This window comes from Leptidea sinapis, chromosome 47, assembly GCF_905404315.1.
Source record: "Leptidea sinapis chromosome 47, ilLepSina1.1, whole genome shotgun sequence".
Lineage (NCBI taxonomy): Eukaryota > Metazoa > Arthropoda > Insecta > Lepidoptera > Pieridae > Leptidea > Leptidea sinapis.
Window position 1 is genome coordinate 1,270,178 of NC_066311.1, and position 118,631 is coordinate 1,388,808.

At 35.3% G+C, this 118,631-nt stretch overlaps 2 protein-coding genes and 1 non-coding gene across 3 annotated transcripts; 1 reads left to right on the top strand and 2 right to left on the bottom strand.

The window, feature by feature from the left end:
- Window positions 1-16,670: 16,670 nt before the first annotated feature.
- On the bottom strand, window positions 16,671-57,369 carry LOC126978080 (protein phosphatase 1 regulatory subunit 12A-like). The gene is made up of 11 exons (XM_050826792.1): window positions 57,181-57,369; window positions 49,380-49,460; window positions 48,499-48,655; window positions 46,897-47,042; window positions 43,396-43,521; window positions 40,569-40,795; window positions 40,266-40,368; window positions 36,402-39,015; window positions 21,679-21,810; window positions 19,765-20,247; window positions 16,671-18,229 (listed from the first exon to the last, which is right to left on the bottom strand). Exons 1-11 carry the CDS (start codon window positions 57,315-57,317, stop codon window positions 18,161-18,163), a joined length of 4,275 nt encoding a protein of 1,424 aa, XP_050682749.1. The 5' UTR covers window positions 57,318-57,369; the 3' UTR covers window positions 16,671-18,160.
- Window positions 52,176-52,257, bottom strand: Trnas-aga (transfer RNA serine (anticodon AGA)). Its single transcript has one exon. It is a non-coding gene; the product is annotated as a tRNA-Ser (tRNA).
- A 13,698-nt stretch (window positions 57,370-71,067) lies between the features above and the next one.
- LOC126978119 (transmembrane 7 superfamily member 3-like) lies at window positions 71,068-89,779 on the top strand. Its single transcript, XM_050826855.1, has 9 exons — window positions 71,068-71,463; window positions 71,956-72,285; window positions 79,529-79,788; window positions 82,444-82,615; window positions 84,039-84,206; window positions 85,244-85,396; window positions 87,147-87,407; window positions 88,195-88,351; window positions 89,637-89,779. Exons 1-9 carry the CDS (start codon window positions 71,394-71,396, stop codon window positions 89,701-89,703), a joined length of 1,638 nt encoding a protein of 545 aa, XP_050682812.1. The 5' UTR covers window positions 71,068-71,393; the 3' UTR covers window positions 89,704-89,779.
- Window positions 89,780-118,631: the final 28,852 nt, after the last annotated feature.

A 118,631-nucleotide genomic window follows, 5' to 3' on the forward strand; every position in this document is an offset into this window, starting at 1 on the left:
GATAGCACACAGCCTTGGGGCACTCCAGCATTCACGGGCTTCGGGTTCGAGCAATATCCGTCGACAACGACCTGTATGTTACGCCCAATTCTAGGAAACGATAATTGTGTTAATAATTTCACTTCATACACAACTAATAACATGGCATAATATTTCTAGAAAATATTATTGTTCATTGTAAATGAAACCGCAGAAGTAGAAATTTTCTCGGCAATTCTTTGTGGTTAGTTATGAGAAACAGTTTGTTGAAATCATGTGAAATTGCCATTAGGCATTACATAAATAGTGAAATGTACAGACATATAGCTTTTACCGATTTATAATCATGTGACTATGATATAAGAATGTTTTATTACTGTGGAGAACGGAATGACGTCATTTTTGTAGAAACTTGACAAATACAGATTATTGTACTGAAAACTTTAGCCGCATTAGACAAGGTTTGGTAGTGGAAAATTTTATGGGTTCGCGTCACTGAAATGCTTATAGCAGTATATCTGTAGTTATACAGTTGACGTATTGTGCACCATAAGTGCTGTGTATATTTTAAAAATGAAATTGAATGGATTTAATGAAAATTTCAATATGTGTATACTGTGCTTTGTTGAAATAGTGGTTTCGTTTGATTAATATATTATTGAAAAGAAGTTTTAAAATTAACTGAAATTAAATTAATTTTATTGTTCTTAAAAATAATACAATTTCAAATGAGTATAAGTTCTAAGTTTTCACTTCTATCGGCAGTCTTTACAACTGCCAATTTCTTTTCATGAGGCAAAAATTTAAAGTTATATCCACACCTAAATAGCAATTAACAGAATTGAACTGTCTATTCAACTCTTTATCAAAAAATACCATTTTACTAGCTGCGTTTATTATAAGGTATATTGATAAAGGAAAAGAGATTCTACGATCTAATATAATAAGGTGCCTTCGTTAGCTAATGAATGAGAATCGCTATAAAAGTGCAAGTAAGTATAGCTTAAACGAGAGGGGTGAAGGAAAACAAAATAAGTGGAACATGGCGACCGGGCGGCGCGGCGCCTGCAAGCTGCGCCTGCGCATGACGTCTTGCTCGTTTTGTATCAAGTATTGTTCCCGCGCGGCAGACGCTTTCGTATTACGTATTTATTCACAAGATTATAAACATCCCTATACATATACAACGTGGCGCGATAATGGCGACATTAAATAACACTCGGATTGAAATACATACCAGTAATCATAAAAAAATATTCAAAACTAAAATACATAATTTACCTAAATAATTAAATTTTTCATAGGTAGGAAAAGTAGGAGTGTTTAATATCAAAATTTTGAATACCTACTTCTTGTTTGATTTTTAAAAAGTTATTGATGTCATTTTACTGACTAGACAACGTACTTTCAATATCAGTTTATAGATTTTTGATATCTGTAATAATTACTGAGTACATCCTGTATAACTAATTGTACACACTAACTGATTCTTCAAGGTAGAGTCTTAACCGCTGGATATAATAACTTGAACTTTTGTGCAATGACTACAAACATATTAATAAACCCTAAGATGACATTTTAGCATATTCCACATCTAAATTGTTAAATAAGGGTTTAAGGGATTAATGGTTTAAGTACGACATGTTCAAAGTAGGAATTAATATTTGATATGCTTTTGGTAAGAAAAACCTATATCGGCCTATAATACCTATATCGTATATATAAATACCTATATCGGCGTTCGTAAAAATGACAAAGATTAAGCCATTGTATGAACCATACTATCGAGTACGACGCCGAAGCAAGTAATGAGAGGCTCGGTAGGGCCGGTCCATCAGACCAAATCCGGTAATGTGTTTAGGCCATTAGAAGTATGGTGGTAGTGGCTTACTGTTGGTTTATACCCATTTTTATATATAAAGAAGAGGAGAAACGGACGTACAGGTTACCTGATATGATGTGATCACCGCCGACCACATTCTCTTGAGAAACCAGAGGAATCACAGAAGCGTTGCCGGCCTTTGTCGTTCGCTCTCTTTGAACGCTCTGCTTAAGGAAGTCTCTTTAATTTATTTAGATTTTTTTCAAAAAGGAAGACTTACAGCCTACAATAATTTTCAAAAAGCCAATAATATTATGTCCTCATGGATTCCAAATTATTGGTTTAAAATATTTATGAACTCTTAAGTTAATACTGGGAACGATTAGTAGTAGAATAGTCAAACAATTCGTTACTCATCGACTACCTAGCAGATGCTACGCTTGTGTAGAAAACGGTGTAAGCTTATCTCTCGCTTATCAATTTTATTAATAGTTTCTGCTCAATCGCCACAAATGTATGTATAAGAGGATTGAAACGCAAAAGAATAACAGGGGTATTTAATTTTATAAAAATTAATCTGTGTTATTAATAAACGTGAAGTAAAATTATTCCAAATTTTAAACATTTTGTCTTTATCCTACCTTTGTCACTACAGAATTACATGACAGGGATAACTAATTTTAAACTTGGAGTAACTTTACACTGCACTTATAAATAAGACAGAATAACTCGGGACAATTATTAATTGTATTTTTGTATAAGCAGTCATCAATGTATAAGTATTTAGTAAAATTCTGTTTTTTGAATATGAAAAACACATTTAATTTTCATTAATATGTCTTTATTATAATTATAAGTCCGTTCCTATCACGGACAGATGTAAAACAAGTTATCAACCGCAAACTTCCTCATATCTCTAAATCAATCACCTCAAATTAAATGAACTTCTAACCACAAGTTGGCCAAGCGTAAATAACTTCAGATTAATATCATATTACTTGTTAATTATATATTACATCTAATTAAAATTAATATTGATAAAGGAGGTAGCTATCTAAATCACAGAAATTTTTTCCTAACACTATATTTGGGGAGCGTTGCCACCTATTAAAATTTACATTAATAATGACAACTTATATAGGGCACGACACTGACCTGTATAAATACCAAAGGATAGGCTGTTCCATATATTTGACAGCAAATTTTTTAGCCTATTTGAAGCGCCACTCGCGAGCGTCCAGAGAACTAATTTTGAAGTATAATACAAATGGCTGCGAATGAACGTACAATACTCTGAAGTATTTTTACATTTTGAATTAATTTCGTTCGTTTTCCTTGTTATTTATACTTTCAAGAATCAACGTAGTAAAGTACACAATTTTTTTGTAAATAGTTTCCCATCATCTATGATGTCCACTAGGTTGTCATCACTAGTATTAGTACCGCAGACTCTCGCTACATGGCCAACAGCGACAAAATGGCGGTTATCAATCAGGTACAAAAGCGCTTTGACAGCCGCCAGTCCAATGGTATATAGTAGAGGGCAGTGGGGCACCACAACCAACCTTAATAATAATTACTTCCCATTACAATCAAGTCATTACCAGAATAAATAAATAAAAAGAAAATATTAATAATCGATAAATTATGGGCTTATCTTAATGTTGGTACTGTTGTGGAATTTTTTAAACTAACATTATAATTATAATATGTATATTTATTTATTTATTTATTTATTTAGTTATATACCTAATGCAATAATTGGGATATCTATGACGTTGGCAGCGCTTGCTACCATGTTACTGACAATATAATATATATCTACCTAAGATCAATTATATGTCTAGATGGACTGTGACAGCTGTGAAAACGTCGAAAAAAATGGAGGTTGACAGTAAACCTCTATTTTGAGCAATACACGAATACTATCACAAAGTGACATATAAATCGCGAGTGTAAGACGTAGCTTTTCACGCATACTAAAGTAATAAACCTGGCCTTTTTTCATGGGTCTAGCAGCAAGAGCCTTTATACACTTAAGTATTGAAAGTTTTTGTACATCATAAAACTAATTTAATAATAACCTGAGAAACTCAGAAGAAACTCAGCGGGTTTCTTTTTTATTTATAAAAATTCGTTACCATAAAATTTATGATTTAATCTGATGGTGGTCGCTCCATTTCCAAAGTGTGGTATCATTAAGAAAAAAAATTATGTTATATATGCCTTTATCACACAAACGTTTTTTAACAATTCTTTTGAATTTTGTAACTTGTTCGTAACACTTTTTTAGAACACTTTCTGGCATCATGTTGTAAAAGCATAATATAAATCTCTACTGGTGACTCTATCTACATGTGAACGAATAAATAACAGACAATAATTAATTAATATAATAGGTATGCGAACATCTTATAAATATTTGGATAATGAAACAACAGCGTCAAAATATGGGGGAAACTCAAATATCCTTGAATAGTGATTAATATCCGGGCAAGAGGCTCACGTCATTGAGAGTGGTGAGGCAGCCGTCCATGGACATCCGCAACACCAGGGATCCAGAGATGCTTTGTTAACCTTTGAGTTGGGAGTATGCTCTTATCTTTAAGGCGACACTAAATGCTAGCGACCTTGAGCGATATGAGTTCACGGCTTCCGGCCCGTAACAAAGCCAATATTTTCAAAATTCTTGCGTGGAAAACAGTTTATATGCTTACAATCCTCTTTATCCATTAATAATTGTAAAGTTGTACAAAAAAAATGGGTTATGCCATGCCAAAAAGCTTGTTTAACTGCAAGGAAAAGTGGTAGTTCAAAAAGGCTCTGGAGTGTTAACTATAACCAACAGCAAGCATTAGCAACATACAAATAAGACTTAAGGATATGTGTAAAAGGATTAAGTAGTGTTAATAACTCGAAATGCTATATTTTCACCAAAAAACTTCTCTAAAAACACCTTGAATGCGTGTTTTCTGCTTACTCTTCGCCTTAATGTCCCTAAGTCATATCGGTTGGGTAAAACTGCAGCCGGTCATTGATTTTACAAAGTACGAGGGAAGAAATTTCTCGCAAAATACGTGGTTGTAGAATGCCAGACGTCAACATAATACGGATGGAATTTCGTATTTTGACGTAAAGTCCCGTGGTGGGATTCGGCAACGGATCAACGAAAGAATCAAGCCGGTCGGAGTTTACTTGATAGTTGATGATTCGAGCCGTTCTTCCTTGTATGCGGTCAAATCGAAGAAGCTTGTACTGGGGAGCACCCGCCCAGAGGTGAGAACAGTACTCCATGTAAGAGACCTAATGCTGTTAATAATGAAATTTATGTAGCGAAAAAAACAAACTTTGCACTATCAAGAGTGAATAGAGAGACAGATGATCTATAAACTTATTATAGCTCTCATTAAAATATAATACTCGTATCAATCGCTTGTTGTCTTGAAACATATGCTTAATATTTTTTGGTACAAATTTTGGTCATGTTTTTTTTAAATAATATAATCTAATACATATTTTATATGGCTTAGAACGCGTGAACTTTAAATGGTTTGGGTTATACTAGCGTTATTCAAAGTTCATGACTATAAATCTTGTTAGCATAGCAATTACCGATTTTAAAGTGAGTATAATCACTTATTAAATTTTATTCAAAATAGGAAATTCACCCACCCAATATTTATTCATGCATTATTAAAGTGACAAGAGCAAACTACAAAAAAACTTAATACAAAATGAACGCGAATTCCGGAATTTTCCACAGTTTCCGTGTTAGCAAAGCAAATACACCGCGTCAATGGTTGCCAGTCTGCAAACAGAACAGCGCCGCAGATAAAATTCACCAATATTTGACACATGAATCTCATATTTACTTTCATTTTTGTTGTTCAGCCGCAAAGAGAATAAAATATGCGATAGACAACCCATTGTAGAAAATATTATACATTCTGATAAAATAACCGTACTGACTACAACCAAATAAATAGTTATTTTTGTTGTTTGTCATTACATTGAAGTAAAATGACTGGGCAAATGAGACATAACATCTGATGTCTAAAAAGTGACGAGCGCAATTGTAGTGTGCCGCTCAGAATTTTTCAATAATCCTGATCGGAACTGTTTTGTACTGTAACACATAGTAAGGAATCATCCTAAAAAATCTTTAAAAGAATGAACGTTGAGTTTCTTGCATGATCTTGTCACGAGCTCTACTTTTCCGAACATATTCAGTAATATAAATGAAATATTTATAATAACGATTCAAAAGCGCAAACTTTAAATATTTCACGTTATATAAACGTTTTTTGAATCGATTAAATATTTATTCGATTCCAATTTAATCGATATTCTCCATTATTCTTATTTTAATGTTTTTTCAGTTTGTAGATTGTAAAATGAGCTAGTTTTTTGTATTTCACATCAGAAAAATATATCCTTTTTTTAAAGAATATTTCAACTTGTTAACCGTTAGGCCCAAAAGTCCCATTCTCCTTTGATAACATCCCTTTTCTTTTTTTCAAGTGCTGTTTTAATATCTAATGCGGTGATTTACTAACCAAATAACATCCGCGCAATCATGTCTTCCAAAACCATGGTAAAAATCTTTCTCGTTAATAATAATAATGATAAAGTTTATGTATGAAAGATACAGAGACTCATAAAAGTGTAGTACCTACTTAAAATTCTGTTAGCTTCATTATACTGATTATAAAGTAGATAATTAAAAAAAATACTTTATTATGTCCATTTACGGACCTTCCCACCTGCGATGGTGTAAAAATTATTAACGTATATTACGCAATATGCATTCTACTCTGCCTGCTATCATTATGAGTATACCACCAGTGCTCTGACGCATCCGGTGCACCAGGGTTGCGCACTTCGCTCTAATTGTTACGTAGATACAATTTATTCGTCCTTCTGCGTACATCCCTTAAGCACTGTGTAGTGTTTTGACATCAGTCTGAATTTAATATGTGTTAACAATCATTGTCACTGTCATGACATCGACAGTGACATTAACCCTGTGACATTAAGTGCTTTATAAAGAATGCACATCACAGCGGGAACGCTAGAACGAATAGCCAGATTTTCCCCAGCTTTTCTGGCCTCCTCCCGCTAAGACTATAATATTATATTAGCTTATAAGTTTAATAAAGTCTGATCCCCCAAGACGTAGATAGGGTTATAGGAATATAAGGACTAAAGTGTTAATTGCTTCTATAATTAGATAGTAAGCTCTTAAGTAAATATTTAATAGTAAATTAAGAAATTTGTAATTTGATTTTTTTTGACGGGAACGCAAGTTCCAATCGGTCACTGGTCGGGAGCGGACGTCCCCTAGTGCCATGCTGCTTACTGAACAACAATCAGTAATATCTCAGTTGTACCCAAACGCGAGACATAAGACACTGCAACAACGAGGCAACCCAACCAATATCCTGAATGCAACATAAAATTATATGTTGTTCTTGTAACAGCCACTTACCTGCAAATGGTACATCACAGACGTACTCTTCGACACAGTCAGTGTTTCCACTTCTGTCGGTCGCGCCACTGGCAACAGACATGGCCGACGCCGCCCGCAGCAGACTTGACTCAGTCTCCGTTTGACTGTCCCGCAGCATGGATCTTCGTTTATACTCCTGTTGAATAAAAAAATTAAAGAAGAATTTTTTAGGTACTCTTGTAGATTTTATTAGCATGTTTGAATAAGGGTACTATTTCCACCATATTGTCTTAATATACGTTTAATATATACCTATAGATATCGCGCGAGTTGAATGCAGTCGGGGCCTGAGGTAAAGAGCGGGAGCATCTCCCCCGCTGTCCGCACGCCTCACCTCGCGCGCCAGCACTGTAGTGGTGTGCCATCCTTGACAGTTATCGTACGCTTTCCGTGTTATCGCGTTAATACTGAAGTTGCCATCCCGTATTATATTTTTGATTTTAATAATGACTGATCCGAGTCCAAAAAAAACAAGATTTACTTTTTATACATCACCAAGCACAAGTAATGGAGAAAAATTCTCAAGACGTGCGTTGAAGAAAGGCAGAACAACAGTTTGATTAGGTTAAAATGATGAAAAAATTAATAAAATTATTTTTACATACTAAACCTAAGTTAAAATGGTATAATTAAAGCATTATTTAAATTTTATCGACACACTCATGATTATAGTCATCAATTATAATTAGGTCACAGCACTATCGCATTCCTGAACTCAGTATTCGTATTCCTCGCGCGATATCTATATGTATGTAACGGAATCTTAGACTTGATCTTCACCCACTTCTAGAAGTCCGATTTACTTGAAAATTAGCACACCTATTATATTTTGGGTCCGATGATAATGCAATATTTTCTTTGGCATTGCATCCTAGCAAGAATTAATAGGAAATTTATAAGAATATCAACACACTAAATTTCACAATTACAAGTACTGTTGATGTTGTCTCATATTCTTCAAATAAACTCCAAAAGCAAAATGTTGATTTTATTCATGTAGATCAAAAAATGCACTGGTTAATCTAAGTTATACACTTTACCATTAACCACCACTTACTAAGTTTTAATGAGAAGAAGTGGCATGAAACTTATTTCAGTTCTTTTAAATAAATATTTGCAAGTTTATCACTTTACAAATGATTTTAAATGAAGCTTATGTAAAGTGATGCAACAAATATACTATCTATAAACGTTAAAACTTACCTAGGCACTTAAGTTAGTGATTTTTTTAAGTAGAAATAACCACTAGCGTTATTAAATGCATGCATTTAAATAAACCTCATGTATATAAATAAATAGTGGTCACACAGTCTATGTACCTACATAAATAAAGGTATAACGGGAATATTTCGAGTATTTAAAGAAAAATAGCGCATAAATAAAAACATTTAACATCTGTATTTAAAATTTTGCTTTTAAATGTGGTTTTTTAAACATTATTTCTTCTGTATTACCGGAACTTGCTTGGGTTATCAGCCTGGATGATGAGGAATGGTTCGAGGATACAGTAGCCATTCTGATTCCATAGTGACTGTATGAGGCAAGAAAATCAACCGTTGACATCTCATGTTCAAAATACATACCAACATACATACATATAAACATACAATACAGTGTAGTCAAACTCTGGAGCTACTCTCCGGGTTTAAATGATCCTAAGACTCCAATTCAAGCCTTTAGCAAAAAGGCTGCGCATGAGACAGTAGGGTTAAGAAGCACATTTTAACCAAGATATAGTAGTATGGAAGACGCGGCTGTAGTGAAGCACAAAGCCGCGCGGAGTATCTATTAGTGAAAATAATTTACGGGCTGCAGTAAACCGTGATAATATTATTACTCCTATTAACTTTCAGTGAATAGATTTTATAGGGAGCCAAGATTGCAAAATTAATAGTGATAAACCCTAGCCCACCTACACGATAATGATAGGAATCATTACAAAAAATAATTAATTCTTAAAATTGGAATCAAATGCACTTGTTTAACAGTAAGAGACGCCGCAGAATAAAGTCTGTAAGAGAATATCTCTTCAATTCTGCGCTCCTCGTACAGGATACAGAATTTATTCTTAGTTATTATTATTCTATTTCTTTTTTATTCTTATTTCATTACTGCAAAAATTATAATGTGGTTGGAGATAAATAAAATAAAAAGAAACCACATAAAAGCCACTTATTCCCAGAAGACCAAACTATATTTTCCCAAATACAAAATCGAGTTACTAACCCGGTAAACACTATGTACTGATAAATTTCTGCAAAATTGCGATACCCCAGCATGGAGTAACGCCGTTACAAAAAACAGGAGCAATACATATAACAACAACAGTAGATGAAGAGCGGTCCGAATCATGGACGATCAAGTCATCTCCGATCGGCGTGATTATTTAGCGTGATTTGGGGTCCTTCTGCATCTACTACAGAATATATATCGGGAATTTTCATGGGAGTTGTTCAGGGTGAAACCAGCAGACTAATTTAATCACGGGACATAACGTCAAAAAGCAAAATTCCACAACAGCGTGTTTTGCAAGAAACTTTTTGCCTCATAAAGTCGCTGAGGAATCAATTACCGGCTGCAGTACTCTCGAACTTACTACTACCTACTTAGAGCTTATATATAAACTAAGAACATGGGCTCACAACGCATCTCCTGATGTCTAGTACCTATAGTAGATTCCATGGGCGGGTACTTAATAACTTTCCATGATCCATCACGAAAGCCTCTTGCCCGTTACCCTCTTAAATAAAAAAGAGGTTTGTATAGGGAGCTGTGGATAATAGGATTATCTTTAAATTGCATGGCAACACTTCAATGAGCAAGCATGAATACTAATTGTTTCAAGGAGTACATTCAACGGCATGGATGAGACTAAACTACATGGGGATAATCCCTTTCAACTCAAGCCAGGTAAAAGATTAAGCAAGTGCGCAAAAACCTAAATAAAAATTACGTCGCCATAAAACATTTTTTCAAGTTGTGTTACTATTTATGATTTAAGTGAAAATATTTTTGGAGAAGAATAAATGCTCTGTGCATCTGAGTTTAATAGAATCTGTAGTGAAAACTTCTTCTTGAAAAATGAACCCCGAGCCACTAAATGATGATGAGGTAAGTGCCATGGTAGAAGGCACTAGTCTCCAAAGGTTTGCTATGAGCACAATTTTAATCCATTTGCATCAAATCGGTAAAATAAAAAGATTGAAAAATTTATGCCCCATGATTGAACAGACCTGCAGAGCAAAAAAACCTTAGCATGTTGAATTGGCACAGAAAAGAAGAGACTCCGCGGCGAATTCCATGTTAAAACAATACCACACGCGGCTAAGAATCCGCTTAAAATCTTCTCTAACATCTTCAGTACTCACCAGATCTGCCCGAACCGACATCCATTAATTCCGCGATTTTCAATTTTTTAGTGCAAAAAAAGATTCTTGTCAAGATGCTTTACAAAACATCATCACATTTTGTTAAGTCTAGGTCCCCAGAGTTCTACCGTAAAAGCATAAACGACCGTCCCGTGAGTTGGCAGAATGTATGGACAACTGCAATTTCATGCTAGGGGTTAACCCTAATACGAGTATAATATGACCCTAATTTTTCATCATCCCTTCATATTAATATCAGTTTTGTTCACTTTTTTTAAATTTGTCTTATCTGATACTATTATAGCTTTACAAAATCTTTTCTTGAAATCATATATAAATTAAAACCTTTTATTGCAAAACTCCTTTCATCAGAATTTTTTGTAATAAAATTGAATTGATAGAAGCTTATGTTTGTATTTCATTCTAAAGTTGTGAAGCTATTCGAAATGGTTTTTACTTCGCTGTTTAGGTTATTCGTAATTTAGGTTGTTTTCCGATTTAGCGTTCCATTATATTGCCATGATTTTATTGTCAGGCGTTAAATGGTTTTCGTCTAGTAAGTTGGTTCTCATTATTCTATGATCTAGATGTAAATATATATTTTTTACAAAAGGAACTCTACCAGAAATTTCGCTGCAGAAAGACCATATAAACTAGCTTCTCAGGTGTAGTTCCTGCATGTCAGACATCAGCCGAACAATTTTTCTTCTTTCGAGAAGATACCGGAGAATTTCACAAACTATGACCGAAACTTACAGATTGCACACCAATTTTTAAATCATCGTTTGGGGTGGAGATTAGATACGAGTATAATACAGTATAGAACAGATTAGTGAATACGAATTTGTATTTCTATGTTACAAACTAAGTTTAATTCAATTAAGGGTATTCAAATTAATTAATGCCGCCGTAAGAATCTGCCTTAATTTGATCCAACGTAATTTTCAGTATTACATCCAGGAAACTGTTGTTTATTGGGGAAGATCTCTTATGGTCTGGGACGGCATCTTGGTAACCGACCAACCAGAACCATTTTCCATGGAGCCGACGCGAACGGCTTTACACCTGCGTTCACTTATTAGCACTAAATCATCGATAGATTGTGCGTGTGGTGTCGCACCAGAATAGCACCACCCCATCTCCTTCCGTGGGTGTCGAAAGAGGTGACTAAGGGTTTCAAAGAACGGAGGATGGGCAGAAGTGTCGGTCACCTGGTGTTAAGTGATCACCGCCGCCCACATTCTCTTGCAACACCAGAGGAATCACAAGACCGTTGCCGGCCTTTAAGGAAGGTGTACGCGCTTTTTTTGAAGGTACCCATGTCGTATCGTCCCGAAAACACCGCACAAGGAAGCTCATTCCACAGCTTTGTACGTGAAAGAAAGCTCCTTGAATACCACACTGTGGAGGACCGCCACACATCCAGATGGTGGGGATGATATCCTAACTTGTGGCGTGTCGTGCGAAGGTGGAATTCGGCGGCTGAAATCAGGTTAAACAGCTCTTCAGAACACTCCCCATGATAAATGCGGTAGAGGATACACAATGAAGCGACGTCTCTACGCAACGCCAAGTGATCCAGCCGTTCGCAGAGCACTGGGTCCCCGACAATTCGAGCTGCTCTGCGTTGAACGCGGTCTAATGGATCGAGCTGATACTGGGGTGCGCCAGACCAGAGATGACAGCAATACTCCATGTGTGGCCGGACCTGCGCTTTGTAGAGCGCTAGAATCTAAGCCGGCTTGAAGTATTGCCGTGCTCTATTGATGACGCCCAGCTTCTTCGAAGCCAATTTGGCTTTGCCTTCCAGATGGCCACGAAATTGGCAATCGCTCGAGATTTCGAGACCCAGTATTCCGATACTAGCCGAGGCTTTAAGGGAAGTGTTATCGAAGAGCGGTGATACGACAAATGGAGTTTTTTTAGTGGTAAACTCGCAAACTTGAGTCTTCTGAAGGTTAAATTGGACAATGTTCAATTTACCTCATTCCGCGACCTTCTCGAGAGAGGACTCGATAGAAGACACAAGTTTCTCCCGGCACTGGTCGACATTTTCCCGAGAGAGACCTGCATGGCCCGTGTATATGACATCACCAGTGCTGTCGTCTGCATAGCAATGTATGTTGAAGATGTCCAACATATCATTGATATGCAGAAGAAACAGCGTGGGAGATAGCACACAGCCTTGGGGCACTCCAGCGTTCACGGGCTTAGGATTCGAGTAAAAACCGTCAACAACGACTTGAATGCTGCGCCCAGTGAGAAAGCTGGAGGTCCACTTGCATAAGCTCTCGGGAAGCCCAAATGATGGAAGTGTTGAGAGGAGCGCCTTGTGCCATACACGATCAAAGGCCTTCGCTATATCCAGACTAACTGCCAGGTCTTCCCCCTTGCTTTCAATAGCCGCCGCCCATCTATGTGTTAGGTACACCAGAAGATCACCTGCCGACCGACCATGGCGAAAGCCGTACTGTCGGTCGTTGATCAACTGGTGACCCTCTAGGTATACTAAAAGCTGGCGGCTAATTATGCTCTCCATGATTTTGGGGAGCAGGGAGGTGATAGCAATAGGCCTGTAGTTCGCCGGATCGAGGAAGAGTGCCGGAATAAACGCGTTAGCACCGGCGTCAACTGATTGGAGAAATGCCATCCGGCCCGCTCGAATTCCTGACGTCCAACGAAAACAGAGCTCGCCTAACAGTTTTCTGTCTGAACTGTACTTTAGGCATAGAAGCTCTGACACCGCGGGATGGTCGGCGGTGTTTTTCCGTTGTCGTCAAAAGTCGAGTTGGAGGCGAAAAGAGCGCACAGGAGCTCAGCCTTCTCTTTTGCCGTATGGGCCAGGGTGTCATTCCTCATGTGCAACGGCGGCATGGACGGCTGGTTGAAGTTACCAAGAGCAGCTTTCGACAACGACCAGAACTTGCGTGTTCCGGTCGGGTAACTGGAAAGCTGCTCGCCGAATTTGACGACGTGCTTAGACTTCGCACGGGCGATTTGCCGCTTAAAAAATCTGGAGGCACGGTTATATTTCCTCTTAAGAACTTTGCAGTTCGGATCCTTTGTGCCCAGCGCCGCAACCCAAGTTCGATACGCCTGTTTTTTGCAGTCAGATGCTGCTTTAACTGACGCATCGAACCAGGGCTGTGATCTGCCACCGATTGGTACTACAGAGCTTGGTATAAAAATATCCATGCCCTGCAGTATCACATCGGCTACTGCAACGGCGCAGGCACTAGGATTATCCGAAGGAAAACAAACCTAGCCCCAAGGTTAGGATGCAAAAAAGGAACGCATCCTAGCCCAATCTGACTTGTAGTGCCAAACGCGGCGGGTCGCTGGTGGTCTGCAATATTGGCGTCGGATGAGCACTACACTCCTGACCAGGCAATGGTCGGACGTTCCGAGAGGGGCGTCGACAGAGACCTGGTAACTATAGGGATGTGTAGTCAGCAGAAGATCCAATAATGACGGCATGTGGCTATCCTCATCCGGGAGCCGCGCTGGCGACTCAACCAATTGGGACATATCATACGCCAATGCAAAATTATGCACCGATCGCCCTGCGTAGTCTGTAGTACGTGATCCAAGCCATTCGGCATTGTGCCCGTTGAAATCACCCAAGACTACGATTTCAGCGCAGGGGATCTGTGCAAGCATGTCGTCAATTGCCGATTGAACGCAGCCCATGAGATGATCGGTTTCTGCGTTACCACTATAGGACCTGTAAACACACGCATAGATGCGGACGCGGTCCTCTAAATCTACGCGGAGCCAGAGAGTAGACAGGTCCCTACCCTCAAAATTGCCGAGACGGCGACAGCAGATATCGTCCCTAACGTACACACATACCCCGGCATCAGGCAAAAAATTGTACTCAATTTTGTACCCGGGGTACGTTAAATATGACGTATCACTAGGTCGAGATATCTGCGTCCCGTAAGGAAATACAAGGCCGGCTGCGCCGTCTCACGATGGTGGTGGACGGCGTTTAAGTTGGAGTGAATTCCCCTGATGTTACAAAAGTCCACATTAAGCGTGAAGCGGGGTGCCGTGGTGTTGCTGCCCTGTTTGTCCTGAATACGAGAGGCAGCCCGAGCGCGAATGCTCGGGGAGGGATTCTCCGGTGCCCTGCTGGGGTAATTTCTCTTTAAATACCGCTCTCATATTTTGTTCGGGGGAAAGGGAATGGCCTCCGGTCCTCGACACTAACCTATCCGAAACATAGCGGCACTAGGCCGCTACTTCACGCCGGTATTCTGTGCGAGTGTGGTAAGTAACCCGGACGAGTCTGGCCAGAAGCCAGAACAGCGCAAATGGACTTGGATCAGCCCCGATGGTACCACCAAATTTATATAGACATCATCATGTCGACCAAAAGACATATTATATTCAATAATGTCTCAGTGTGTCTAATGTATAAACTCAGTGAAAACTGGGAGTGATCACCGCATAGTAATAGGCACATTGAATATCAATCCATAACTGGAGCCGTCTCGACTGGTGAACTCTACGCTACGGCCTGCACCAATCCAGATCCAAAACCCGGAAAACTTTCAACTTCGAAACAAAAACGCTTCGAATGTCTCACTGCGTTGACGTGGACGAGTTTAATAACAGGTTCGTGGCAGCTGTTCAAACGGCAGGTTCTAAGTTCTTTAAGGCCAGCCGTTCAAAAAGAACCGGAAAAATCTCAGACTCACACACTAGACCCACAAATTGATGGAAGTAACATGCCAAATGGTCCTTCAGGGACCGAACGATGCATCCCAGTATAGGCAGCTAAATAGACAATATTTTTGTTTTTTTATTCAAAATAGGATGTGACACTTATTGAATCACCAAATCAAAACAAATCTCCAAGTCATTGATTCGCGATATACGCCGCCATAACACGTTAGAAGTGTGAAGAAAGTCCAAAGTATTCGCACGAGATTTGTCTATTGGGCAGAGCCAACTGACTAGGCTATGGACAGTAACACACGGCTGCAAGTGCTCCTGTCACAAACAAGGCTGAAGGCCAAACTAACCCGACACTATACCGAAGATATCCCAGACGTCAACCCTTACGAGATTAGAATGGCCCTAAAACAGCTTAAACACAAACGAGGTGCTGGGTGATGATGGAATTACAGCCGAGCTTCTGAGAGCTGGTACTCCTTTACTGAAGATTCTCCAGAAGCTATTCAATTCCGTCATCCTCGAGGGCAAAACGCCGCACAGAGGTATGGTGGCGCTATTCTTCATAAAGGGCGATAAGCGCCTTTGAAGAACTATGGGCCCACATCACTTCTAAGCCATACATAAGCTGTTTTCTAGGGTTATTACGAATCGTCTCGTAGGTTCGACGACTTACAGCCTCCCGAACAAGCCGGATTCCGAAAAGGCTTTAGTACCATAGTCCACATACATACGCTGCGGTAGGTTATACAGAAGACGGAGGAGTATAACCAGCAACTATGCTGGTGAACTGGGTGATCTGGGCGGTGCTTCAGTCTCTTCAAAGGTGCCACTTTGATTAACGCCACCATGTCAGTTCGTCTCCAGGATCAGTTCTCAAAGCCTATCCGACTGCAGCGGGGAGTCAGACAAGGCGATGTTATATGGCCGAACTGATTAATATCAATGGGCTTTCACTCATTTTATTGATTATGTCCAGAGTATTAATAGTTCAACGGACATAATTGTTTTTACATAAGTCGAAATTAAAAAAATGTTTGACATGATTGCAAAAATATCAAAATTAGGTCATTGTCGTTTAATGACAAGATGAAATTAGATCCAATATACCAGCCGTTTCCGTAATTATTTTGATAATTATATTTTTTTTTTCTTTTTCTCTAGAACCAAAATTAAATCTATTTTACCGTGCATCATCTTCTCAAACATCAAATAATCCACTTTAATTTGATCCTCCATATTTACCCACCAGTATCTTATTAATAATAAAAAACTAAAAAAAATAAAATGAAAAACAAACAATAAAACAATAAAGAAATAATAAAAATTTATTATCATACACAAAATAAAATCGAACATAATACATAAAAAGCCTTAAACTTAAACTTCTATATATATCTAGCGAAATAATATTAACTCAATCTACCTATATCACTTTAATAATACTATGTTTTAAAGACACAAAGGAAACATGGTAATTTTAAAAATAAATGCTTCAAAATCGGTGTTTCTAAATAGCGATGTGTACATTGCAGCTATCTGGTTAATCAATTGAAGAGTCTCACCGTTCATCAAATGCCGGCAAACGTGGGGCTTAATATCGTTTAGCCATTTAATTAAAATGAAATGAATTGGTCATAATATTTGGACAGGTAAGGTTAAGTTAAGGTTGGTTAGATTATATTAGAAACAATACAAAACAACATTAAAACTTATTCTATCCTTAGATCATTTATACATCTAGATATACTAAAATTGAGTTTAGAGTTAGCCTCTATTTTGAGCATTGCACACAACTAACACAAAGTGTCATACAAATCGCGAGTGTAAGACGTAGCTTGTCACGCACACTAAAGTATTAAAACTGGCCTGTTTTTATCGGTTGTCTAGCAGCAAGAGATTCTATCTAGACGTATAAATTATCTAAGATTCTATCTTCGAAATGCTGACGCCATATTGTTTTGATGACTTAGTAGCCATATTGTTTTGATGACTTAGTAGTCATCAAAACAATATGGCGTCAGCATGAAGTGCTAGTGCACTTCAGAGATAATAATTAAAAATAATTGATAAGCCGAGAAGTTTACGTTGAATAGTGTTAATAAATGACCGGCCTAGGCTTTCAATTGAACACCAGCATTTAATGAACGGGCTAGTCTGTCCATGGACTAGCTCATTTAAAATGGCTGCGACATAATAACTCCGAAAAAGTTAGATACTTTGTTAAGAACCGTTCTTAAACCTAACTAGCACCTTAAGAATAACAATAAGCACCAAATAAGGAATACGGTATTTTACATATCAAAGAAATAAATTATATATTCAGTCAAATCAAGACATCAGTAGCATTTGAAAATTATAGGTATTCAAATAATTAATATTTCATTGAAATAGGCAACATAAACTTAATTTAGAAGTAATAATTTTAATTTGTCACTATTCATAACGAATAATACAACTGGCCAAAAAAAATAAAATTATTGAAAGACATCATGCAAAATGACATTGACATAATATCCACTAGTATAATTTTTATACAATTTGTAGGTAGATTCTAGTTTAATGGACTCTGGCCATAAGACGTTTATTATATTAATATGTATTTCATCATATTTTTGTCATACACCCATATATAATAACTATTTACTTCATGGCGCATATAGACAGAAAGAATATTATATCCTCTTCAAAATTAAAATAAGATATAAAGGTTCGTCATAAATAATAAATCCATTATGTTGAATAATAACATATCTTTCTACAACGAAAAAATTTCATAAAATACTTAAAACGTTTGTCCTATCATGAATTAGTCACATCATCCTGTGATTTTTTCCTAATTCTTATCTCTTCTACAACCTCCATAATAAGCTGAAATATCGAAAACATATTATTTATTTGCAAAATAAAACATACAGCATGCGCGTGCCTTAAAACTAATTTTGTGACGTGTTTAAATTATATATATTACGTTTTGAGAGTTGTTCCTGAAGACATAACCTAGATGACAACAGGCCATGGGCTAAGTCTTTGTACGTGAGGTATTAAACAGCTGTTGTAAGGCAGCCAAGAACACCTATTTGACGTGTAAAAAAAACAAAATACTAACGGAAATAAGTTTGTTTATATTTTATTTGTTGCTACTTAGAACCTTTTTAACTCGAAATTTTTAAGTGTTCCCAGGGAGCGCTCTGCGAATATCGTATAGAAGAATTCGCAACCAGAAGCTTGTATATTATATTAAAATTAAGGCAACACTTACGATAATAATAAAAAAAAGCATTCGTATAGTATATAGTGTCAATAATAATCTTCTAAAGTCTATTTAGTTCTTGAACACTTAAATATATGTACACGTGATATTTAGACATTGTTAGTATATTTAACTGATACTAACTAACATTCTTCTTGTTATATCAAATCATAGACTTACAATAGACTAGCGAATAGACAAACAACAAAGAGTGCGATAGAGAGAGTCTTATCTCTAACGGAGATACAACAAGATAGAAAAGGTAAGCGAATCTATTGTTACTGTAACCGACTTGCATTGACAAGTCGTAAAGATTCAAACACGCCTGTCATTAGTTCCTCAGTATTTTTAATACTAAGACGTCAGTTCGTGTATACGCTAGTATATTCTAAATCTAAGTATGGGATAGAAGTCGCGTGATAGAAGCGTCGATATGAATTCGTAGACGTATAAAGGCTTGGCCAATTTTGAAACAACTGCTAAACATGCATTTAAATTTATTATAGAAGTATGTAATAGTAAGTAAAGGAAACTAAGCAATAACATTATTTTATAAAAAAAAAATGATTGTACGAAGGTTTTAGTGACCAGAAATCATACAATTAAGAACTTAAACTAAAATACTTAGTGGTTTGACTGATTCTAACAGTAAGGTATATGCCCCGGCACATATCTTTATAGTGTCATTGAATACAGGTCTCATTGGCGGAGGCTACATGTGCATATCGTATTTGGCGTACTTTTATTGTACGCAATTGTACACTATCTGGTTTTATAATAGTATCAGTTGATTTGATTTTCATTTGTGTGATCACTAGATTAAGCTTAACACAGGTATAATTCTGTGCCCTTTACATTTAACTAATCACTCTTCAATCCCACTTACTTTATTTTGTGAAACTCGCTTTGGACGTAGCAAGTCATAATTATATGTAATAATTCTCCAAAAGCTGTCATTGACTAACCTACGGCATTGTAAATACGTAAGAATAATTGTATTTTATAGGTGCTACGAGCAAGACTATAAAAACAATGTGACATCATTATATTATAGTGCATAATCTAGTGCATCCGTAGTGACGTAATAGAGTGCTACAAATTTACAACTACCCACATAACACTACAATCCAACATCAATTCAATCAGGACTAACCTGACTTAACGGCCTTATCCTCTCATGAATACTGTTTTCTGCCTGTTTTGCCGATGGTGGTGGATGGTCGGGAGTGGGCGGTTGCTCGTAGTGCGAGGGAGACAAAGGAACTTCAATCCTCGGTCCATCATAATAACGCTCACAATCGCTTGGACTAATCATTGATTGGTCGTCTAAGAGACTCTCTAAGGAAGACTTTTCTCGATTCGAATACTTTCTAACCCTTTCTATAGTCCTGTCAGAATCTTGAGGAGCAGGGTTGTTTCTTCTGAGTTTTCTTCGAGGATTTTGCTCCTTGATGACGACGTTCTCATACATAGCAGTTATGGCCACTGGTTGTGAGCGATTCTTTAGGCTTGGCCGAGGATTTGGCACTGGTATTGCTCTGGGCGAGGTGTGGTTGTCTTCGCACTCGGAGTAGGAAAGCTTACCATCAACGTATTGATCGATTGAACGACCGTGTTTGAGGAAATGTTTCGAACTCTGTAACAATAAGAAAATATGTTTCTTTAAAAGAACTTCACGCCTTAAAGGGTTAGATTAACCTCACGAACAATTGTCTAATTTAGTCTATTTGTAGCTTCAAATGAAGCTAATCCTTATAAGTTTAGATTTAACTAACTAAATACTAAATATTTTACTGTACTTGAAACTTGAAAGGTAGCAATGCACTTCAAATCCCAAAGGGTTACATTTACCTTACTAACAACATTATACTGTACTTGACATCTCAAAGATATACTAAGCCCAATAGGTTTGTTATACTTTACTAACTAATTAACTGTATTTGACACCTCAAAGAAAACGACCCCACTTTGTTAAGTTTTTTCTTACTAATCCGAAAAGGTATAGATTTGCCTTTCTAACTAGTAACTACCTCAAGGGTAACCTAACCGCAATAGGTTTACATTTACGTTACTAACTACAAACTTATCTATTATACCAGACACTAAAATTAACAAATTTACTACACTTGACACCTCACAGGATACTAGCCAGAAATGATTTGGATTTACCTAACTACTCACTAATTAACTATATTTGAAACCTCACAGATAAACTAAACCAGGGAGGCTCCTTTGCACAGGATGTCGGCTAGATTATGAGTACCACAACGGCGGCTTTTTCGTGAAGTAGTAATGTGTAAGCACATATCCTATGTCTCAAGGTCACGAGCACAATTATAGTGCCGCGGCTGCATTGCGTTATCGACAGGGCGTATCAATTACCATCAGCTGAACGTCCTGCTCGTCCCGTCCCCTTATTGTCATAAAATACTAATCTGGAAAAGTTTGAACCTAGTAACTACCAACTAATTTCTACACTGCAGTGGAGTTTGAGTGTAAGAAAAAATCCTTATCTTTAAACTAGAAGTTTGGTGAAGGTAACGATTACTATCACATCATGCTAATAATTTTACACCAACAAATAAATATAAAATAAATGTTACTACATATTATATTACTAAAAGCACGAAGGACATATTAAGGCTGGGTTGCACCAACTAACTATAGCAATAACAAACATGTTATAGTACAGGTTAAGCAAAAAAACGTATGCACCATTTGACAATTTTTTGATGACGTCATAACTTCAACTGTTAACCGTAACCGTCCAATCTTCGCCTGTAAAAGCTATTGTTAATGTTAAATAGCTAAATAGCGAACTGTCCAAAGTTTCAATTAATTATTCGGTTTTGACTTGATATTTCACTTTTTAACTTTAACTGTTACTGTTAACGTTAAATTTTACTTAAACCTTAACTATAACAGCTTATATATGAAGCAACCCAGCCTTAGTGCTAAATAAGAAGGCCTACGTCAATTTAAAAACAAAACACATCGAGCATAAAAAGTACAACTAAGTCGGAACCAGGCGCGGAAGTAACTCCTTCATCATCAGCTACAAACTTACCTGTATATCGTCCAGGTCGTCTTGGCTTCTAGCGTGAGACCTGAGCTCATAGCTGTACCCGGATGATGGAGAGTTAGCATGGGTTGGGGACACAGACAGATTCCTCCTGGGAGGCTTCTTGGGAGGGGTGGGCTGTTGAAACAAAGCGCACTTAGCTGTTGTGACTGGTTTGGTCGGTGAGGGTTTCACATCAAATGGGAGACGTTAAAATTTATTTCTAGAATCTAGATGAAAGAACAATGGTGTAATAATTAAAATATTCAATAATTACTGTTGAGGTTTGGTTTAGGTTTCTTTAATTTAATCTGTATGAATTAAGAAGCTAAATCATGTAAAAGGAAGAATTTTAGTGTACTTCTTTTTATCCTCCACGATAGTTGGTTGGATTTTTTGCAACTGATAAGTTTTCTTTAAATAATGCATTCAGTTTTTTTTAAATACCTAAACATTTCACTAATTTGTTTTAAATTATACAAAATTAAATCCCAAATTTATTTATTACTGACTGTCATCAAATTATAATTAATTAATGATTTATGAAATTATTTTCTGTGTTTTTTTGTGAAATTTGTTCGCGAGTTAGCCCTTGTTCTTTTCGTAATGCTACTTAAATAATGAAATTAAAGAGAATTTCTACAAGACAATATGAAAATATGTATATTGTAAAAGATGCTTATATAGATAAGATGACAGATAATAAAAATGAGCTCCGTGAACAATAATATGTAATACACCATAAAGATTATGTAAGAGAGAATGAAATAATGTTTAGATTGCTTAGTATTGGCCAAGGAGCGTCTGTATTAGATGTCTTAGGGAAGCTAACAAGGATACGTTAAGTTTATTAGGAAAGCGACTTTATTAGTTTTTCTAGTATTGCCATTTTCTATTATTGTAGAAGATGGGGTATTGCTCCCAAGCTGTGACTTTATTGATAGTATCAGAAATGAAAAATGTATAACACTTTGCTCTTTTCAATACCAAAGTGAAATAAAATACCAATATTAGCAACGATGTTAAATTATTATTACGGGTAGTGGCAGTCTCACACGCTGCCCATCCCCGCAACACCACCCGCTCCCCGCTCACATCTTATTACCCCGCCCCCGCCACCGTCTGTCACTCAGTGGAACGGTCGCGCACGAAGTTGTCGGACTATAGTGACGACCCGCTTATCTCTTGCGCGTCTCCTGCCCGTGTATGCAAGCACGGTTAACTATATACAATGGTAATTAAAACCTACCACGGTATTACTTTTCAAATTTCATAGTTCTACATTAATGACAAAAAGTACCCTATAAAATATTTTGATTCCCTTAAGGGTGTCGAAGTATATATCGTTATTTGCGGCAAAAATAGCCGTATCTGTTTTTTATAAAGTTTTATAATTTTTATTATTTCAAGAGCCTGTAGACCTGAGTATATCTTGATACCTCCACGCGTTCCCGAGATAAAGGGTCTTGACAGGAAGACAGACGAATGGAATAACAACAAAGTTATCCTATAAGGGTTCCGTTATTTGCTTTAGAGATACGTATCTCTACAAAACAAAATTATTTAAATACAAAAACGGCATTTACTTCCAACTTCTTTCCTTCGTCTTTATATATAAACGTATTTATATAATAATTGCTTACGTTATCGATATTATTCTATGGAAATTCTTTTGGTGAAACTGTTAGTTTATTTCATTAGTATGAAATATGAAAACAGCATCAACTGATTGCACTTTTCTGAATACTAGATATATTTAATACGATTATTAAGACCTAAGAAAATTTTATTACTATCTACAAAACCACCAATTTCATTACTTTATTAACTTCATAAAGAAACTCATCCAGAGCTAATAGGGGTAATTTACGGTAATATCCAACTGTGCTGGCAAACGGCCGCTATATAATGTCGTCGGTAAGGATAAGTGCTTGCAATTGAGTAATTGCGAACGATCACAGAGACTGCGGTACAATGGCCATGTACCAGGCGATCATATACTGTGGATTCTATGAAAAGATAATTGGAATTATTAAAATACCTCGGTTGTTTAATATGGTATTAATGAGTTATATCAGTGCATGGCGGTTTTACACTATCTGGAAATATTTAAGTCCTATACCCATTTACCACTATTTATATAATTTGGAGCAGAACGACAAACAAGCCAGACAGTGGCATCTGATAGTAAGTCTACAGTACTCCCACATTTCACAAATGTGACCAGCTGTGACAAGGGAGAATAGTGTGACGTAATTTATGGATGGCCCCTTATAGTTTTTGAGGAGTATCTTCATAAGAATCAGACCTCTATTTCTAAAGGATTACGAAATACTCTGGAACACATTAAATTTCTAAATCTGCCGAACACATTAAATTTCCGAAAATCGAATATCTTACACTCACAAAAGCAATGGTAAATTCAAATCCAATAATCAATCTCGCAATAATAGTTTACAAACGCACCACGTTAAATCCTACAAACAATTTGTATCATGTAACGTGGCCGTGCCAATCGGAACGAGAAATTCAATCTAAGCTAGTAGATGAGATCCAAATGGGAACCGAGGGACAATGAATGGACAATGTCCTATAAAGGCCTGTAATGATTTAGTACAATGCGTTAATACAAATTTGTTGGTCGGCTTTTATAATAATTCATATTCGGTGGACTGGAAAACTTGAATGTTTGTTATGTAGAGAGACGAAATATACCACTGACATGTAGGTGAAACCGACTTGCAAGTTATCCATGAATGTAGAAATCATTAATCGAAAAGTATAGTATAACATCTATATAAGTCTTTATCTTTTTTTGTAAACATATTTACATTAAATGCTTTAAACATTAAATATTTTATGTTTAAGACACCTGTCTTAACATAAAGCAAAAAAAAAAATCAACAACCATTTGAAGTTTCCTTTCATGTGAAAAAGAATTTTGCAAATCGGTTTAGACTTTTCGTAATTTGGGAGCCTACTTAAAAAGATAAAAATTATTCCGACGAATTGTGAACGTCATAACGAAGACTCCTTTTTTGAAGTCAGTTAAAAAGCGATTCTTTTTTATTGCGCAATATTGTATTTTTAAGTGTTTTTTATTATATATATTTTGAAACTATGTACCTAGATCTTTTTTTAATTGTAGGGGAAACAAATGAGCATACAGGTTATTTGATACTAAGTGATCAGCTTTGCCGACATTCTCTTACGACACCAGTAAAGTCACTAGATCGTTGCCAGCTTTTGAAGGTGTACCGGTCTTTGTTTTAGTTATTTCCCCTCGTAACAAGCCTTGGGTATGTTAGGCCATATAATATTCAAATTGAAATTCAAAAAAAAACTTTATTCACTGTAATACTTTATAAATTATTTAGTGCAAATGATGATGAAGTACAAAAGTGACAATAGCATTAAAATGAGTGTAACAATATTCATTAACAATACATTTTGAAACATAAGTCCCCATAACGTAAATCTTTATCATTTAAATAATCTTTCATATTAGGCCTTAGATGTTAATAATATTTTTTAAGATACATTTTTTTTTAATTTATAGTATAATATCGCGTGCTGCCGCCGCTGGCCCGTGCTATTAAAACTAAAAGGGCTATTGATGCTGTTAAAGCAAAAATTCTATAGGGGAACAAAAAAATTATTGCGAGAAATGAGCACTCCCGCTAGGACTCTTTCACTTATTATCAAAAAAGACCTGAAGTTTGGTACTTAACGTCGACATAATATATAGGACAAAGGACATAATATAGGACATAGCCGAAATGAATTCCAACAGTTAAAAGAGAGTGGCTTGACCAAAAAGCTTGGTCTAACAAAACTAAGAAACTTTACGCTCATAGCTCCAAAAAAGCTCATAAGATTTTGGAATATGCAACAATGCAGTTCTGGTGAAAAAGGGCTGCAGACTAGATCGTGTGTCTCTTAGCAATACGTTTCTTTACCTATCCAGCAAGACTGCACCCGGTCAGAAGGCACTAATTACCCAAGCTTAGCTGGAAGACAACGTTCCAGTTAAGCTTGGGTATGGAAATAGCTTTTAATGACGATCCGACATCCAGCCGCTTAAAAAAACCTCTACAACAAACAGTGGCTAAATTTCCTACGGAAAAAGTGCGTCATTCCCTAGATTCGTGGCCTGACAGATTAAAGGCTTGCATTAGAGATAATGTCATTTCGAATAGAGTTCTAGTTTATTTATTGCTGAAACTTCAATAAATAAATATAAGTTTTGTTAAGGTTCATAATCATTATTATCATTATAATATCAGCCGGAAGACGTCCACTGCTGGACATAGACCTCCCTGAAGGATCTTCACGATGGTTGGCCCTGCGTTACCTTATTCCGGCGATCTTGACCAGATGAGGGGTCCATCTCGTGGGGGACCTACCAGCACTGTAACTTTACTTCCCAAATGGCCACCTGTTCGTCTAACTATGAGTGCTGCCCACTGCCACTTAAGTTTCGCAATCACTTGTGCTATGTCAGTGACTTTGGTTATCCTACGGATGTCATTTCTGAACGTCAATGAGCTTTCTCATCAGACCCCTAATTAGCGACCATTTATGCTATTATTGTAAGATAACATTACATTATAAAAAACATATTTTATAACTTTTGACTTTCTGAACTTCTCAGAAACTGTTAATACAGGTGAGTACATACATTAATATGAAGAACTATAAAGAACATTCAATATAAATACATGAAGATTGAAGCACGCTTCTTGGAATCAACACAATCGCGCTTAAAGAACATCAAAGACGTTTCAAATCACATGCGTACACACCGTCACGCATAAGATGAGCACATTAATACGGCGCCATAATCAGGTATAGATTAGGGTGCTCGACCACCATACGAAGCTATACACGAGGAAAATTTCTAGCAGCATACACTGTGACGATTTCATATATTACCACGTCTGGCTAAACTACCTTGCTATAAAAGTTTAAAAATTTAGATTTTTATTTAATGAAGTAGACATAATATAGTAAACATTACGGTTACTGTAAGTACGTCGTCTTGCAAACAGAATGTGGTAAATAAGAAAAACCAGGAAAAAAAATTGGAAAAATTCGGAAGAGGCCTATATCATTTCAGGCATAACAGAACAGAGGTTGAAATAAGTTAGACTAGCTGCAGGTAAATCTTTGAGCATAGCGTTTTAAAAACCAATGTTATGTACTTAATCGCTTTTTTTGTAGAGACACGCATATATACAGATAAACTACAAATAAAGCTTTATTTACATGCAAAATTCGATCCAAATCATTAGAGTTGTACCCGATAAATGTTATAAATTTAATAGTATACGATGAAGTAGAGCTTTGCTACTAAGCTAACTTGGATAGTTTTCAGGAAAAGGTTACAATATTGTAAGGCTACACAGTGCATAAAATTATAACTACGAAGCTATATAATATTATATCTTTCTCGCAAAAATTCATTGAATTTTCTTTTGATGTGTTTTTTGAAATTTTGCTTAGACCATTATCAACTTCTATTCAACTAGCAAACGAACGCAATTGAAATAATTTTTCATCACCTTTCTCTTCAACTTTTACAGAAACAGATTTAAATCAGATATAACGAGATTTAATATTTTACGACTTTCAAATTACACAAATTCAAATATTTTTATTCATAATAAGATATTAAAAGTCAAAAACTACCACCCATTCGAAAAAGTATGACGAAGAAACTCAACGCAAACTTAATGCAATCACCAACAATAGTGCGCTTGGAGTACCAACAGAAATACTTGCTCTGGTGACCCATATATCAACAATATAAACTGATTCTCAATGCATCACAGGCCAGACGCCTGATGAAACCGTACCAGATGGCTACATGACGTCAGCATCGCTGTTCTTGTCAGTAAATAATACCGCTGGAAACACACCGCATGCGATATGCATTATCCTAAACAGAGACTCTAGCCAAACGCTACGATTCGTATAAAACATTACTGTGTTTCGGTCTGAAGGGTGCCGTAGCTAGAGAATTTACTGGGCAAATGAGACTTATCATCTATCGTCTCAAGGTGACGAGAGCAACTGTAGTGCTGCTCAGAATTTTTGGGTTTTTCAATAATCCTGAGCGGCACTGTATTGAAATGGGCATGGTGTATCAATAACCATAAGCCTCTCGTCAGACGAGACGTCTCGTCCCTAATTATCGTAAAAAAAACAAGCTTTATTAGCAAAAATCACGGAATAGAAGGAGAAAACAAGGAAAGTAAATGATAAGCATATTTCAATCCCAATTTCTTTTTACGCGATTCTTCATAATTTTCCTCATTAAAGTAATACAACTTTTTCATATTGATAAATCTAAAATACTAATAAATGGAGAGCTGATTTTTTCCTTCGGTTATACTGCGAAAACTACTGAACCGATCGGAATAATACTTATACTACAAGATTCAACGTGTTTCGGAGAGGGTTTTGGTTCATTTTTTTGGTTTGAAACCTATATTTTTTTTTAATTCAAATATTTTTATTCAAAATCACTTATTGAACATCAAAAACTACCACACATTCGCAATAGACTGCCTCAGACCTGAGAAGAACGGGCGCAAGAAACTCAGCGGGTTTTTTTTATATAAAAATTTGGATTACAATGTTATAACGTACAATAAACATTTATAATTAAAGAGCCTGAGGGTGTTTGCTTCATTCTCAGTCTGTATTATCATTAATAATTTTGACATAGAAATACCTATATATTCGCAATACAAATAATTCCGTCGATCAATGAGTAGGCGCGGGGTACTTAATATATAAGACAAAACAACGTTTGCTGGGTCTGGACTTGTGATAAAATACAAAGAGGTTACTGAGTATAATAAATTTACCCTAACTCGAAAAAAACATCGCATATGATAAAGCAGGAAATAAAAGCGCAAAAAATGAAATTACTTTTAACATTTTATGTTTTTGGAAAATATGGAAAAAAGTGCTCAATTTGATCACGGATTGTCAAAATTTATTTACAACTTAAAATTTGTATGAAATTATATTTACAGAAGTGAGAGGAATCACTTTGAAATATAAATCTCGAACAAAATTTAGTTAAATAAAATACTTTTTACAGAGTTATAACGCGTGTAATTGTAGCTGTTTCTATACATTCGGTTTTCGCGTAAAAAAAATATTTTTATTATTTTTTAATTAGTCGCACGATTTCAGGCGCCTGAAATGGATATATAATTAATATAATGATATAATTTAATTCTTTAAACATTTCATTTAAATATAGAGTGACACTCGCTTTAATCAATGAAAATACTTTCGGACGGAATTTGTTTCATTCCGACCACATTTGAAAATTCAACATAGCAGGACAGAACAATGCAAAACAAAATTAACCATTTTGTAAACCTCAGAAAGCATTTTTTTATGAATATAAGGGACGAGACGAGCAGGACGCTCAGCTGATGGTAATTGATACGCCCTGCCCATTACAATGCAGTACCACTCAGGATTCATGAAAACCCCAAAAACTTGGAGCGGCAATACAACTGCGCTCGTCACCTTGTGACATAAGATGTTAAGTCTCATTTGCCTAGTAATTGCACTAGCTACGGCGCCCTTCAGACCGTAACACAGTAATGCTTATTCATTACTGCTTCACGGCAGCCGTTGTGGTACCCACAATCTAGTCGGCATCCTGCGCATAGGTGCCTTTCACTGGTAAATTGAGTAAATTAAAAATCCCACAGCTTACCTGCATTAAAAAAAAACATCAAAAAATACATAATGATATTAAAATCAACTCGATCATAAGTACTCAATACAATTTCAACTTACACTGATATACGTAAAGCTTCGACTGGCAAGCGGCCAAAAGTTAGTTCATGAAATCCTATTTTCGTGCTGCGAACATTTCGACAGTTCAACTAGTTATAAAACAAATTGTTTATGGAAGAACAATATTACGAAATTTGAACAGCACACTGTTGTGAAGTCAAACGAAGTCTAATATGAACTAAAAAGTTCTTTTTTTTTTCATTTCAGCAACCTTTCAAGATTAGAAAATAATATTTCCGGAAAGTTCATCAATTTCATTGTAAGCCTCCGACGAATACCAATTTAGCTAAATAGAGATGATGACTAATTTTATGAAAGATTTTGGAAATATCGGCAATATGACAAAAAATATCCAGATAAAGTTTATGTTAAAAAAAGTATGTGTGTAATTCTATGTACCTACGCACACAAAAAGTTATTTTTCTTCGGCGTAACAAAACAAAAATCAAAAAAAAAAATATTCCTTGTGGTATTTTAGGATTGTTAAAGAAATATTGTAATAAAGCACATTCAATAAAAATATTATAATACCGAATAATTCAGTTAAATAACGTGTAATTATATGTCATAAAATTATTTTTATATATGTTTATAGGAGAGTAATTTTTTATTTTTATTTTAAAACTTGTACATAAATTAAAATTTATTTAAATCTCGTCCATTGTTTGTGATTCAGATATGAGTTACAAGAGGTTTAATCTTATACTAAGAGAGCTTACGCACTACAGCCGATCCGAATCCGATTCGTATCCGTGAAAACACGGTCCGAGGTAGTCGTAGAACTATTTCTATTGTAGTTTACGCACTAGATCCGGCTTCCGTCATCCGATTTCTTTCCGTCAACCGTTACAAATAGTTCTATGACTACACCGGACCGTTTCTCACGGGTACGGATCGGAATCGGATCAGACGTAGTGCGAAAGCACTCTTAATGCATGGGAGTGTTTATATCCTGTAGAATGTAGACAGTAACAGCACGGAATAGGGTTATCGTGTCCTTGACGCGCTGTCACATGTATGGGAAATACGATGGCATGGTTTAAGAGATGCAGTGAAAATATCAGAAGTATGCTTGCTATGTATCTCATAGATACATTTTGTTATATTTACGATAGCCGTTTACTATCATGGAGCCACATGATCTTTATAATTGATAGTAAGCGATCGCCGACACACTTTTTATTTTAATTAATGCATTAAAATTTTAAAACCAAATAGACACAACGATTCAACCATCTATATCGCTACTTTTATAATTCAAGATTACAGCATTTTCCCAACTTAAAGTCGTACACGCATCTCTTGACCCCTGTTGTTGCGGATGTCCATGAATCGTTGCCACACCACATCCCATTACGACAGCCACATGCCCCTGCTAAAAACTAGCTGACCCGACAGACGTTGTTCTGTATATAATAAATGTTTTACAATGAATTTATCAATAATATATCATAACATCAAAAATTACTTCGTAAATTATGCACCTGCTGTCGTAATGAAATTGTTTCACAGCAGAACTGTCAAACCGTGCGTCAATAAATTCTCTCATAGAAATTATGTATGGACACATCAAAGGAAAAACAAATTTGTCGTTTTTATTTAATTTAGCAGCATTTTCCTATTTATTCACCTTTTAAACCTTCTCTGGATTTCCACAAATAATTCAAGACCAAAATTAGCCAAATCCGTCCAGCCGTTCTCGAGTTTTAGCGAGACTAACGAACAGCAATTCATTTTTATATATATAGATATGTCATGCATTTGCCCTACCAGTAGAATGAAAATAATTGCATACATATAATTTTGAACGGTCATTTGTTATTTAGCGTTTGTATATTATTCTACTTTGAATTAAATAGCGGTCGGTAATACAAAGTAGATACGACAACTTACATCACATCACAGCTAACATTTCCCTTTTGATAATTATAAAAAAAAAAACTACGTTTTGAAAAAACGGTAGTATTTTATTAATATTAACGGTATCAGGTTTGTATAAGCGGTGTATTAAATTAAATCATTATTAAGTTATTTTATACTTTTCAGTTTTTGAAGTCAGATTTTTTTAGTGTATGCAATAGGTTATTCTGTAAATTACAGTAGGATTTTCTAGATAACATCAGGTAAACCATATGTTTTCTTGGCTTTTTATTGTCATCATATATTAAAAAATTTTTTTTAAGTAACTATGGGCAGGCATACGAAAGGTACCCCGCGCCTTAAACAATATAGTAAGAAACGGGAACGGAAAAAATTAATCGACTCCGAAAAAATGCTGTTTGATTCTCTATTTCACGTTCTTGTGAGACACTGAAATATTGCGAAGAACGTTTGTTACTTTTGAACAACAGAGCCTAAGATCCACTTATCGGGACACGGGTCAATACTTAATAATAATTAATAATCAACCCTAATGAAAACTTCTAAAAAAGCCGTACACAAATTATAATTATATAATACACGTAAACAAAAATATTCATAAATGAAAAGTACTGGGCCAAACTATGTTATATTTTTATGGGACCAAATGGCAAACATTCCGATAGATTTATAATATACGCGTATATACAAACAAAGCGGGCGAAAGAATAGAACATTTGAAACGGAGATACAGTAAGATAAAAATGGTAAACGAATCTATTATTACTGTAACTGATTTATAATAACAAGTCGTAAACAGTGAGGCACGCTTGGAGTTAGCTCCTGAGTATTTTGAATATTATTGGACTAGCTAACCCACACATTGACAAACCAAAATAATTGGTCACACATTATCGAGCTATCAAATCGGTTATGGTATGGTATGGTATAGGGGCTCCATCGGTATATCAAATCGGTTATACTGCAGTATATTCTAGGTCTATGGCTGTTACTGATACAGATATATGAACAATCAAAAGCCGACAGCGCTCATGTTAATTCCTTTGGTGTTTGAAGAGATACTCTTGTTATTCCTCTCTTAGATAATATATACGTCTAGATGGTCTCTTGCTGTTAGACAACCGATAAAAACAAGCCATGAATATTAGTTTAGTGTGCGTGACAAGCTACGTCTTACATTCGCGATTTGTATGACACTTTGTGTTAGTGTGAGTGAGTTTCTTAAAATAGAGGTTAGTTCTAAACTTAATTTTTTTTCGACGTTTTCATAGCTGTCATAGTCTAACTAGACGTATAAATAATCTAAGTTTCCTCTTTAATCGTTTTTAAAAATAAAACTGTGACGATTAAAAATTAAATGTCGGTACAACCGGAGGAATATTTAAATCATGCTTTGAACGAACGGGTTTAGAATGCGAAGATACAGCAAGCGAGAATAATAAACAACTTACATTAACACTACTATCCAATCATAAACGGAATACACACACCAACACGATCACACATAACCACACACAATAACACACAAACTATGTCAAATGGTATCCGCGACGAAATGCGTACGTTATGGACGCATGGAGCGCTCGCAAAGTGCGGACAGACTGATTTCTTAACGCGGCCGTGTTGAGGCGTAAATATTGGCGTGTGAACATTTTAAGAAGCGACGAAGCGAGTGATTAGGGACGAATTTAAAATGACTACAAGTAATGTTAAATATAGTAGGCAGTTAATGGTTACAGCGCCTTGAGAGCAATATTCTTTGGAAGATTGGGCTAAGCGTCAACCTCCGGATGAAATTGGACAAGACAAGATTATGTTCAATGAACATGTTAATGCACAACTGGTAGCTGATCACGGAGTTGCGCATGAGGCTATCACACATGGGCAGATGCTTCAATTAGGCAAGAGCAACTTGGAATAAGGAGTCAAATATTGAATTCAAAATAGGATTTAAAATCACTTATTGGACGTCAAAAACTAACATTCATTCAAAATAGTGTGCCTCAGACCTGAGAAGAACGGTCGCAAAAAACTGAGCGAGCTTTTTTTTATAAAAATATGAATTACAATCTAATATTTTACAATAAAAATTTATAATTAAAGGTCAGCAGAAGAATACAGCTGGGCTTTTAGGAAACTGTCAATTCTTCTTGTTGCATGCCAAATAACTGAAGAATGCGTCGTCTACTCTAAAGAGGTCTACGATGAAGACTCTAAAATCTTCGATCGTACGTTGTACTCATTATAACATTTGGAGCTGAGTCGTCGACACTCACGGGACGGCTCCACATATTTTGTGTTTCTCAGCAAAAATATGACAATATGAAACATGCGGATCATTGGAAATTAAGTGATCACCGCCGCTCCCTACCCTATTTTCAACACCAGAGGAATAATTACACGAGCGTTTATTGTAGTTTGTTGTTATGCAGATATAGGTGTCGTATCAATATTAGAATCTTGTCGAATGCAATTAGTTCAAACCATTTTTAAGACGTTACCCGGTTACTGAAAGTTTTAGCCAATATGCTAAGCATTATTTTTGCTACTATTGGCGGTAATAACTTTGAGGCAGCAAGACAATAAGCCTATAACTGCCAACTTATGCCTTAACCTGTCACCATAGACAGTGAGTTGATTCGATAGTCTGGTGGCGCCCCAAATACAAATAATTTATCGTCTATTCGTCGCACATATCCAATCGAATGATTGACCGAAGTAAAAATAACACAGTTTTTATATTATTTTCACGCATCGGTCACATGTCAAAACGACTGCCGCCATTGCTAAGCTTAAATGCAAAATTTTTTGGTAGTACTAACTCCAAGTATCCTTTTTCAAGAGGGTGTGATAATACGTGAATAATAATTAGACTCTCTCCAGATAGATGCGGACTCTGGAGTACTAATTGAGATTAGTGTGGAATATAAACGCGTGAATATATTCAAACATTACGCATGTCTATACTAATTAATTCATTGAGACATGACGTCCGTTTAAGATGCACATGACACCATGTGTGGGGACATTAGACGCTCTAATACTTTCAAATGACGTAATAATGATAGTCTATTTATTTTTTGAGTAGCAGATGATCCATTTGCAGTTTAAAGTGGCCAAACAGTCACAATATTCATACAAACGCTAGTACGCCACAAGTTAGGATATCATCCCCTCCAACTCGATGTGTGGCGGTCCTCCTCAGTGCGGTTTTCAAGGAGCTTTCTACCACGTACTACAAAGCTGTGGAATGAACTTCCTTGTGCGGTGTTTCCGGGACGACACGACATGGGTACCTTCAAAAAAAGCGCGTACACCTTCCTTGAATGCCGGCAACGCTCCTGTGATTCCTCTGGTGTTGCAAGAGATTGTGGGCGGCGGTGATCACTTAACAACAGGTGACCCGTATGCTCGTTTGTCCTCCTATTCCATAAAAAAAAATTGTACGTGATTGTGGCGATTTAACAAATGTTTCTTTGGATATTTTGGTACTCTATATTACTATCACTTCAGTATAAACCTCCAAAATCTACTTTTTTTGCACTATTTTGCTTGGACTTTGGCTGATGTTAATGCCATAAATGGTAAAACTAAAGAAAGCATCATCAACCTCGCACATGTAATGGATATACAAAATGACAATAATTTATTTCACATTTTTGTAATTGGGAGTGTACCCGTTAGCACTACTTTGGTCGAACGCACTCGCCAAACTAAATGATTTTACGACTTTATTAATATAATGCATGCAAATTGATTTAAATATCGCTTTGTTTGCGTTTTTCAACAACACCTACTGACTCTTAAAATGCGTGCATGCCTTTCGCCTTTGTCTCGCGTACAAATGCCGAATCCGTGGAAGACGTTAATCGTTTGTCAAAAACTCCCAGCCACGCCCTAAATAGTGATCTACACGTTTGGCGAGCGCGTTGGGTGAATGCGTTCGACAATATGGCGATAATCTTAAATTGGGATCCAAAGTTTTCGCATCGCGTATGTATTTATACATACATAAGATTATGCAAGTTGAAAACATCTAACAATTTAACATGCAAAGATTACGTAGCTAAATCGTTATTAATTATCATTATCATAAACACGCCCTACGCCGTAAAACTTATTACCTTAATGAAAGGTGCGTTGCGTGTCTAACAAAGTATCAACAGGTTGCGGGTGGGACGAGAATTATGTATTTATAAACGCTATGTCTAATTAATTACAACGGTCTGAATGTGGCGTTACATGGAAAATGTCAAGGTTAGTCTTGGATTGGAAAACTGCCAAGTTGAATTAAGGTTTAAATGTTGGGAAAAATTACATTACAGACTTTTCTGTTTTATGTGTTTTGGAGTTTTTAAATGCCCTAAACATATGACTAAATTAACTTGCTCGGTGACATAACATCTACCTCGGATGAATGACTACTTGAAAATGATGAATTACTACTTTATAAGTATCAAAACAAAGAGGTCGGCCTATGTATGTGACACAATAATCATTAAGGACTTAGCTATTCTACCAGCAGCGGGTGTGAGTAGCGCGGAGAGAAGAACTAGCGATTTATGATTAAAATTAGGGATTGAGGGAAATATCAATGAATTGTTATTTTAATGGGATAATTTTTTGACATTGGATTTTTTCCTCATTTAACATGTTAAGTTTAATTATTGTAACTGATTAACCTGTTTTTGAAGTTGTATAATAATTATGTATAATATGTAAGATATATCCACCGATATAGTGATAGTCACGTGATCTTTGCAACTGTTGTACATTACAGTTGCAAAGATGCTGCTGGAATTATTTTAAAGATAAAAACATATAATTAAATATCACCACCCAAAGCCAGTACTATTGGAAGAGTATAGATAACAAAGCATGATATGGTAATATACCTAAATATTTTAAAATATAATACAACAAATGTTAATAAATCTTATAAATTTTGGTTAATAAAACCAATATTAACTAGGTATTCACACAATGAAAATTTGAAAATTATCGGAAAAACAACTTACAGAGACTTTATTGTAGTCGTGATGATGCGCCAGAATGATGGGAGCGCAACTGGACGCTGCACTGGAGACACTCAGCGCATCACCCTCACTGGTTCCCTCCGGTTCCTCCCACCGTCGCCTAGACCCGCTGCGAACACCCCCCAAGCCAACACCCCGCTCAAGCGAAGCAGGAAGCGAATCATCCCTCCCCGGAACACTGTCACCGCACTCGGACGAAGAACTCGACCCGACGCTAATACCACTCTCAAACTTTGACGAAGACGACTCAAATTTACTCGGACTCAAACTTTCTTCCTCCTCGATTGTTTCGTTCGCTTCTTTAGCGTTTGAATTACCGAATCTAAAGGAATCGCTATGCAACCACGGTCGTTTCGTGGTACTAACGTCGGACTTCACCGTCTCGGCTTCGGAACTATCGTCGTCCGAATGCAATGTCCCATCGGAACCGTCATCCGAAGATTCCTCTATACATGTTTTGAATGAAGCATCAGATATTATTGTTACATTCGAATTGCAGGATTGCAATGACCAATGGCCTGAGTGTTCCGAGGAGTTAGATTTTCGTAGCAGTACACGAGAGTTAGAAACACATGGCGACTTAGAATCGGTCGATGTCGATTTAATTGATTGTAAAGACGTAACATCTGAAATATCTTTAATGGAGTAAGGTCTGCCTGATGAAGACAGTGATGAATGCGGTGACATTGCCACGTATGAATTATCAGCGTCCGATTTTGCATTTGAACCGTTTCTTTCCAATATGTCTTTTATAGTTACTACCGCGTAAGGTTCCTCTAAATTAGAAGGCACAGACCTATTTTTAGTAAGTCCACTATTGCGTTTAGTCAAAGAAAGAGAATCGAGTGTAATATCTGGAGTGGATATGCTTTTCTTGATTGCAGAAAATTTAACTATAAAATTATTAAGGGATTCACGTTTCTTTGCATGTAATGAACATTGCCCTGAATCACAGAAGCATCTGAAAGATGATGAAGTCATCTCTATTCTTTCTCTTAAAGCATTTATATCAATAGTAACTTTCTCTTCTTCTTTAGCTGGAATATCTAATAAATCTTCAGCGCTGTTGTGAAATTTAGGTGGTTTTGGTCTACAAAAACAGATAGCTGTCTCATAATAGCTATCTCTTTTGCTGATATAACTTTCAGTTGATAGCGTTTCATTCGTGTCTAAGGTATCCTTATTGAAAATAGAAATAAATTCTTGAACTGTTGGTGCAGAGTAAATGCAATGCCCAGTACCTCTAATATGGTAGTGAGCTAAGGTGTCCTTTAGGAATGAACTTTCCCATTTAGAAAAGCCTTTAATATTAGTTGAATTCCTATCAGCTTCAATATTTGTAAAAGTTTTGTGTCTAAAAAGTACTTTTTTCTTTACTGATTTCTCACTTTTTTTTGATGGTAAAGTACCAGTCATTGATAGATACATAGTTTTTTCATTGACTTCTCCACTACAATCTACATTCACGATAGCACTTGCTTCAGAATATTCCGATGCGTCCGATGCAGTTCTATGTATACTAGATTTGCTAGATTCCTTTCGAGACAAAGCTTTTTGAGCGCGACGAAAAGATTTTGATTTTTCGGAAAGCAAAATATCTTCCAAATTAGTCTCGTCTATCATGGAATCAGAGGACAAAGTTGAGGATCTACTTAGACTGGGCGAAGAATTACAAGACTTTTCTTTAATAGGGAAAAACGTTCTCTTTGGAGGATCCGGAGCCTTCCTCGTAGGTACTATAGTAACATTCTCATAAAGATTAGGTACTTCTTTACAATCTTCTGATTCTTTGCTTGGGACATAAACCCGTTGCGCAGGTATTGGTTTAATGCTGTAATTTTTTTCCAGTGTTATATTTTGATAAATAACCGGGTCCTCGTTATTAGCTACATCAGGCAACGTAGCGTAGCGCGGAGGAGGCTTTGGCTTTGAAATTGAACTTGTTTTAAAATCTTTGGGTCTCTCTATTTTAATTGAAGAGAATTCATAGGATTCATAACATTCGTTCACCAAATGAGCTGATTCTGAAGAAATATTTGACATCACAGATATTCTGTTACTTTTCGGACGGGGCTCAAAAATATCTCTTTGATTATAATTTACAGCTTCGACTATATTAGTTGCGTCATTATTATCACAGTCTAATTCAGTAACTACTATAGATTCAGCTATTGATTCTCGTGAATCACTTAGCTCATTATTCTCGGTTATATTTGGTAATGAGGTTTTAAAACCAGGACAACTTCTGTTACTCCTATTCACAGCTGAATCTCTACTTAGTGTTCCTACTCTATCCAGTGATATTGTGTCAAATTCATCATTACAAACTATCTCACCTGACTCATCTTTCTTTGACAGTTTTTTGAAAAATTTACTATTTCCGATATGCAACGCTTTGGTTTCTAATTTAGGTTTCGCATCGACATTCGATTCTGTATAGTTAGTAATGTTAGGAGCAGAGTTAAATTTTGCTTTTAGCCCCAAGCACTTTGAAGCAAGTTTCTTGACAAAACTTTGAGAAGGACTTCGCGTTACAAGAGAACTAGAGGAAGTTGTAAGGCTATTTTTGTAATCTTTGTGGGTTTCTGGGGCTGCCCTGTAAAACATATAGAGCAACAAAAATTAATAAAAAGTAAACAATAAACATTTATTAAAAATCATGATGTGAATAAATGAAACTATGCCCAACACCGAGAAACTACTTAAAAATAATAAAACCAAAGAATATTGAAAGCGGATGTGTTTGCAGCATAAACTAAATTAAAAATGTAAAATATGAATGAAGATTTAGCCCTTAAGTGTTGATAAAACGTTTTGTAACAAGATTCAATTATGTTGCAGCAACATAGTAAAAATCCTTTGTGCGATCAAAAATCTTTTAACAGCGTCATTCACCGAATAAAAACTGCTCATTTAATTTATAATAAAGTTGTTTGAATGTACTATCTCAGCCAGTCCTTAGATAATATCAAAGGACGGCTGTCTTTATCTCGTGTATAAACTCGTACCTGACCGTTTTCTAGACAAAATCAAAGGGACGGAAGATTTTAATGAGGCTCGCATTGAGTTTTTGTTTTGCTTCGCTTTAAGGTGAGCCGTGTTTTTGCGATTGTACATTTGAGGCATCTTTTAACGAGTGCAGAATGCGATTATAAAGTACAACAAATTTGAGATGTAACAATAGAATTTACAATTTGCGCAACCCAAGTATTGGAAACAGCGAATTGGCATATCTCTACCATTAAATTATGAACTCGAATGGAATCCGTAAACAAATTTTATATTAAAACACATCTCTGACATAGCAATCAAGAGTTCAAAGGTACACGTAGTATGTTATAATTGAGACGCCTCTCTCCAATTAAAACTGAATATTTAGCAAAGAGCATCTTATAGAAATTATGGTGAGGGATTCCTTTGCTTTATATACGGAGGACGGTAGATTTAGGTACATCTAATTTATTTGTGTGTCAAAGGAGTATGTATATATGCGCATGCAGCGTTAGTAGGTTAACAAGCAACGGAAATATATTTTACAAGTCATCCCAAACCAGATTTTGCTATAGAAAATTTATGGAGCGAAGTTTTAGGTTAACTTTAACTTCGTTAAATTCATTAACATTAATTAAATATACAGTCAGCGCACATGTCATCAAGGTAAATGTATATAATGTTGTATTTTGATCATAAATTTTTCTAGCACTGACTGAAACTAGAAATTCAAATAAATTTACTTAAAGCTACAATTGGCACCTCCTTGCAAAATTTAGGTATTTAATATCTAACTTTTCCTTATTCTTAAAAGGTTTTCGATTAAGTTTTATTGCATCTCTAAAATATACTTACATAACTAGCTGGTGGGGATAGCCTGTAGGACTACAGTCTTGAACAGGAAAAGGCGGTAAGTCTTCTTCGCTTTCATAATTATTTCTCGCCATAGTCTCATATTCTGCAACAAGTCAATATACAATAATAATTAGAACAATGTTGCATAGTTCACTTACTTATTAATCCTTCTTTCAGAGACTCTTCAGTCAGTCATATTCACGGGCGAAATAAAACAATCGTTTTATCCCAATTTACTTCGGTAGCCAGATGTATTCTTAGTTTCGGGTATATGTGCGTGTTTGTATGTAATCTTGATCATACCTCTAATAACTCTCCGGACCCTCCTCGTAGCCTCTTCCGAGTAGTCTGCGAGTAAATCTTCCACAGTCTTCCCTCTACCGTCGACGGCCCGAAGGTCTGCGCCTTTCGCGAGCAGTATTCTGACCACGGATGCCTTGCCGAAGCACGCTGCGTCGTGAAGGGGAGTTCCCGAGTTTGTGCGGATGTTGGGATCGATTCCCGCCGCCAGCAACAATGACACTACGTCCCTGACCAAGTTAATTTTTTTATGTAAAGAATTTCATGTATTTAACAATTAATACTAAAACAGTACGATATATGTTAAAATACGGGCAAATACGAAACATTCACCAAGTGCTGCGTAATATTTAAATAAGAACATTTATAATTAACATTAAAACGATATGTACAGAAGACAGCAACCCTTGCATAGCATCGATCCCTATGGCAATCACGGAAACTGACACGGAGAATTAAGCTCAAGATATTCCGGTCCAACATAAAGACCGTATTGCTGTATCTGTGTTAGACGTGGAATGTCACCAAGTCCATCACTCATCAATTTCAGGTTTACGTTAACCGATGCCTTTGCAATATCCGCGGTATTCACTAGCCCGACAAACTTTCCAACGATCATCTTTGGCAAACGCTGTCATGTAGTTCCCATCGACCAACAGAATAAATGTCGCAAATGGAGCTGGATTTGGATACACTCCGAAGGGAGTGATACACAGATATACCCAAACAAGCCCTAGACTGAAACCCTCAAAGTAAACGCAAACGCGGGTGTCCAAAGCAAACCCGGTGTGAAAGACATCGGACGGACCTGAAGTGAAATCAAGAGAGATGCTGAGGACCAATCCCGATAGAGATGACGCCCTCTGTCCCAGCTTGAGGTTACAGGAACTTAAATGAATGTACAGAAAAATTTGTAGGCATATGTATGTATAGAAAAACGAAAAGAAGTGGAAAGAATATTAATGCCATCCTTTTACATCAATATTCAAAACTTCACCATTTTACAATATTTTTTTTTAATACAATCAATGTAAAGTGATGCAATAAAATACTCAAACGTTTCCCGATAAGTAAAAAGATCAAAATGTAAATAAATTATTGAAAGGAATTCAAGAGTTATTGAGAACAGCAGATGCATCAATTCACATACACTAAAAATAAGAGAGAGCCGACATAGTATGGCTAACAAACCTGCGATATTTTTTGTATATTAAAGAGGGCAAACGGGCAAGGGGCTCACGTAATAGGGAGTGGGAGTAAGTTGGGAGTACCTATGCTTTGAGAAGGTCTTTTTGAAGGTTCCTATCGGTTCGGGAAAACTGCAATAATTGATTCCACAAAGTGGCTATGGGAGGCAAGAAACCTCTTGCAAAACGCGCGTTTGCGGAATGCCAGACGTCAGGCGGGTGAAATTTCCCAATTTGACATAACGTCTTGACGGCAGTGGATTGGGCTGCAAGTATCAACTCGAAGAACTTTTCTGAACATTCTCTGAGAGATATGTCCTCCGTATCATCATATCCGACCAACGCGCGTTAAAGCAGAATTAAATTTCATAACCCCTATATCAAACAGATCCCTAATACCCTCTAGGATCGCAATATTGTCACAGCGAGTAACAATTTGGGTAACTATTTACTGTTGAATATTAATAAGTATGCTAATGTAGAGGCGTACACACGTCACGATCACATATTCATATTCATTCGTTCGTTAGCACGCTTCGATCGGCTTCGGTTAGGATTTACTCTAACTGGATAGAACACAAAAATAAACTGACATACGTGGACCAAAAGCCTTTCATATAGCCCAGTAAGCAATGTTTTTCTGAACGAGGCGTTCAGCGGCTTTCAACATTTTTAAAAAGCTAATTAAAAGCCCTACTGTAGTCAACTGTAAAAATGTAAAAGATGAAGCTAATTTGAAAAATTATTCTACAACGATTCTCAAACTGTTCAGAAATAAGTTGTAGATTTTTTGTCACTTTTGGATGATGCAGCTACTGTACTCAATAACTTTTGTATTAATTTACATTTACTTTTTTGACTTACTCGTGTAAGACATTGACTATTTGACGTTTGAGTGTGTTTTTTGCATCATTTTACATTTTACATATTATATTGAAATGATTTGTAAATCGATGTAAAAGTAAATCTTGATATAAAAGAGTGGCAATGAGTTTCTTGCTACTTCTTCTCATTAGCTCAACCCTTTACGAAGTAGGGGTAGATTCAATAAGAATTTTTTTTTGACATTCATAAGTGTCATTTCCGTGACCTACGTGAATAAACTGATTTTGATTTGATTTGATTTGTAAAAACTTCGTGGACGGGACTTGTCTTAGCTATTCAGACTTGTGAAGCCAGTTTGTTTCATAAGACACGGAGCCGTCAATGAGTAAACGTGATATTAACTGACCCAATTTACAGACTTCACATTCCCACTGCTCGTTCTAACAACGCGTTTCGCATTCTCATTGGTCGTTTTAATGCATACTGCGTCTTTTAATTATTTATAAGAGCTGCTGTTATGGTTTAATGAAAATTAACAGCCGCTCACGATGTATGGGGAGTAATGACTGGTGGTGATAAATTCGTGTTGCTGGAGTAAGGAGTTTACGATAGATAGATCTACGGTCTCTATCTAACAAATGGATATCTCCCTTATCTGGATTATCGGGATTATCTGCGCACCAATTAAAGGAAAGCCTCTTGAATCTTGCCTCGACTTCTTCGTCTTCATGTACTTCTCCACTACCTGTCCCGTCTTTTGACAAGCGAAACAGATTTTCCAGGGTGCCGCTATAGTGACATAAAAACTAATAACTCACTTGTGTCCATTTTTGCTGGCCCTGTGCAGAGGAGTGGAGGAGAACGACCGCACCTTCCAGTTGGGGTACTTGTAAGGTTGCACCAGCGAGGGTTGTACCCTCAGTAGATGCTGAACGGTTTCTAACCTGCACAAAAGGAACAAAAGGAGATCCCTTTAAGAAATGTATTTTTTCAGTAGTATTAATTCAAACCACTGAAGCTAAAGTTTCCGTGGAGAACAAATCAAAAACTTTGGGCCTTAAGCAGTCCTCTACACTAAAATGTGAAATATTTGCGTTAATCATTATTCATGATCATCATATTAATCGTTATATTATATCGCAGCCATCTGGCTAAAACAATTCCATCTACTAGGCTCCGTAAAATTGCTAAATCTTTTAAAGTGGATTGTGTTTTATTATATGATAAACTCCCAAATGATATTTAAAGATTACCAATTAAAAAATTTAAATGTATCGTAAAAAATAAAATAATATCTAAGTCCTATTATAATGTGAAAGATTATTTGTATGATAAAGATAGTTGAAATTAATGTTTCTAAATTTTTTTAATGAATATTGTTATATTGAATGCTATTGTAACTTTTGTACTTCATCCTGATAAGAATTAAATAACTTATAAAGTTTTACAGTGATAAAGACTTTTTGAATTTGAATCAGTCAGTTAAGTAAACACTAGCCCGTGCATTAAACGCTGGTTGGCCATTTTAATGAAATTTTTTTCGTTAAAGTCAATATTGATGGATTACTTATCTTCGGTTTGGATTGATTAGGTTACGTTAGTTAATTCACTCTATGTAAAATAACTTAATACTTTATACAAAATAACTTAATGGAATGCCGAGCTATTATGGGAATTATGGGCTAGACATATAATGGACTGGGTAATATAACCAGGTGGCATACGAGCGTGTTTCGACGTATTCCTAATCTTGTATCAAACATACGTATAAAACGTGTTTATGTTGACTTCCTATAACTCTAAGGTATTGACGAGACCTTTATTAGAATTGAAACACGTTGTATAACTTCGGAATTAATTTTAAAAGAAAAACTTATAAATTCAATTTCACTGCAAAAAAAATAGGTCCAACAAGATGGCAGCAATATAGACATGATATCAGGAGTGTACAGGTAATTTAAAGGTATACCAAATGCTAAAACGGTGGGCTTGTACCAACTGCACATTACATATTTCATTTTGGTAAGGTCAGCAAAAATATTCTTACAAGATTTTTGTCCTTATAATAATATATTATATGACATATAGGGCCCGACTCCTAGTATGTATACCTGTTACTGCTGTATATCTTATAACTAATTCTAGTAGGCTTCATAAGATACATAATTGCTATAAGGGTTAATGTATACACTTTTATAATAAAGTCCCAGCCACTGTGCAGGCATTATCTATAAGTAAATTTAAATGATTTATTAAAAAATGACTCTGTCGTAAATCCTACTACTCCACAGCTAAATCTCTACGTGATCCGACAGCCTGGGACTAGATTATGGTTATTTTGTAGCAATAGCAATGACAGCACAATATTGTATATTTCGTTAAAAAGAGCGCAAAAAAATGCTGGGAGAGTTTCTTCCGTCGTCTAGTACATAAGAAATGACATCAAAAAGAATTCTAAAGGAATCCATTTTGAGAAAATAAAAGGCTTTTATGCCTTTTTAGTACTAAGATTAATACTTTTAAAAAAAGCTCCATCTCGCTCCATTACTATGATTTTTTTACCAGAATACTAATCTCAGCAAACCCTTTAATTAATAATGATGGATAGGAAAATGAAGCCTTTGTGCGATAAAAATTATGAACTTATAATAAATTAATAAGGTAAGGTGTAATTGGTGGATACTCTACGACAAAGTAGGTTTTATACAGCTATTAGAAGCAAACGTAAAAGAAACAATAGAAGACGGTTAGGAAGTCGCTTTTACTGTCAAATAACTTCTTATTACTTGTATTTTAATTTATTGTGACGGAAATAGTGATGACGAGCAATTTGGAGAAGATTTAAACTTCAATTCAGTAATTCAAAGAAATCCGTATTTAGATAAATAACTTAGTTAAAACTAAGTAATATTAAAGTTCCTCATGTACGAGTATACACCCCCGTTTCATATTTTGTCAAGACTAACTTATAACCATATTAAAGGTCTTCACTGAAATGCTTACGTAAGTAGCGGGCAAAACTTGTATACTTAATAAGGACTTTAAAACAACTTAACCGCGAAAGACGAAGCCAAACTTGCGTCTAACAAACTATTCCGAAGTAGGAAAATCTAATTATATCTATCTTTATCAAAGGGTTGGAAACAATCTTGTTAAAATCTTAAACACTACATACAGTTGATACTTAAGTAAAGGACATAATCAATTTTAATGGTACTTAATTAATTACTTGATACTTAAGTAAAGGACATAATCTCACCAGTGGGTACCACAACGGCGCCTATTTCTGCCGTGAAGCAGTAATGTGTAAGCATTACTGTGTTTCGGTCTGAAGGGCGCCGTAGCTAGTGAAATTACTGGGCAAATGAGACTTAACATCTTGTCTCAAGGTGACGAGCGCAGTTGTAGTGCCGCTCAGAATTTTTGGGGTTTCAAGAATCCTGAGCGGCACTGCATTGTAATGGGCAGGGCGTATCAATTACCATCAGCTGTACGTCCTGCTCGTCTTGTCCCTTATTTTCATAAAAAAAAAATATAATACATTACACATTGTTCAAAGGGTGTGAAAGAAGAAGGATATAAAAGATAAAAAATACAGTTGAAATGGAGCTAATTTGAGAGACAGATTGAGGATCAGTGAATAAGAGAAGATGAAAATAGGTAGTGACAGATATTTTGAAGAAAATGTTGAGGTTGTTTGGTCTCAAGGAAGGATGGATGAAATTTGATTGACTGCACAAATTTTATTATTAGTATTTAGATGGAAGTTTTGGAGAAGATACCATTTAGGCTCATTCCGTCACCCAGAATAAGGTGACAGATTGAGCTTGAATGAGAATGAGAGAATGCGTGTTATTTTAGCTTGATTGGAAGAGATCGCTTCAAGTGATAAGACCGCGCATTGCGTACCTATGACAATTGGCTTAAGACTTTATTATTTTTTAAATATAAATATAATATGGTATGCAATAAAATGTCTTTCTTCTTCTTCGTGACACTCTTGACAGAACGGTCGTGGTCATCACGAAGTGACTACTTTTGGGGCAGATGTGATTCGCCCCACGAGCATTCGCCACTTTTCCCTGCTGGCCGACAGCCTTTTTTTTAAGAATATGTGGTACCTACACTCGTTCAATGGACCGCTCACAGCAGACTTCATTTGGTCGTTCCATCACATGGGCGACGACCTTGCCCTGCACGACAAGGCGCTCGATGGACTCACTCTCGTATCGGGAGACGTGTCTGATGAACTTGAGTATGCGACTCTTTACTAACATCAACATCGGTCTCTGTCTATTTCTGTATTATAAACCCCTTACCGTCCATATTGAGCAGCCAGGTCTAGTGCGTTCTCCTGTTTAATGTTACGTATCGTAACGTCCGCGCCGTGCGCGATCAGTTGAGCCACCACATTCACGAAGCCGAACTGCGCTGCCATCAGCAGGGCAGTCTCTTGGTCCAGGGTCTGGTCAACACAAATATCGCTTGACATTTCTGGTTATATCCTTATCATTTGCGAATCAATAGGTAATAAAACACAAGCAACTAGACTTATTTGGTAGCAGAGCGTTGTTACAAGCCATAGACGAGTCCATAGATAATCCAATCTAAAAAACAAGTTATTCTCGTTAAAACAAAATATAATAGATGGAGGAAGAAATATATTATCGTATATATTGTATTATATTTTGAGCAAATTCTTAATGATATTCATTCCCTTTGACAACAAAAGATTAAATACTAGGAAGACTACAGCAACTGTCTACTCCAAATGTCACGAGAGACTTCTGAAAACCAGTGTTGTGTTGGTGTCTTCTGCACTGATCAGCAATGTCAGCTGAGTCAGCTCCTTTTAGCAGGGAATCACGCGCCGCAAGTTCTTTTTAATTTTTTATTTCAAGATTTTAATTAATACTGTAAATTGAAGGCGTGTGTTTTTATTGCTTATAAAGTGTTTTCTATTCTCTTCTAAATGACTTTCAAAATATGTATGAAAATAAATTTGTTACCAGTCGCAATATGCAGTGTTATAAGGGGACATTTTTCATTGTACACATTTTACATGAATAATTATTTCTTAAGCAACGAATCGTGCAAGACGTGATCTTGAAGGTAATTAATGCGGTGTATAACAGTCCTATAGTGACGATTCAAAAGTGCTTAATTTGAGCCTAATTGAATGAAGTTTATTTGACTTTGACTCTGCCAACTGCAATGCAAACTTCTTGGAAAGTAGCTTGGTATTGATGTGACAACTTAAGTGTCTATATTGCTTTCTAATGTGCGAGCGGTAAAGTTTTATGAAAATCAAAATTTGTAACATGACCGACATTTGTTTTTTTTTGCAAATTTAATATTTTGACCGACTGCAATACTGGCAAATTCCAATTTACATACAAACTATGATTTGTCAGACTTAATATAAATATTTAATCATAAAAAAGACTTCAAATAGCTTTCTTCCTTCAATTTATAATAAATACTCTATAATAATTGTAAAATAAAAAAATCCTTGTTTAAATCTCTCGGGGTCAAGTGCGATTCCACCACTCGGGTGTATTATTGTCGCCCTTGACTTCGTCTCGTACCTACAAATTGCATCCTCGATAGAAATAGCTAACTTTTTCCCATAGATAATTTATACACCTAGATAGACTGTAACAGCTGTGAACACGTCGAAAAAAATAGCGCCTAACAGCTAAACTCTATTTTCAACAATATACGCACACTGCAACAAAGTGATATCGCGAGTGTAAGACGTAACTTGTCACGCACACTAAAGTAATATACCTGGCCTGTTTTCATGCGTTGTCTAAGAGCAAGAGGCTCTATCTAGACGTATAAATTATCTATGCATTTTTCTCTTGGTCAATAATGTACTAAATAAGGTTTGGTCTAAGTATAACATTATGATCACTTACCACTTGGTTGACGTTGACGGGAGGATTGTTGTGCGCCAGCAGCATAGTGACGATGTCGGAGTCCCCCTTCCACGCGGCCAAATGGAGGGGAGTAGCACCTTTTTTGTCCACCACGCATGGTGAAGCGTCCACGGACAACAGCAGTCGTACTATGTCTCTGCATGAAGACAACAACATCTTTTATAGCAACAAAACAAAATTAAGAGAAGCCACAATGATCTATACCTGGCGGCAAATTTTATTTCAACTTTTCTCACTCTTCAGTACACCTTTAAGTGGCGGATTTAGGTAAGTAGATACCCAATGGATGAAGGAACCTTTTGTGCTTAGAGTCACCTCCAATTTGATTCCGAATGAGCTGAACATTACACAACGGATATTGTCTATGTCTATGACAAGCGGACAATCTACAGAGGCTCATTGTCACTGGAAAAATGGCATAGACAAAATCCAGTGGTCAAAGCCCGAACAGATGATCTGATCAGGTACCAAAACACCTTGGCCCGAAAGCTACTAGAAGCTAACCAAGTAGTCGAGACCAATCACCCTGCTCAGCACAGAGCGCGCGAACACCAGAGAATTTACAGAAAAGTTAAAATCACTGTCTATTGCTGTTTATTATTAACCGCTGGGTCTTAGTATCCGTTAGTTAAATAATAGTGTATGGCTAGAAACAATTGATCCAAGCACTAAATATATTCTTAAACATAAATCCCCATTAAAATACCTCGAATTTCAAATGAAGCCACTGCAAGTCTCGTCCGGCACATTCATCGCTTAGTACACATTCGATAAAGGCGTAATTTTACTGCCCAGCGGCTGTTTATATTGTATTCAATATTTTACGACTAGTCAGTATTTGCCTATAACACATTACTTACTTGTGGCCCCGCAAGCAGGCGTGGTGAAGCGGAGTGTAACCATTCTCGTCTTGGACATTGACGCCGGCGCCCCTCCTTAGGCTGTTGACAAAACATACTTATAAGCAAATAATATCTTTTACTGATCTATGCACGAGATCTCCATACATCTTAGTATATGTATTTGTAACAATATTTCTTATAAACTATGTTAGTATTATAAGCCAAATATATTTATAAACCTAGAGGTAACAGTTCCCAGTTTTTCTGGAAGGAACAGTCAGCTCTGGCAGCAATCATTATGGCATGGAAACCATCCATTTGTCTTTTCAATTTTCAAACAATTCGACACGTACGTATTTCGCCTCTACACGAGGCATCCACAGGACGTGTTGTCTCGCCAAAGTCTGGCACGAAACTCTTGCCAAATTCAAAGAAAACTCAAATCATTTGGATATATATTTTTTATTAAAGAGAGCGCAAAAACTAATGGTGGGGGAGTTTCTTGCGCCGCTTTTCTCTCTCAAAGCGCCATTTGTTTCTGATGCAGTGGAAGTGTTATAAGTGACATCAAAAAAAAATTCTAAAGGAATCAATTTTGAGAAAATCATGACAAGCGAGTCTGAGGCCGAAATGTCTTTTATGCCTTAGGAAAGTTGTGTGCTACTTTACTCTGCAAAGTGCAAAGTACATTAAGTCTCCTAACAGCCGTCGCGGGGGTTTCACGTGAATGGAACTGATTTTTAGACACATAGGTACTAAGTGTTAATTAGTTCGTTTGAGACTATTCTGGCAAGGAACATAAATAAAAAAAAAAACGATATTATATTCAACATCTACAAATAGAAATGTATGATTACTTTTATTGTTAGATATATAGAGGCTAACGGAAAAAAAAATAAGTTTAGGTAATATGTTTTGTTTTTAAAGTGATAACCCTCACTTCTATGACTAATACACAAATAAAATTTTAAAAACAATATTTTATGAACGATGCGGGACTCGAACCCACGACCTCTGGCGTTCCGTGCCAGTGCTCTAACCAACTGAGCTAACCGTTCCAGTGACGAATCGTCATAAAATCTTGTATGCTTTGTTCAAGTCTCAGGTTGTGGCTTTATAATTTAGGTATTAAAGGGAATGAATTCTTGAATGAAAAAAATGAGATGGATAGTCTGTTTGATGTAAATAATAAAATTATTATCTAATATAAAATTTATTAAATACTAAATAATTATGAATATGTTTACTATAAAGTTAATCAGGATGTTTGCAAAACTAGACTAGGCTTTGGGGTCAGTAATTTAAGTATAAGTAGCCTTAAGAAAACAACTGCTACTTGGAAATTCCATAATACAAAATACATATTATTATTTAGTAAATATACATGTAAAAATAACTATGTCGCAGAAACAAATAATATCATATAACGAATGTAGTGAGAAAATAAATGCATCAACTTCAACAAAGACTCGTAGTTGTTACTTCTCGGATAGTCTGGACGCGGCGATATTAATAAAAACAAACAAATATTATTATACGGTGACTTAATATTTAAATTTTTTTCACATATGACTGCCCCGAACCCTAGTTCGGTTTGCCTACAAAGCCTGTTCTATGGGTGTAAGACAACGATATATTTTATTCACAAAACGTATTCCACCATCGCACGACACGCCACAAATTTGAATATCATCCCCACCATCTGGATAAGTGGCGGTCCTCCACAGTACGGTTTTTCAGGAGCTTTCTTCTACATACTACAAAGTTGTGGAATGAGCTTCCTTGTGCGGTGTTTCCGGACGATAGGACATGGGTACCTTCAAAAAAAGCGCGTATAAAAGCGGTGATCACTTAACACCTCGCCTAGTTTTAAGTGATCACCGCACGTACGCTTGTTTGTCCTCCTTTTTCATAAAAAAATATATTCAATATATATTTACTTAAACATAAGTACATATAAACATCCATATTCATCATATAAATGATGACTCGGAAACAAACATCCTTATTCGCACCTGGATCCGAACCCGGGACCTATAGCTCAGTAGGCAGAGTGATCTGCCCAATTGGATTTCGGGACGTCAAATATTTACCGTTACAAAATAATAATTTTTTTACCGAAAATATAAAATTTCTCTCTCTCTGAACAATTTTCGTCTGTGTTCTAATTGTGTTATTTTTACCATATTATTAAAAGGACCGCAACCGTTCACACGTCGGCTGTTCTTTGGTTCGACACTTTGGCAACACTTTTTTCTTTTTTTTTATCTCTATGCTCTTGTAAGTAAATAAAGAGAAGACGAAGATGCGATAATATTTGTTTGTTTGTTTAATTGTAAGTAATTTAAAATGCAATTTGCTTCAATTTATTTAATTAAATATAAATAATAATGTATATTTTTAAACTCGTTACTTCCTCATATTAACTAGATCTATTAGCATTTTGAAACTTCCGCATAATTTACGCAAAGAATTATAAAAATCAAATTAAAAAAAATATAATATGTATACACTTATATGTATCATTATTAAGCTATAATATATAGCACTATTTATATAATTTACATAGATCATGTATGTATTATTAAGTGATAATAATTATAATATTATAGTAGCCGCAAAACGCGATGCAATTTAGGTACCCAGATTAGTCTTAGGGGATGTCACAGTATTTAACTTGCTACAGTTTTTCTCTTTTAAAGAAATTTAAAAAAAAAAAAATCAACAATAATTTCATGATATTTCTATTAGTAGGAAAAATTGTAATATATTAATAAGAACACAAAAAATAAAAGCACTATATTAAAAAAAATTCGCAGTCGGTAGGATTCGAACCTACGCTCCCAGAGGGAATCTGATTTCTAGTCAGACGCCTTAACCGCTCGGCCACGACTGCTTATATCAATGCGTTCGAAATTTGTAACAACTATCTGTAATAACCAAAATCGCTTGTAAAATTATGAGTCACCTAAAGGAGAATGTTATTTGTAGAGTTTAAACCGGTACCGGTATCCAGTTATAATAGAAACAAACAAGAATAACGTACACAGTGCATACATTCATGAATAAAACAACATACAGTTTTAGAAACAATGACTTAAAAGAGCAAAGTAGAGCAAAAAAGAGGTATTGTTTTTTTTATGACGACAAGGGACGAGACGAGCAGGACGTTCAGCTGATGGTACTTGATACGTCCTGACCATTGCCATACGCAATGCAGTGCCTTGTTTAAACCCAATATTTTTGAGCGGCACTGCAATTATTGCGCTCGTCACCTCGAGACTTACGATGTTGAGTCTTATTTGCTCACTAAATCACTCGCTACGGCGCTTCAGAACGAAACAAAATATGCTTACACATAACTGCTTCACGACAGAAAAAGGTGCCCAACGGCACCTTTTTCACCTTTACCACAACTGGTACGATAATCTAGCCGGCATTCTGTGCAAAAAAGCCTCCCACTGCTTAGTTTGGTCATGAAGTGTGGGTGAAATTAGATTTACCACATTAAACAGAGCTTAAAGGAGGAGCTAAACGTACCATCGTATGTCACGATTAGATGGGGGATGTTTTAAGAAGGTCGAGAGATCTAGGGATCATATTGTATAAAATGTTTAATGCTAGTGTGCTTCAGGAACGTTGCAGGTGGAAGTCCATGACCGCTATCTAAACTAAACTAACGAGACTAGGTGATTGATGTTTTTAGAATTGGATTACCTCCACGATCGGAAACTGCTTCACGTTTTTTAAATTTTATCATCGCTATTAAAATGCTCGTATAATCCTTTATTTATGTACAGTGTGTGTGGATTGATGCATCTAATGTTCTGAATAACTCTTACTAATTTACATAAATATTTATTAATTGTACCTTATTAAAATAAATTGTGTATTGCGAATACATAGGTATTTATAAGTCCAAAAATCATAGGTTCCGAATATGTACTTATCATAAATTACATACTAAAGCCTTCTCCGAAACACGCTGCATCTTATGATATTTAGTCCGATCGGTTCAGTAGTTTTCGCAATTTAAAGCAAGAAGAAAAAAACCGGATCTCAATTTTTATCTATGGCATAGATATCTAAGTTAGCCAAGCGAACTCTACCTACCTACAGAAGGACATAATAATATTATTGTTCAATATTATCGTAGTGATAAGCAATCTATTGTCTATACAGAGACAGTACATGCGGCCGGTAATGTACTCACTATACTTATTATATACTAACTGATGCTCGCGACGTCATATACAACGCTATAAGAATCAAAAATACTATGTCTGCATTCAGCTTGATTATATCATCATCATCAGCTGAAAGACGTCCACTGCTAGTCAAAGGCCTCCCCCAAAGATCGCCATGACGAACGGTCCTGCGCTGCCCTCATCCAACCTATTCCAGCAAGCTTGACCAACTCGTGGGTCCATATTGTCTACCAACACTACGTCTTCCGGTACATGTTTGCTATTCAAGGACTTCATTGCCACATCTGTCGGCGAGCTATGTGCCCTGCCCACTGCCACTTCAGTTTCGCAACGCTTTGGTTCTCCAACAGATCTCATTTTTGGTTCGATCTCGCAGGGAAACTCGCATAGAGCATTGCTCTCTGAGCGATCATGAGGTTCCTCATAAGGCACACAGCTTGATAATATAGTAGCCTATATTATGTTGTCCCGCCCCCTAGTTGATGATATTCATGCAAAATTTGAATTAAATCTATTCAGTAAAAAAAAGACAAAAACTCTGTAAAGATTTTTTTGGCTTAGGAATTATTTGTAGAACACACAGCAAGTATTCTTTTAGAAATATATTGAATGTAGATATTGTAACAATTTTATAACATGTATATAGTTTTAGAAAATAATAGATATAATGGTCTAAACGCTGGACTCATAACCCAATTGATGTGACAAGGCGGTGATCAAATTGTCAACCGTTATGAGCAACTGTTTCAACAAAGGCACACGGTCTCAGAATCGGCCTTGACATGCTGTTGCCCGGGTCAAACACCTTTGGAACAATAACACAACAGTTGATAGTCATTACTATAATCTACATCCATTGTGTTAATCTTAGAGCATTTATACGTCTAGATAGAAAGCTGTGAAAACGTTGAAAAAAATTTAGGTTGACAGTTAACCTCTATTATGAGCAATACTCCTCAATACTAACACACACAGTGACATACAAGTTTGGAGTGTAAAACGGAGCTCCTCACGCACACTAAAGTAATAAACCTGTGAAATAAAAATATGATGTTGTATCCCCTCCCCGCCTTTTTTCACACAGTGTCACACTTCGTCGACCCCCCTGCCCCCCCCCTTAATCTGTGACGTCATTTATGGATGGCCCATTGTCAGGAATGGATTGTTTGAAAACAATTTATCAGCTGCGTATGAAAGAATCAAGAAATCTACTGGAAGTCGAACTTGCATTCAAACATCACATTAAGTTGATTTTCATAGATCATTCATAATTCACACTATTTGAATATTCGAACTGTGATCTTTAGTACTTTTAAGAATTTCACTTTACATTTGTATAGGCCCTTCGAAACTCTAATCACAGGATGAAGTAGAAGAATAATAAAATGGAGAGTGAAACCGTAACAATAACATAACATATTGCAACAACACTTGGTAGACGCCATGAAGCAACATCAGTTCATAAAGGGCTTTGAAATGGGGAGAAGAACTGATTAGAAACTCCTAGCCCTTTTTTTCTTTATTTATTGATTTAGGGGCTTTTATACGTATGTACATGTCAGCTCCATTATAATCTAAATACATTAAAAAAACAACACAGAATTCTTAACTTAACAAACTAATAAAAAGTTAATAAAAGGAAAATAAAGTTATACCTACAGTGTTCAACAAATAAAACTTATGGATTCAAACAGACTTATGGCATCCTTAGATGCAGGACGGGCAAGTATATTTACAAACATGCCCGTATCAAATCTGTTCAAACCCATAAGTCCTACAATTTTGTCTCTACTACACTGAAATCGGACATATTCATTATATGTGCACAACATCCTCAATTGTTCCACATGAATCACATAGAGGTGACTCCGCAATTTACATCAAAAATTTAAACTTATTCAAAGGCATGTGTCCGGATCTGTCTGTGAGCAATAACAATCAACCTCCTTTTAATCTTTACATTATAAAACCACGGTATATGACGAGGCTGAGACTGCAAAGTTCTATACCAAATTCTTTTTTCTAAAGATCTACGATCAAAGTACTCTCCCCATAAATCCTGACATTTCCTTTTATATTTTGGTAAGAATTCAGTAAAATCCGGTTTAATATACATCTTTCTTTTAAATACTATAACAACTTAATATTATCCTCTATATAATCTAATACTTTAAGTAAACCTTCTTTGTCAAGAAATCTTTAAAAGACGGTGGCACTATTACAATACGTGTCTATTACAATACGGACGCGTTCTGAAATACATGCCTAATTCGTGACTCATTACAAATCGCCCTATAGGGTAGGCTGTCATAGGTATACGTGACGCGAGGCCGACGAAAAGCTTTTTTTATTCAAGAGGAGGACAAACGAGCGTACGTGTCACCTGATGTTAAGTGATGCCTACTGACAGCTCACATTCTTTTGTAACACCAGAATCACGGGAGCGTTGCCGGGCTTGAAGGAAGGTTGGCGCACATTTTTTGAAGGTACCCATGTCGTATCGTCCTGGAAACACCACACAAGGAAGCGCATTCCACAGCTTGGTTGTAGGTGGAATATTATAATTCCTTGAAAACCTTTCGAAAAATTAGTAGCGTGTCGTGCTAAGATGCAATTCAGCGGCAGTAATTAAGAGAAACCGCACTCCCCGTCATAAATGTGGTAGAAGACACACAAAACAATGAAGCGACGTCTCTACGCAACGCTAAGTGACCTAGCCGTTCATAGAGCACTCAGTCCCCGACAATTCGAGCTTCTTTTCATAATTAAGGTTTGTTTCAAAACTAAGACATTTTAATAAAATTAAAAAAAATACAAACAGGTTAAGGTAGCGATAGTCATTTGGATGTTGCAAGAATCTTAACGCATCCATAAATAAATTGAGTCGTAGCTATTTTAATTATGCGAAATTCATATTACTTAACGATAATATGAATTTCGCTTTCATGATATGTCGATCTTTGAAGGGTAAAGTGACTTAAAATTTAAAACGTGTTAAGACATGAGTCATTGTTCGCCTAACCGAAAACCCGTTAGATATTACAATAAATTTGATGCTTAGCACTTCCCAGCTCTTTGCGTCGTTATTATACAGAATAATACGCAAAGCAAAAACTTGAGTATTTTTAATAATTGTGCTCAATGAGTTTTGGAATTGTTAGAGTATGAATAGTAACTAAACCAGGCCACAATAATTCGCTATAGCTCACGCTCATAGTCAACTCAAATATAAGGTCTTAACCACATTTTACAAAAAAAAAACCCGCATCGAATTATCAAGAGCGTATTCCGATCCGTACGTAGAGTGGTTTAAGAGTGATTGCAGAAAAATTGTTTTCATAACTTCCAAAACACCCACCGATTGTTGCTGAAGCGAATTTTAAAACATTTGACGATTTAATGAACAAAGGATTATAATAGAATTAATCAGAAAGGCCGCAAAGTATGAAAAAAAGATTGTGCTTAAATTAAAGCGACCGCTTGTCAAACTTATATATATGATAACAATTAAGATTAAATTAAAGCAGATTCACTAATTCCTGCTCCCTTCTCTTCCCTAACCCACAGAGTTATCACACAAAGGTTCCTTTACTGCAGATAAAATAACATACCTGTCGTCAAACACCTTCGCCTTAATCTTCCTCTTCGCTTTGACACACTTCCTGTATATCTGACACTTGGCGTCGCAAACATTAGCGCATAGATCGAAAGTCCCGAAACATTTTACCTTCCTATCAAGCGTAGCCATGATAAACACTGTCTGTCTTCACCAATACTTCTCAACTGAGTCACATAGGGCACGGGCCCTTGTCAAAAACAGGTTCGGACATAAAGCAACTGCGGGACAGCGAACAGCGTAACATTCTCTGTATAAATTAGTTTAGTATCATATAGATACGGCGTAATGATCGATAAGATTGTAGAATTGGTTCAAGGGATTAGCATATTGCTGCAAATGTTCGCGCGATATAATTTACATTCAAAACACTTTCATTACTGACTGACCATTTATTCTAGGGTTAGGAGGACTACCAAGCGTACGGGTCATCTGACACTTAAGTCAGTAAGAAAGTGATCTCCGCCGAAAGTGCTCTAATGCTGCCAACTTTTTCTGGAAGATGTAGAGTATATCTGATTATAGAGACGGTAAAATCATTGACTTAAAATTTTCCTTCAACTATTTATATATATTTTGTCCTGACTGGATGTGGGTGTCTTCTGAAACGCCTGAATGTTAAGCCTTTGTATATAATATAGTATGATAACGGTATAAGAAAATGATAGGAGAATACGAATCTAGAGCAAAACGTGTAGAGGATTAGATTTAACGTCAACCATTATGAATGACGGGAATAGCACCGCTTTTAATTTATTCCGGTCGTAGCGATGCTCGCTACGGTCATAGACTTTATCATAAAGATGAGATACATTCACTATACTGGAACTTGACCCGGGACAATCCATAATATTGGTCACTGTTGCGTAGGCAACACATTTTCCTGTTAGGTACTGTTCTGCGAGTCACATTGCCGCCTTTTATGGCAACGATCCATTTTTAATGAGGTAAACTAAATAATTTACTTTATACTTATTACGTATTAAAACCCAATAACAAATAGTAAAAAGTTATCCTTCTATGGCATAGCATAATATCAAAAATTACTTTATTTTTTTATAATTTTATGTAAATATATATTAAATTTAAAATGATATGAATTGCTTGTCGCGACAACTCAAACCTTATCCGGCAAAGAGCTATAATTACAAATTTATAGAGAAGTTATACTAAACAAATGCTATTCTCCGTTTTGGTTTAAAAGAAAAATTGCTACAGCGCTAATTGCAATACAATTCTCTACAATTCAGATTATTAGTGTTCGTAAGTCTGTCAAATATCAGTGAGTTCAAAGCAATTGGGCTTACCCACGGCTGTTAGTAAGAATCGCTAGACACAAGTTTGCACGTGGATCACTAAAAGCCTTTAATGCTTTTCCTAATACTGGATGGCCGATTGTATAGAGAGTATATATACTCGGTGTATAGAGAGCACGGAGCAATACTTCAAGGCAACCCACATTATAGCGCTCTACAAAGCGCAAGTCCGGCCACATATAGTGTTGCTATCATCTTTCGTCTGGTGCAGCCCAGTATCAGCTCGAACAGTTTTACCGCGTGACCGGGAAGATGCTCGAATTGACTAGGATTCATTGCTCAGTGAACGGGTAGAGCGCTTGGCGTTACTAAAGACGTTGCTTCATAGTATGTTTTCTACCGTATTTGTCTTGGAGTGCTGTTAAAAGTTGTCTGGCCTAACGAATGCCGCCGAATTTCGCCTTCGTAAGACACGCCAAAAACTTGGATATCATACCCACCATCTGGATGTCTGGTGCGGTTTTCAAGGAACTTTCTTCCAAGTGCACCAAGCTTTTTCAAGACAAAACGATATGCGTATCTCCAAAAATGCGCGTAAAGTTTTGTATGAAGCCGTCAACGCTCCTGTCCGCTTTCTCTGGGTGTTACAGGAGAATGTGGGTGGCCGTGATAACATTAAATATAAATTATAAGAATAATTAGCGAAGAAATATATCTTCAAAAAGTACATACTTACTGGTGATCACTGTAATTTTTATGAATATTATTAATTTTCTACACAAATTCCTGTTAATTTTGTACTGGACAGACAATATTTGCCTAAACAAACATTAATGTCACATTATTATTTAAATACCAATATAATTCCAATTCCCATGATACTAAATACATGTTTATGACTCAAGTATCCAAAGATGGCTTAATAGCCTTCAATGAAATTATGGAAGTGTTAATTGCCAAGTACTAATAGCGTACTTTAATAATTATTATAGAGTATTAAGTTTATTATATATAGCATTAATAAACAATATTATTTAAGTAAGAGTAAGTACTCCATACTAAGATACTGTGGAAATTATGAATGTACTTTTGGAAGTGTTTTTTCTTGAAGAGGTGGACAAACGAGCGTACCTGATGTTTCATCGAGGATCCAGTATTCTGTGAATAGCATATTCGTTTGGCTTTAAGTAGACGCATTATTACGATAAAAGTTCTGAAGATCTGTTTGACCTGATTTCACCATTGCACCGAATGCTTGTGACAAAATAATATTATCGCCATCTAGATGTGTAGCTAAGTTTGTATCATTCACCACCGTACACAATCTTCTTCGACACCAGAGGAATCACAAGAGCGTTGCCGACATAAGATACATAATAGCTTTAAGGGTAAATGTATACACTTTTATAATAAACTCCCAGCCACTGTTCAGGCAGTCTCTATAAATAAATTTAAATGTTTTTTATTATATATTATAAATTTAACAGCTGAATCTAAGTGATCAGTGTTGCCTTAAGGAAGGTGTACGCGCTTTTTTGAAGGTACTCATGTCTTATCGTCCCCGAAACACAGCACAAGGAAGTTCAATCCACGCTTGGTTGGACGTGGAAGAAAGTTCCTGGATAACCGAACTGTTGAGGAACGCCACACATTCAGATGGTGGGGATGATATCCTAATTTGAGGCGATCGTGCGAAGTTGGAATTCTAATTATTTCCGCACTTAGACTCCTTAATTTGGTCGATTTTGCGTGCGGCGTTGGGCAGTTGGTCCAACCAGCCCAGCTTGCTACTACGACATGAATACCTTTAAAAAAGCGCGTACACCTTTCTAAAGGCATAAATGGCATTTATTTTGTTAAAATTGATTCCTTTAGAATTCTTTTTGATGCCATTTACTAAAATACTGGATACTACTACCGCCTCGGAAACAAATGGCGCTCTGAGAGAAGAAGCGGCGGAAGAAACTCTCCCAACACTCTTTTTTTGTGCTCTTTTCAATAAAAATATACAATGTTGTACAGTCATTGCTATTGCTATAAAATAATCACAATCTAGTCCCAGGCTGTCGGATCACTTAGATATTCGGCTGTGGAGTAGTAGGATTTACGACAGAGCCATTTTTAATAAACATTTAAATTTATTTATTTAGAGAATACCTGAACAATGGCTGGGACTTTATTATAAAAGTGTATACATTTACCCTTAAAGATATTATGCATCTTATGATTTGTTAATTCAAACAGACATTAAATAAACAGTTACCTAACTGTACAACAATTGTTGTGTCATATTGTTTACAAACACATTCTGTCTAATCTCTAGTTCAACACACAACTGCGCTCCAACGCTGTGAGTTCGCGACGTTATTCGTAAAATGGCATCAACGAAATAGGACATTGAACTTTATCGTCATCCATGAGCAAATAAGACTTCGGTACATCAAGGTGTGGATATTTGTTTATTTGAAAATACTTTTCAGTGCCGGAAATCTATAATATGAATATTCACATTTAAGGATATCATTCGTAGTCTGATAACGGAACGGCAAAAGTGTGCTTAAAGACAATTTAAGCACACTTTTCTGTCACTATCCGAATCTAATCTGAACCACAGACTGAACTGAATAAATGTTTAACATTGCTGCTTATTCACCAATAATTTTTTAAACAGCTGGATTAAATGCGGCAATGTAGATTTAGCAGTCGAAGCTCATGATGGTGTAATTTGTGGCATGTTTCATATTTCCGCTTTGTTTTTATACGACGTGATTTGCCTATATGTATAGAAGAAGATCTATACAAGGTATACATATATATATAACAGCTGAAGATCGACTAGTGCGACGCTGGTAATTTTTCATGGCAAATCAACCCTTAATGACTAAACGAATCTCAGGATCCGAAGCTGAAGCGATTTGCAGGAAAAAAATAGGTCATCAGATAGTACGAGCCGGACCATAGTAATGAATAAAATTGAATGATTTATGTAAAAGAAATGCTTTCACATGCATTATCTATGGTAAAACGTTTTTATAGTAGATAATAATAATATTGACACACTTTTACACAAATTATCTGGCCCCAAATTAAGCATATAGCCTGAGTTATGGATTGCAAGACAACGATATATTTAATACAATATACTTACTTAAACATACTTAAATACATTATGAACACACATTAATACATATAAACATCCATGACTCGGAAACAAACATCAATATTTATCATATAAATGCTTGCACCTACCGGGATTCGAACCCGGGACCTCTAGCATAGTAGGTAGGATCGCTAACCATTCGGCTATACAGGTCGTCGTAGATAGAAAATAAATTAATCAAATTTCATTAACAAATTAATAATCCACTCCAGTTCGTTTGATTGAAGACCTTCACTATACTCTTGCAGAAATCTGTATTCCATGGCTGTTATTGGAGGATCCAAGAACAGCCATGGAATACAATAAATAATTTAAACTAAACTGAGTTATCTCAATTTATGTAAGATATAAACCTAAGTCATAAGTGACTACTAAAAATGACGACCCATATAGCCCAGTGGTTAGTGACCCTGCCTGCTGAGCTAGAGGTGCCGGATTCGAAACCCAGTATGTGCAAAGATTTAAATGATGAATATGGATGCTTATAAGTATTTATACATCGTTGTACCATAGTATAGGCTATGCCTAGTTTGGGGCAAGATAATTTGTGTACGTGTGTCAATATTGTATAAAAAAAATTGATAATCTTATAAAGACACTTATCTTTATTCAAAATTAATTAATTACAAATCGAAAATATTTGGTTTATTTGTACTACTAAGGACAGCAAGAACGTAAAGTCATTGGTACAATAGATAAAATCGTGGACTCTCACCGCGGTGCGCCCGGTTCGATCTCAGCCCGCGCGCCGTTTACCGTTTACGTGTTTCTGATTTTCGACTTCATATGTGTATACGATGCTTTATAAGGTGGGCTACGTTGTTGTATTAGGTTGGATGTGATTACTAATTATGGCAGTAATCACGACCATTATAACACAAACAACTAATTCAAGCCCTAAAGCTTGATGCATCCAATATACGAAAATTTACATTTATACAGTTTATTCTTTAAATCTTTATATGAAATAGTTTATATTATTTAAACACTATATTATATATTGGATGCAGCACCTTACAAACTAATTTGTTATGTATATTACAGCCATTGCATAATACACTATTTGATTGAAAAGAGCGGCTGCTGAGTTTCTTGTATGTTCTTCTGACAAGCTCTACTTTTCCCGATGTATTATGGTAGATTCAGTAATTTTAGAGAAATATTTGTAGTGACGATTCAAAAGCGCTTAGTTTAAGCCTAATTGAATATAGTTAGTTAAAGTTATTCCACCTTCGCACGACACGCCACAAGTTAGGATATCATCCCCACCATCTGAATGTGTGGCGGTCCTCCACAGTGCGGTATTCAAGGAGCTTTCTTCCAACTACTACGAAGCTGTGGAATGAGCTTCCTTGTGCGGTGTTTCCGGGACGATACGTCATGGGTACCTTCAAAAAAAGCGCGTATACCTTCCTTAAAGGCCGGCAACGCTCTTGTGATTCCTCTGGTGTTGCAAGAGAATGTGGGCGGCGGTGATCACTTAACACCATGTGACCCGTGCGCTCGTTGGTCTTCCTTTTCCATAAAAAAAAAAAGTTACTTTGACTTTGTGATGTTATAAAGAGAGTAACTAAGTATATGCCGTGTTGATAACATGTAATATATCATATACAATTATTAACCAACCACCAACCTCATTCGTCTTCTTATCTTCCTGAACATATCCTTCCTAAAGAACGGCAACCAAAACTTCATTTTCGATCACACTAACACTCCGCAACACAAAACGTCCGTTACAAATTGATTAACCGCCATTCCTTATCGCGCTCTCAACTAATATTGATTTAAAATATTTGCTAGAGCACCAAATCGTAGAAACGGCCGCCAGTGACTAACACTCACACCGAAGGATGAATCATGAACCGGCAACAGGTTGCTTCGGTTAGACCTTTTTGTTGCGGTATTTTTGCGGTGTAACTGTTGTTTTGGAGTCCGTGCCAGTACTCTAATTATGTGCCTTTCAAACGCATTTACAAAGTAACACATTGTAAATACGTTTGACTTGTTAGAGTTTGAATGGTTTGGTCAATTGCTGTTTGTGCGGCATTTAAGCTCAGACTATTGTTTTCAACTGTGTTGGTCATGGGCGTAAAATCTATAGATGTTTATTATAACTACTGCTTACTAGCAACACATCTTAGGACTTGCATAAAAAACATTACAGAAGTAATATTAAATACTACGTATTCGCGTACTATTCTCGACGTCTATTGTACGCCTTTCTACGACCTTAGAAAGTCTTTTTATACGACCACATTGACCTAGTGCTAGTTGATCAACCTCCTCCACAACCTTTTTATTTCATTTCAGATATGTGTAGGTTTTCCCACGATGCTTCTGTTCATCGTAAAAGCGTCGAATGAACGTTATTTTTTTTTTAATAATAAGGATTTAAGGACCCAAAATGCTAAACGGAACTTTGAGGCATTTTTTTATGAGAATAAGAGACGAGTCGAGTAGGACGCTGATGGTAATTGATACTCCCTGCCTATTACAATGCCGTGCCGTTGAGGATTATTGAAAAACACTAAAATTTTGAGCAGCACTACAACTGCGCTCGTCACCTTGAGTCATAAGTTGTCAAGTCTCATTTGCCCAGTAATTTCACTAGCTACGGCGCCCTTCAGTTCGAAACACAGTAACGCTTACACATTACTGTTTCACGGCAGAAATAGGCGCCGTTGTGGAATATAATCAATACTCTAGCCGGCATCCTGTGCAAAGGAGCCTCCCACTGATGGGATGAGTTGTTCATTATCAATAGCCCAGTAATATCAATGTACGAAGCCCCTCATACCGATACACAGATAATTCTTGAATACTACTATTTGGCGACGCTGTATCTGCTGACAACGACATCCAGTACTACGAGACCTACCACTGCTAGAATACATTTTATAAATTCGAAAATCGAAAACACATTCACATGTAGGTACCTGCGTTACGCTAAAAGATAGAAGATGGGATGCGATTAGTACGAGGTGTTGTGAAAATATAGTCCAAATCACAACATATTAAATTATATTATATAGATTACTATCTGAATGTTTTTAAAGCACTAAAACTAATAATACTTACTTTCAAATCCTTATCAGTTGAACCCACGTCTATACACGGTATGTGTGCGATCAGATGCTATCAAATTGGCTAAATTGCTTGTAAAGAGTATTAGGGTACATGATAACTATCCATCTTGTCATGGAATACTTAATGAAAACAAACCAGGTCATCTGATTTTAAGTGGAAGTTAACAAAGGAATCACAGGAGCGTTGCCAGCATTTTAATAATTATATGACGTATTGACCTAAAACGCCGCAAGGAGTTGTACGTGGAGGAAGGTTCCTTAAAAATCACACAGTGGTGAAACGCCACATACCCATCATTTTTGAGTATGATATTTAAGATAAAAATTAAGATTAGATAAATTTTATTAGTAAAGAAATTTATGAACCATGCGTGGCTCGAACGCGACCCGCGCCTCTCGGGTTCCGTCCGCGTGCTCTTACCAACTGAGCCTGTCGAACCGTCCGAGTGACGCATCGAACGTAAATCTTGGTTGTCTTGTTCAACTCTCGGGTTGTGGCAACATCTACAGGATCTATATTAGAGTTGATTACATGCTCAACCACAATAATTGCATATTAGAAAATTGACTTAAAATTCGGATTATGGTGGTTTAGCTTATGATTAGTTTATTCAGGACGCTTCCCCTGTTTTTTGCAAGGCTGCTTGACATTCAGAATATATACAAGAGTAACAGTAGTCTGAATCAAAAGAATCTCAAACATGTGTTATGATGCATACTGATAGACAAAACCAGCCACAACAACCAACTCACTATCTCCACAAGCAAAGTGCATATTGCACACTAACAAACTATATCAAGCAAATAAAAAATAGTATAGATATGCTGAAGGGTCAATGTACCTTTTTAACATGGATAGCTGTCTGGCATGTTGCCAAACACTACACTTGAATGGTTTTAGCCATCCTAACTTCCTTAAATAGATAACGATAATTCACCTTCACATCATTTATTAAGTGTTCTTTGTTTTTGTTTCATTTTGTTCCGCAGTGAATAAAAAAATATTTTAAGCATTCCAAACTGTTATTTATATATTAAGTTTTTTTTTTATGAAAATATGATGAGATATCAGTATAATAAACTGCTCATGTGAAGAGCTAATAGTAAGATTTTGTTAAAGTTCCTCAATAACAGAGGTTTGAATTTGTATTGGGTCACACATCACTAAACAAACACCTCTTCACAATCGGCGTAACGGACAGTCCTAAGTGCAGAGGCTGTCTGGCCGAAGACGAAACGGTCGCTCATGTAATCCTGGTCTGTGCGGGGGTGGCCAACCAACGGACAAAAACCTTAACCAATATGAGGTCGCTCCAGGTGTTCTCAGAACACCCCAGAATGTTCTGAACTTCTGGAAGGAGCTGGGCTGGTTGGAGTAACTGGCGATTTCTGTACGCAAAATGGACCCAAGGTAGTGGTCTAATTGCGGAAACAGGAGCCCCTATACCATACCGTACCATACCATATACCATGTATTGCCAACCTTTAATGAGAGGGTAGGTAAGCTCTATGCTTGAAAATCCGCAAGTGTGTTGTTTCAGAGAGGTACTCTAAGGGAGGCAAGATGTTCCTTCTAAATTGTTATGTTATGAAACAACAGATTTAAAAGTTTGGTGCAGGTGAAATAATAAATATTTCTTCCTTTCACCTATTTAAATTTAAAAAAATTTAAAGAAATTAATTCATAACAAAATTACCTAAATGATGGTGATAATATTTAATATATTTGACTAATAATACTAACATAGTTCATAAGAAATATTGTTACTAATATACAGTATAATATGGAGGTCACTCTGAATTAAATAAATTAATAAATATCTAATCATTATCTAGAAATCATAGCATGATATAACTTACAAAAAATTTACATTTAAATTAGTTTACCAGTGGTGCAAATTTGCTATAAGTTTTAAACATTGAAAATGATAGTGGCAGGCGAAAATCTTGACAATTAAAGCACTCTTACTTGAATAATTCATGAATTTCTAAATCAACCATAAATATATATTATTGCCATTTCAGCCAGTCTTAATAGAGAATATATATAACACTGTAAGCTACATAGTTCAAAGCTTTCCTAGATTTGAAATTGAAGTAGAAGATAAATTGTTGAACAAAGATTTTAATGGAAACAAAAAGTATATCTGTAGACATCAAAATTCTCTATACTTCTGTCGGATAAAGATATGTAGAAGGTGATATAAATGGTAAAAAGAAAGACAGGATAATATCCCGTAGAAGTCAATTTGTAAAAGTTTGTGTGTGAAACAAATGTAAAATATCAAAGACAATATGAACTACCATTCATAATGGTTTTTCTTAGTAAATGGGTGGTAGAAATAGCTTGGCAACTGAAATAACAATGTGATATATTTGATTTAAATAGCAACCACTTTAGATGCTGGCTCCAAAGATTCTATAAAGAGTGGGCACCTAAAGGAGTATTATCTTACGGATGTCAAGACTTATTGAAAGTACATTATTATTTTACATACAGTACATTATTAGTAGTAAGCATATTAGGCAGTGGAAAATTCTTGCCTTATACACATTGAAGTACACTTTTATTCTGTTTGTTATTTCTTGATTAACTGTTTAACCTTCCCAAATCGACAGTGCCCCCGGGCACTACATTTTTCAGATACACCAAAGCCGAGAGTGTGGTATGACAGACTATTCCTTCACCAAGCTCTGACTCTTTTTGTTTATAAGATATAGTTTAATTTGCATGGTCTTATAGCTTGTACCAATACCTTTCAGATATGTTCACTTAAATAATTCTAATTAAAAGCAATCTATTGCTACATGAAAAATAATACACATTGAGAGAATGCTGTGCTCGCTCCAAAACATGCCAATCCAAGGTGACATGCGATCAGACTGTCCTGGAACGGAAAGGTTAATTTTAAGGTTGGGATGCAACCTGTTTTTGGTATATCATAGTGCAATAACTATAATTATATACTTGTAATAATAGCATTATGGACTGAAAACAGGATCTCAATATTTGATTTGCAGCTATGCTCCACAACTGCAGACTGTTGGACCATATGGTTTTGATTTTGGATTTATAGAATAGCAGTTTGTTTCCAGCAATATTTAATTTTACTTTATTGTTTGATCAACATTCAGTACATATACTAAAGCTATAATCCCATTGCCAGGTTTTAAGGGAAGATAAACTTCGCTTTAAATATTGAAATAAAGTTCACAGTTGTACTATAAAATAATAATGTACTGGTAAGGGTGAAAGAAGCCTGACTCCAAAAGTGTTAAAATAATAAAAAATAATATTAAAACCTACTAATTTAATGGAGTAATTACTAGCAGCTAGCTAGAAATTACTTTAAACTATTATAGTTTGAAACTATTATAGTGCATGAGAGTTCTCTATACTACTAACAAGTAGACATAATATAATTCTAAAATAAATTAAGAACTTTTATACTTTTCCTAATTAAAACTGATATGATTGACAGCTTCTGTGATAAATAAGAATAATAATAATGTAAAAATGCAAAATACATATTATCAACTTTTTGCACTTTTCTTACACTTCTAATATTTGCAAGGCGAAATAAATCAAGCGAAATGATGATCCCAGGAACCTTGGGTTAGTTTCCATAACTGGGTAAAATGATCGTAATGACCATTAGGTCTTATTAATACAACGCGTTGAGAGAAGAATGACTAAAAAGTATACATATTAAAGTAAATCTGTACATTTCTAATAATGTAAACATTACACTAATATAAAGTCTAGATAACAAAGAGGGATTTCGAATAAAACTAAACATAAAATGTAAAATTTAAGTATGCCAATAGTTTATTCGATTCTAAACGTGGAAGAGTTTTGTTCTGCAAACATCCAATTCCTAGAATGTACGTGGTAATGCTACAAAACACCAGGTCTTACCTAGTAAAAGGACCACTCCTTTTAGTTATCTGCCCCAATATCTTTTCTACGCTCCGCTCGTCGCCTTTTCTCGCTGCATCCAACAAATCCTGGCCTCTTCCCATGGCCCATTTATATATTAACAAACACTAAACAATCACAGTCTTCAATCATTTCAATTTTTTACACTAGATTTCACTACCTACTCACTACAAGTTACAACTTCATTGATCGAGTCGCCATATTTAGATTTTAATTTGACGTGAGTGCGCTCTAGCGGCTAGCTAGTAGCTATGGAATCGATATTTTATCATTCATGGGATTGAATGACGATTGTACTCAAAGACACATGAACGTAATATTATGATAAACTCGTGAAATATGCCTGAAAAAAGTGCTTTTCTCAGCATATTGATACAGGAATTATTATTGAAGGCGTAATTATAATAATAAAAAAAGCAAAGTGTGTTTTCGTAACCACCATGCAAGTTAAACTTTTTTGATACGAACAAATGAATAATCTCATACTGAAAATTTTATAATATAACCAAAATTAGTATATTTTTGGAATGTAATTATAATGAAACTGGTATATCGAATTGCCGTAATACCTCTATGTGTTTAAATATTAATAATCGCGTTATAAATTCGGAAATAGAAATTGCAAATGAATTTGGTAAATACTTCACCGAAATCCCAAACACGACCAAAGACCAAATCTCTTAATCAAAAACAGCACATGATATGTTAAAATTACACGTTCCAGTATCTTCCATTGATTATAAATTTAAGTATGTTAAAGGTTTAAATTAATTAGCTAACCTAAAAAATACCAAAGGTACGTATGGGGCCATTCGACTAATATTGTAAAATACATACTCGTCATTATAGCACCTGAATTAGCAATAATGTTTAACGAATGCATATATAAGGGTGTGTTCCCTGACCTCATGAAAAACATCAAAATTATACCTTTGTTTAAATCGGCAGTTCTTTTGACCCTGCTTATTTCAGGCCCATTTTAGTGCTGCATGTTTTTAGTAAAACTTTTGAAAAACTTGCTTCAGCACTTACAAATGCATTTTTGCAAATTATTGAACAAAAATCAATTTGGTTTCACCAGGGGCTTATCAACAATTAATGCGGGTACTAGAATAATTTAGTACATCTTCGACGCCTTGGAAGAGTCACAGGATTCATTGGACATTTTTTGTTATTTGTCCAAAGCATTCGACTGCGTCCACCAAGAAACATTACTCCTAAAACTAAAGCATTATGGAGAAAGAAATAGAGCCCTAAATCTGTTAAAATCATATTTAAGCGAAAGAGTTCAGATAGTTGATGTAAATGGCACACGGTCTTCGGGTAAACCTGTGGGAATAAGTGTTACGCAGGGTTCTATTCTCGGTCCTTTCTTGTTTCTTATATATTTTAACGATGTACCGTTTGTGGTAGATGATAGCCATGAGATTGTTTTGTTTGCTGATGATACTGCACTTATTTTAAAAGTGAAGCGACGTGCAGATATTGATGACGAGGTACACGATTCCCTCTGAAAGATAGTGCGTTGGTTTGAGACGAATAATTTGCACTTTAGAAGAAAAAAAACAAAGTGTTTACGGTTCATTACACCAATCACAGCGGAGATACAAACCAACGTACTTATAAATGGCCAGAGATTGGAACTTGTGGACACTACAGTCATTTAGGGTATCACGTTAGTTAAAAAGCTTCAGTGGGGTCCACATATTGCCCAACTAGCAGATAGACTCAGCTCTGCAGCATAAGCCATTAGAAAAATTAGAGAGTACACAAATGTTGCGACCGCTAGATTAATGTGCTTCAGTTATTTTCACAGCATCACGTATTTTGCATTATTACGGTATTTTACTATGGGGTGATGCCACTGATATTGATATAGTGTTTGCTCTGCAAAAGAGTGCTGGTTATGCTATATATGTGCTTGGTTATAGACAGTCTCTCAAAGAAAAATTTTAAGAAATAAATATTATCACTGTTCATTGTCAGTACATTTATGAAAATTTAATATACGTTCAAAAAATCGTCACCTTTTTGCTCTTAATAGTGATTTTCAGTATTATAACACTAGAAATAAGGGATTGCTTGACTAGATTATGATTATTTTATAGCAATAGCAATGACAGTATAATATTGTATATTTTTATTAAAAAGAGCGCAAAAAAAATTAATGCTGGGAGAGTTTCTGCCTATTCACCAATAAAATTTTAAACAAATGGAGTAAACTCAGAAATGTATAGATATGGCATATGTAATTAGTGGCATGTGCCAAATTTGCCGAAGCGAGTTTAGAATAATACCTACATCCTCTTTGTACACAATATAATATTGACAGTTGAGTATCGTGTCTGTCTAATGTCAATTGTAGTCACGCTCTCAAGTCATCAACCATCAAAGTCAAACCAAGATAACGCATTATAACGATAAGCCTTAGTGCTTAAATTCTCTTTGGGCATTAGTACGTACAGCAATGTTTTCGTGACGGTATCTGTAATTATAAATTAACTGATACTAATTGCAATCTTTGGACTAATTAAAGGGCAAGAACCTAGTTATTTCCACCATTTAAGGACAAGCTAGTAATACAATAAGCAGTAAAAAAATCCAGAAAAATGTGTCATGTTTCTCCTGTTCAAGTGTTATTGTTATTATTGTGTCCTGTACAAAAACAGCTGTTTGTGATAATATCTAATTATTGATAACAAATATTAAATTCCGATAAGAATTTAGATGAATTATTTCAACCTACACTGGACAAATTAGGAAATAATGATTACGACTAAGTTGGTTTTGATTATTACAATTATAAAACTGAAAATCGTATTATCTCAAACTCAAAGTAAGTACTTTTTTAAAAATTAGTAGGTAGTGTGGCAATATCTCGAAAAACAAAAAGAAAATAACAATATTAAACTATACATTGAATTCTATATTATTGTAGAAAATTTTCCCTATGATTTTATATGAAATGAATAATTTATAATTGACTGGTTAAAGTTTATATTAATTTTTACTTACAGTAATTAGTTTTGGGTTTTTATTTGGTACTTCAAACCATATTGATTGATTTATCCTTTCTTACAGCCCTTTAAATTTCACTACTTAGAGTCATTGCTTCCAGAATGTTCTTAATTATTTGATCAACCACCAATTTGAGCCATCTTAAAATAATACTTCTGTACTCTGCTGGAGCAGAGCATGTGCATTGCATTACTGTTCCTCTATTTCCTGATGGAATCTACATATCACATCTTGTGACAATGAGAGACCACAAATTTGATGTATGTTTTGTAATTAATGCATTGATTTGAACTTTTTTTTTCACTTCCAGATGCCATTTTGACAGTCTATTTAAACAAATCAACAACATGGGAAAATAAAGAATTATATAGTGGTTTTACAAAATTAAACAATAATTCAACATTAGAAGTAGATTGTGTGAATTTGAATTCAAATATCAGTTATGTCATATTCCAAGCACATAGTCATTTGTATAATATTACTTTATATAATAATACTTATGTGTACGGCTCATATGTCAAAGGCACAAACGTCGGCTTATACAGCAGCATCAAACCTACAATTGACACATTCTTTGTTATGAATTCAAATGCTATTGATCTTGATGTTTATATTTCAATTCATGGATATAGTGCAAAAGGTAATATGCTGCATGATAAGGATTGTTTATTATGATTATAGCATATTTTAATAAAGTGCTGTATTTTTTCAATTGACTTATGTCATAGGTTAATTATCAGATCAAATAATAAAAATACCCATTTTGCCCTTCCCTGGGGCGTAAAAAGCAAAGGGTGTCGTAAGAGGAGTCTAAGGCCTTTTTAAAAGTAGGAGAGTCACACTGCCGTCTTATGACATCAGTACAATCGGGCCAGACTCATCCGGGTTACTTACCTCACTCGCACAGAATACCGGCGTGAAATAGCGGCCTAGTCCCGATATGTTTCGTATAGGTTAGTATCGAGGACCGGAGGCCATAAATCGTTGGACGTCAGGAAGTCGAGCGGGCTGGATGGCATTTCTCCAATCGTGCTTAGAACGTGTGCCCCTGAGTTGACGTCGGTGCTAACGCGTTTATTCCGGCACTCTTATTCAAAAGGCGTAGTCCCTGACTCATGGAAGTCAGCCCTTGTCCATCCGATCCAATAAAAAGGAGACAGTTCGGATCCGGAAAACTACAGACCTATTGCTATGACCTCCCTGCTCTGAAAAATAATGGAGAGCATAATAAACCGCCAGCTCTTGGTATACCTAGAGGGTCACCAGTTAATCAACGACAGGCAGTACAGCTTTCGGCATGGTCGGTCGGCAGGCCTTCTGGTATACCTAACACATAGAGATGGGCGGCGGCTATTGAATGCAAGGGGGAGGGCCTGGCAGTCATCCTGGATATAGCGAAGGCCTTTGCTCGTGTATGGCCCAAGGCGCTCCTCTCAAAACTTCCATCATTTGGGCTTCCCGAGAGCTTGTGCAAGTAGACCTCCAGCTTCCTCACTGGGCGCAGCATACAGGTCGTTGTCGACGGACATTGCTCGAACCCGAAGCCCGTGAATGCTGGAGTGCCCCAAGGCTGTGTGCACTGTTTCTTCTGCATATCAATGATATGTTGGACACCTCCAACATTCATTGCTATGCGGACGACAGCACTGGTGATGCCGTATACACGGGCCATCCAGGTCTCTCTCGGGAAATCGTCGACCAGTGCTGGGAGAAACTTGTGTCTTCTATCGAGTCCTCTCTTGAGAAGGTCGCAATGGGGTAAATTGAACCTTGTCCAATTTAACCCCCAGAAGACTCAAGTTTGCGCGTTTACCAATAAAAAAACCCAATTCGTCGTATCAACGCTCTTCGACAACACTTCCCTTAAAGCCTCGCCTAGTATCGGAATACTGGGTCTCGAAATCTCGAGCGATTTCCAATTCCATGGCCATCTGGAGGGCAAAGCCAAACTGGCTTCGAAGAAGCTGGGCGTCATAAATAGACCACGGCAATACTTCAAGCCGGCCCACATTCTAGCGCTCTACAAAGCGCAGGTCCGGCCACACATGGAGTATTGTTGTCATCTCTAGTCTGGTGCACCCCAGTATCAGCTCCATTTGACCGTGTGCAACGTAGAGAAGTTCGAATTGTCGGGGACCCAGTGCTCTGTGAACGGTTAGATCAATTGGCGTTGCGTAGAGACGTCGCTTCATTGTGTGTCTTCTACCGCATTTATCACGGGAAGTGTTCCGAAGAGCTGTTTCACCTGATTCCTGCCGCCGAATTCCTTCTTCGCACGACACGCCACAAGTGAGGATATCATCCCCACCATCTGGATGCGGTTTTCAAGCAGCTTCCTTCCACGTACTACAGAGCTGTGGAATGAGCTTTCTTGTGCGGTGTTTCCGGGACGATACGACTTACATACTTACGACTTTCGACCGTTGACAGTTGTAGTGACAACACGCGGTCCGTATTTTTATAAAGTTTATAATAATTAGTAGTGGAAAATTTTCACCGTAAAAGTGTAAAGTTAGAAAAATAAGACATAAAAATCAAACAGTACAGTGTTCTCTTAATGAATTTGTGATATTGAACTAGATAATTTATGATTTACCTTGACGCTAACAAACAGCTGATTTGTGCGCAGCCATATTAAACAGCTGATTCAAGTTTCATAATTCATACCTCTGACTTGAAGTGTGTGTATTTTGGTTTACCTCAAACAAAGCACACCTAATTGTGAGTATCTTATAATTAGTCATATCAATTTCTATACATATTATTCTCCAATACTATGACAAATAAGTGTAATTCGTGTGGAAAGTTTGTGTCGTCAATGGATGGCATAAAATGTAACAAGTGCAATGTCGTTTTACATAAATTATGCAGCAGCCCTGATGCACGTAATAATCCTAAGTGGATGTGCAAAGCATGCAAATCCAAACACGCAAAATCCTCCCCTGCCAAAGATAAGCCGGCGCAAACGCATGATGATAAAACAATATATCAGAACGTTGAACAACAGCCGGAACATTCTCTTGTGCACGAAATGAAGATGCTTCGATCCGAACTTTCTAGTTTTCGATTAGAAATGTCCCGCCTGTCAACCCTTGTATCAACCTTGAGCACACGGTTGGATAGCGTAGAGGAGCGAGTGTCACAGCTGGAAGACGCTTCGTGTTCAATACAGGCGGCTAACGAGCAAGTCTTGCAAGATAGAAAAAGCATTGAGGTTTTGCAACAACAAATAAATGTATGCGACCAGGAGAATCTTTTAAATGACGTTGAGATCACCGGTGTAAACGAAAGCAGTGCAGAAAACTTGTTACACGTGACTATTACACTCGCTCAGAAGGTCGGAATTACTATAGACGAACGCGATATCGTGAACGTCTATCGTCGAGGAGCGCGACGCCTGACTGAGTCAACCACTGGCGAACATACCCGAGCGCGGCCGATCGTAGTGCGTCTCAGTCGCAGACATCTACGAGACGAACTACTGCATGCTGCTCGGGTGCGACGCGGTGCGGACACCAGTGGTACCGGAGTGGGAGGGGAGTCACGGCGTTTCTACATAAATGAACACCTGTCACACATGAACCGAAATCTTTTTTATTTAGCGCGGGAAAAGCTTGGAAGAAATAAAAACTGGCGTTTCATATGGACCCGGGGAGGACGAATATATGCTAGGCGCGAAAATGGTAATAAAGTATTAAACATTCGTTGTGAAAACGATATCGATAAGGTTTTTTGTATGTAAACAATTTAAAACTTGTTACTGATCTCTGTAATATAGCCTTTTCTTGTCTAGCTAATGTTACTATATTATTACCTCATCATTTAGTAGATTTTAACTATTTTTTGTGTATTAGTCGAGTATGTTTATTATTAATGTTATTCTTTAAATATTATTATTGTATACCATTGGATCTATGTAATATAGCCCCTTCGAGTCTCGCTAATGTAACCATATTATTACGTATTAGTAGGATTACCCATCATATAGTAGATATTAACTGTTTTCTGTGTATTAGTCAATTAAGTTTATTTTTAATTTTATTAATTAAATATTATTATTGGAAACCATTCTATATTAATCGGCTTGTTGACAGTACTACCAGGCAAATACTTTATTGCATTAAATTGGGTCCTTTTCTCAATGATAACATAAATGATGATTTCTAGAAAAAAATATCTTATAGTTGGTTTCATAAATATATGTTCTCTTGGCACTGGACACGAAGAACTTCATGTTGCTGTTAATCGTCATGATATTGATGTATTAGGACTAAATGAAACGTGGCTTAAAGACGGAGAAGAGGGTCGCGCGCCTATTTTTTCGAATTATCGGCTGGCCCATATTCCACGTTCTCAGCATATCCGCAGCCGCGGAGGTGGAGTCGGGTTCTATATAAAAAATAATCTTAAGACTAGAGTATTAAAACATCCCAGCTGCAATGATATCGAACAAATGTGGATAAGCTTAAGCATTGGCGGAAAAAAGCTTGTAATTGGCACTGGCTATCGTCCACCATGGCAGAACACTGATGTTTTTATTGGAGCGTTGCATGAGTCACTTATTAGTTTCTCTTGGGCTGACAACATAATCCTAGTAGGAGATTTTAATATCAACATCTTAGACCAAAATTCTTCAGGATACAAGAAGCTGATGGACTTTTTAGTCATCACGAATCTGTCACAACATGTAAACAAGCCGACACACTTTTCACTCCATGGGGAAACCTTATTGGATTTATTCTGCACCAATATGTCATTAAGGCGTGTTTCAGTGGAACACATTAGTGACCTAAGCGATCACTCTTTTATTTCGTGCGAAGTTAATGTAGCGAAGGAAAGGATCATTCCTAAACACATAATTTATAGACCTATCAAAGACATTGATCCAATCCTATTCGGTGACTTTATATCTCAAATTGACTGGGCGTCTTTTTCAGATGTTGAAAACTTAGACAGCTATGTTTCCAATTTTAATAACATCTTGCTTTCTATATTTGATATACTTGCTCCAGTAAAAATCATTAAAGTAAAAAATCATGACTATCCGTGGATCACGTTCAATATAAAGCAAATGATGAAACGTAGGGATGAAGCTTACCTAAGATCTAAAATATCAAAGAACAATGCACATATAATATACTATAAGGAATTAAAAAAAAATTGTTTTTGATGCCATTGATCGTGAAAAAAAATCCTATTTCAGTACCTACGTTAATTCAAATAAGAACAACCCGCGCACTCTATGGAAGACAATTAAAAAAAATATTAACATACACAGCAAAGGGGAATATGTACTTCCAGAACACCTGTGTATGGCGGATGAAATTAACAATCATTTCCTGGATGTACCTGGAAATAAAATTGCGCCTGCTTCTGAAATTGATTATTACCTAAATCATAAGAGAGGGGATTTCACGTTCTCCATTACAACTGTGTTAGAAACTGATATTCTTAAACATCTTCGAAGTTTACATTCAAATGCATTGGGGTGTGATGGAATTTCATTAGACATGTTAAAGTTATCTCTACCATACACAAGTAAGATTATTACAGCTATAATCAATCTCTCCATTGCATCTTCAACTTTTCCATCTGCTTGGCGTAAATCCCTTCTAACTCCGCTGCCAAAAATTACAAATCCTTCTTCCTTTAAGGACCTCAGGCCAATTAGTATTTTGCCATGTATGTCGAAAGTTCTAGAAAAAGTAATCTATGAACAGCTCAGAGGATTCTTAGAAAAAAATGACCTACTTCCACAGTTACAATCTGGCTTTAGAAAACATAGGAGCACGACTACTGCATTATTAGATGTGGTTGATAATGTTCTTGAAGCCCAGGACAGAGGAGAGTGTACCATTTTGATTTTATTAGACTTTTCCCGGGCTTTCGACTCAATTAACCACGAACTACTTTTAGCGAAACTCTCTTTTTACGGTTTCAAATCTGAGACTATTTGCTGGTTTAAAACCTTTATTTGTAATCGTTCACAAGTCGTCAACATTAGGTGTGAAAATGGTCTTAGCACTTGTATCTCTCGTTGCGCCCATGTTTGTAGAGGAGTTCCTCAAGGCTCAATTTTAGGGCCACTTCTGTTTATACTTTACACAGCGGATATCGCTAACTGTATAAAGAATTGCAAATACCATATCTATGCTGATGATATACAGTTGTATATATCTTTTAAAGTAGGAGATTTGAATTCTGCTCTTGCGAAATTACAGGAAGACCTAAATCGCATTTCTATATGGTCAAAAAATAACTGCCTTGAGTTAAACGCGAAAAAAACAAAATATATGATATTAGGAAGTAACCATCAAGTCAACACAACATCAGACCATAAACCCAAAATTTTTATAAATGGAGAACAAATAGACAGAGTCTCTGAAGCGCGCAACCTGGGAGTTGTATTTGACGAATCCTTGCGATTTCAAAATCACATTCTTGGTGTCGCGAAAAATTGTTTTTATAGGTTAAAGTTACTTTATCGCATCAGAAATTCGCTAAGCGTTTGGGTTCGCAAAGAGTTATGTGAATCACTTATTCTCTCTAAATTTAACTACGCTAATACAGTGATTGGGCCTAGGTTGTTGGTGGCTTCAAAAAAACTTATACAAAGGGTACAAAATGCTTGCACAAGATTTTGTTATGATATTCCTTACCGTGCACACGTAACACCCTTTTTGAACACCAACAACATAATGAAGATGGAATTACGTAGGCAATTTCAGTTTGCCTCGTTACTTTTTAGCGTGGTTAAGTACAGAATACCATTTTACCTATATAAAAGGCTTAGGTGGTTATCGGACTCAAATGAGAGTTATCAGACGCGTCACGGCAAGATTCTCCTTGAAGTGCCTCTACACGGTACCGCAGCATTTAGGGGTAGCTTTAAATACAGTGCCTCCAAATGCTGGAATGATTTGCCGCCACCTATTAAAGATCAAAAAAATTTGTTCTCCTTTAAAAACAAACTGAAATCTTTTCTATTAGAAAAACAAAAATGTTCAGAGGCATAAAATCAAAAATAAACAGCATGAATAAATAAAATAAAAAATCAAAATATGTCTTATTTAATAAAATTAAAATAAAAATATTTTTAAACTCGATTTCCAATACAATCTTTTAGTTTCTTTTATTTTATTTTTTTACTATTTTTGGATGGTCACTTTTAAGACCTATAACAAAAGGAACCGTGTTGTCTACAGCTACTGTCAACGAGTCGACTTGGTAGGTACCTACTGAAAATCAGTACTGGAAATCATTTCCAAAAATACTGAGTGGGTGTCCTTTTCATGACCCAGTATTTTTTTTTTATTTGTTAATATAACTATGTATATATGTTTTGTGATGTCATGAATAAATGCATACTTTACTTTACTTTACTTTACTTTACTTTACATACCTTAAAAAAAAGCGCGTACACCTTCCTTAAAGGCCGGCAACGCTCCTGTGATTCCTCCGGTGTTGCAAAAGAATGAGGGCGGCGGCACCTAACACCAGGTGACCCGTACGTTCGTTTGTCCTCCTATTCCATAAAAATAAAATCAGCTGCTCATGGAAATCAGCAATACCAGAGGTCAAGAGATGAATTTCCAGCCTTTGACATGGGAGTATGCTCTAGACTCTATGCTGAATCATGTGGTGTTTAGTTAGACCTACACAGACTCCCAGCAAAACTTTGAATCACGCTGACCTAAAAAAATTCCTTATGGTAAAAATAATGCATCAATCAATAGGTCTAAACACAATAGTTGGGGGTCATACCACATGCCAATTTGTCTTAGATTTTATAACTAAGACAAATTATAAATATAATAAATATGAGGAACTGTGGATGACCTAGTTACCAAAGTTTAGGAAGTAAATTAGGAATTTTGTTTAAGATCCTATCCCTGGTGGCTGCAATGCAGAATTCTCCGTACCAATATCTCCATTTCTCCAAACCAAATATAACAAAGATTATGTCCTTGTTGATGCGGGGTTTCCTCAAGATATTTTAGATAAAAATTGTAATTCTCTTGAAAGAGTAAGAGTGGCCTTCTATCAAATGTACATATATGAAAGAAATTTTAGTAAAGAAGCATACTTTGATGGCATACAGAAAATGATGACAATGGAATACATTAGTGACAATGGAGTGTTTGTAAGTCTTCCATTTCAAGATTTATACAGCTCTTAAAATATAATTATTGCTTTATATATATCTAATCTAATACACTAGCCTGCAAAAGTAAGTATCACACTTTTCAAATTAAATTTTTTTCTTAACTATAGAAGGTAGAGATTTAAGATTAAAAACGTTTTGTTGCAAATTTTATAGGCTTTAATTCTTAGAAACTAAAATTATACATTAGTAACATTTTTAACTTAAAAAAGATAAAACAATGAAAATAGACATTTTTAGTTTAGTGTAAAAAAATTCAACTAAAATGTATTACTTACATGTTATTTATTTTTTAATAACTGGTATTGCCTCCTAGAGCTCTGATTTCAGCTTCGAGGCGGTTTGGCATACTGAACACCGAGGTTCGGAGCCGATGTTGGGGAATATTCTCCCATTCTTCTACCAGGGCCTGCTTTAGTGCACTGAGGGTAGTAGGTGGTGGTCTGCGATTTCTGACTAGCCTCCCAAGCTCATCCCAGGCGTGTTCAATTGGGTTGAGATCAGGACTTCTTGATGGCCAAGCCATCACGCTGATACCGACCTCCTGAATATACTCTTGTACGATATGAGCCGTGTGTGGCCGGGCATTATCATGCATTAGCATCAATCCATCACCCATATTTGCTAAATACGGCCCTGCATACTCATTGAGAATCTCTTGAGCATATCTTTGCCCAGTGAGGGTGCCATTTTCTATGGCTAATAGCTCTGTGCGACCTTCTGAAGATATGCCAGCCCATACATGTACACTGCCTCCACCGTATTGGACTCTTTCTGAGATGCAGGCTTGAAGGTATCGTTCACCAGGTCGCCTGTAAACACTTCGCCTTCCATCAGAAGTGTAAAGGGAGAATCGAGACTCATCTGCAAACAAAATTCTTGACCATTCTTCTTCATCCCACTGCATGTGTTCACGGGCGTATCGCAGTCTCGCAACTCGAAGCTGTCTCTCGAGTTTTGGGCCACTCGCTGGTCTTCGGGGTTTCAAATTTGCTTCAGCAAGTCTTCTTCTCACTGTACTGTCACTAATGTAGTCCCTCCGGGTCTGAAGTAGCTGTTGCTGGACTACAACTGCATTTTGGTGGCGATTTCTTTACACAGTGGAAATAATATAACGATCTTCTCGGGCACTGGTACACCTGGGTCTGTCATTACAAGGTCTCCTCAGATGGTGTCCAGTCTTTTCGTACCTTCGCTTTACCTTCTGGACCGTTCGTACCGTCACACCCACCAGAAGGTTACCGACTATAAAGTTTTTATGTACAAAATTAAATTCTCTTTGGAGTCCTTTTTATTTCGAAAGTATATCTTGTGAACTTAAAACGTTATCCCAAATTTTAAAAGTGTGATACTTACTTTTGAAGGCCAGTGTATATAAAATTCTCATGTTGCGATGTTTGCAACCAAACTCTCCGAAACGGCTAGGTCTGAGCATCGGCCAACATCTCTTTTTTTCTACCCAAATTTATTTTATTCATTTATATGGCAGTACAACGTTTGCTGGGTCAGATAGTATAATATATATATCAATGGACGAGCATGGGTTTCACTTGATAGGTGACTTTTGCCATTGTTGCATATATTCAGTTTAAATTTTAAGTGTGGTACTCACAAGTCAGGGCCACGTTCACTTAGTGTAATTGGATTGTGTCTTCTTCGCAATTCATCAAGTAGATATTGACTCGGGTAACTATGCATTAACAGCTGACTTTAGACGTCCCGATCTCGTATTAATTGTGTAATGTGTGAGCTGTCCTCTAAATATGCGCTCGGTAGCTGTCCTATAAATATGGACACAAAAGAAATCGGAGTTTCTTATTTTCGGTAATTAATAATTATTTTCTATTGCCATATTGTAATTGTGAATATTCAGAAAATAAATCGTATAATATTTTCTCTTATTCATTTGCAAATTATGAGCATGAAAATGGCGCAATATAATTCTCGGCTTGTTCTATAATATTCTATTTATTATAAGACAAGCTCACAATATTATGCTTATTATTCTATTATTGAATTGAACAAGAGGTGTATTTTTAAATAATATAATATCTTTGCTTAACAAATACCTCCCCGTTTCCACAAGTTTCGTTTCATTTTAATGTCATCAACCTTAAAATGTCTCGTTTATTGAAAATTTATACCGCACCAATTTATGCCCATGTATATTTTCTTTCTTTCCTTAATATGGGTGTATCGATACAGTTTTGTTAATATCCATTCTAGATTTTTTACGATTTTCATTTTGTTCTAATATTTTTCTTATGTCCAGCCTATGTATATTATACTATTGTATTTCTATGCTTTTTTTTATTAAATAGGGTTATTCAGCAAGGTAAGTCTTTTTTACAATATAATAGAAAAAGATGATTGATTTGAAACTTGAAGAATTTGTTTTAATTTGTCGGTTATTTTACCACAATTTATTTTAAGAGGAGCAATGACGTCCCTTGGAGTGTACCAAATTTTTCAATCAGTAAATGCTATTCAAATTTAAAATATAATGCAGCAATTTTTAGTACTTATATCTGAATAAAACTTTTTTTTGTACAAGTGTTAAAAAATATGACTAAACAGATTATAGTGAGAAATAACTTAATCGAAAGCTATTGTTAGTTCACTGTTTTATTTTAGATACCTGATAATGGGTTAAATATGCGTCGAATGCTAAGTGCTTATCCTGGCACTGGGTCAATTTATGTCGCCGTTGCGTTCAGTGTTGCAAATAAGAGCGCATATTCTGTGTATGTCCCTACTGTTACATATGCATGTTCACCGTTGGAAGAAAATGGATGTGTAATTTTTGGTGAGTTATAAACAGACATATCTTTTAAAGAATATAGTACAAATGCTTGTCAAAACGTTATGCCACTGTAATCACAAGAGCGTAACTCGCATTTTAGATGTTTAGCTACGAGTTATATTTTGAGAGCATATTTTCGTATCGTCTTGGAAGACTGGTAAGCAAGTCAATAGCAATATTCATTCACTAAATTTTATTTGTGGTTATGTTTACGTTGTTTTAGTTTGAATTTTGTATAGTTGGACGTTCGAAGGCCCTTACTCAACAGGTGAAAGTAATCGTTGGGTATTTAGTGTATAGTTTTTAATATTAATTGCAAGGGCTAAGTTTCGTGTGAAAGTAGAAAGTATAAATATTTGCCGTTTTAACATCAATTGTTTGTGTATTACCATTTTAGTTTACAGTCCACTGAATGTAATTTAGAAAGCATTTAAAAGATCTGCAGATGCGGTCCGTTACTTATCTTTTACGATGTGTCCAAAGGACGACCATTTAGCATTTCAAATAATTATATAGCTTCCTTTATAAAGAATAGGTTCAGAGAAGATAATAAAAAGAAAAATTAATACGTACTCGTACTGAACAGGGCGTGAAGATGCCATAGATATTGTTTTAAGCATCTATTATTGTAAAATTTATCTTTAATGTGTTTTGTTGATTTGTGTTGTTAGAAAATAAATTGCACAAGTGGTTGAGGCGCGGAAATCGGTTCGGGAACGGTGAACGGTAGCAGGGATATAAATGAGTATAGATACCTTTGTATTTGTGAGCACGGACACACGCATCTAAGACGCTTCTACCATCCGTTTAAGAGTAAACTCCTCCACGATACAGGAAGAAAGAATGTTATTTATATAGCGAGTTCTTGTATAGTATAGTATAGTCCGTCTCTCAATAGTGTCGATAGTATAGTATCGTTGCTGCCGCCACATAGTTCAACAATCGGTCTCTTGGCCTCACTTGTTTCATACAGTTTTAGTTTGTTTTAATCGATCGCCACGAGGCATCCCCTCTCTTGGCCGATTATAGTAGCCTGTCCATTTCAAATTTAATATTTTACTTAAAGTTAGATTTTGTTTGCTTTTATATTTATTTGAGTTCGGGGGACATCAGTATAGTATTTATGTTAATTGTAAAAAAGTGATCTACCCAGTCCATGTGTACCAACATAGTGTATCAATCTGTAAACATCGCCTAGATTATATTTGTGTGTGTGACGTATTAGTATATTTTTTTAGGTTTAACCTTAAAGCAAATGATGTTATAGGTACATATATATATTTTAGGATAAATTTACTATTATACAACTATAATACCAACGCCAAGGGCCTTTTATCGTATGTGATATTAAGCATAGTTATAAATTTCTCAGAGTGTTGTTCCGTATTTAAATACGATAATCTTAAGATTGCAAATTTTGTTACAGACGATGCTCTCTCGCAGTTGCTATGTGCGTCTCTACTATTTATTGGTACATTTATCTGCTACTTCGGACACAGGTTCTTTAAGACTGAAATGTTTCTCGTAGGCTTAGCGAGTGGCGGTATTGTCACATTTATACTTATATCTTTGATAGCAGACTTGAATAGACCAGGTGAGAGATTTACACAAATAGTTATTATATTATACCTACCTAATACTTAAAAACATGTTAATAGTATCGCAAAGCACTTAGGTCAGTCAACGTAAGAGTGTGATGAGGGATGAAGGTACATGATATTGTTCCCATTAGATACCTAAAAACACTATCTATATACTATATCAAATTCTTTACTGGACTTTGCAAAAAGCGCAATGTCTTTTGTTCCTAATTAAATAATGAAAATAATAGATAATGAAATAACAAATTAAAACATTTAATGTAATCACTATTCTATTTTCTATACAAAATCCGCTTTGAGAAGTTCCGTTTGTCAAAATATAATTTTTTACCCTTGCTATCGGACTTCTATTAGTATAATGTGGACTCATAGTTTAAATTGTATTTTCTTTAACTTTATTTTGCCTCAAAAAAGTAATGATGGTGATTTTATAATGTTGCGTTCAGTAGAAACTTAAAGCGCTTTCGCATATCGGTGAAGACACGGTCCGAAGTAGTCGTAGAACTATTTATTTCTACGCTTGACGGAAAGAAATCGGATGAGGGAAGCCGGATCTAGTGCGTAAACTACCATAGAAACAGTTCTACGACTATTCCGGATCGTGTTTTCAAGGATTCGGGTAATTTTTTTAAATAATGGCTATTAATAATAATAATAAAGCTATAGTAGATACCTGTTATTAGAATGTAAAGTTTTGTTTTCGAACAATTCTGAATAGAAGTTAGGTTAAGAAATGTCTCTAGGTACTTAGAGAAATTTATTGGACGACTTATAAATTTCAGTATTTCTTATACGATTGAACATATGTGAAGGTTTTACGTGTTAAAGATGCGTGCTATATGCTTCGAATGTGATCAAGTGTATTTTATCTCTTTTATGATCAGCTACACAGACAGTGACAACAATATAGGTGTGTGTTTTACGCATTGATACGATGGAATATTTTAGAATTTATGCAAATCTACGAAAACCTTTCCTTTTACGGGGGTAATTGCATATTATATTGCCTAATTCTTTAACATTTTTGTAGCTCTACTTGGCGCGTCCTTGCTATGTGGAATATGTTTTGGCTCGATGTGGTTGTTGTTTTATTGGTTGTACGGGATACCTCTCGTATCAGTGTTTCTAGCGACACTCAATGTTGGGTTTTTGTTCTCCGCGTTAATTTACCATGGATTACCGGGTAAGAGCAAATGAAGAAAAATAATCATTTAATTTGAACTAAATAAGCAATCAAAGATAAGAATGATTTGATATCTTAAAAAAATATTTTTATCAGTCAAGAAATATTGCTATAAATTAGTAATTTTTTTTATGGATGAGTAGGACAAGCGTGCATTCTGGTCACATCATAAAAAGTAATAACCGCAGCCCAACTTACCTGCAACCCCAGAGGTATCAGCTTTTTTGAAGGTCCCTATCGTATCTTCCTGATGGCAACACCACCAAAAGGTAGCTCATTCGTTAACATGGGTGTACATGGTAATTTTATTAAATAATTATCTTATTTTTAATCCTATATAAGTCCTATAAAATCCTAAAAAGTGTCGTATCTTAAAATTCGATATTAAAATTTATTGTTTGAGATTATTTATTGTATGAGAACGTAAAGTAAAAGTAGAAGAGAATGACCCAACAGTGTTGGACTTGTAAGTGAGTAATACCTGATGTTAAGTCATCATCACCGCCTATAAACTCTTTCAACACCCGAGGAATCACAAGAGCGTCAACTGCCTTTAAGGTCGTATAGTCCTGGAAAAACCGCGCAAGGAAGCTAATTTTACGGCTGTAGATACATGGAGGAAAGTTCCTTTTTGAAGTCTGCTGACAAGTATGGATGTTTGATATAATATTTGTTGTACTATGTTATTTGAATATATCAAAAAGAACATTAAGGAAATAGTAGATTTTACAACGAGTGCACAAAACGAACCATTTTTTTTCCGAGACTTTTAGCAGCCCGAGCCGAAGACGAAGGCTGATATTAATGTCGAGGATAAAAAGGTTTTGTGAACCAGTTATAAACTCTGCTTTTCATTTCGATTGCGAGGAAATAAAACAGTAGTATAACATGGACATCTTTAACAATTTTAGCAAATTTGAAGAAATTAATAAACACACGAAAAAACAAGACCTGTTTCCCGCCGCTTTTTTTTAATCGTTAACGTTAATCTTGATATTAGGCTTGGGCTGCAGACCTATACAGCCTACTATTAAATTAATTTTGTAATATATATATTTTTTTTAATTTATTAAATAACCTACTATATTAAAATTAAAATTTTAATATCTATTATGTCTTAAAAAACACATGAGGCAAATAAATTAAAGTAAATATTATAAAATAACAAATTCTATTTCTGAACTTATTATTGTGTTTGGCTGTATGGCTCATTTTCTTTGCCTTAATATAGATACCTTAATGAGTAGATCTTTTTGTGCACTTGTGCACACCATTACCATTAGCTGAACGTCCTACTCTTCTCGTTGCTTATTGTCATAAGACAAACTTTAATAGAACTAAACTAGGTTTCTGCTTGTGGGAGGCTCCTTTGCACAAGATGCCGGCAAGATTATGGGTACCGCAACAGCAATAATATGTAAGCAGTATTGTGTTTCGATCTAAAGAGCGCCGTAGCTAGTGCAATTACTCAGCAAGTGAGATTTAACATCTTATGTCTCAAGGTGACGAGCGCAATCGTAGTGCCGCTAAGAAAATTATGGGTTTTACAAGAGTTCTGAGTGGCTCTGCATTGTAATGGGCAGGGCGTATCAATTACCATCAGTTGAACGTTCTGCTCTTCTCGTCCCTTTCTGTCATAAAAAAGGCACCTTCGAAAAAAGCACGTACGTCTAAAAGAGGTAACGCAGAATATTGGAGGCGATGATCACTCATATTATTATATACATCACTAATTAAACAAAAATTTTAGGTGGCCACCGAGCTCTGGAAGACGATGCCAACTTTTGGACTCTATTTATAGTACTCATGCTGTTGACATCCCTAGTGCTTGTGTCAATGACTTTCGTTTCAAACATACTCTGCTGCTCCTTGCTAGGTGCTTATGCGGCTGTATACCCTATCGACTACTATTTAGGGTCTAATTTGAAATACATTATAATCAATACCGTGCGCAGGGCTGTCGTTCCGAATTTTAACCATGCTGTTTTGTCCCCACCGTTTGAATGGAGAGGTTAGTGTATTTTTACTTATCTACTGACTAACAAATCAATAAATTTAACGTATAACCTTACTGTCTTTTATTATTCTCTATTCTATTCTTCTTACTGTGGCTTTTAATTTTAAGATCAGTGTAAAAAAAGTTTTATGTTAGACTGTAAAGGACACACACAATTAAAATTATTAAATATAAGTAATTAGTGATATTTACAACTTAATCTTATTTTGTTTTAATATATATACACAAAATATTTACAAAAGGAGTGATAACTAGGGAGAGGAGGCATTTAAATGAAGTTGTGCGGGGTACTGACTTATAGTTATTATAAAATCTATTTGGATTTCAAAATCATTTATTCATTGAGTCTTAAAGTCAAATGTCATTTTTGACACTTTATAAATTTCAAAGAATATACATATTATATTTTATATTTACTACCACTTCGGAAAAAAATGACTTTTTTGATAATAAGAATTAAGATAATTAAGATACCTACTCATTTCAAATTAATATTTACAACTTCAGTCAATCTATCCGAGTTACCATTACGATAGACGCGTCAATCCCAATGCACTGTTAAGAAATAATATTTAAAATTAGTAACTCCTGTGTGGAAGCACCTTAAGAATTCGTCGAATTGATTATGCTGCTGTTTTTCATAATTCCGGGAATAGTTCAGTCAGGCAATTGTTTTATTATTTATTTATTACAAGGAACATAAGGATAATACCACACAATAGCACTCTATAAAGTATAACCCACTAGTTGTTTGAAATTAACAATTAAAAATCTTTTACAGATTCTCTCGTTACATTACTGTGCGTCGGATTAGCAATATCTGGGTTCCTAGTACAACACTATCAGAACTATGGTAGACCGCCATTCCCTCCCCCACCTAGAAGTGTTAGACCGGTTCCAGTAACTATATATGGAGCAACAGTTCCATCTACTGAACGGTAAGTCTGAATAAATCAATCAAATTTATCGCAAAAATTAAAACGTGTGCGTCTCGGGACGCCTGACAGAAGTGATAACTTAAACTAATCTAAGTAGAACTATTTAATATTGAAATTGTTTAACTTGAGAAAAGCTTAAGTTATTACTTAAATTGTATGTATATTAATGTGATTATGTAAGTAAAGGTTATTTATTAATAAAATCCATCATCACCATCAGAAAGTGAAGCCAGACAGACTGGCGCCGTAACGTGTTACGTTACGAAGCGGTTTACCCTCCCATAAGAAGTTATCACTTCAAAATTTATATATTGTCAAGTCAATATTAATCCCAATGATGCTCATTACGTGGCGAGAGACTGAAGAACCAGGCTCCTATAGTAGAAGTAGCTAAATTGGCTGTGTTTGTCCGGAATACTACTGAGGTGCATTTGTACTGTTGGGTTTTAAATGATGTAATTAAGTAAAGGCACACTTTATCTTAAATCTAACGATGTGGGCGCAGCGTGATACCATTGGGGTTGTACTGCAGTGCGCTAAGTATTTCGTCGTTTACTGGTGCCTTTCGACTAGGATCAAGATTTTTTATGGAAGAGTAGGACAAACGAGCGCACCGGACACACTGATGTTAAGTGATCACCGCAGCCCATGCTCTTATTCAACACCAGAGAAATCACAAGGGAGTTGCCGAACTTATAAAGCGTCGAATAAAGACGTCCACTGCTGGACACAGATCGCCATGATGATCGGTCCTGCGCTGCCCTCATCCAACGTATTCAGGAGATCTTGACCAGATCGTCGGTCCATCTTGTCCAATTTACCACCAACACTACGTCTTCCGGTACGTGGTCGCAATTCAAGGTCTTCTGCCCACCTGCTGTCCGTCGAACTATGTGCCTTGCCCACTAAAAAAAAAAAAAAAAAAAAAAAACAAAAAACGTACATATGAGTTTGATAAGCGAAAACACATTGGTACTTGGCGGGGGAGGATAGAACCGGGGACTCCATTGTGAGAGTCAACAGCCGCTTGTAATAAGCTGTAATGAACAATACCATTAAATTTTGATCTTACACTTTTAAACAAATATCTCGGACTATTGATTAAGCCTTCCACAAACATAGGACGACGGTGATCTCAAGGGAACCTACAGATCTGTCTTCTCTTTCACTCGCCTCGCTTGTGCACATAGTCTTTCTCTTTCGTTAAAAGAAACAAATGCTTATGAAATAATTTGTATCATCACAGCAGAGTTCACAAATTCACAATTATTTTATAACTTTTCAGACGTCCTGTAACATCACGAAATTCCCGAAGCAGGGTAATTACGGAGAGGACAGCGTTGTTGGCTTGAACTGAAGATATTTTAAGAACAAATGTACCTAAGCATGAAATAGTTACCTTATGTTCAAATATATGTTTCTTTTAAAGGTTTGGTTTATATGACTCATAAGTGTTTTAAAGCACAATGAAGATTAAACCTTAATTGAGTTGGATATACAAACGTCAAAGTCTCGCTACCCGTGGGGCATAGTAATGTCTGTGGTAGATACCGCACTAACAGAACTTGTAGGAAGCTGAAACTCATAACACGCGTATAATATTATCTTTATAATTTCTACTCAGACTTCAACTATAACGATCAAAAATGCCGAAGAATTTTGTAGAATTACAAACTTCATTCTGTAATTGCATTTATTTATACAATACGTTATTCTTTGTAGTAGAACATCTTTAGGTCGATGTCTATAATCTATATAAATTGAATTGAACAAAGTCATGTCTTAAAAGTCATTATGATACATTTTTCCCAAAAAATTTAAAAAATCCTTGCTATACAATATTTTAATCATCGAATATTTAACTCTCTATAACACGATATTTTTACCATCCCCTTTCAATTCGTCCTACAGACGTGCTATATTGCTATGCAACAAGCATCTAACTCAAGCGCATCGATGATTCACGCCGCTACGGGCAATGAGTTCGTGACATTAATTAATATTTAAAGTTAATTATTCCCTAATAATGAAATCGTTTACCCCCAACAGAAGTAAGCAAATACGTTTAAATTAGACTGAACAAAATAATTTATCACTTGGTCGTCATATAAACATTACCAATATATTTTTCTATAGTCGTGTCTGTTTTAAACTAATCTACTCTACTAACAACTTTTACAGATCGAAAAACAACATAACCTGTACTTTACCGTTTTGAATGTTGTAGTCGGATGACTAGTAAGATCGCAAATAAATTCTATACTAAAGAACTAACTTTTTCGTGGTACTTGGTTTATGTTTCATTTGTTATAAGAAATACTTTTAATTATTATTTGGAAGTTTCCCAATCTTTTGAGGAGAGTCCACAAGATACTTAAAATTTATTTCGTGTTTGGCTTAAATAACTTGTATCCTATACTGTAGAGAAATAAAAAAGAAACTCATTAGTTACAGGGTACACATATCCAAATAAATCTTAAGACTGTTACTTTTTAAATTAAATACTTCTCAATTTTTTATCAATTAAGATGTTTGTTATTGTATAAAATGTTTAGAATCGTAAGTGTTTATTTTTATAAATTTAAATAATAACTTAAAGTTGGAGTAAATGTATCTAAGACATGTGTCGGAATATGTCAAGATGGTATTTTGACACTGACAGATATGATGTATCTATATCTCCTCTTGTCGCGTTGTTATTAAAATGTCATTAAAATAAATAGAATAAATAAATGAATTAAGAATAGTTTTATTTGGATACAAACATAACACGTTGGCAACAACTTTGATTAACTAATATAATATTAACTTACTTTAAGAGTTGTAAACAATGAACCGAACAGAAGCAATTTTCCATTCAACAGTCAATCTGTAAAAATTAAAATAATGCCTACATGTATTTAGGGGTTAAATTATGATGTATGTTCTGCGATACGCTGTTATATTTCCTTTGCCTAGAAAAGCAAAAATCCAAACATTTATTATACTGCATAATTACTCTGAAGTATGATACAAATGGTCTAGTTCTGCTAACGTCAGGGTGGCGAATTTGCGTGATGGCGCGCGCATCGTTATAATTCACTCTGATAATTTTGCCATAACGCGGAAATAAAAGTATAACTTTAAAAATTTCGCAATAAAATAATATTACGATATATTCGTTGAACTCGATCGAAGCGATTCGTTTATAAATGAAAACTATCATTAATCCCACGCAAACATAGAAAAAATTAAATTTAAAATCTAACCGTTTAGAATGACTCCAATAACGACCACATGCACAGAAATTTAACATATAAATATAGTATTTTGGTCTTAGATAATTTATACGTCTAGATAGAGTCTCTTACTGGTAGAAAACCGATGAAAATTGGCCAGGTTTATTACTTTAGTATGCGCGAGTTGTATGTCTGTATGTGTTTTATTACTTTGTGTAAGTGTGCGTTAGTTACAGCCTTACCCCCTCATTCATAATAGTCTCCTAACTTAAAGCATTGCTAATTCTCACTGTCTTTTTCTATTGACCTAAGTCAGAATGAGAAAAACACTCCTTAGCGGCTGTTTAAAGTTATTACGAATAAGGGGGATAATGTTTTTCGACGTTTTCATAGCAGCAACAGTTTATCTAGACGTATAAATGATCTAACGTTCTGACTTTGTTACTTTCTGTGACGGATCGCTTCATTTCCGATGCGATCCTTCAGAAAAAAACCGCGAACCACGCTTTAAATTAGTAAAATTTTAAAATTAATTTATTATAAGATTATCACGCTTAAATAAACATGGCTATAGGTATTAGAGTTTATTAGAGTAACATGTAAATTTTATTGTGAACTCAGACCGCACATGCCAGCCTGCACAATAGATGCGCATCCCTTCGAAGGGAGAGATAATCTAAACCAATTATGAGCGTTGATAATCTGTGCAATTGTTTACTTCGTGCAAGGGACATGTGAATTGATAGAGTGATATTGATTCAGTACGTTACTTGTAAAAAGTAGAAAAAACCGGCCAAGTGCGGTCCATATAAACATCATCTATAAAAATTACGTTTGTTGTATCGGAGCCTCCTTAAATATTTATTTTATTCTGTTTTTAGTGTTTGCCGTCATAGCGGAAACAGAAATAGATCATCTGTGAATATTTCAACTCTCTAAATATCACGGCTTATGATATACAGCCTGGTGACAGACTGACAGACGGACAGACAGTAAGAGTCTTAGTAATAAGGTCCCGTTTTACCCTATGGGAACGGAACCTTATTTTATGCTTTAATACCGACTCTAAAAACAAGATGTCGCGGTCGCTAATAATGACATTGGTTTACTAAAGGTCACGCCTGAATTTTTAGCGGAGAGTGAAACTAATGTGGAAGTATAAAGTTAAGGGGACTGGGATGTTATATGATTGTCATGACGTGACGATGACGATATCAACTACAATACATTAATTATTGTAAAACCCAAAAAATATGATTTCCTAATAATAGCAAATCGCATGAGCAAAGAATGGTTTGTAATAGGAATTGTCCACGTGGCTTTTTCAGTTATAACTAAGTAAATATGAATTTCGTTAATATAACCAAATGAAGAGCGTTAAATATCTTTAAATAAATTAGGAACACTTATAATTTAACATCCTGTAGAATCGTTATACGCCCCAACATAGTTGAGATAAGTTTGATGCCTACAATACAGAACATTTAATCCCATCCCATTGTTGAACCCCTCTAATATAGGGGATGTATTGTGAACACACCCTATATAAAATACTGTCGGGCTTATAAAGAGCTAACACGCAAAATTAATACGCAACACCCAAATATACTATCAAATATAGTTCGCCTTTTATTCAGACCGCCTCTGCCATAAGACTCAAATTCCTTTACACGTAATTTAAACACCCTTTGTTATCCATACACTTCAATTTGTATGCAAGAAAACAAAATAATTGGTTAATACAATATTTATTAATAAAATTCACTGTTATCCTCTCATTCTATATGCACTTAAGTTATATTAATAATTTACACTTATTTAGAACTTAGGTATAACACTTGTATTGCGTTGAAAATATATTAAACATTTACAATTTCTTACAAATTTAGACTTGTGCTGTACCAACAATTATCTATATTATAAGTACTCATTTTATACAGTCAAAAACCATTGTGTTAACTAAAATTTATTTTATTCTTAACAGAGAAAGTTTTGGAACTTTAAATTTTAAAACAGAATCAATTCACACTGTGTCAAATTGTTTATGTGATCTGTGACAAAATGTAACTGTAATTGGGTAAGATTATGGTCACACATTTATTTAAATTTGAATGCTTTTCTTTGAGATTTATAACTATGTCTTACTGTCTATGCCGCCATATTCCTTCATGAAATTTTGTGCACTCTGATGCAATTAGAAATCGAGAGGAGATTGTGTAAAGATATTTTCATCTTAATTAAAGTCAAACAGCGCGGCCACTACGCCTGCCGTTTTGGCGCGCTTGGTGCGTATGTACTATGACGTCATAGTTCGAAACAATTGGGGTGAACTATCACCTACTACTTAGTCTGTAAATTGGCTTTTGCTGCCATACGAAGTCTAATTCGCTCTGACTAATGGAGTCGATTTTGTAATATATTATGGATTTCTTTGGAGAAAAAAAAATATTTCTTGTTGATTATAATTTTAATAAACATAATATTTTTTAATTGTAAAAGAAATATGTTTGATATAAGTACATGGAATATGTCGACTAATGAATCAACAAGATAGTATCATGTTTATCAATACAAATGGAGTTTGTTGCGCCCATTCTTCTCAGGTCTGAGGCATTCATTTTGGAATGGGTGGTAGTTTTTTTTGACTTTCAATAAGTGATTTCACATCCTATTTTGAATAAAAATATTTGAATTTGAATTTGAATAACAGTATGAATTAATTCAGTTTATAAAATTTTATTATTTAAGTAACTTAATCCAAAATGCAGTTTAAACTACAAAAGTTTTTGAATAGCTTTTTCCTAATAAAACTCAACAATTTTGTTCCCAAGCTAAATTATCAAATTCTACTCAATTGTAATCACAGCAATGATCTTAATTTTATTTAATATATAGTTTAAAATTAATTCGTTTCGAGTGTGCTGCAATAGTTATCATATTAACACTAATAATGTCAACGTGATACAACATTAAATACAAACACGTTTAGTTCATGTCAATTTGTTATCCCCAAGCGAGGGATATGAAACAGATCGTAACGAAGCTCATTGCCACGTTTTTCTCTATAGCATTAATATTTCGCACCCCAACTGCATACATCAAAGAAACAGAAGGGTTGCTAAGGGCGCGTAACACTCAATTATTACAAATGTTGGCACAAATCATTTACATTTATTTTCTAAACTGTATATCGTCTGTTGACATCAGGTAAACAAAATTCCTCTACCCAACAACAGATGGCGCTAAGATAAACATTTACAATTTGACTTTTACCTTGTAACTACACGATAATAAACACCCAACTCAGCACGGCTTGGAAACCCAAAAATGGGTTAACCTTTAAGAACATAAAGAGTTTTCTATCTATGTTCGGTTTGGTTATAACTTCAACCACTATTGTACGGGTTTTGATTCTTTAGGTTCATTATAAAAGTTTCCTTGAATATCCCGGTCAAGAACGGTTTTTTTAACCAATCTTCATCCTAGAGTCATTTGACAGAGCAAAAATTCAATTTTAGTAAAATTTGTTTACGGCATTAACACGTAATACGAGCAACGTACGGTGTACCATTTGGTAGGTAATAGGTATGCTAGTGTCGTTATGATTCTTAACCTGTTAATATGGGGCTAGTAAAACTTTGACGTTTTCACTATAAGCTAAATAATAGATACGAACCGGTTTTTAACATATAATACTGGTTCCAAGCCTTGAAACACAGATTGATTATTCTAGTGTAGTACAAAATAATTTACAATAGTAAAACTATTAAGTAACTCCAATTACATGAAAACAAAGTGAAAAATAAATAATAGAACTTTACACATATTTTGGAATTAACATAATTCAATTATGAAACAAGATCATTCGATCACTTACGCTTATGAGCTAGTTTTGAACATCATCAGTTTCTTATCACCTAATCTAACATAATATTCACAAACATTTTGCACCATAAACACGGAAATATACACTGTCAATGTCAATATGCTTACGCAGAGTTGTTTTCTTGAATTTCACCCGCCAAAACGCTCGCATCGTGTCCGGCAGTCATGTTGAGTGCGTTCATAGACAAGTGAGCGTCGGCATAGTTGTGCGCCATGTCGCCGCTAGATGGCGACTCGGGCACAGTACTCGGGTTCTCGGGCATCGAGAGCAGTCGATGCGGGAACCCGAATAGCTGAGATCACTGAAGCCGCCCCCAGTAATTTGACGCGAGGTCTGGCCCTTGCGATGGAATTTGCACTGGAACGCTCACGCCCGCCGAAATTACACCTAAAAATATTTTAATTATGAGGAATAGGTCGTGTTATGGGTTTGCTTATTCACATTTTGATATTTTTGTAAAACAATTCGTGAACTCTCAACTAACATCTTCTAATTATATTTCATTACAAACATATTACATTCTATATATAGATAGCGATTATAGTAACATTAGTATTTACAAGATAAGAAATATTATCCTACGGCCGAAAATTTATTTACCTACTTCAATATTGTACTATTGCAGAATGAACATTCTAATTATACATATTATGAAATCATATGAGATGCAAATCAAATTCCATACGCATGTCATACATAATCTAATACGAAACCTATTAACGTCATGCATCAGTATCAGGCCAGCCATATGTCTAATAGGATTCCAATTGCATTCCGTCTATTACACACAATCGTGTTATCTCCAAACCATTCCACAGCTTTGGCGAACCAGTCATAAAGCCATCGATGTATAGATCTGGTATTGCGAGAGCTATATTATCCTACGTTCCCTCATACCTTTTGACTGCCTTTTCATTGATTACTTGCGAGTGCCTGCTATCGGATTACGCTTTTACATTTCACGTAGAAATATTCCACAAGATTGAACGATTGCCTGTAGTGTGTTAGTAAAAATATATTCAAAATCGTATAATTTTTCATAATCAAGTCAATACCTATTTATTTTCATTAATTTAGGAATGATTGTGAACTATATAATAATAAATAATTACCTCAAGTATATAAATAAGATAGTAAATATGAACAATTAGATATAAACATCGTTTGTTACATGACAGCAATTATTTAAGGTCAAATTATCTTACACTTAAAATGAAATGAACTAGGGATGTCTTTAAATTTATTGAATTCTAATTCTTGTACCTTTATACAGAAGTATTTTTTGTGAAAAGAATTTATTTTATGACTACTTTAATAAGCGATGCAGAAAATGTTTTATGTGAAACCATAGACAAGGCATAGTACGCTAGAGCGCGTGTGAGAGAGCGATAACACCGTACGCGAAAGGGGTGACGCTTACATTCATAACTCTGTGTTATCAGCGCTAAACAGCTCCTTGGAGACTCGTTTGCTCAATGGCCTGTTTTACCAGCACGATAATTTGTCGACGTTTAGATAAATTAGTTTTTATAGATTTTTCGCAAGTAAGAATTAGAAACAATGAGGATTTATCGACTTTAAATTTTTTATTCTTTCATATTATGATTTCAAATTATTATTGATAGAGTTAATAATTATACTTAGTATTTCGGAGGGCTTCATTATAAGTTTAATAAATGTAATTGTGTAAAAGCATACAGCAGTGAGGACGGCATCATTCTACAAATACTGGCCAGTTTAATAAGGCCTTTGTGAACGTGCTAAATATTGAGTGCTATATCATATATTTTCCAGGTCATATTAATACCGGAAACAAATAATTTTAATATATAAAGTAAATACTAGACATTGCACCCAGTTTTAATTATCGTAAACCTTAATTAACGTCAACAAAATAAATCCAACTGCAATTTAATATAGCGAACTACAAAACTGGAAATGGTCCGGTGAAAAGAGTGTAAAAGAGTAAATGAAACGCGAGCGTGCATTTTGAATTGTGAAAAAGTCCTTTGTTCGCGGTTGACGCTAGAACTCGGCTTGAACAATGAAACGCGAATAACAATAATTCATACCGTTTTCCGCCACCTACGGGCAAAATGTCCGCTGCGTGATATATTATATCGAACGCGAAAGTAATGGCTTTTTAAAACAATGGGAATGTTTCATTTTCATGGCGGAACGAAATGTTAATTTATTTGCATACTTTTAATATAAAAAGCACTTTTTATCATTCTTCTGGCGAGGATTAGTAAGGTTATTTTAACAAATCGCCTTTTTTTTAACTTGTTATGAATGTAAGCGATCACCTCCTAGTAACAACATAAGTTAAACCTAGCGTTGACTAAATCAAAAAAGTTTTAATATATGTATAACAATTTAAAGACTATAAAAAGTAAATGAAAAGAATTAAGCTATAATATTATGAAAATAGTATGAATAATTAACTCGTAGGTATGTATAATTTGAACAAAAAAATGAAGCAATTGGTAATAACTGAGTACGTGAATTTGTCTATATCAATTTAGGCAAATAAAAAGATATTTGATCAAAACTCATACTACTCATGTTTCTCCTTCCATCACAGAATTTATTCAATGTTTTTAACAAAGCATTCTATATTCAAAATCAATTTAAAAGCCATTTGTAAGGAACAGACAACGGCAAACCGAATCGGGGCTCGAACTTCCATTTTTCCCGCTTTTTCTTTTATTTTTTGTTTCCCCGTCATGTCGCGGTCTTGTGAGCCAGACACCCCCAGCTCTTGACTCAGCGTTTTTTACATTTTATTACGAAGTTGGTAAATATTTTCAAGGTCTGATTTCGCGGATTCCGTAATATTTTCTAACAAAGGCATGAAACATTCTTTGAAAAATTCCATTACTGAATTCAGCTCTACAGACGACTATAGGTCTTATGCGTAACAACTTTTTATGGGTGGACACTTTGTATGACATCGTGAACATATCCTAATTATAATATAGTAGTATATAAATTATTAAGTGTTCTTTGTATATTTGAAATTCACCGACACATTTATTATACCTATCTAGTCATAACGACTACATGCGTAACACAGAATAGGTAAAATTGTGTGTAATGTGTACTTGATGACATTAATCTTGACATTTACGAACTGTGGTTTGATAGCAGTTTAAATTAGAGTATTAATGGAATATTTCGACTGCAATATTCGTAAGTCTTTGCTCGATACACATAAACGTATTGCGCTCGAAAAACATAATTTTATTAAGGTTAATACTGTAAATATCTTGCACAACAGTCTTAGTATTGTCACTAACTAATAAATTACGATAAAATGTCGCCCCCTTACCTAATATTGATTATCCACATCTTTTCAAACTTAAGAAATGTCCAAAACAAAATTCCACTAAAGAATACAATAATGTAAATTGCGCTCATAGAATATTGAGTGCTTACCTGTACTACCAGGTCCTTGTGGCTGGGAATAAGCTGCGTGCTGCTGATGAGCTGCTGGTGCTCTGGAGTAGCCACTGCTTCCTAATACATCGCCAAACATGTAGGGGTAGCCACCTTCTCGTTGCTGAAGACACGAAGACGTCAACCCTCCCGACATTGAACTGTCGGAAATTGCACTGTCAATACATTGGACACGGAATGATATTTCATTTTATTAGTCCAGCTATGTTTTGAATTTTTATTAAAAAGTTAAGAGTCTTATCACTTTCTAATAGAAAATAAATTTTAAATTATAATTCAAATATTTTTTTTCAAAATAGGATGTGACATCACTTATTGAAAGTCAAAAACTACCACCCATTCCAAAATGAATGCCTCAGACCTGAGAAGAATGGGCGCAACAAACTCAGCGGGCTTTTTTTATCTAACGAAAAAATATGTTTACAAAGTAATATTGTACAATTAAACTTATTATTTAATAGCCTGAGGGCGGTCACTCCATTCCCAATCTGTGGTATCATTAAGAATGCCATTTATGTTATAGTAACCTTTACCACACAAACGTTTTTTAACAATTCTTTTGAATAACGTAATACTTTTGTTTTGAACATTTTCTGGGATCTTGTTGTAAAAGCATATATACATCGCCCCACAAAAGACTTACTAACTCGACTTAGCCGAGTAGTAGGCATCATAAGTTTATGTCTGTTCCTGGTGTTAACATGTTGGTGTGTTGTGGTTATTACAGTTTCTGGCAAATTCACTTATGTGCCTATGAATATACATTACATTATAAAGAATATATTGAGAAGCAACAGTCAAGATGTTCATTTCTTTGAATTTTGCTCTTAATGATTATTTATGATAAACAGTCAATCAAACTAATTACTCAAATCGAGTAGGTGTGGTATGCTCCTAATGTGTAAATATGACACAAGTAAACATTGCTACTAAATTATCTGAAATCCTTTACTTTAATAAAAATTGCCCTAAATTAAATTTTAATAAGGTCGACGTTTAACAAAAAGCGCAAATCAATTCATTCTGTAGACTGAACTAAAGTGGGAGTTTCTCGTCTCACTAAGTTAATTTGCTCTGACAAAAGCTTAAACCCGTAGGTTCACTATTAAAAATCAATCCAAGTGGAAAGACGACCTTCGGCGGCAAACTTCGGAGCGTCTCGGTGCAGTGGCGGGAAACGCAAGGAGCCGCGATCTTTGCCGCTCGACTTCTCGCATTAGCAGACTTGTTCTGCCATCCGATAATAGATGGCGTTACGGTCGTCTTATCTCTTTGTGTAAGTTTCAGACACGTTTTTAATTGCATTAGTCGTTATTGATAAAATAATGATACTATAGCTGTTCTCAATTGATTTTTGTTAAACATGAATGATTACAATATATGAAAATAACAGGTTAGACTACAATTGTTTGGCATTATGCAGTGTTTTATATTACACACATAAAATTTGTAGTAACGTTTTTAGATTAAGTAATAATAGTTTATCTTCGATAAAATCATGAATATTATAATGGTAAGGCTAGATTACCCACTGAATATTATTTAATAAATTTTATCAATATTTTGCTTTAATTTAAGCCCAGGATGATGATAACGTTGCTTAGGTAAGTAATACAATTAGAGAAGTATTGCTACGGCACAAATAAGAAATTTTAGAGCAGGTATTTAATGTTACTTAAGTGGATAAGCATTAGATAAGTATGTTTATATTATTTAGTTGGTTTGATTAGTAAACATTAAGTATTAGAATGTTGACATTGTAGGTACCAAAAAATTTTGATAAAATATTTTATAGTAATATATTATGTGTGGTATGCATCACCTACTAGGTTATTTACCAACTTATTATTTTTTATTTACTTTGTGTAATACGAATGTAATTTGCCGTTGTGATTTTTTCACAATATTGTATTTTTTTTATGAAAATACGGGACGAGACTAGCAGGATGTTCAGCTGATGGTAATTGGTACGCCCTGCCCATTACAATGCAGTGCCGCTCCGGATTCTTGAAAAGCCCAAAAATTCTGAGTGGCACTACAATTGCGCTCGTCACCTTGAGACATAAGATGTTAAGTCTCATTTGCCCAGTAATTTCACTAGCTACGGCGCCCTTCAGACCGAAACACAGTAATGTTTACACATTACTGGTTCACGGCAGAAATAGGCGCCGTGGTGGTACCCATTATCTAGCCGGCATCCTGTGCAAAGGAGCCTCCCACATTAACCTGAATTATTTCTAAAATCATTGAAATAAATACTTAATCACTTACGAGTTAGATTTTACTTTAACGATGGGCGTTCATTTTTGAAGTAATATACGGGAACAATCGCACTGACAGATCGCCATATATAATGGCTTTCTCAAATATCTTTCATGTACAATGTTCCTACACCCGTCAATCAGGTAAGTTTTATTATAAGTATAGATTACTTACCTATAGGTATCGCCCATTGTAGCAATCGGCTGCGGAATCGGACTGTACATGGAGTTAAAGCCTCCATTGAGAGGCAGGCGGGTGGGGGGCGCGGGAGGGGAGGCGGGTGCGTCGCGTCGTTGACTCCGAAGCTTTTCCTCGCGCCGCCATTTCGCGCGACGATTCGAAAACCACACCTGGACATACATACAGATATTAAAACTATGTGTTATTAATAAGGCATCTTATTCAATAAATCATTTTATTCAAAAAAAGAAGAAAAGAATGTCAAAAGTTTACTTTTCTTTTAACATTTACTGCCACTCGTAAGTCAACATTTACACCTTCATTTTTTTACAAATATTTTCAGTTACAATATATTTCTATATTCTGTGATATTACATATGTAAAGTGATGGAACAAAAATACTTAAACGTCTAATAGTCAATTTCTTACAAGAGTTACGCAAAAAAGTCAGCGTTAATTAAAACAAAACAAAAGTAATTGAGTACAGTAGATGCATCAATCCACACACACCTTAAATAAATAAAGGTATTTTGCGAGCATTTCATTTAGGGTTTACATGACATTATATCTTAAGACAGGCGCAGAGAAATGGGATTGGAGTCGTCGTTTTCTAATGTGTTACGATCAGATAGCGCCGCTGAATATATAACGTCGACTAACTGTTCAGTAACACTAACATAAAAAAACTATAGATATGTGCAACCGTCATTTTACAAACGGTGCTTCTTTTAGAAAATCTCATTTAAATTGTATGATTGTAAATGTACGTAGGTATTATACACATAACATAACATGGCAATTGTAAAGAATAATTTATCTATAAGAAATCTAGATATATAATATAGTTTTGCTACTAAAGATTTATCATATTTATTCCAATATTGCAAATAGAAATACAATATTGTGACATTGAACTGTTTGAAACGGAACGCGCCTCCGGAAGTGACGTTCACGTGCGCTGCACTTCCGACAGACGCTTCAACATGGCGTCTGCTTTCCCGCGTTTTTAAATATATGCTCAACTATTTAAAATACTTCTGTTTATCATACTTTTATTACGCTTGTGTGTGGGCACGCTTGTGTAGCATTAATAGGTAACATTAGCTGAGGAGTTTACATAGATTTAATAATTCTAGAAAAAATATAATTTAATTTACAATGTCGCGCTGACGTGGTCGGGTTTACAAAGACGATAAGTAGAACTGCAGCTCTGACTAAAAATCCCGAGTTGAAAACACAAAAGTCAAGGTTTCTCTCAAAAACTTAACGAATCGAAACCAAATTGTCAGAAAATTAAAAATTTTCCAGATATTGTTGCCAGATCTGTATAGTTGGCTTCTATTTGCAACCCATTTGGTGAAAGCCGTTTTAAGCACTGATATAAACTAGCACTTGCGACAGTAAATTTAAAAAAAAATCTAGGGTTTACAACTCAGGAGAACACAGTTTGAATGGAATACTTACTGCCAATGTTTCTTCTGAAGGGTGTAATTTATTAAAACTTTTAGTTTCGTTTAAGTTATTTAATTTAAACTTGTACGCAACCCTAAGGTACATATTATTTATTACAAAATCAACACAAAATCGTTAATACAGACATTGAATTAGTTAAATTTAGCAAAGAATTGCATGAAGCAAAACAGATCTCTCGTAACTACAATGTGGAGTTGGAAACTGATTTAACCGATAATTAATTCTGATTCAAACGAAACTCTAATCGCGCGGACTGGATTCGATTTTCACTCATTTAAAAGAAATTCACGAGAAGTCATTTTGATTAAAATAATCACTGATTTTTATAATCATTTGTTAACCAGATTCTTATCAGAATTACCTTCCGCACTATATATAACTATGACTTACTAACCTATATGATTCACCTATAACAACAACCTAGACAAAACTATATGACTTGTGCGTTTTTGGTTTACATTAAAAAAAAACACTTTTTATCACTTATAATTCCTTTGATAGATAATTTATACGTCTAGATAGAGTCTCTTGCTATTAACCGAAAAAAACAGGCCAGGTTTATTAGTTTAGTGTGCGTGATGTGCATGTCTTACACTCGCGTTTTGTATGTCACTTAATGTTAGTGTGCGTACATTGCTCAAAATAGAGGTTAACTGTCAATCTCAATTTTTTTTCGGTATTTTCTCGAAGCTATCACAGTCTATCTAGACGTATAAATGATCTAAGCTTTGATGTTGCTAGACCTTTTAATCTTGTTTAATATAAATAACTTTATGCTACGGCAAGTATTTCAAACAGAGCGTCTTTATTCCTGCAATATATAAAAAAGCAAAAGCCCTCACAAAATTGTAATAGGGAACTCGGAGGTAATATGTCAAAATATTATTGCCATGAACCTCCGAAAATCGCGAGTGGCCCACAATATTTTATTTGAACCCTCCGAAAATCCACGCAGAAGCGGTTATGTAGTAACATGAAAAAGAAAGGGCATTTCTTTAATAAAACTGAAATGTATTAGGCTATCATAAAGATTTTGTACATATTATGCATTTATTTTTCGTGAAGCGGTCTCAACTATTACATTACTGATTTGCAAATTGAGATTGACATTTAAATGCATACTGAGGATCGATTAATTTTTTTTTATATATATTTTTTTTTAAATGATTCACATTTTGATATTTAATATTGATACTCTTACACAAATTATCTTGCCCCAAACTAGGCATAGTTGCATAGGGTACAAGACAACGATATATTAAACATACATAAATACATATAAACATCCATGATTCGGAAACAAACATCCATATTCATCATAATATAAATGATTGCACCTACCGGGATTCGAACCCAGGACCTCTAGCTCAGGGTTACTAACCATTTCAGTACTAACAAATTTCGATTAAAAGCTTACCTAAAACTGTATATACAATCCAAATATTTTTCAATGCGAACGACAATAATTTCCAACTGTTAGCAATGACAGTTTCCCGCCTCTGTCGGTGTAAATTGTTACCCTATAGTCGGGACAAAATAATGTTAGCTGGGTTTACTAAATGAGATTTGCCATAATTCTGTTATATGCCCGCTAAGCCACAACAATTTACGACCTTATTTTATTAGTGTTTTAATAGTTGCGTTCTATTTTCGAAATATTGGATTTACTTCCATAGACAAATTTCATGCCGTAAACATAAAAAGATTAAATCTAATTAATGACGCAGGTAAGTTTTTTTTGAATATGTATTACATTTTGTTATTTAAAAATTAATTTTGTATAATGTAATTACCAAAACTAGACTTTCTCTTTAATCGGCGTAAACAATGTTTAATTTTAATATCCGCAATTCCAACTATTGATTGCTGTTCGAAATAAATAGAATCGTCATTCTAACACAAAATTCATTTACATGGGTCTATATAGAAGAGACGCTAAAATCCATCAAACAGTTTAAATCAATAATTTAAATATGCACCCAAAATCAATGGAATAAAGTTGATTTCTGCATGTCGCTCGCTAAAGGCTCTGTGGGTGCCAATTTTTCAAAACACACCCCTCTTTACAGGAACTTACCACCCCGCGTTTCCTATAGGCTGCAGGATCGATACAAACCCTCGTGGGGTGAATATTATTTTGGTCATTCTGAACAATATTTGAAATTCTAATACTTTACATTTCGCAGTGTTTTGTGAACAATAAAGTGATAATGTTACTGCTCTCAGTATTCAGACGAATAGTCGGAAAAAAATATTGATGAATTAAAAAGATCTTCTTACTCAGTAACTCTAGTTTTTACGTATTAATTTACATTTGCATTTTTGACTTATTCGTGTAAGGCATTTATTTGACGTTTTGAGTATTTTTGTTGCATCACATTACAAATATATTATATTGTAGTTGAAATGATTTGTAAAACGATAAAGCTGTAAATGTTGCTTTAAATAGAGTGGCAATGAGTTTCTAGCCACTTCATCTCATTAAAGCTCAACCTTTTCCGAAGTAACAGTAAATGTAAAAAGAAAGAAGACTTGACATTCATAAGTGTAATTTGCTTGACCTACATGAATAAAGTAATTTTTTGTAGATTTGATATGATCTTTTAAACGAAAATCAGACTTACAATACATTTTTTTTTTATAAAAAACAGAGACGCTAAGTAAGTGATCATCTCTTGTGAGAGGAAGACGAGTCAATACAGCGTTGACTTTCAGGTTATATACGCTTTTTACAAACATAGTATTGACTTTAATATACTCTTTAAAAGAAGTTCATTGTACAGTTTGGTAGTACTTGATCCCGGCAATTCTTAGAGAATTGCGCTGAACACAGTCAAATATAACAGCTGATTAACTAGAGAGTCCGAACCAACGTAATGTGGGTTTCTGTTTCACCATTCAGCCTCTTTTCTGGTCTATTGTGCTCAGAAGTAATAAATTTAGTGCGTTGGTATGATTGAAATATCAAATTAATTCGCTAAATACCAAGCGAATTCTAAGGTTCACAAAATCTGAACTTTTTACGCTATTCAATTTAACGGAGCAAATCGCTTCTAGCTAACAATTTACGTAAAAGGTTGTATCGGAAAATTGTGTAATAACTTCAGGTTTCCATTTATTTTCGTTGTTGTAGTAAAAACCATTTTTATCTGTAATTTAACATATACTTTTCTGTTTATTCAACTATAATTTTTAGTGTCTATAACACCAAATTTATTCTGTATTCTTTTGCGTATTCCTAGTCTTACAAACAAGAAAAAACAAACTTACTTAAAAGCAAGGAAAAACATCACTTTAGGCTACTTAATTTTTAATATTTTCTACGATTTCTCAAACTAAACTCTTCTAGTTAATTAATACCTATTGCGTCCTATAATTACACTAATTAAAACTAATATTTCAATTTCGTCGAAGTCATTTAAAAGCCTTAAAGACGCGCTATGTAACATCAAGCATGGCAGCCCTAAATAGTCGGTGACCGTGCCTGAAGTGACGTCACGAATGTTAACTAACAGTCGACGACAAGAGGTTAATGTAAGAGCTTAGCCTCGCTTTCCCGCTGAAAACAATGTCGACGCCATTTTTATTTCACTCACGGAGGCGTCCTTAAAAGCGTATGCAAAAGTATACATCGGTATATGTTTCCCTACATACGCTTTCGAGTTAATGTTTTAGTCAAAGAACTTGTAATTCTGCAAAAAATTTGGAATCCTTCCTACGCGTATTTTGCTTTCGAATTTTTGTATAGATATAAATATATCTATACTTAATTTTGACTATTATAATAAATATAAATTAAGCACTTAATTTAACATTCAAAAAATAGTATTTGTAAAAATGCAACGATGTTCTATAATATCTATATATAAGAACGGTATTTATATATTATTTTTTAATATCTTGGATTTGTATCTATTTACCCCACACATGCTATCCATTAAAATAGATAAATTTAATTTATCTTGCAACACTTAACGCTCCTCTAATGTCTGTAACGCAAATTGCATTAAAATGTTTTTAAAGTTGGCAACCTCGGTGAAAAATGATCTTTTAAACTGTTGGCAGCATTTAGTGTCGGCTAAATGACACAAGTGTTTTTAATGCTTCGACGATTTTTGTGTGTTGGTTGAAGTTGAATGACTTTTTTAATATGAGATGTGTTTCTTGTAAGATCTTTCTTATAGAAATGTTTTAACTCGTGGTATATTAAAAATATTTTTAAATATAGGAATTCTTCGATTAAATCTATTGCATGGGAAGTTAGATTGAATTGAACAGTGTATAATAAAATTTAGACGGAATGTTAGATATTAAATACTACTTGATTAAAAAACCCCTTCGAGGTGAGTTATTTTTCATTTCGATCATCGTGTTTTTATACTACACTACCTTATAATTTTTTAACGGTTTTTTCTTGGTTATTGCGCAAACTTAAGTCTTCTGGGGGCTAAATTGAACAAGGTTCATTTCATCCCATTCCTTCTCAAGAGAGGCCTCGATAGAAGACACAAGTTTCTCCCGGCACTAGTCGACGATTTCCCGAGAAAGACTTGCATAGCCCGTGTATACGGCATCACCAGTGCTGTCATCTGTATAGCAATGTATGTTGGACGCGTCCAACACATCATTTATATGCAGAAGACACAGTATACTTTTATTCTCGATTCGAAATTTATTGTTAAGTAGTAACTGGTTGGTCAATATCGAAATATTTGGTGTGGGTTCAGCTTACTAATCTATTTGAACGTTGTTCAATCGGAGTTCACATACACCTATTTATGTTCCATTATTTTAGCCCAAGACAAGCAAATTGATTAGATCATAGGTTAAAATTTAGTTAATAACTTCATCCCCAATAGCTTTACATTAAATTTTCCTATGTATGATATGCCTATTCATTTTTAAATCATCTTATAGGCTAGTTCGTTTATGTACTAACATGATTCACCCCAATATGTTGCAGTATTTTACCCCTAAAACAAAACAACAAGAGCGCGAGGCAAAATTTCAATTTCCATATTCCCAATAGCCATATATTTACAGAACGTATGTAATACATACATATATATTTACCCATGTTCGCTTATAAATTATAATGTAGCCCTTGTTTTTTTAGCCTGTTTGCTAAAGACGCATCTACATGCGGCCCGATCCTATATAAACACGCAGTGTAAACAGGCCCTTATGCATTCACGGCCCGCTTTTAATAAAGCAGACCGAACATTTTATTGAAGCTGTGAATTAACTTTGATTTTAATGCACAAGATTTTAGATTTTTATTTAGTGAAATTGATTTTTATTTATTTAACCATCAAGCTTATGATATGATTAATCCAATGAAGTTCATCAATAACACTGATATTATAAATGACGTACGAAAGTTTATTGACACTCTATATTTTTAAATGAAAATATATAGGTAATCCTGCATTATTACTAGTATATAATTACTACTACTAGTATATATATTCTTAAATATAAGATTCGTTTAGAGTAACGTATTATTCTTAATTATATTAAGTAATATACGATTGCATTCAGAGGTCAATACCACAAGATTCCAGTGCATTGTCAATTTTTGGGGATTACTATACTTCAATACTCATATTTGCCACAAAGTATCTGTAGTAAGTGACAGAGAGTCGTAGTCAACTTACCCTGTTGTCAAATGGAGTTTGTTGATTATGGTAAGCCTTTTACGTCATAGCCACGTTATCGGGTAGTAAAACTGACTTTATTATCTGTGGTAATCGACCGAGCTATAGACAGAGCGTCATAGCCACCTTACCGCGTTGTAAACTGGAGTTTATTTTACCTGGATACGTGCCTCAGGCAATCCAATCTTTTCGGCCAGTCGTTCCCGCGCAAACACGTCCGGATAGTGCGTCCTTTCGAACTCTGTGAAAAATAACTTAATCAGAAACATGTAAAAATTTTACAGTTTTAACTTAATTTAGTCATTATTAATTAGCGAACAACTAATTGTCACTCTTTAAAACAACATTTACAGCATTATACAAAAGTGATAAAGCAGAAATACTGTGACGTTTATGCCCAAACCAAAATCGAAACTTACTAAGGTAAGCTAAAAAAAAAGTAAAATAAAAAATAGTAAATAGTTTTGAAGAACTAGTTTTAAAGAATTTCATTAAAAATAAAAACAGGGAAATTGCGCTGACAGTATCGACCAGTCACCCCAAGTAGCGCCCGTTAACGAGTATGATGTCTTCATCAGCCAATTCCCAACTCTATATTTCAAGAAAGGAAAGACAGTTACATTTACACACAAGTTACATTTATTCAAACAACATAAATCTTATAACTATATTCACAATACTATGATTACATTAAATTAAAACAATAATTACGGGGAAGTGTACCAAGAATACTGGCAGCATTTTCCCGTTGGATAGCTAGGCTGATCCGTTGACCGAAATAGCTGCAGGTGCTTGGGTTAACATTAGCCTTATTGAGGCGAGAAGATAGTACTTTGCACATTCTTCGCGTCCCTGGGCCCCACGGGCCAAGTGGAAAGGAATTAAACTATTAGCTATTTCGCGTAACTTACATTATTTTTCTGTAAAACCTGTTCCTATATAAATGTCGTGTAAACGTTTCAAATATCAGTAAAGAACTTTCGGAGATTTGCAATTTTGAAGAAACGAACATTAGATTGTAAACAACATTAAATCTAAATTCCACTCAAAAAAACACTGAGTCAATTAAATACTTTGCTGATGCTACTAATTAATCGTAGTAATAACAGCGAGACATTTGTCAATGACTCATAAATCGGAACTGAACAAAAGTAATTACAAATAAGAAGGGAGAAATTGTATTTGGTAACACCGGCCAATAATTGGGCAGGACGCCACGATCTAAGAGCAAAGCAAACACGAGGGAAAAATATTTATTTACTAATAACAGTTATTGCAAATACGAACATTGCCAAATAGGTTTATGGAGTCTCCAGGGACTATGTTTGATGTCGTTGACGGCTTAACAAGCGGTCATTATATCATTGAGAGGTTTATTATGATATGCTGTCGTGTTACAAGTTTAAAAAACAAACAAGTTCGTTACATCACATGTTTTGTGTAATAAAAAACATAAAGATTTTTTGATCTAAATGAATTAAAAAATATTTAATAAGGTTCATTTTACTCAATTTTTTATGACAGTAGGGACGAAACGAGCATGACGTTCAGCTGACAATTGATACGCCCATGATAATGCAGTGCCGCTCAGGATTCTTGAGACACTCAAAAATTCTGAGCGACACTACAATTGCGCTCGTCACCTTGAGATATAAGATTTTAAGTCTCCACTAGGTAATATATTTCCCACTCTATGTTCAGCATACGGATATGATGTTTATATATATTATTTTTTAACTATAAAATTTAAAACATAACTATATCCGAAACATTATAAAATAAATTTTGCCAAAAGAAAGAAAGAACAAAGTGGACCATTGCGTGACTTTTTTTTACCGTTTTAAAACTAAACAAAACAAAAATTAAAACTTAAAAATAGGCTAGGTTTATTACTCTAATGTGCATGACAGCTATATCTTACATACACGAAATGTATTTCTATCTCTACGTATAAATTATCTAAGCCAGGGAGCTTTACAGTCTGTATGACACATAGAATTACAACATACAAGCGTACAGACAAACAAAGCGTGTGACAGAGAAGAAGAGTGAGTAATAGAAAAGGTAAGTCAATCTATTATTACACTAACCAATTTTGATTGATAAGTCGTAACAGTCAACCACGTTTGGGTAACGCATACATTGACATGTTAAAATTGTTCACATATTATTGGGCTGTCAAATCGTCGTGCCTTAGTTTAATCTAAGTCCATAGTTTAACAGCTCTTAAAATATTTTAATAGCTATAACATAGTTTGTTAATAGTCCAGTGGGAGGCTTCTTTGCACAGGATGCCTTCTTCTGCCATGAAGCGTGAAGAAGTAATGTGTAAACATTACTGTGTTTTGGTCTGAAGGGCGGCGTAGCTAGTGAAATTACTGGGCAAATATGACTTAACATCTTATGTCTCTAGGTGAATCCGCTCAGATTTTTTTGTATTTCAAGAATCCTGAGCGGCACTGCATTATAATGGGAAGGGCGTATCAATTAATTGCTGAACATACTGCTCGTCTCGCCCCTTATTTGCATTTAAAAATGGGACTGGGTAATTTTTTTTTCGGTCAAAGTAGTCAATATGTCTCTTTCCAAGCCGGTGTAGTATAAAATTCATACCTTTTTCGAGGCTGTCTATCTGGTCATTGGTGAAGGAGGTTCTATTTCTCTGCAGCTTCCTCTTCAGCCTCAATCTCATCTGGGAGTCTTCATCTCCTGAGGAAGCATGCTCGCTGTTGCCATCCGAACCAGCTTCTGACTGAAGGGCATCTGCTATGGAGAGAAAAAATAATATTAATGCTATTATCACTTGGTATCTATTATAACAACGAATAGTTATCTTATTAAAGTTAAAATTTATAATTATTTTGTCTTTGCAAAAAGATTTTTATCTACCAATGGATGAGAATTGGGTTCATTTGATAGTAGGTTATATTCCCATTACATCATCAATGATACGCCAAACGATTTTTTAACAACATATATAAGCACATTCACACATTGAGGCCCATTATTTGTGAAGATAAAGTTTATTGTAAATCTATTTTATTAATAAAATAAAACTAATCTAATTTTAGCAATATTTGTGTTTTTACCCATGAAAAGCTTTCGTATTAGGAATTCTTTAAGATTTTTTTTTACGGATATATATGATATTTTACTAATGATGTTGTTTTAAATCTGGCCTACAAAAATATTTTTGTGTATTTGAGTGCAATAGAGAAAATGGTGGTTCTTAAAATTAAAAAATACCTAATTTAAAAGGGGCCAGGGTTAGTAACTCTCTTACCATGGTATTTATATTATTTTCATGTGATTTTCTAAAATTATTGGACTAAAATTAAATAAAAATTTAATCCGGATTTACTATATTGCAAAACTGTATTAATAGTGACGTTATTTTTTTTTTATTCTAGGTCATTGGAAATTATTTTAATTAATTAATTTATAATTAAGTATCCCGTAAAGAAAAAAGACATTTTATGTCGTTGTAAAAAAACGAAAGTGATTATAATTTTTAAATGTAATTCATTCAAATGAATATTAATTGAGCCACGACATAATTTAAAAAAGTTTAAATTGAGCCCTAATTAAATTGTTCCTAAAAGCTTTGCTGTAAACGTCCTCAGACAGATGCCCTAACAACATTACAATGTCATATTTTATTGCTTTGATTCTAAATTGAGGGGTCCGTTGCCTCTACATCATGAACTATCAACACAGCACTCCAAGCATTCCACTATCAAACAAAATGCATCAGCAAAATTATACAAATGCCCCCCAAAGAACAAAAACAGTATAGAACCAGACAACTTGATCCTTCGCGGCGTGTGCACAACACGATTGTAAAGGTCTAGTCACAATGGCGGGGTAAAATAGGGGTGATACACAAAATTAAACGTTGCTCGTAATGTCGACATGCCCTTGGCTAATTGATTAATTTGCTTTATGGTCGGAGCACTTGAGCCGGTTCGATTCCCGAGTCAGTAATGGCCACACGGTTTACTGGTTTTACTCAATGGTTCTCTGTTACACAATCTGTCACATTTTTCTGATCATTCAATGTTTCTTTGTGGGCTGGAGACTAATAATCGTAATGGATGTATTTGAGAAACGTATTTACTAAGTCGTGCTATACTTTACTATCGTAATATAAAACTACCCTCAACATAATATCTGGATTTATTAAATAGATACTTAAGTAATTAATACGTCTTGCTCTCGCGATTTGTATGACACATTGTGTTAGTGTGCGTGAATTGCTAGAGCAATTCTAGATAGAAGTAGAGGTGAGATCTAAATACAATGTTTTTCGACGTTTTCACAGCTGTCATAGTCTATCCAGAAGTATAAATGATCTAAAAGTAATGTAAACATTCAATAATTTAATTAAAATAAGAAGAAAATTCTCTGTAAAAGGGTATTACAAAATATCTGATTAAGTGGATGACAAACATCTTTTTTTTCTTTTCTTTATTTATATAGGGGCTTTTATATGTATGTACATGTCAGCTTCATTATAATCTAAGTAAATAATTAACACTAAAACAATTGAAAAAATTTTTTTTACTTAAAAAACTAAAAAAAACGTTAATGAAGGGAAAAGCAAATTATACAGTCTTCAACAAATAAGACTTATGGATTCAAACAGATTTATGGCATCCTTAGATGCAGGACGGGCAAGTATATTTACAAACATGCCTGTATCAATTCTGTTCAAACCCATAAGTCCTACAATTTCGTATCAACTAGACTGAACTCGGACACATTCATTTAATAAGTGTTCAACATTCTAAATTATTCCACATGAATCACATACACACATTATACATTGATGATGATGCGTTAAGAATGTTAACTGTATTGAATTCTCTGATTTGTGGAAAATGGTCCAAGTTGCCATTTTGTGGTTTTTCATTGCATTGCATGTCGCATGGCTTATGAATCGGTTAACGGTTCGAATTTGCATATTTTTGTTGTTTGTTCCCTAAAATTACTATCTATGACCTCTTCTTCTATAGTGTGTCTAATTTTGAGACTATTTTATACCAGAATTGGTAGATATTGGCCAATAACCAATGTTCTCTATTGAAATAATTCAAATGGATATCGTACCATTCTAGGAAGCTACCTGTTCTTGCGCCAATGTTTTAGTTGGTCGAATCCTTTTAAATAGCATTTTATTTCCATGTGTAATACTGCTTAGTAAACATATTAATATTTGCGAAGACGTAGTCGCGGGCGAAAAGCATACAATAAATTAGCTCGCATAATATGTGACATGACAAGATGATGGATCGCACGAGGCGTGTCGCGTCGAGTCGCCACTCGATCGCGCGACAATTTTGATTGATTGCCAATGCGAACGCGCGCTTACCGCAACCCTAGTGTCATTTAGAAATGAGACGAATTCCGATCCCACTTCTGATGTGGAGATATTTAAATTTCCCTTCTGTTTCCTTACTTTATACGTCGGTAACACGTGCTTAACATTTAATGTTGTAACTAACTCAATAAGCATTTACTAAATCTATTATAACGAATCCAATTTTAGCAATATCTAAGGTAGAGTGCCGTGAGTATCTGTAACGTAAATATTTGTGAATAAAAGCGATTCCATTGATTGAATTCGTTCAAACTATAAAAATCGTTAGAAGCTTTTACTTCGAACGTTATCTTTTGAGTCCCGTTCCCAAAGGATAACCCATTGGAACCCTATATAAGAATCTGCTGTCCGTTTATGGGTCTGTCAGCAGGCTGTAACTCATCAACCGCAATGCTAGTTGAAATTTTGGCCATTTAAGCAAGATGAATTACAATACATAAATATTTAAAAAATATAGTGTTATTTAAGTAAATACTTTATCTTGTACGATAATCAACTCGCATTTAACCTGTTTATTAGGACACTATTTTCATATTATAAACTAGTGCGTTGTACAGTTTTGCTGTGAGTGAGAGAAAGTTTATGTGCATGATGTGTTTACCTGTAATTGCAGGAACACGATTTTTGTACTTTGTGTAATAATTTTATGAATTGACATGTGGTGGTGGACCTTGAATAAATAAATATAAAATTTATATGGTGAGAAAGGCAGAAAGTGAATTTTACAAATGCATAAATCAAAATAAATAATTAATTCATTTATTGCTAACATTCTACCTGATACTACAACAGCTAAAGTTATAGCGGAAAAACTAAAGACAAAAATACAAGCCAAAAAGTTGAATATGTCAGTTGATAAAAAATAGATTAACTATTGAACGCCTTAAAGTAATAATAAAATAATCTTACAAATTAAAATACAAAAGAATCCATTAAAAATCCAACTTTAACCAACAAACGACCTACAAAATGTTCGAACAACTTGGGCAGGCGAGGAATACATAACAAAATAGTAAAAAGGGAAAGAAATAAAAGGGGCGTAGAAAAAATTGTTAGAAATAAGCACAAAGAGGGATCGAAGAAAGTCGGGAGATAGAATTGAAGTTATCGAGGCGAACATACCGAAGGATGAAGGTGGGGCCCGACCCCGATAGATGGCCCACCACTGGATCGATACTGTCACTCAAGGTTTACGGCGCAAGTTGGTAGAGGACAGCGATTTAGTGACGAGTCCATTCAAACACTCAAACAATTTTTTTAAATTTAAAGAAATAAACATTATTACTGACAATGGTCTTCTAGGGTTTCACGGTAGATAAAAAGCTCCAGTTGGGCTCCCCATATTGCCCAACTAGCACATAGACTCATCTCTGCGACATACGCCGTTAGAAAGATTATAGAGTACACGAATGTTGCGACCGCTTGATTAGTGTTTTGACCAGTTATTTTCACAGCATCATGATGTACGGTATTTTGCTGTGGGGTCATGCTGCTCACATTTATATAGTGTTTGCTCTGCAAACGAGAGCTGTTCGTGCTATACCACTAAAAGAAAAATTTAAAGAAATAAATAATTATGACTGTTAATTGTGAGTACATTTAAGAAAATTTTATATACATTCACAAAAATCGTCCCCTTTTGCTCTAAATAAAGATTTTCATTATAGTAACACTAGAAATAACGGATTGCTTGTAACTAATTCTAGTAGGCTTTATAAGATACAATAAAATAACTTTTTGGATAAATATATACACTTTTATATACACTTTTATATATAATTTTATGAAGATTATTACTTATTTTACTTTAAATTATTTAAATGCCTGTTTTCACATCTAGTGATTGTGGTTGTTCCAACTGTTGATAAAAATTATCGCTACATCTTATAACTTACGTGCGACCTCCACTTGAGGTCGAACAAAACGCATTTCGCCTAATTCGGCACAGTTCCGGTCCTCTAGGTAGAGATCAAAATACCGTCCAACTGTTACCCGCGAAATTCTTTTTCTCGCAGAATATCTGTATACATATTGACTTTCAAATCGTTTGTTAATCAAATAATATTAAAAAAATTAAAATTTTATTAGTTTACGTAATATTTATAATTCTCTCGAAAGAAGAGACCATATCAAGAATACCAGGAGACCATGACTCATGAGTGTAAGATGCTATAGAAGAATGCTGGGACCATTGACTTACAATATACTAGCGTATAGATAAGCAAAGTGTGCGACATAGAAGAATATTTCTGATGGAGATACAGTAACATAGAAAAGGTAAGCTATTTAATCAAATTGTTACTGTAACAAATTTTGATTAAGAAGTTGTAAACAGCCACGCTTGGTATGAGCTCCCTAATATTTTGAATATTGAACCACTAGCATTATTGGCTGTCAGGTCGTATATAATGTATATGTTAAGTCTATGGCTGGGACGTTTGTAAAGGATAAAGAACAGGAATGCGAAACTGTTTCATAGTAAGTATATACAAATCACCAAATAAAAGCCAAAGTTTGAGAAAAATATACTTCATCATCCTCATCATCATCAGCCGGAAGACGTCCACTGCTGGATAAAGGCCTCCCCCAAAGATTTCCACGACGATCGAAAATATACCTAATTATTACAAAAACTATCAAAAATTGTTATTTCTTTAATAATTCTGTATTGAAGGTAATTAAAGTTAAAATATGCCTCATTTATTCTAATTTAGTAAATTATATTCAAGTTTTACACTGAAAATTATAGTGTATACTATAACAGATATACATTTCAAAAATCATCTCCTTTCATCTCCGACGATCTCTGATGACGAGTATTACAAAAACTATCAAAACTAATACTATTTATCACAATCTAATGACACACCCGCCCATTCTGAATTGTAATCAAAGATCATCCATTCAGATTAGGCCTCCAACGACCTCCAGAGTATGTCTAATTCAGGGCATTTTACGAGCGTCTAGGGAAAGCAGGGGTCACGCTAAGTGGTTGTCGCTAAGCATTCGTTTTATTTGGGGTCATCTAAATTACTGAACGCAGGGTAGATAATGTTTAGTTTTTATTGAGATAAACAATTAATTAGTTTTGTTTTTTCGCCTGAGTTCTTAGAATTATGTATTATTTTTATATATATGCTTGGTGATCAACTTCGCTCATAAGATTCATAGTCACAAACTGAACCCGAAATGTGCAAATTGTACTTGGACGCTCTTACTTGTAAACGTTTATTTCAGTGTTTTATATTTGCTAAAAGTGCCTGAAGGTGTTGTCACTTCGAATATTGTATACAGGATGTTACCGTTACGTATGACACGACAATTATGTCGTAATTATTACAAATATCAAATAACATTAAACTGATATCGAAAGTACGTTAACTTATCAATAAAATTCTATCGATAACTTAAAAAAATTCTACTAAAATTTTTTAATATCATAGTTCTGGATATTTCTCGATTGATTTTTAAATAGTTTTGATGTCATTTTACTGATTAGGTAACGTACTTTCAATATCGGATTAAAGTTTTTTGATATCTGTTATAGTTACGAAATAATCACTTTGGCTTAATACTTAACAAATACATCTTGTATATATCTATAGCAAAATAATGCAACGTGCCTTTGTCGCGCACAAACGATTCAAATCGAATAAAATATCGATTACAAATCAAACAGAATCTATTAACTTCCAACACGTGTAACGACTCGAGTGCACTTTCGATTTTAAAGTCGATTGCTCCGTAGCGACCGAGCGCACTTCACAAGTTCAATTAAAACGCTATTGTTTCATTCATACTCCGTCTGAATTGTACTTCAGTCTGAACGATTGCTCGCGTGTAATCGATAGTTGCGAACGATTTATAATACACATTGTATTCGTTCACTTCACTTACATTCAATTTGCGTTTAGCTAAATTGAAATGATTCAAATTGCGGGCGTTTTGTTGGTTGTCGTTATAATTTGTCGCGTTGCCACTGTCATCTTTACACGAACGCAGCGTTTTGATTTTAGCTTTGTTTTGCGAACAGTTAAGGCGTTGTCTCTTGCCACACACACATACATCATCAGCCGGAAGACGTCCAATGCTGGACAAAGACCTCCCCCAAAGATTTCCATGACGATCGGTCCTACGCTGCCCTCATCCAACGTATTCCAGCGATCTTGACCAGATCGTCCGTCCATCTTGTGGGGGGCCTACCAACATGGCGTTTTCCGGTACGTGGTCGCCATTCGAGGACTTTACTGCCCCGCCTCTGTCCGAAATCTGTCCGTCGAACTATGTGCCCTGCTTACTGCCACTTCAGTTTCGCAATTATTTGGGCTATGTCAGTGACTTTGGTTCTCCTATGGATCTCCTCATTTTTGCAGGGAAACAGACATACATTATTCGAATAATAATTGTTATTGTACAGCATCACCGTTGCGGTTCTATTTCGGGTTGTAACTAGCAACAGAATTTTATCACCGGACATTACATCACAATGCGAAATACTACCCGCATGATATAGACGTCTGACATTCTACAACCGCGAGTTTTGCGAGAAACTTTTTACCTCGTACAGCCTCTTTGTGGAATCAATCCTCGGTTGCAGTTTTCCTAAACCGATACGAGTGAGGTAATTTCAATCTTAGAGCTTCTCCCACCTTAAAGGCCGGCCACGCATCTCTTGACCCGTGGTTTTTCGGATTTCTATGGGCGGTTGCTTCACCACTTCCTATCACGTGAGTCTCTTGTTACTTTTACGATCTTTTGAAGATAT

Bases quoted from the DNA above. Each gene is read 5' to 3' on its own strand.
- LOC126978080 (XM_050826792.1), bottom strand. From the start codon at position 57,317: ATGGCTACGCTTGATAGGAAGGTAAAATGTTTCGGGACTTTCGATCTA. The intron at 47,043-48,498 runs GTAAGTGATCAT...TGTGTTGACCAG, and splicing joins CCGTCAACGTCAACCAAGTG to ACCCTGGACCAAGAGACTGC. The intron at 20,248-21,678 runs GTAAGTTTGTAG...TTATTGTTACAG, and splicing joins ACGACCTGGACGATATACAG to AGTTCGAAACATTTCCTCAA.
- LOC126978119 (XM_050826855.1), top strand. From the start codon at position 71,394: ATGATTACGACTAAGTTGGTTTTGATTATTACAATTATAAAACTGAAA. The intron at 82,616-84,038 runs GTGAGTTATAAA...ATTTTGTTACAG, and splicing joins AAATGGATGTGTAATTTTTG to ACGATGCTCTCTCGCAGTTG. The intron at 87,408-88,194 runs GTTAGTGTATTT...AATCTTTTACAG, and splicing joins CCCACCGTTTGAATGGAGAG to ATTCTCTCGTTACATTACTG.